Consider the following 143488-nt stretch of genomic DNA (forward strand, 5'->3'; position numbering starts at 1 on the left):
TCCTAAAATTGGCCCTTGAACTAAGGAAACAATATATAAGCCCCTGAAGGTGTAACTTGCCAATCACAGTAGTTTAATTTTTTTTAAAAAAATGTATGACTTGAGTGATAATATTATTTAATATTTCAAGTTTTGGACTACCAGTGGTTTACACCTTATAACTTGATGTAATGGATAAAATTCATTTTAATAATTGTTAAATTTTATGATGTAAGTGCTTAAAAGTTTAAAATTGTATTTCAATCCTTCCTTGAGCCAACGTCGTCTCCTCCTCTTACCTGTGTCTAGATGAAAATCTATTTTGTTGCCAGACGAACATTATGAACGATAACTCAAAGCACATGTCATCAGAGGATCTACTTTAATTCCAAAAGATTGTCGGTAATTTTTCGTACTTCCAAGATTTGGTCGGCAGATTGTCCCACATTTTCTTACATCACGTTTTCTTACAGATCCTCTCCTGTTAATTTTAATAAGGTCATATTTAAATTGTCTTTTTTTTTTATATATAAATATTAAATAAGCTTTAATTAATGCCCATAAGAAACAAGAGACGAGATCATATAAAAAGAAATCACATTATCTTCCTCGTCTCCCATAAGTTCAGTGACAGTTTTACTTTTATAGGATTATGAAGGTTAAAATAAGGGATTTTATCAACACATCTATTCATTGGGTCATGCTCTCTTCTCACAATCCGACACAATCTAAATTAAAGGTCAAGAACTTCCAGTTTGCCACAAGTTTTCATCTCTTCTATTTCCTTAAGTTGAAATGTTTTTATAAATTAGTTCTACAAAGCAATGTTATCCATCTTTCTAGCAAAATACAATAAACAAAAATACATTGATCAAGACTACATTATCAGACAAAGATACATAGGATGATGAACTCAGATTGATTCAAGAACCATATCAAAGTTGGTTTTGAATTGATGGTATTAAAAAGCATATTTGAGAAAAAAAATTACGAGAAACTGTTGGCCATGATCCCGAGGCTATACTACCAAGGCACGCCTCTGGAAAATGGAATTACATAGTCACAAATTATTGAAGATGCTTTTCCAAATTATACAGTATAATTAAAAAAAATGGTAATTACCAAGGCATCAATTCAACCAGTAAGGCAACCACGCCTTTGCGTATCGCAAGGAAATAAAAATATTTTCAGCATAGGCATGTTGAAATTCAGCTTAGCTGACTTTTTGCAAGGAACCAAAAGATCATAAAAGGTCAAAACTCGAAAGCAAATGTATGAAGTCACCTTCCTTCCAACTATAGCTCCTTACGTGGTGGATAAATTAAACTAAATGCATTATTATCACTCTCAAAAAAGATGGATGCATGTGCAAATGCCTTTTCAAAATGGGAAGTCGATCGGTTCCTGTTGAAGGGCTTTTTCAGCAATCTCAGTCTGCTCCTTCTGGTGAACCTTGAGGAAACCAGTGGCTGTGGCCGCAGATGGAGCACGACCAACATATTTGACATCATCATAACCTCCCCTATTTACAGCTTTCATTGAAGATATAAGTCGGGGTAAAATGTAAGTGTATCCACCCATGTTCATTGGCTCTTCTTGACACCAAACAACCTCGGCATCTATACAAGAAACAAAACAGAATATAAGTTCGACAACCACAAAGGGGGAAAAACAGATATATTTCTAGAGTCTAATTTCTATACACTGTTAGTCAAATTTTACACTATCAATCAATAAAAAATTATCATTGGTATGACTTCTAAAGTAATTATTACAATTACTATACATGACAATTTGTAATTGGATGTCAATGTAAAAATCTCACAATGTGAGTTTCTAGAGTCTAATTTCTATACTGTTTGCCAAATTTTACACAGCCAATCAATCAGAAATTATCATTGGTATAACTTCTTTAAGCAATTATTACAATTATTATACATGACACTTTGTGATTGGATTTCAATGTAAGAATCTTTCACAATGTGAGTGCATACACTATTTCCTCATTCCTATTGCAAAAGTTAGTCATTGTTAACAACAAAAAGTGAAATTATCTCCCTATGGGATTCGGGCTGAGCTATTTGGTAAGAGATGCAACATAAAGGTATAAAACATAAATACTGCCTATAACAGAAGGACAAACAAGAAAATTATATCCTAGACAAAAGACAAATTATACCCCATACACACCTTCAACAAGCAAAATAAAGAAATCAGAATCTACTTCCAGGGAACATTTTCTACAACTAATTATACATACTTGGATATCGTTTAAGCTCTCGTTGGACAAGGTCATAAGGGAAAGGACAAAGCTGTTCCACCCTACATATTGCAACATCCTTTGCATCAACCTTTGTTCGATGTTCATCAAGTTCATAGTAAACCTGCAAGGGATAGTTGAATTTTATAGTCATAAGCAGCTTATTTAGAAAATAATGGATATATTAAACATAGATAAATACGTAATTGAATCACCATTTAAATTTCATGAATATGGTTATAATAAAATTCACCAGATGAAAAAGCATAAAAACTGATTGATACGAAGATAGCTGGTTTCTAATGAGTACCACATACCTTTCCAGAGCAAAGTACTAAACGTCTAATACCCTCCTCAACATCTTTGTGCTCATTTTGATCTTTTATGAGGCGCTTGAATCTGGTTCCCTGTTTGTCAAAGCCTGGGTGGCCTTGGACATCATCAAACTCAGATAAATTTGATCTGCAAGCCTTGCTACGAAGCAGGTTCTTAGGGGACATTACAATGAGAGGCTTGCGGAATTCTCTATGTACCTGCAATAACAAAAGCGGCAGAGTATGAGAAAACAAGGAATATAACTTGATATAGCATCATTAAATCAATTAATTGTTAATTAAGTGGACGACAAAGCTCTCCCATGGAAAAACAAGGGCTCTTGACAGTGGAAGCAGATCAGGTTGCCAGGAGCATGAAGAAGGTCAAAGGCGATGATCAAAGTTTCTCATGTGTCCTCACTGCTAACATCCTATAATGATGTGGTGGAGGGATCAATGGAGGACGCTCAAGGAAGACTTGTAAAGATATGATTTTTAGGTGATGCAGGAGATCACGATGACTAGATGGAAAGCTCAAAAGAGATGGATGAGGAGCAGGCTGAACAATCAAAGTTTAATGGAGAACCTCCACAAGATCTTAATTCCAATGTTGACATTGAAGAGTATTGAGTACATGCCTAATACTAGTGATGAGTTAGCTCATTAGCTGTCATTTCATCTACTCATAATAACCACGGTATGGAGTAAGAAAATGATTTTGATATTGTTGGTTTGGCAGTAGATATAGATGCTGGAAGGGAGTCTAATGTGAATATTGATCATTTTTAATGGACTCGTTAGATAAAAATATTTTTCTTTGGAACTGCTAGTAGTGCTTTCTTCCATTATTGAATGCAATATACAGTTATCCACCATCCAGATTTTCTAGTGAGTGTGGGAACTAGATTCTCAGCAGCTAGTGGTTTTGAAGTTCCCAAAATGTCACTATTACTCTCCTGTATAAGGAGTTTCAATATCTTCACTAGAAGGTGAGTTATGCTGAAAGAGGAGTTGGTTCTTTACTCCTTTAGTCCATCCTGTGCCAACCCCATTTACTTTATGGGTTTCGGCCCGTTGACCACTAAAAAAAAAAATCTATTAACTGTACTAACCTGCCTCCTTAGAACATGGAAAAAATTAGCAGGAGTTGTAACATTCACAATCTGCAAATTACACTCCTGAATCTGCTTCCGAAGAGTTGGATCCATCTCAGGGATAACATGAGGGTTGTCATCAGCCATCTGCCATGAAATTAGTGAACATTAGTTACTTAGTTACTTCAATACTATACAAATAAACTAGGGAGATGGTCAGAGCACATACAACAAGATTAAAAAGCAGTTCGAAAATCGGCAGCAAGATAGCATGGCTTAAGTTAATCTCTTGTTTACACGAGAAACATAATTCAAATTTCAAACCACTAATAAAAAATTCCAGTGTATCGGTGTGTGCACGCGCGCACTTAAGACAAAACAGAAAACATGCAATCGACAAAATACATTTTTATACGACAGTGCCACTCAGTTCAAGATGACATATCAATCTCATAGTACACCGAATATATAATAGGATGCACTAGAACCAACGATATGCTTGTCATCAATTTCGTCAACCCAAATATCCAACACATACACAAAGAGGGCAAACAATAGTCAAAGTTGGCAACAGGATTCAAACTCAAGCAGATGGAACAAAAGTTCAAAAGTATTCTCAAAATAACCTGAAGAAAGCGTTCCAATCTTGCACTTGAATGCTCTGGGCCCTGGCCATCATAACCATGAGGAAGTAACACAACAAGACCAGTCTGACGGAGCCACTTAGCCTCACCAGAAGCCAAGAAATTGTCAAATATGACATGAGCACCATTAGCAAAATCACCAAACTGAGCCTCCCAAATTATCAATGAATTGGGATTTTCCATTGAGTAACCCAATTCAAATCCAAGAACACCAAACTCAGAAAGTGAACTGCATATTGTTTAAAAAATTTCTTAGATAAGAGACCAAAAACAGAAAATAATAAATCATATGTTCAATATAAGTAAAAAGAGTTTTTTTCTTTTTGTTTATAACTCTTAATAAGCTTTTAATGTATCAAGTGGATTATGATGCTATTTTTGTAATATTTTAAGATGCAATCTTCGCATCAAGAAGAAGACACATAACAAGTGTTTGTAAGACTTGAAGAACAAAGCCATGAACATGTAAACCACATTAAAGGCTAGAAAATAAAGTAGATTAACAAAGGAAACAAAAATCCAACGAATATTGCTGATGGTTTACAAAAGTTCCATATTAAATGTAATCATTAATGAACTATTTATATACTTTATACACGATGCAAAGCTAAACTGACCCGGCACTTTCAATTAAGTGTAATTAAGAAGGTGATAAATGTCATGTGTATATTATCATTGAGTGATCCATATAACATTCCTAAATTATCGTTCACCTTTGCTCACAATCATTGTATGTGACCCAACACTTTCTACAGTATTGACATTTCATTAATAAATTCAAACAAAATTATACTCAACTCACAAAAAATTAAGCCATAAATAAAAACTAAACTAATATTCAGGGGGGGAGGGGGGGGATCGAAGCATTACATATTATACAACTATAATACAGTGACCAGATTGAATCATCAAAAAATAAGAGACTATAGCTTATAATAATTAGAAAAGAGCCATCTATTAATGATTGGAAAACAGGAAATGCATAATAACTGTTAAGTGAAACAGTGTGATTGTAACTTTGTCATGTACTTTTTAAATTGTAACTTTGTTATGTACTTTTTAAATTGTAACGCCAAGAAGTCAGAGCCAAAGGCACCCAAGGACAAGTTACAGAGGTTTCCTATTCCAAAACTAGGATACCAGTGATATAATAGTAACAAAGCTGAAACAAGCAAGATAACTATATGTATATAGAAGAAAGATTACCTATTGCTAACGGTAAACATCTCTTCATCTTGGTTCATTATAACATTGTCCAGGGGACAATATTTCTCTCCTGTTGTCTGATCGTGAACTACAGCATGGCGGTGACTAAAAGTTCCTCTTTCAACATCCTGACCACTTAATCGAACATGGTTACCTTCAATAAGCAAGGTAGCATAAGCAAGCGCCTCTGCAAATCCCCAGTCAATATCTTCCCCAGTTTCAATCATTTGGGCCCGTTGTTCATATATCCTCTTCACTGCTCTATGAGGTGTGAAATTTTCAGGGATGGTTGTGATTGCTTTTCCAACATTTTTCAAGATCTCTGGTTTCACACTGCATGGGATAGATCACAGACTTCAGCGGTGTTGTTTAAACATAAAAAGACTCAAACAGAAAGAACATAAATTTATTGTTCGTACCCAGTGTTTCGGATACGTGAAAGCTGTTCAGGTGACTTGAAACCAAGCCAATACGCTGAAAGCCAATCTCTTCTTTTTGGAATGTATTCTTTGCTAGCCAAAAATTCTTCATTTAGAATTGATGTGACCTTCTTGTGTATCCTATCAATTTCTTCTTGTGTCAACTCCCCTGATTCCAAAAGCTTCTTCTCATAGATCTCAAGAGTTGATGGATGGCTTCGGATTACCTATATCAACCCCACAAAGTTGCAAACTAATTAACTTGTCCAAAAGCAATATGCATACAAAATGAAGAAAAACATAATAAACAAAAGGGCTAACCTTGTACATTTTAGGCTGAGTGAAAGATGGTTCATCAATCTCATTATGGCCAAATCGACGGTAACACACCAAGTCGACAACCACATCAGAGTGGAAAGTCTGGCGCCACTCAGCAGCAAGTTCACAGGCATGAACAACTGCTTCAACATCATCACCATTCACGTGAAAGATGGGAGCATCCAAAGCCTTGGCAACATCAGTGCAATATTGTGAAGACCTGCCAGACGTTGGATCAGTTGTAAATGCAACCTGATTATTAAACACGATGTGAATCGTCCCACCAGTAGTGTAATTTGGAAGAGCACTTAAATGCAGGGTTTCATAGACCACACCCTGTCCAGCAAAACTTCCATCTCCATGAATCAGCACACCCATGTTCTTTGTTCTATCCACATCATTTGAGTAATACTGCTTGGCACGAGTTTTCCCAACAACAACTGGATTAACAGCTTCCAAGTGACTAGGATTTGCCACCAAAGACAAATGAATCCTCTTGCCACCCCGAGTAGGGCGATCATACGACGTCCCCAAGTGATACTTAACATCTCCAGTTCCAGTGTAGAGTCCAACTTCCCCCTCAGGCTGAAGACCACCACTAAACTCGCAGAAAATCTGCCGCAGCGGCTTCCTAACCACATTCCCCAAAACATTCAGCCTCCCTCTATGTGCCATTCCTATAACTATGCTCTCAACCCCAAGATCAGATGCCCTATCAAACATTTCCTTCATTCCAGGAATAAGAGTCTCTCCACCCTCAAGTCCAAACCTCTTTGCAGAGGTCCACTTGGTGGCCAAGAAGTTCTCAAACAAAGAACTCCAAGCAAGCCTATCAAAGATAGCCTCGCGCCTCTCCCTATTAAACTGTGTAGGGGTGGGGGTCTCAATCCTATCCCTAAGCCAATTACACTTGTGACGATCAGCAATGTGCATATACTCATATCCAATGCTTCCACAATAGGCCTGCTCAAGCCTTGTCAAAATGGATCTAAGGGTTTGCACGGGGCGGTTCTCAGATAAGAAACCAGCCATCCTCCACACCCCCAAGAAGAACTCTCTATCAAGATCAGCCTCAGTGAAGCCATAAAGTGCAGGGTCCAAATCCTCAGGGATTTCCCTTGGTTCCAGATTCAAGGGATCCAACTTCGCCTTCATGTGGCCATTAACCTGGTACGCCCTCACCAGCAACAACAACCTCATGCTCTCATGAATTGTCTGACCAGAAATCCCAGGTGAGGTTGTGGCCTGCCCCACAAAGTTCCTGAAGAAATTGTCCCATGACTCATCAACACTGTTGGGATCAGCCTCCCAAGCCCTTTGAAGCTCCTCCAGATACACACTGCTTGTGCCATCTAAGAAACTATCTGTTAGCTTTGAAAGAGGAACCGCACGAGGAACAGGTGCAGCTTGCTCCTTGAAAACCGAGCTGTGGAAGCTTCTGCTATGTGATGATGGTATCGATGGAAGGACCCTTGCCCTTGACACAAGGTGTGTGGATCCACCCTTAGAAAGAGTTCTCCTAATTGCATGTTTTGCTATGCTTGCTCCAGCTCTAAACCATGCCATGATAGATGATGATGAGGACGATGCCTTTCACTATCAACACATCTGAGACAACCATATACACATGCCCAGAAAACAGTTAGTAAAAAAAATCATATTTTTAACAGAAAATAGAAGGAAATAAAGGATACCCAGAAAGAGAAATGCGGTTTGTTGGAGGATTTACATGGGATCGAGGAGAAACGGTTCAATTATGAAGAAAATGGAGAAAAACTAGGGTAATGAGAAAAGAAGGAGGCCTGGTGGCGTTGAAGCAAAGCGAGTAAATAGAGAATTGAGGGTGTTTTTTTGTTATTTTATGGGGGAAAAATGGAAAATTCAACGCTTTTGAATTGATTTAGGTTTCTTGGCTTCCTTCCACGTTGGCTGGCTGCACATTCTCGCTCTTCTTGAACAAAAGAAGGTGTACCACTGCACACTTTCTCTTAAGTCTTACCCTTTCCCAATTTTCACGGGTCCTACTAGCACCCATCACCCATCTATTATGTATTTGTATTAAAAATCTATTTGAGAATAATATTTAAATGGTAATACGATAATATTTTAATTGGTTCTACTAATAATTGATTTGAAAACATTTTAATTGATTTCACCAAATTTTAATTTAAATCACCTTTCTATTATTTATATTTAATCATTCTTTTTAATTTTGACCAATTATATTTAATAATTAATTATTATTCAATTTTCTTTAGTTCAAATCTGCCAATTAATGAGATAACTTATGATAGTTATCCTAAGTTTAAATGTATAATCATTGTAAAAAAAAATACTTCGAAAATTACAAATTAATTCAACTTTCTTTAAATGACTTTAACTTTTCTTTTCTTATTAATTCTTTCGATTTTTTATAATTAATTTTACATTTTTACTTTCTTGCCTCCCCCTTTCCATTTTCTTATTATCTTCTTTTGATTTTTGCCTGTGTAGATTAGTTTCTTTTAGTTTGTTAGAATTAGTTCTTATATTGTTACTTCTTGTATTCATGTAGTTGTAATCCTTTTCATATGTTTCTCTTTCTCCTTTTTATGTTATTTGTGGTAACATCGGTTATTGGCTGATTGATGTATATTTGCAATATGTGAGACTCATTTGTATTAGAGATGGTTTCAAAGACAAAATATTGATAAAAAGACACTGCAGTCTCACTTTCATTACTTTCTAATAATTATTTATTATTTATATTATTAATGTTCCTCTCTTAAAACATATCATGTTTTCTTCATTTTATGAAATCCCTCAAATATATAAAGTTTGATTTACCCTAATAGATATTTTTCATATTCGCTAAAGAAAATTTCTTCTATATTATTTTTTTTCAAATAATCTTTTTCACTTACTTACGAATACACTCAGGATTTTATCAGGAAAAAAAAACGCACTCAAGAACTATACGTTGCATTTGCCATGAAAAAAAAAGTTATTATTTTATCCATGTGATGAAAAGCTATATAAGAATACATTTTTTTCTTTTCAATTTCATCTACAATTGGAAATGTTTCGGTAATGTTTTAAGAATGGTTGAAGAAAAAAAAAAGTTGGGAAAAGATCAACTACTTTAAGAGTCGGAGTACAAAATGAAAGTGGAGAGAGCTGAGCAAATGAACTCATCACAACAAATCCGACAACTATGTAAGCGGAAAATTTATAACACTGTCTTCAAAACATAATCTTTTCAGTTGGGAAGTACAAGGACAAATACATGCTCCCACTTAGTCATTAAAATAACTATAGAACCCAATGCGGGCAACTGTTGAATCTGCACCCTCTAACTACAGATTCTGCTTTTTTTTCATGAAACAGCAAGCTGATTTTTAAGCAGCTAACCCCTGTGGCTGCCTGGTCGGGTTGGTTAATCTTGATAATCTGAGACTGAACCACACAAGAAGATACTATCATCATTCAGGATTAAGAAAGAAGCAACAGTTCCATGCACTTTATTCAAAAGTTAGAATTCAAAAACCCCATATTTCCCTTAATAATAAGTTTAAAAACGGCAAGAACTCGATGATGGTTAGTCTTTTAGAAATGAAATAAATATATAATTAAAATGAAGGACAAAAAAGCCTCTTGCTATCGAAAAGAAAACCTTCTCCACATTCATGTTTGTCTTTGCACTCTGCAAGAGTTCTTCCATAGTAAATATAATGAAGTCACATTTTTATTAAATGATAATGTGATTATTAAACAAGCTCTGCTCACGGTTTCAAAAAACTTGACACCATACTCATCAGCAAGGGCTTGACCTTTGGAGGTAGGCACGGCCTAGAGGACAAAAAAGACCCTTTGTTGGAATCATATATCAGCCTTGTTACCCACAAGGATCTTTTTACATAGTCAGAAGCATGTTGTTCAATGTTGCAAATCTAATTCCTAATATCTTAACAGAGAGAAGCAAGATTATATTAAAAATAAAAGGCATGAAAAATGGACAAAAAAAACTTAACCATAATAAAACAGATTCATTTGTTCACAGTCCACACAATTCAACCTAAATAGAAAGAAAGTCATTTTTTCAATAACAAAGTTTAAGGAAGTATCAGCTCTTACACATATATCAGCAGACTACAATCAAAAGATGTGATTGATCACCAAAATGTACATGTTGTCTCTACTGATAAAAGTTAATGCAAGAGATCCAAGATCAGTATGCTATTTAACAAAACTAGCAAGCAGTCAATTTAATCTGGGGAAGTGTCAGCTAACAGCAACTGCTGGCATGAGTTTGAGTTATTCTTCTTACCAATAGTCTCCACATGAACACAAACCATCTTTAAAATGATGAAACCGATTTGCATCCCTTACAATTATTTCCCTCTCAACAAGCTTTGATATAAGCTTTATGGCAGAATGACAGTTCACACATGCTCGAAGATTCTTTGTTATTCTAAGTGTAGTTCCAGGAGCAGTACTAATAAGACCATAAGCAACAGCTATCCTCTCACTATGAAAACTAAGATTCTCCTCCTTCTCTTCATAATTCAGATCATGCAAAACAGATTCTGTATATGGGACAAACCCAACCTCCTTTAACCTTCTTTCTAATCTCTGAAGCTCATCGAATATTTCCTTAGCCATTGGGTGTGACTTGTCCCCTACATGAAATGCCTGTAGCTTCCCATTTATTTCAATTACACTGTAACCAAGGTCCTTATTCAATCCTTTCTCCCTCATTAGAACTCGAACATGTGCAACACAATCCCACAAGCAGGAGGAAGCATAGAGATTAGAGAGTTGTACATAATGCCCTGTATTGTATGGATCCAATGAGAATAGCTTGTTTGCAGCATATTCTCCCAATGTTACACAGCGATAGATCTTGCATGCACTTAAAAGTGCCCCCCATACACTTACACCAGGTTCAATGGGAATTTTCATTATAAATGCACAAGCCTCACCCAAATAACCTGCTCGTCCCAAGAGATCTACAACACAAGAATAATGCTCATTACGAGGCACAATTTCAAAGTCTTTCATGCAATGGAATAGCTCCCATCCCTCTTTTACAAGGCCAGAATGATTGCATGCTGTGAGAAGCCCAATAAAGGTGACATCATTTGGGAACACCCCTGCTTGCTTCATCACATGGTAAAGATTAATGGCTTCCCATCCTTGACCATGCAATCCATATCCCATAATCATGGCACTCCACATAACAACATCCTTATCAGAATTACGATCAAATACCCTTCGAGCAAATTCCACACTTCCACATTTTGCATACATATCAATGAGAGAAGTATTAACAAAAATGTCACTTCCATAGTTACTCTTGCTAACATAGTCATCCATCCATTGTGCTAATTCGAGGGAACCAACTTGCGCACTAGCTAAGACTGCAGACCTCACAGTGACAGAATCTGGTTTAATATTTCTCGAGATCATGTAATGGAATAGATTTACTGCTTCCTCAGCATGGCCATTCTTTGCATAGCCAGATATCATTGCATTCCACATAATCACGTTTGTTGTCTTCATTTGATCAAAGAAAGATTTTGCAACTGTCACCAGCCCACATTTAGCATAAAAAGCTGTAAGAGAGATAAGCAAAGCAGGCTCATCTTCAAGACCCATTTTGATGACAAAGCCATGAATAGATCTCCCTTGCTCTAAGTCATCTACATCAGTATACGCCCTCAGAATGCTTACCAGAGCAATCCAATCTGGTTTCACACCATTATTTCTCATTTGACTGAACATTCTCAATGCTTCCACAGCTTTCCCATTCTGTGCATATCCAGAAATGATGGAAGTCCATGAAACAATTGTTCTATGGTATAACCCATCAAACACCACTTTTGCCACACCAATATGGCCACATTTAGCATACAATGCAACAAGGCCATTCTGCACAAACACATCTGACCCAAAGCCATATTTGATTATCTGCCCATGAATTATGCAACTCAAACCAAAATCTAACAACTCAGTACAAGCTTTTAGTACATAAGGAAAAGTGAATCCATCTGGATGCACTCCTGTCCATCTCATCCATCTATACATTTCAACGGTGTCCCTGTACATATTGTTCCTCGAATAACTCCTAATGATAGCATTCCACATAAACACGTCAGGGTAACAAAATTCATCAAACAGCTTGCGAGCATAACAAATTTGTCCAAGATTTGAACTCCCATTAACCAGTTTGGTCATGAGAAACCCATTATGTTGCAGCCCGGAGATAACTAACCGGTTATGTATTTGATCAAGGTGTCTCTTGTGGGTAGAATTATCAATAAGAGATGCATAGAATGAGTCTGAATTGAAGCAATGGTCATGGTTAACAAAGTGTTCAGGGTGAAGAGCTGATGAAAAACAAAGATATTTGACAAACTTGAGGACAAAGCATCTGGGTATTTGAGGAGTTGTAACCTTTTGGTTTTTGGTTGCAAGGGGAGATATGCTGAGGAGTTTCGAAGCCATAGAATTGTGTCCATTATCTTTCAATGTTTGTTTGCAGAATCTGAACTCATATCAACAAAAGCAATTCAATTAGATTAATGGAGATTTATCCTACTCAGTTTCTGGTTTCCAGTTTCTTGAAGCTCAATTTAGTTCTGGTTTCTCTTTCCCAACCTAAATTAGAGCACATTAAAGCATTTAATCAAACACGTAAGCTACGTTAAGAGTGGTGATAACCGATAAGTCACGTGTTATAAGAAACAATGCTCCAAACCTTCAACAACAGAAGCCCACTCTACAGTTGAATTCCCAAATAAAAAGAAAAAAGACAATTAAGCAAATAATATTATTCAATCGCAGGTGCTGCTGCCATCGATGACCACACAAGACACGTGATCGGCACTTTTCTCCTTTTCTCTGTGGAGAGAAGTGTTGAAAAAACGAAAAGGGTGTATTTGGAGATCAAAGAAAGAAGAGAGATCCAAATGGGTTGTGTTGTTCGTTTGGTTTGGGGAGATTTTGAGACTTAGCCTTTCACAACAAAGTCTCAAAATACATTTGGAGGTTTTATTTTTTTTGCCATGAAATTTAAACTTATCTTTTATTCCTTGAATTTTGTAAATTAATTTTTTTTAGTTCTTTCTGTGATAAATTGACACTTTTTTTTGAAATGTAAGCTTTAACAGTTAAATAAAAATCAAATTATGAATACAAGTTATCAATTTAAAACAGAAAAGACTAAAAAGAATAATTTTTAAAATTCAAATGCTAAAAAAATTAATTAAAATTTCAGACAAAAAAATAAGGCCATCAAATTAAACAACTAAAAAATAATTAATAAAAAAATGCTGGCCAAATAAGAAACTAGCATTTTCAATTTTTATACAAAAAGTTATTGTAAACAAAAGTGTATAGTCCACACACCTAACCTAACATCTCTAAGAGCATATTTGGATCACCATTGTTAAGCCATTGGAGGATACTTAATGGGATTTTATTGAATTTTTTTTTGAGTAAATAGTCATTTTTGTCCTTGAATATGTAAAACATCGATAAATTTGTCCTCGAACGATGAAAATTCAATTTTAGTCCTACATGACACATCGATAAATAGTCATTTTTGTCCTTGAATATGTAAAACATCGATAAATTTGTCCTCAAACGATGAAAATTCAATTTTAGTCCTACATGACACATTCATGGATGAATTTGTAAGTGTTATACACATTCAGAAACGAAAATACCTATTTACCCAAAATATAATTTAATCTTACTTTTTTTTAAATGTTACAAGCATAACATTACAATAAACACTTAAAAAAACAAACATAAGTTAGAATAAACATAATATTGATTAATAAGCATAATATGTCTATTGTTATGAAGTTTTTAATGTGACAACACTTTACTTAAAATATGAGACTCAAACAAAAATAAATCAACCGTCATTAAATTAATTCTTACAAAAATGAGACTAACTTGATTTTTTCACCACCTAATGTTATTACAATAGAAATTTCATAATAGACAAATTATGCTTATTAATCAATATTATGATTATCATTATTTTAGTTCTAATTTATGTTTGTTTTCTTTTTTTTTCAAGTGTTTAAAATGTTATGCTTGTAATGATTAAATTATATTTTGAATAAAAAGTTATTTTCGTTCTCGGATGTGTAAAATGTTAACAAATTTAATGTTTAAATATATCACGCACACTCTTCATTAACGATAATAGACAAAAATTAACGAATGATGAATTTGTCACATTTATTTTTACTTTAGAAGACTAAAATTTGAATTTTATTTTTTCAGCGAATTTGATAGCGCTCCAGACATTTAAGACATTTAGGGACGAAAATATCTATTTACCGAAATTTCCTTCGTAACTTTTATTCTAAACCTACTTTTGAAAAGCTTGCACGGATAATCCAAACATGCATTAAGCCAACCATCAACGTAAGATCGTCTGGAATATTATTTGCAACAGATAAAAGCTTTTCTAATAATCAATCTGAATCCAATCGAAAGATTTTCTTTCAAGAGTCGGTGTACAAATGAAAGAGGAGAGAGTGGAGCAAACGAACTAATCACAACAAATCCGACAGCTAAGTAAACGAAAAATTTAAAACACTATCTTCAAAACATAATCTTTGCAGTTGGGAAATACAAGGACAAATACATGCTCCCACTTTTAAATGTCATCAAAATAACTATAGCACCCATATGAGGGCGAGTGTTGAATCTGCACCCTCTAACTGCAGATTCTGACTTGTTATTTATTTCATGAACCACAGCAAGCCGATTTTTGAGCCGCAAGACCCCCTGTAGCTGTCTGGTCGGGTTGGTTAATCTTGATAGTCTGAGGCTGAACCACACAAGAAGAAGATACTATCATCATTCAGGATTAAGAAAGAAGCAACAATTCCATGCACTTCAAAAGTTAGAATTTAAAGAACCCAGATATTTCCTTAACAAGTTTTAAAGCAACTAGAATGAAGGACAAAAAAGTCAACAACATACTTCAGCCTTAGAATCTGTGTCAGCAAGCCTTTGCTTGATATCTCTTGCTATTGAAAAGAAAACCTCCTCCACATTCATGTTTGTCTTTGCACTCTGCAAGAGTTCTTCCACTGTAAATATAATGAAGTCGCATTTTATAAATGAAAAAAGTGATTGCCAAACAAGCTCTACTCACGGTTTCGAAAAACTTGATACCATACTCATCAGCAAGGGCTTGACCTTTGGAGGTAGGCACAGCCTAGAGGACAAAAAGAAAACCTTTGTTGGAATAAATGGAATGCAGACAACATTACAGAGAAAATGCTCAATAATGTTATAGCACTATAACTGTGAACAAATGTTGGCTTGAGCAGAGTAGATCATGTATCATCTGCTCCAGCCAACCAAATTGTTAGATGTAGATAGAAAAGGATCCTCCGAGGTACATACCCTTTTACTTTCATCCATATCAGCCTTGTTACCCACAAGTATCTTGTTTACATTGTCAGAAGCATGTTGTTCAATGTTGCGAATCCAATTTCTAATATCTTAACAGATAGAAGCAAGATATATTAAAAATGAAAGGAAGGAAAAATGGACAAAAGAAACTTAACCATAAAAAACAGATTCATTTGTCGACATATTTCAACCTAAATACACAGAAAGACAGTCAAAGGTAACAAGAGAATGGGGTGAGGGGGGAGAAAGAAGAAAACACAATTTGAAGGGTCAGCTGAAGCTGAAAAAAGTATATGATAAATACTCTCATGCATTAGTCCATAAATAAGTACAGAAAAATATCAGAATAATTTGAATGTGATCAGGAAAGGAGATTACTGTTGAAAGATGCTTCATCAGTAACATCATAAACGAGCAAGATACCCATGGCTCCACGGTAATAAGCTGCAAAAACAAGTAACACTGTAAGAAATTTTTCTTTCATCAAAGAAATGGAGGATGCAATTAAAATAGAACATTTATCCACATTATGAACTTATATTACACTAAAATCTGATCAAATTTATTAGGCAATAAGATAGCCGGCCTATTAAACTAAAGTATTTTTTGTTTTCTATGCAAGTGTAAAGCAACTCCATGTTCACTTTAGATTTATGGGTTATGAAATGTGCTTAAACTTCTATGCACCTCTCTCTCTCTCTCTCTCTCTCTCTCTCTCTATATATATATATATATATACATATATAAACCAAAATTGAAATGTGTTTAAACTTCAAACATATTCAATTAGCTAGGTTGCAGAAGACAAAACAAATACCTGTGGTAATAGTTCGAAATCGCTCCTGACCAGCTGTATCCCAGATTTGTAACTTAATGCGTTTGCCATCAAGTTCAATGGTTCTTATCTTAAAATCAATGCTGCCAAATACAGTAATATAACATGGTTTTATTTCCATCAATGAAAACATATATATCAGCTTCTGAGAAATTGAGTAGATGGAGACTAAACATATAGACCAATCTGATACCCCCAACATGAGAGAATGTGTTTTTTTTATCGGCAAATATTAGTTGTTAGTTTTGTTAAAATGTTAGTTGGAGGGATTTGAACCCACGACCTCTCCCTCCCCCTCCCCCCCTTCTCCCTTCAACCACCAAGCCAACCTTAGAATGTTAGTGAGAGAATGTGTGTATTAAGTATAATGTTTGATAAGTATGACATGTGGCATGAAGTCTAGACATTACATTAAAAGAGAAATGTGACAAATATTCCAGGCAGTCATATTAATTACTTGGAAAGTTGGAATAGAATATAGTCAAATAGGACAAACATTCCAGGCTGCCTTACGAAGTCTAGACATTGCATTAAAGGAGAAATAGGACAAATATTGCAGGCAGCCTTATTAATTACTTGGAATACAATATAATCCCTGCCGATTGGAAACATTGATACAAGAATCTCAGATAACACAAGACAGTAATCAGTAGATCCTATAGCATTTTCACATGGGATAAAAGAAAACCAGCGGATACTAACCCAATGGTGGTGATAAAACTGGTTGTGAAGGAACCATCAGAAAATCGCAAAAGCAGACAACTCTTTCCCACACCTGCAATTGTTAGACCGATAGCTATTAAAAAAAGACAAAAGTTCAAGTGAAATATGAAAAAGACAAAACAAGACACCATACCAATACACACACATTCACATGCACAAATACATAAAAACAAACATAAATATATATATATCTGTATATTTGGGAGAGTATTGTGTGCGTGCATGTATGTGTATATTAAATTTTGGAGACACTGATACTGGACCTTTACTTGTTGCATGTTGCACCTTGCACACTAATCAATCTGCTTTCTATTTAATTTTTTTAAGATACTTAAAAAAATAGATTTTCTAAATTTCTAAAATAACTACCATCTTAACAAAATTTCAGGATTTGAGGTACAAAAATTAAAATAACTACCCATTAACTATGACTTATTTTATGGATTATTTTCAATTTCAAGATGCCAAACATACATGCATATTTATCTATTATTTATGGGTGCATATTTATGTAATAATACAATTATCTATATATACAAAAATAACCAGTGTATAGTCAATGACTCAAACGACAACAACCAAGCCATCATAGGAAACTAGACTATCTCACACATTTAACACATGTGGCACATGTTCAGTGCTCACATATTTAAGTTCGAAGCAAACATCATAATTCATAACACTGACTATTATAGCATAGACTCCAAATCCACCTTCAGTGCAAACTGCAAACCTACTATTACATGAAAATCATTTGTGAGACGTCCTAGAGTTTGCATGCTAGTCATTGCCACATCATGCATATCTTTTTCATTTATAAATCAAACATATATTATAGGATCTCCTTCTTTCTCTGAAGCCTTCCATGGAATTTATCACAGCACCCTTCAAAGGCAGTGTTTCTAGATCAATGATGTAGGTCTTCTTGTTTCCTTATATATTTTTCAATCAAGCCCTGCAACAGGCATATAGCCTTTGCGATTGAGCTTCTTGGCATAAAACCAAATTAGTACACAAGTCTTTTGTCTTTAAACAACATTGTTTTGGGTACTTTTGGGGTAAAATTGTGATTCCTCTCCCATTTTTGAATGCATTTTTTGCTAAAAAAAAGGATTCAAAAGCCTTCTTCCTTCAGCATTCCACAAAAAGCCACCTCTATTTTGACCTCCATTCCTTCACACCTTACAGGACTATTTTTTAAGTTCCATTCTTTCTTATATGCTTAGACTTCCCAGTTCACATTCTACTAATTTTAATCTAATTTGTTATGTTCTTTTTCTATTAATTTGACCATCATATTTCATTTTTTGACTTCATTACTAAGTTCTTATTACTCTTAGATTGATGGTGATTGTGTGTAAACTGTGACTTATTATTTGTTATAAAGAGCACAGCTATCAATCTTGTGGGTGTAAATTTACACACAAACTCATAAAATGACATATTTCCTATATGGCTATATTCTCCCACGTGCATTTTCTCAAACCTACCTATCTCATTGAACAACTTAGGCCATGTCTAGATGAACTTCTCAGTAAGACTTTTAGGAGAAGAAAATAAGAAAGTAAAAATGAATTAAGCTTCTATCATAAGTTAAAATCAACTTATGCACTTAAAATTTTGTAGAAGCTCTCTCGTTTAATTTTTCAAAAAACTGATTTTAACTTGTGCATAAGTTACTTTTAATTTGGGAGAAACTTGATTCATTTTGACTTGTTATCTCCTTCTCTATAAGTGTTTATTGAGAAATTTATCCACACAGAACCTTAATCTATGTCAAGCTATACTTTTCCTCCCTAAACACGAGAACAACTTCACCATGTATATCATCCTGTGTCATTGCTTCATCTTAGACATTGTCAAATATAGCAATCACGTCTTAAAAGAAACAATACTCCACAGTTAAAATCTCCCCCCAAAAAAAGGAGACAATTAACCAGATAATAGCTTTCAATCCAGGAAAAGAAAACACAAACATAATCCAAATGATGCGTCTCCAAACTAATCAATCACCAAACCCCAGAGAAGAAGAAAAAAAGCAATAAGATCTGAAATCTGAAAGAAGCTAGGCGTTTGGTTCGCTTAAGAGAGAAAGAAAAAAGGGAATAACTAACCGCTATCGCCAATAAGAAGAAGCTTGATGAGGTAATCGTAATCGGCACGTGCCCTCGCAGGTGGTGCTGCCATCGGTGACTGACCACACAACACACGCAAACGAACTTCGAAAGATTCTCTCTCTCTCTCTCTGTTGAGAAAACAAAAAGGGTAACGGAGATCAAAGAAGAGAAGAGAGGATCCAAATGGGTGCTGCTTTGTTTCTCTCTCTCTCTCGCTCTATACTGTCACCAGTTTCCGTTACTTTATAGATCACCCACTATATATAAATAAAACAAAAATAAAGTGAGACTTTGGTATAATTGCGTGTTTGTATTAATGTATTGTGAATGTGAAATAGTAAATAGATTTTGGCTTAAATAATCATCTGTTAGAATTTTTTTCTTATTTATTTGAAAAAAAAGACTCTCATTAATTTTAAGTTTGACTTAAAAGATAAAAAAAATAAGTAAAATTTAATAAAAAATATTTTTTTTATTGAGGATTGAATTCAAATTCTATTTAACAATTTAACCTTAATTTTAATAATTAATCATAATAAAAAAATAGAATGTATTAATAATGTAATTTTTTATATTATTATCCAATAACATTATGACGTCGGATACATTTGTTAATTTTTAGATTAAACATCTTAAGAATGTTTTTTTATTTAATTGACAATGTATGAGAATTAAACTAAAAAAAAATAAGAGAATCAAAACAAAAATAATTCCATATTACATAACTAAAAAGTTGTTTAAATAATTTTTAAAATTTATTTGTGTTTTTTTAAAAAGAAATTATCAAGCTATGTCGAAGCCTAAAAAGACAGTTGGAATTTGAAAATAACAAGAAATTTTCTTTATTTGAATGCATGAAAGCATTACTTATAAAAAAGTTCATGGAAGGTTTTGATTAGGAAATTCTTGAAGATGAGAGGGACGTCCCTTTTCTAAGAACAATCCTAAGATTAAAAAAAATGAAATACGGTAGAATTTTTAAAAAATATTTCAACAATTAATAGCATAATTGAATTTGTCAACCATTGTTAATAACCGATAATGTTGAAGAAACGGAATTTTGGCTAAGTCACACTTGTCACCCACCAACAATTGGCAATGGTGACCGAAGCTTGCTACTAATTAGATTATTAAAAATAATATAGCGAATAGGAGCAAAATAATTGTCATCGATAGTGACGTGGGAGTGATTGTAGACTGTTAACAGGTATGGATAACCTTTAAATCTAAACTATTCAAATCAATTTGATTAGTTTAATTTAATTTTGAGAATTCTAAGTGAAATTCGATCCAATTTATTTAACCTGTATTCCAACACAACCTTGACATTTGACATCTAATTAAATTTATTATATATATATATATATATATATATATTAAACTATTCAATAAATAATATTATAATATTATAATTTTCTAAAATAGTTTTATTGTATTATTATTAAATTAAACTACCTTTTTTTTCATTTTTTAACTATTTTTTTCTTGATTTGATTTATGTTTTCTCATATGCTAATGTATTATTTTGTTTTTTTTTCTAAAATATAAATATTATATCAATATTGAAATCATTCTTACTATTAATAAACTATTATCACAATTTAATCTTTTTGGAGGACATTATTATATATTTACAAAGCTTTAACTGAAAACATATTATTGTTTTAAAAAACTTTAATTTTACAAAATAAAAAATGTTCTAATATGATTAATTTAGCTTGTTAATGATGAGGTTGATTCAGGTATGTAAATAATAAAATTACACAAAATTCAAACCAATTTATAGGATTTTTATTAGGTTGGATAATAAGGTTAACTAAGCTCAGTCAATCCAATCCGAAAACATGTGTTAGGCAACAAATAAGTATGTAGTAAAAGTGACTAACTTATCTAAAATATAAGTGTGGAAATATAAAAGAAAATTAAACATTTTTCAAAACTCAATTTTAGATGAGAATTCTTCTTTCTAGGAAAAAAGAGTTTACCAAATAAGAAACTTAGCATGTTGAAAGTTTCATATAAAAAGTCTTGTAAACAAAAATGTATATATAGTCCACACGCCTAACCTAACATCACATTACAAAATTTTGGTCACCGTTTCTTTTCATTTTGTCTTTCCTCCCTCTCTCTCTAAAAAAAATAAAAAAGAAACAATCTTAATTTCTTCTCCTTTTTGCTAATGTCCTTGGTTGTCAACAAACGAATCGAATGTTGCTTGAAAGCTATCGATAGATCACTAGACAATGACGATTCATCAAGTTAGTTGAATAGAAGAAATTGAAGAAAGAGAGAGAGAGAGAGGGAAAAAAAAGTGAACAATACAATTATTGTCTGGTATGTATAGTCATCACGACCCAACTTGTTTAAAGTGAAAAATACATCTCGAAGTAAAAACATTAATTAGTCACTGATTAAACGAACTGAACTAGTTTCTAAGCATCGTTATCTAAATATGTTTAGAAGAGTGTTAGCAAAATTAATTTTTAATACGTTTGATTTAATGTTATGTATATTTAAGTCCACATGTCACATAGTAACTTCTGCATAAATATGTGATTCGACATGAAAAAAGTGGAGAAACACATGTATCTAATTAATGTGCAAGTAACACTCATTTGAATGAATCTCATTTTCCAGAATTATTTTTAGTTAAAATTAATTTTAAAGTAGAATAATTTATGTTTGATATAATTTTTTTTATCCAACGGAAAATTAGCTTAAAGTTATTTCAACCAACGTTAATTTTTGACTTAAACTAATTTATTAATGTAAAATTAAACATATGAAAATTTATTTAATATCGTGTTTATTAACAATATATTCTAAATGATCACGTAAATCCAAACAGTCGTTAAACCTTTCCTCTCCTCAGAGACAGTTATCTCTATTCCTACAGAAGCAAATACAAAGGTAGAAGTATTATATAAACTAAAAACTAATACACTTTTTATAGGAACATCATAATTCATATCTGTTATAAATCAGCATGATGATACAACTTTTCTTTAAGAATAAGACATGAATAACATCAAACAAAATACTATATCTGGTCAGAGAAAAACTTTTTTTTTTATGTTAATAAGGTATCAAAATTCACATAAAATAATTTGGCAAGTTTTTCGATAGTATCTTGTTTGTCCGTTCCAATTGCATGAGGATGACAAATAAATACTGAAGTGAATATTACCTCTAAAATATAAAACCCCAATAATTGCAATAAAGATAAGAAAAAACTACATAAGAAGATATCACTATTTATTCATAAAGTTTAAGAAGCAATGTGCCTATCTTTCTGTCATCCTTTCCAATTTTGTTATCATCTACTCCTCTTTCTTTTCCCTTTCCATAAAGAATCAAAAACACCTAAGATCAGAAATATGTTTGAGAAAATATGTTTATTGTCTAAAAATATTTTTTATTTTCATATTTTAAAGATTTAAAAAGATATTTTATTTTTAATATTCTGCTCACTGGTTTCAGATGAAAATATTGAACCATTGTTTGGTTTACTCATTTTCAAAAAAATTAACTTTCATAACATATTTTTACTTGGAGTTTATGTTTTACCTGTATATGAGGTATCATGTGTTTAAATATTCAGTCGATCCTTAAAGTTTTATTCTTGAAGAAAATACTTCGGTGGATTGAGAGAAAATATTTATAATTAAACGACCCGTGACTTTACCCTAAACTATGTGAGATTCTGTGACTACCACTCTATTCTACCAGAACAGTTTAATAATACATTTTGAATGATTATATATTCTCTATTTACATTTTTCCTGATAAACATGTATGAGTAAGAAAAATCTATATATTTAACCTCCCAAGATTAACCCTGCCAACATGCTTCAAATTCACATTTAACCTGCTTTTTACATGTCTAGTTACAATATAAACTTGGTCCATAGAAACATAGCACGACGTATGATTCAAATTTGTAAGTTGTCATCTTCTTCCAATTTATTGATGATTCGGGCTTTGCAATTGGAACATAAATAAACCTGCCATAAAAGAACTACACCACAAAACAAGCTTCCTAGTCTTCTGGTACACAAATTGCCATAATAAAGGCAGAGCAAGTTGAAATTGAACTTGTTTGCAATCATGGGAATATTTTACCTAAGCTTCATAATGATACTTCACGTGATATTCAATTTAATGAATGTTCCTATTATAAATTCCAACATCACTTGAAGGGTCATGATATCACATCCGTACAACTTTAAATATAGAATCATATTCGAAGACTTAAAAAAAATGAGTTGAAATGCCTTTGGAAAAAGGAAATGCATGAATAGATATGTTCTGTTTCGAGTATGCCCTTTTTGTGGATACCCATGAAATAAAATATATCTTCAAATACTTGGCATGAGTTCAAATCAGATTGGATTTGGAATATTTACGCATAGCAATATCTATAAATAGAATTTGGTCAATGTCTTATTTCATCGATTGAATTTGAATTTGATGATTCAACATCAGATTATTGTGGGTAATCGATTCCCACCCTCCCAAATTATGCTTACTTTTAAGATATTTTACAGGGAAAAAAAAAGAGAGAAGAGAAGCACAACATGCTTGTGAAAAATAGAATACACTTGAAATCACTCGAGATGAGCAACAGAGTGCCACACCAACACCAACAAGTGCTAGATTTGACTTTTTTTTTTTTTTAAAACGAGTAAGAATGAAGTAATTTCAATTGTTACTAAAAAAAATCAACAGTTTATGTTTCAACACATTCATGATTTGTTGCAAATCTGGAGCAAGAAGGTGAAGAGTGGGGGAAATGATAGTTTACAGACGAAAACAAGAAATAGAATGCCATAAGTTACTAACTAATTACATAACTTCCACCGTGTTTTCATGTTTCATGTTTTCAAAATTTTGAAATTTGTTTCCATTTTTGGTCCTAATTTAGGGAATGTTTTCAACAAGAAAATAAAGCAAAACACATTTACTTTTCTATGAAGAATGTAGAATGAAGAATGTGTGGGTCCCACATCTTGAATATTATTTTCATCCTTCAAAACAAACACAACCCTTAAGTCTAAATAACAAAATTTAAGCAAGTATCAGCTCTTAATTAATGCACATATCATCAGACAACTACATTCAAAAGCAGTGATTGATCACCAAAATGTCCATGCTGTCTCTACTGATATTGAAGAAAAGTTAGTTCCATATAAGTATGGTATTTAACAAAACTAGCAAGCACTCAATTAATCTGGCAAAGTGCCAGTAACAGCAATTGCTGCTATGAGGTTGAGCCATTAATTCTTCTTACCAATAGTCTCGGGCCGCACGAACACAAACCATCTTTAAAATTATGAAAACGATTTCCATCCCTTTCAACAAGCTTTAATATAAGTATTATGGCAGAATAACAGCTCACACATGCTCTAAGATTCTTTGTTATTATAAGTGTAGTTCCTGAAGAAGTACTAATAAGCACATAACCAACAGCTATCCTCTCACTATGAAAACTAAGATTCTGTATGCGGTACAAACCCAACCTCATCAATAAGCTAAGGAGTTTTCAAGCCATAGAACCGTGTACATTATCTCTCAAGAGGTAATTTGATGATTTTATTATGTAACTGCTAAACAATGTTGAAAATACTTCCATTAGTTGGCTCAGGCTTCGGACTTTAGTATTTTTAGTTACCTTGATGATCCAACTTCTTTACATACTTATCTGACCTCAGAGTATTTCTCCCCTGATTTCAAGCTCTCCTGCAGCCACTGATAAAGAAGAACTTTCTACAGCAAGCATCACTAAACAAGAAAAGAACAGGGCCTCTAAAAACATATCTTTTTTTTTGTAACATCTAAAAGCAGATTTTGAACATAAGTAAAAGCAATAATCCACCTTATATATTTCAAATGTAATTGTAATTTGTAACACAGACCAAAACATTATATCATGTCCGTAGTGATTTACAAAGCTCATTGCTTAACCACTTTATTTTGTGATTTATTTTATTTGAGAAATCACAGAAAAAAATGTTCTTTATTTCCCATTCTATTACTAATCTTTTTCTTCTATATATGATTCATTTTACATAAAAAATTGTGTTGATAAAACTTTTTTGATTCGGGTGACTGGTACTTATTCACAAAGAAATTGCACCAGGTGGAATGCAGAGAAATTGCACCAGACCAACTTCCTAAAGGACAGGAGGGCGTTGCAGCTCAAACTTGCAAATCATTGTGGTACTGGTTTGAGTGTTTTATATTTCATTTTAAAAAATAAAAAATAACAGTGAAAATAAGTTTGTTTAAAATTTACAAAATACTTTCTTTAAAAATATTTTAAAAAACAAGCCAAAAATTGAAAAACAACATATCAACGTTTTCGGTCTTTTTAAAAAAAATAAAAACATGATGACACATTTAAATACTTTTTTTTTCTCGACACACATTTTCTAAATCATTTTTAGAAAATGAAAAGAAAATAGATTCTCCTCTTCGTAAGTCAGATCATGCAAGACAGATTCTGTATGTGGGACAAACCCAAGCTCCTTTATCCCTATACTTTCTAATATCTGAAGCTCATTGAAAATTTCCTTAGCCATTGGGTGTGAACAAGAGAGCACAACTAAAAATCTAAAAGCACTATTGAAATTAAGCTTTTCGTTACCATAAACTTGGGCCTTGAAATGTATATATAAATATGAAGTAAGTTGAGCTAAAGACGTTTTCTTCATGTACCCGCATTTTTTCTTCTACACCCAGTATATTTTTTCTTCTACACCCAACATATTTTTGACCATTATAACATTGCCCTTACGGATTGGTAATTCAATTCGAATTATTAAAAATATGTTTTACGAAATAATTTAAAATTAATGATCAATACAGGTCTTAAACTTATGACTTTCATTCTAACCAATTGAACTAATATGTCAATTATGCTAAAAAATAATTAATGTTGTTATATATAACACTAAATTTTCTAATTCATATTTAATACACATAAATTTTACATAATAAATTTTGTAACAACTAATTTTGATCTAATAATGTATTTTTTTAATATATAAATTTTTATTAAACCTATAAATTTCATTTAAAATTTATATATGTAAAAAAATATTATTAGATCAAAATTAATTGTTACAAAATTTATTATCTAAACTTATATGTATATTAAATATAAATTAGAAAATTTTGTGTTATATATAACAACGTTAATTATTTTTTAATATAATTGACTTATTAGTTCAATTGATTAGAATGTTGTGTTAATAATGTGAAAGTCATAAGTTTGACACCTCTATGAGTCATTAATTTTAAATTATTTTGTAAATTAAAACGTATTTTTAACAATATTTATGGGTCATATTATATAGATTATCAATTCTTAAGAGTTCATACGCATCTGTAAGGTCCATATGTATGATGCTTGTGGATTGTAAATGTTGAAATGGTAAAAAATATGATAGTAGAAGAAAAAAGGATGACGCAGAAAGAAAACGCCAAGCCTAAGCAATACATGCATAGCTACAAAGTTGAATGAAGCCAAGCCCGTCAACTTTTGTACAGCTAAGCAAACACCCAAGAGACATGTGCTGGTTAGGCTGGTGCTTAATTTCCTTTGTCAATATCATGGAGGTTCGACAAATCTTTTAGGCTGGTGCTTATCAAGGAATAGTTTATAAATAAATTTAGGTTAGAATGAGTCAAACTGATTTATTTCTATCTAAGAAACAATTGTTCAAATTTGTAAAATATTTCACACCCTTGATTAAACAACTGTTGATTTTAAAATTGTGTTTCAAGTTTTAAAAATCCAATATACAACTAGCTAGTATTATAACATGAACTCAACAATCATGTGAAGAGTGAAGACATCTTCAAATAATTAAGAAACGGTCAATAGTACAAGTGTACTGCAACTATATTCTTTTGGTTTCGTTGGGATATATTGTTATAAGTGGTTTGCTTTGGGTAGGTATAACCATACGTTTTCTATCTTTGATATATATATATATATATATATATATATAAAGCCATTATTTATGTTTTCTTTAATGATGACAGCTAGCCATCCTTAAAGACTGAAAGGTTCCATAGAAAAAACAACAAGGAGTTTTGAAAAAAAGTGCAATCTCGATGAACAACTTGCATTGCAACTTGTTTTCTCAAATGGTTGAGTCGTATAAGAAAAAACAAAACTCAATTTACAGTCATTATTGAAAGTGATTCAATAAAAATTGAATGACATCATATTGTGAAGTCATGCGTTGCAGTGATTCATCATATTGAAAGTGATTCAATAAAAATTGAACTTGTAAAGTACTTTGTTCTCATATTGATTATTGCAACTTCTTGTCCAAGCTCCATTGTCTTGCTAGGAAGAGAAAAATGGCAACAAATGGCAAGACACCTGCGATAGGAATCGATTTGGGCACGACATACTCATGCGTTGCAGTGTGGCGGCATGATCGAGTGGAGATCATCGTGAACGACCAAGGAAACAGAACAACACCCTCTTATGTTGCTTTCAATAACACCCAAAGGATGATTGGTGATGCTGCCAAGAACCAGGCTGCTACCAATCCAACCAACACTGTCTTTGGAAAAATACTAAACCCTTTAGCTTAATTATGCTTGCTTTAAATGGGAACTAAAATATATAAAGGTCATTTGCAATTTTTTCATTCATGAATATACTCACACGTGCACACACATACTAGTATTGGTTTAACTTCTGAAATGATCAAAATCCTAAAGGGTTAATCTAATGAAGCAAGATATAAGGTCTCACATTTGATAGGTTACTTGTTCGAACTTTTACTTGTCTCTTTAGATCGAGTGAGATAAATGTAAGCTTTTTTTAGTATAACTTCCCACTAAAAAGCATTTTCCTTTGAATACACACTGCTTATGTTAAGAATGGCTTGGAGAGTATATATCTTGGAATATATCTTCTAAATTTTTAATATATCTTGGAAGGAGAAAGCTTCAATAAGACTAAGAATAAGTTTTTGAGAATGTGGAAGTTTTAAAGTGAAAAGTGTTTTCTACTTCTCCTTAATATAAAAAGCATTTAAGAGGGTTGAAAATACAATATAGCACAGTTAGACATCACCAAAAAAATTTGACCAATTAAATACAGCATATAATTGCTTTGTAAGTACGTACTAGTAGCAATGTAGCATCAATATATATATATATATATATATATATATATATATATATGTGGATGGTGAGGTTGTCTGACATCATATTTTTGGGAAAGACAACTCAGTATACCTTGCTACCGTTACATATGGTCATACTCTGGATTGGGTCTGAAGATCTTTGAATTTGTTCCCTCTTGTGCTTCATTAGCCTCCTTTCTTGCTGATCTTTTCCACCACTCTTTATATATGATATAATGGCTATAATGTCGGTTTTTTGGGCTTGTCTTCCCCCAAATATTGGGGAAAACTGATATATTCCTTTTTTCCCACGGATTAAACGGGGATAGAAAAAATATATATATATATATATATATATATATATATATATATATATATATATATATATATATATATATATATATATATATATATATATATATATATATATATATATATATATATATATATATATATAAGATAATTTATAAGACATTTAATGTTATTTTAGGATTACTCTATTAAAGAGAATACTACTGGTTATTCAAATTGTAACTATCATCTTGGTGGTTTGAGTACCGGTATTAGCTTATTAGGAATGAATTCTTAAGTAAATTATTGAATTTAAATTTTTTAGATAAAAAATGTGGTAAAAAATCCTACTAAAGATATAAATTTCTGACAAGCGTTAATTATCAACAAATTAGTAAATAATTTACATGAATATGGTGATGATAAAAAAAAGTTACTTAAATAGGAAAGAAATAAAAGATGTAACGTATCGTGTTATGATTCATATGAGAAAAAGTTACTTATTAAATATATAAAGTGTTTTAATTGTTCAAACTTAACAAGTTGGAGCGAAAAGTATAGTCTTCGTGAGCGAAAAGTATAGTCTTAGTAGTTTATTATTCTTTAATCTCTAATAATTTCTTCTTTGTGGGAGACTCTATTAGAGTGGAATATAATTTATTTTCGCTTCTTGTTGCTCTGTTAGAGATATTTGGAATCAAAATAAAAAACACAGCAGTGTCCCTGCACAAGTGCCAGTTTCTTCTGCTCCAAACTAAACTTTACTGATCTGAGAGTGTGCAAGAGAGAAACTAAATGGCAACAAATGAGAGCACACCGGTGATAGGGATCGATCTAGGCACGACATACTCGTGCGTTGCAGTGTGGCAACACGACCGTGTGGTGATCATCACGAACGACCAAGGGAACAGAACAACACCCTCTTGTGTTGCCTTCAAAAACACCCAAAGGATGATCGGTGATGCTGCTATAAATCAAGCTGCTGCCAATCCAACCAATACTGTCTTTGGTAAAATATACGCTAAACCTATTTAATTTCCTTATATATGGTGCATCAATTTACCCTTACTAACCTTAGCCCTGATTGATGGTTAGGGCATCATCTTGTCCATTATCATTGTTAACCAGTTGGCAAGTGTATCAATTTGTGAGTGTCGAATGCACACAGATTTTGTTTATATTTAGATTAAAACAAATCTAATTTATAAGTAAAAGATAAGAAATTTAAAATATAAGATGCAAAAAGATAAAAGATAAGATAAAGATTTAAATGAAAAGATAAGAGATAAAAGATAGAGAAATAAAATATTTAAATTTAAAGGTGATAAAGAAAACAAATAAAAAAAATAAACAATATGAATTCAAGTGAATTTTTGTTAAGACCTAACCTGTCTTGTTTGTTTAGAATGTATGATTTTATGATTTTTGTTTATCAATTCAAGTGAATTTATCCTACCACATCTATTCATTTACTTCTCCTGATTCTTCAGGATGACAAGCCTATTTTATTTCAAATAACATGCATAAAGTATGAATTCTAGATGTTTGCATGAATACATGGACATAAAATTATTACTTTATTATGAAATCCTTTCTTTTTGTTCGATTAGAAGTTATCCTCTCTCGAATGTCTAATCCCTATAAAAACTAATGCATGCATACTTTCTTTAAATCTTATTTAGAAGTTACCCCCTCCCGAACACCTGGTATTGCATTAATAAACACTGAAGAGTACATCAATACATCGCTTTAACTTTTAGGCCGGCCAAGTCCTAAATAGGAGTTTAGTCACTCATGCCATGAGGACTTTACAATAACAAGAGGTGAAATAAAGAAAGAGAGAAAATGGTGAAAGCAAGGAAAGATTTCCCCTACTAGAGGGGGTTGGAGGTGTGTCTTTTTGTTTGGCTTGACTTCCTCTTTTATAGTTGTTGAAATGGATTTGGATCTAATGCTAAAAATATTTCTTTTTGATATTTTTTCGATCTTTTTTTCTTTTAATCTATCATTTTCATATCTACAAGCCATAAATAATAAAAATATCAATTCCTATCCTTTAAGCAAAAAACAACTACTAAATAAATATTTTTAAAGATATTTTAATATATTTTTATTATAAAAATAGCTCATATTTAACGGTTATCAATGATATGTAGTTAGTTGTCTCTTTAGTGTATTTTTTATCCAGAGATGAATCGGGTTAAGATCAAGATAGGATAAGATCTATTCCTCTATCCATATATTATATGTATATAAAATATAATTATATACATATAATAATAATATTCAATCTATTATAAAAAATATATAATAATATTAGTGATTTTGTCTATGATATTTTCTTTGATGGAAATTTATTAAAAATTATTAATCATTAATTAATTGAAAAATAAAATCCATTAAAATGATTGATTTTATACACACTTCACCTATCATAGAGTGTAGTTAATATTTTTCTAATATATATATATATATATATATATATATATATATATAATATTATTATGAAAAATATGTATCTAAGATTTAAATATATAATATGTAGTAATATAACTTTTTTTGCTAGTGGTTAAATCAAATTAAATTTAAAAATAAGAAGTGTCTTTGAAAGGAGTAAACCATAAAATTAAAATTAAACACTTAAATATATGAGATTAGAATAAAATACGACAAAACACTCTAGTTTATATATGAAAAAAATTGGTGAACATCAAACTCTATTAGCATTAAAGGTGTGATAACAATCACAAAGTGTTCCACCTTAAATAGTATTATGAGTTTAAGTTTTAAATACTTGGTTACCTTAATTTGCAGGAAACTCTCGTTTATTTTGCAGGTGCTAAGCGGCTAATTGGTAGGAGATTTAGTAATCCAGAGGTTCAAAGTGATATGAAGCAATGGCCATTCAAAGTCATTGCTGATGTTAATGACAAACCAATGATCGCTGTTAATTACAATTGTGAGGAAAGGCACTTTTCTGCAGAAGAAATTTCGTCCATGGTTTTGGAAAAAATGCGAGCGATTGCAGAGTCATTCCTTGGATCAACAGTGAAGAATGCTGTTATCACTGTGCCAGCTTACTTCAATGACTCTCAGCGACAAGCTACCAAAGATGCTGGTGCCATTGCTGGCCTCAATGTTTTGAGAATCATCAATGAGCCAACTGCTGCGGCAATTGCATATCGGCTTGAAAGGAAAAATTGTAATAATGAAAGAAGGAATGTTTTTGTGTTTGATCTTGGTGGTGGTACTTTGGATGTGTCTCTTCTTGTTTTTGAGAAGGATTATATCCGAGTTAAGGCAACATCTGGAGACACTCACCTCGGAGGAGAGGACTTCGATAACAATATGGTGACTTACTGTGTGAAAGAGTTTCAGAGAAAGAATAAAAAGGACATTAGTGGAAACGAAAGAGCCCTTAGGAGGTTGAGGACTGCTTGTGAGAAAGCAAAGAGAATACTTTCATCCACTGTAATGACCACCATTGAGGTAGACTCTTTGTATGATGGTATTGATTTCCACTCATCAATAAGTCGCGCAAAGTTTGAGGAACTCAACATGGACTACCTTAACAAGTGTATGGAGTTTGTAGAGAAGTGTCTGATAGATGCTAAGATGGACAAGAGTAGTGTTCATGATGTTGTCCTCGCAGGTGGATCTACTAGGATTCCCAAATTGCAGCAACTATTAAGTGACTTCTTTGATGGGAAGGATCTCTGCAAATGCATCAATGCTGATGAGGCCGTTGCATATGGTGCTGCTGTCCATGCTTCTATGCTTAATGGTGAGTCCAGTGAGAAGGTTCAAAACACTTTACCGAGGGAAGTCACTCCTCTTTCCCTTGGGTTGGAAAAAGAAGGAGGTATCATGAAAGTAATCATTCCTAGGAATACTAGCATTCCTACAAAGATGGAAGATGTATTCACAACACATTTGGATAACCAAATCAATATCTTGATTCATGTTTATGAGGGTGAGAGGCAAAGAACTAGAGACAACAACTTGTTGGGCAAGTTTGTGCTAGAAATTCCTCCAGTTCCGCGTGGTGTTCCTCAAATAATCGTTTGCTTTGAAGTTGATGATGAGGGTATCTTGCACGTCTCTGCCAAGGAGAATTCCTTGGGAATAACCAAGAAGGTGACCATAATAAATGACAAAGGAAGGCTTTCTGAGGAAGAAATTAAGAGGATGATATCAGAAGCAGAGAGGTACAAAGCTGAAGATGAGATGTATAGGAAGAAGGTAGAAGCAAGGTATGCATTGGAGAAGTACGCATACAACATAAGGAATGCTATAAAGCATAAGGGGATTAGTTTGAAGCTTTCTCCGGAAGACAAGGAAAAGATCAATGATGCAGTTGATCGTGCCTTAGAATGGCTTGAGGTCAGTGTGGATGCTGAAAAAGAAGATGTTGACAATTTCCGGGGCAATCTTTCTAGCGTTTTTGATACAATCATGGTTAAAATGATAAAGGGTGAGGATAATGGTGCGCCTCCAGGTGCTGTTGCTAGCTCTGGTAGCAAAAGTGGGAAGAATCGCTGGTTATCAATATTGGCAAAATTTGGTCTCCAGGCAGTGTATTCAGCTGTTACAGGTGATATCATTGGATTTGTTTCCGTGATTGTTGACTGTTTGGCAAATTAGCTATTATTTATCATTTTGAAGATAGAAATTAAATCAATAATAAGAAAACATGAAAGTTCATTTGTAATGCAGAGAATTGAGTTGAGAATCTTTTACTAGCATTTGTAGAAATCCAATTGTCATCTATTCTAGTACTCTTGTTCATCGAGTTATCAACACATGCAAACTCGAGAGAAAACAGCAGAAGACTTACTAATAAGAAATAACTTAAATTAGCAGTGACCACAAGTGAAATGAATGATCCTTAACAAAAGCAATCAAGAATTAACTATTCAATGCAACTAGGTTCAGATTCAAATACTAGCACAAGGAAATTGAAATACAGCAACGTTAAAATAACCACTTTTGTTTTTTGTCAAATACATCATTCTAATTAGTGATCAATTATATCATTCGAACTCCGAAGAAAACCTATAAGAATTTTTCAAACATTTGAACTCCGAAGTCTCAACTAAACTTATCAATAACAAACGAAAGCCACCAATTAAATAGCAATAGCAACAGTTATCGATTACTAGTTTTTAGAGGGTCATTCTCATAAGTATATGAATACATTATCTTTTATTTATTTATTTCAAATATTATCTTTTAATTTAAATTTCATTTTTTATTTGAATTTTATATATGAATACATTATATTAAATTTAAAACATCTTTCCATTTTAAATAAACTAAAATTTAAAATCATTGTTATAATCTTAGTCAATCTTAATTTAAATTTTTTTTATTTTAAATCTTGACATATCATATATCAATAAAAATGATGTCAATATTAATTTGATTAACTTATTTTCATAAGTTTCTCATCAATTTTAAAAGTCTCATCTCTTTTAATTTAATTTTAGAGTTTAATTTTTACACACTACTAATTATTAACTAATGAAAAAAACCATCTTAGATATAATTTTAAAAATTATTATTATAAAAAAAACAATAATCTTATCCTACATTATTATAATTTAAAAGAAATAGCATTTCAAACTAATTATTATATTTTTTTCTGATCTAAAGTCTATTGCATTGGTAGGTGTTATACTTTTGAGATATTATCTACTTTGATTCGCATAACTTCACAATTTTATTCTTAAAAAACATCTCAATAAATTAAATATATATATATATATATATATATATATATATATATATATATATATATAAATTTAATTACCTAAAACTTTAATTCCTAAATAACGAGAGTTTTATATATTATAAGAGAACCCTTAATTATATATGTGTATTTTTTTTAAAGAATTTTTTTATTGTAATCATTACAAATTTGTAACTTCTTATCCAAACAAAAGTGACGTGAGTGTAAAATGCTGACACTTAACTTTCACTTGATTCATTCTTAACTAAATTTAGTTCTTTAACCAAGCTTTCATGTTTGTTTATTATCATTCCTTTTAGGAATACCATCTTCTTTTTTCTAGGAATACCATCAATGCAGATATCTCATTTTTAACCTTATTAACTTCATTTTACATTTGTCATTTTGAAAATTTGTTACTATCTTTAATCATACCATATACATTCTTTAATATTTTATATACGTATTTTATAAAAGATAAATAATATAGAGAATCATATTAAAAATTAAGAATAATTTGATATAGATAAAATATTAATTACAATTTTAAATTTACGTATTATCATTTAAAAATAAACAAATAAATTAACGTTAATTACTACTTTAAACTTGCTATACACGAATAATGACAAAGGTTGAAGACTTACTTCTCAAGTCAATGAATACGGGACACGGGTTCAAAACACACTTCCCTTGTCTTTTCCCACGGATATCAAATTCCTTTTTTCCCACGGACCACCGGCTCACGTAAATTCATCTCTTAATGTGGGTACATTAACTAGTCAAAGAATATTGTAAGAAAACAAGTTTTGTGTGACCCTCAATAAATTGATATGACGAGCACATAAATCAACCAAACACAAGTCTTTATGGGACCCTCAATAAACCGATACTACAAGTCTAATTTTATTAACTTATTTCATAGAAGATGATATGTGATTGTGAAATAGAGAGATGAAATTATTAGAGATTAAAGAATAATTTGTTAAAAAGGAAATATTATTGAAAATAAAATAACATAAAGTAACCATTCAAATGAATAAAGTAGAGATGAAATCACCCAAAGAAATCGCAGTTATTGAAATGACTCAATTGAGTATATTTGAGATAAAATAAAAGTCATGTTTTTATTACTGCAAAAACTATTTCATTAAAGATAATTAAAATATATTATTTTTTATACTTTATATTTATTATTTCAAAATTAAAATAGAAAAAATAATAATATTCAATTGTATAAAAACAATTGTTTATGATATATATATATATATATATATATATATATAAGATAATTTATAAGACATTTAATGTTTTTTTAGGATTACTCTATTAAAGAGAATACTACTAGTTATTCAAATTGTAACTATCATCTTCGAGGTTTAAGTGGTATTAGGAATGAATTCTTAAGTAAATTATTGATTTTAAATTTTTTAGACAAAAAATGTAGTAAAAAATCCTACTAAAGATATAAATTTCTGACAAGGGTTAATTATCAACAAATGAGTAAATAATTTACATGAATATGATGATGATAAAAATTTAAAAAGTTACTTAAATAGAAAAGAAATAAAAGATGTAATGTATCATGTTATGATTCATATGAGAAAAAGTTACTTATTAAATATATAAAGTGTTTTAATCGTTCAAACTTAACAAGTTGGAGCGAAAAGTATAGTCTTCATGAGCGAGAAGTATAGTCTTCGTGAGAAAAATTGTCAAAAATAAAATGGATGTAGAAAAGAAAAAGATGATGCAAGAAGAAAACGCCAAGCCTAATCAATACATGGATAACTACAAAGTTGAATGAAGCCAAGCCCATCAACTTTTGTACAGCGAAGCAGATAACCACCCAAGAGGCCTAATAAGAAAAGGTCTTAAACAATCACGGTAAAAACTATTTCCGTGGTCAATATTATGGAGGTTCGACAAATCTTTTAGCCTGGTGCTTAACAATTAAATTTGATGACAAGGAATAATTTATAAATAAATTTAGGTTAGAATGAGCCAAAATGATTTATTTCTAACTAAGAAACAATTGTTCAAATTTGTAAAATATTTCACACCCATGATTAAATAACTGTTGATTTTAAAATTGTGTTTCAAGTTTTAAAAACCCAATATACAACTAGCTAGTATTTTAATATGAACTCAACAACCATGTGAAGAGTGGACATCTTCAAATAATTAAGAAACGGTCCATAGTACAAGTGTACAGCAACTATATATATATATATAAAGCTACTATTAATGTTTTCTTTAATTACAGCTAGTCATTCTGAAAGGCTGAAAGGTTCCAAATAAAAAACAGCAAGGAGTTTTGAAAAAAAGTGCAATCTCGATGAACAACTTGCAACTTGTTTTCTCAAATGGTTGCGTGTTGTATATAAAATAAAATAAAAAAACTCAATTTACAGTCACTATTGAAAGTGATTCAATAAAAATTGAATGACATCATTATTGGGAAGTCATGTTGCTTAGTTATTATATGTATACTTTTATAGGAATATCTCAATCATTGTATTGTTTGAACAAGTGGATTGTTTAATATATTATCTTGTGAAAGTGATGTACCACGCGAAGATTTGATTCCAAGTACAGTATATCTTTTTACATAGGTATCTTGTAAAGTACTTTGTTCTCATATTGATTATTGCAACTTCTTGTCCAAACTCCATTGCCTTGCTTGGAAGAGAAAAATGGCAACAAATGGCAAGACACCTGCGATAGGAATCGATTTGGGCACGACATACTCATGCGTTGCAGTGTGGCAGCGTGATCGAGTGGAGATCATCGCGAACGACCAAGGAAACAGAACAACACCCTCTTATGTTGCTTTCAATAACACCCAAAGGATGATTGGTGATGCTGCCAAGAACCAGGCTGCTACCAATCCAACCAACACTGTCTTTGGTAAAATACTAAACCCTTTAGCTTAATTATGCTTGCTTTAAATGGGAACTAAAATATATAAAGGTCATTTGCAATTTTTTCATTCATGAATATACTCACACGTGCATCCACACACACATACTAGTATTGGTTTAACTTCTGAAATGATCAAAATCCTAAAGGGAAGCAAGATATAAGGTTTCACATTGTTTGATAGGTTACTTGTTCGAACTTTTACTTGTCTCTTTAGATCGAGTGAGATAAATGTAAGCTTTTTTTAGCATAAATTCCCACTAAAAAACATTTTCCTTTGAATATACACTGCTTATATTAAGAATGGCTTGGAGAGTATATATCTTGGAATATATCTTCTAAAAAAATTTAATATATCTTGGAAGGAGAAAGCTTCAATAAGACTAAGAATAAGTTTTTGAGAATGTGGAAGTTTTAAAGTGAAAAAGTGTTTTCTACTTCTCCTTAATATAAAAAGCATTTAAGAGGGTTGAAAATACAATATAGCACAGTTAGACATCACCAAAAAAATTTGACCAATTAAATACAGCATATAATTGCTTTGTAAGTACGTACTAGTAGCAATGTAGCATCAAATTGATCAATATATATATGTGTGGATGGTGAGGTTGTCTGACATCATATTTTTGGGAAAGACAACTCAGTATACCTTGCTACCGTTACATATGGTCATACTCTGGATTGGGTCTGAAGATCTTTGAATTTGTTCCCTCTTGTGCTTCATTAGCCTCCTTTCTTGTTGATCTTTTCCACCACTCTTTATATATGATATTGTTGATTTTGTGGAGGAAATTATAAAAAATAGAGGAGAGAAGAGAGACAATACGTATGCAGAGGAAATAGAATTATTCTATTCTAATTCAAATTGTTCTCATCAGCGATACAATAAATAGCAAAATATAAACTAATTAGATAACAAGATATTAGCAAAACAGAATATTAAAACTAACTTGCTCCTTAAAGATAAGAATCACTTATTTGACTAGGCTAATCCATTAAAACTGACTTACCCCTAAAATATAGGAAATCAACTTATTTACTAAATCCTATTTTAAAAATTGAAAAATAAAATATTATGCAGTTACAAAAGTATATCTTCAACACTCCTCCTTGCTTTTGGAACTGCAAACTCCAATTCTTTGAGTTTAAGATTGTTGATAGGTAGTGACTTTGTAAACATGTCAGCCAATTGATCTTTAGACTTGCAGTAAATTAAGTTCACTTCTCCACTTTGTTGCATCTTTATCAAATAATAAACTTGGATGTTGAAATGTTTAATCTTCCCATGACACACGGGATTGTTTGCAATAGCAATGACTACTTGATTGTCAACAAAAATTCCAGTTTTGTTCTTTTTAGAAAATAGAATGTTTGACCTTGTTGAAGTGAGATACATTAGACATCCAATCAAGCTCCCACAATATCCTTCATCAATGTTATCAACACCTTCTTCCTTGCTAAACTTCTCCTTTTGATTCATTGGTGTGCTAACAGACTTGCATTCTTCCATTTGAAACTTTTTCAAATTTTCTTTTGCATATTTCCTTTTTTGCATGTTTAGCATTCTTTCAAGATGGCAATGATAAAGTCTCTTGTGCCAGAGTTCCGTGGGTGTGACTTGAGTGAAATAGGCTGTATGCTCCTCCTCTGCTGGATCAAATGAGAAGCTTTTACCTTTCATTTTAACCCTTAGAACTTCCCGGCCAAAATTGTCATAGATAAAGCAATGTTGATGTTCAAAGGACACTTTAAATCCCTTTTTAATCAACTGACCTACACTTAGCAAGTTTTGGTCAATGTTAGGTACATAAAGAACATCTGATATTAATTTGATACCTGAACACGTTGAAATTGCAACAGTTCCTTTTCCTTTTACAGGAATATAGCCACCATTCCCAATTCTGACCTTTGAGACATTAGTTGGCTTCAAATCTTTGAATAAGGTCTTATCATATGTCATGTGGTTCGTACAACCACTATCAATCAACCAACTTTTCCTTGATTCACTACTCAAGAAGCATGTGGCCACAAACAGTTGGTCATCTTCTTCTTGATTAGCAATCTGAGCTCCCTCTTCATGGTGATTTTTGTTGGGGCAGATCACCGCTTCATGTCCTATCTGGTTGCACTTGTTACATTTTGCATCTGGTCTCCTCCAACATCTGAAAGGTGCATGACCTTTTTTGTCACAATGCTGACAAGGTGGATAATTTTTCTTTTTATCCTTACCTTGGTTGTTTGCACTGTTTTCGCTGCTTGCTGGTTGATTCTTCTTGAAAAAATCATTTTTGCTTTCATCAACTTCATGATGTTTGGCGGGCAAAGCACCTTCGACAACACGATCTTGCCTCATCAACCTTCGCTGCTCTTGAGCTTGCAGGGCATGTAGCACTTCTGTCAATGTGATTTTCGACAGATCCTTTGTGTTCTCCAATGAAGCTATAGATGCTTCATACCTCTCCGGCACCGTTACCAAAATTTTCTCTACAATTCTCGAATCAGCAAAATCACTTCCCAACAACTTTATCTTGTTGGCAATACCCAACAATTTGTTTGAGTATTCTTTGATTGTCTCTGACTCTTGCATCCTTTGAAGCTCAAATTCTCTACTTAAATTCAGCACTTGCATGCTTCGTATTCTATCATCTCCAGCGTATTCCTCTTTCAGATAATCCCAAATTGCTTTGGGTGATTTAAGAGTCATGATTCTGATGAATATCATTTGTGAAACACCAGTGAACAAACATGATCTCGCATTTGCCTTCTTCATCTTTCTTTCCTTGTGATTTTTAATTTGGGCCATGGTGGGATTTTCAGGCAGCGGAAATATTTCATAATCCTCTTCCACAGCATCCCATAAATCCAAAGACTCCATGTAGGATTCCATTTTCACTTCCCAAAGATCATAATTCTCTCCATCAAAGATTGGAAGAGTTATGTGGGAAAAACTTGCTTCACCTTCCATGGTAGAAGTCCCGTAAGAATAAGGCTCTCGATACCAATTGTTGGTTTTGTGGAGAAAATTATAAAAAACAGAGGAGAGAAGAGAGACAATACGTATGCAGAGGAAATAGAATTATTCTATTCTAATTCAAATTCTTCTCATCAACGATACAATAAATAGCAAAAGATAAACTAATTAGATAACAAGATATTAGCAAAACAGAATATTAAAACTAACTTGCTCCTTAAAGATAAGAATCACTTATTTGACTAGGCTAATCCATTAAAACTGACTTACCCCTAAAATATAGGAAATCAACTTATTTATTAAATCCTATTTTAAAAATTGAAAAATAAAATATTATGCAGTTACAAAAGTATATCTTCAACATGATATAATGGCTATAATGTCGGTTTTTTGGAGCTTGTCTTCCCCCAAATATTGGGGAAAACTGATCCTGGGTAATGTAATAAAATCATTTTTTTACAAATTGTAATAAAATCTTATTACATAACTAACATACTGTATTAGTTTTTATTTAATTAAAAAGTTTGAATGTGTTTTATTGAATACGCACCTAAACTTCTTTTTTTCTACAAGGTCAACACATTTTTTTTAATAAAAATGCAACTATAAAAGCTTCGCTCTTTTGCTATGACTTTTCTATAACGGTTCTTCTCCTGTTGCAATTATTATATATAGGAATAATATGGATGACGATGCCAGCTTTTCAAGTTTTGAAGTCAAATCTCCTTACTATAAGCAAACCGGCCGTATGAAAGCTTTCTCCTTCCTCTTGTAAAGGATAAAGCATATATAGTATAAAGAATAAAATACATAATTATTCTTAATTAAAAATTAATGATTAAATTTTGATAATTTTATAATTTATTTATATATTTTATTATAATTTTAATCATTAATAAAAAACAACTATTATTAATATATTTTTATCTTCTAAAATATACTCTAGTACACCCTTTAAAAACGACAAATCTATAAATCTTGTGATATTATATTAACTGTCAATATTCTATATATATATATGATTAATTATATCATATATCCTAACTGTTAATTATTATATGAGAAATTGAGAATGGATCTTCTAGTGAAAATAAATATTTTTGGAAATGAATATCATATCACTTTTTCTTTATAAAATATTACTATTTTAGATTACAACATGTTTAGATATAAGTTGGGCTCAGTAAGTTCACATTCTAGTGCTCTTTTTATTAAGAAGCTAAAAATCAAATCATTGCTGAGCTTGCATATGAATGTGGGCTTGCAACCTCTTAAAAAAACATCATGTTAGTATTTCATCAAGCTCACCCTAAAACATAAGAGTTAAAATGCTATATATGTTCAGTGTAAAAAAATTTATTTTGTGAGTCCATTCAAAATTATATTATCATTATTATAAAAAAAATTAATTATATAATAATTTGTGATGGGAGCAGAATGCAAAAATTCTTTCTTTATTTATTCCTACTATTGTTATTATTATTTGCATGCTACATAATGCTATCATCATTATATCTAAGGATTTATTAGAGTGTCTCCGATGAGGTCCCAACATTTTGATTGTTGATGACATGATGGCTACGTATAGCAATTTAAAATACTATATATATCACTGAATATAATGAGATTTGTTTTATTTTGTAGACGCAAAGCGCCTAATTGGTAGGAGATTTAGTGATCAAGAGGTTCAAAGTGATATGGAGCTATGGCCATTCAAAGTCATTGCTGATGTTAATGGCAAACCAATGATTGCTGTTGATTACAATTGTGAGAAAAAGCAATTTTCTGCAGAAGAAATTTCATCCATGGTTTTGGCAAAGATGCTTGACATTGCAGAGTCTTTCCTTGGATCAACAGTGAAGAATGCTGTTATCACTGTGCCTGCTTACTTCAATGATTCTCAGCGACAAGCTACTAAAGATGCTGGTAAAATTGCTGGCCTCAATGTTTTGAGAATCCTCCATGAGCCAACTGCTGCTGCAATTGCATATCGGCTTGAAATGAAAAATTGTAATAATGATAGAAGGAACGTTTTTGTGTTTGATCTTGGTGGTGGTACTTTGGATGTGTCTCTTCTTGTTTTTGAGAAGGATCATATCCGAGTTAAGGCAACTACTGGAGACACTCACCTCGGAGGAGAGGACTTCGATAACAATATGGTGACTTACTGTGTGAAAGAGTTTAAGAGAAAGAATAAAATGGACATTAGTGGAAACAAAAGAGCCCTTAGGAGGTTGAGGACTGCTTGTGAGAAAGCAAAGAGGATACTCTCATGCTCTACAATGACCACCATTGAGGTAGACTCTTTGTATGATGGTATTGATTTCCACTCATCAATAAGTCGCGCAAAGTTTGAGGAACTCAACAAGGACTACCTTAACAAGTGTATTGAGTTTGTAGGGAAGTGTCTGATAGATGCTAAGATGGACAAGAGTAGTGTTCATGATGTTGTCCTCGCAGGTGGATCTACTAGGATTCCCAAATTGCAGCAACTATTAAGTGACTTCTTTGATGGGAAGGATCTCTGCAAATGCATCAATGCTGATGAGGCCGTTGCATATGGTGCTGCTGTCCATGCTTATATGCTTAATGGTGAGTCCAGTGAGAAGGTTCAAAACGCTTCACTTTGGGAAGTCACTCCTCTTTCCCTTGGGTTGCAAGAAGATGGAGGTATCATGAAAGTAATCATTCCTAGGAATACTAGCATTCCTACAAAGATGGAAGATGTACTCACAACACATTTTGATAACCAAACCAATATCTTGATTCATGTATACGAGGGTGAGAGGAAAAGAACTAGAGACAACAACTTGTTGGGTAAGTTTGTGCTAGAAATTCCTCCAGTTCCACGTGGTGTTCCTCAAATTAGCGTTTGCTTTGAACTTGATTATGATGGCATCCTACATGTTTCTGCCGAGGAAAAATCTAGGGGAATATCCAAGAAGCTGGCCATAACAAATGACAAAGGAAGGCTTTCGAAGAAAGAAATTGAAAGGATGATATCAGAAGCAGAGAAGTACAAAGCTGAAGATGAGATGTATAGGAACAAGGTACAATCAAGGCATGCATTGGAGAAGTACGCTTACAACATGAGGGATGCTATAAACATTAAGGAGATTAGCTTGAAGCTTTCTCCAGAAGACAAGAAAAATATCAATGATGCAATTGATTCTGCCTTAGAGTGGCTCGAGGTCAGCATGGATGCAAACCCAAATGATTTTGACAACATGCGGAGCACTCTTTCTAGCGTTTTTAATCCAGTTATTGTGAAGATGATAAAGGATGAGGATAATGTTGCGCCTCCAGATACTGTTGCTAGCTCTGGTAGCAATAGTGTGAAGAATGGCTTGTTATCAATATTGGCAAATTTTGCTCTCGATGCAGTGTATTCAGCTGCTACAGGTGATATCATTGGATTTGCTTCCGTGATTGTTGACTGTTTGTCAATTTAGTTAGTTTATTAAAACTTGGTAAAATGTCAATAGAGCAAGCGGTAAATAAACAGCTTCTTATTCAAAGTGTGAGTTTCTGACTAGGAACTATTATGAGATTAATTAATGTGTAAGACTTGTTTTCTGGTGTATCTGATCCCATTTTATCAGATTGATTTCTTTTTCCTGCATCTTGTCATGCATTGCTGGTAGTAATAACAAAAAGACGTTCTGGTTAAAAGAATTGGGGAAATTCGCTCTCAAAGCAGTATTTTTAGCTGAGGAGAAGCAAAATGAATAGCATGCTATCAACCTTAAAGGTGGCAGTTTCTGTTGTTAATGTTGTAATACATGATTTCTGGTGTATGTGATCCCTTTTGTCAGAATGGTTTATTTTTCTCTTCCTACTGCATCTTGTTATGCACTATACTACTGCTATTGGTGTTTTACGACGTTTCATTAGAATCTACTGTGCCCTCATGATATGTGTCATATTCTTTTCAAGAACCAATGGAGAAATTCGTTTGCTCAGGAGTCTAGTTAGTAACTTGGGGTGACTGGAATTAAAATATGAATTATATTTTATTCCTCTTTTCGTTAGAACTCTCATTCGTTATAGTCTCTTTTTTTCAAACAAACAGCCGTCTAATGATTCACGAACTGTATTTCCTCTAAAAATTTAGATTGATACATTAAACAGAAAATCATGTATTACAACATTGTAATCCTCATTCTGTTCTGAAATATAATCTCCAATAAAAAATATAGCTACTAGAAGCATATCTAGGAGAAGAATATATATATATATATATATATATATATATATATATATATATATATATAAGTCATTTCTTAATAGAGGTCCTCTTATCTTTTAAAAAAGTTATATGAGAATTTTTATAAATTAATTAATGAAAGATTCGTTATTTTTTTCTGTTAAAAGTGTTTCAAAACAAATTTAACCTCCGTTACATATTGATGATGAGTATATTGCGACTCTGTCAATCTTAACATTTTTATTTGATGATCTATTCCTGTTTTGCATTACTTGTTCCAGGATTGGTCTTGTGCACGGCTTTCTCGTTCCTTTGAATATATATTTTTTCTTTGCTAAGAAAAATGTTAATTCAGTGTATTTCTTTTTTTTAAAAAAAATATATCTTATCCAATAGTGTGTTTCTTAAGAAGAAATTAACCAAGGTGCAAGACCAACCAAAGACCCTTTCATTAATTAATTAACAATCAATTCCTTGGTTCTGTATAAAGGATATGATGATCATATATTACTTGGTTTCATGCTCTAAGAGAGGCCAATCAAGTTGATTGCTTAGCTAACTTTGCTAACTCTCTGGATAGTCATTTGACCTCGAATTCCTTTCCTATTCTTACTCGGTTACTCCAAAAGCCATATCATATGTATATGTCTATGTCTATGTGTCACACTTTGTTCATTTGCAGGAAGGCATTAATTAATCAAATTCAAGTCAAGCTGAGATGAAAGAGAAATCAAACAGATGACAAATTTAGCAGTTACTTACTGCAATTCACTCTTTAAACTCCTTTCATGAAATATAAAAGCATTGTACTCTGAAAACTCAGCTTTCCTAAGTTTAGCTTGCCAGAATCGTGAACAATCGGATTCTATTTAAATATATGAAATTATCCCATGTTTGGTATCATCCACTAATAGTGATTTACAAAAGACAAATCAACATGATAATTAATATAAGGATTCTATTAAAGCATAGAATAACACCATTATTTTATATCTCTAATTTGTGGTTTTATTAAATACCAATCGACTTGATAATACAAGCAAAATAGACCAGACCAGACTTATTCATTCAAGCTGTATTTGTTTAGCCAAAATCGGTTTGAAAGAGTGCACATTTTCGTGAAGTTTCATATTATTTTTATTATATAACATGCATCGAAAGAATTCTTGACTATTTTTTAACGATGGCCGGAGGTTAAAGAAAAAGTTATTAGAATTAATTTTATCATTTTGAGATAGATCGAGTAGAAGTGGTTGAGCTTGACATGCTCTTCTATCCAGATGCGTTTCATGTTTTATTTTGGTCGTAATTCTGAAAAAAATTTGAGACTTAAATATCAAAATATGAATATAAACAAAATCTTTAAGGTTAGTAATTTATTTTTAAAATCCCTATAAGAATTTTAATTAACTTTACTATTAACAATTTGGATACAAAAAATTGCAAATCCTGGTTCACTTCTTACAGTTCTTTGTAATACACTCTTTAATAGTTGAATTGTGTTATTCATACAACAATTCTTATAACAATTTCATACGTCTATCTTTCTCATTTATAATATACTATACTTTTCTCTCTTTATCTCTCTTAATTATACAATTTGATGTGCTAGTAGTTGTACAAATAAGATTTCTCTTAATAGTGACTTCCATAGCAATGGCTTCAGCATGGAGTCTAGAATATTCAACTATGACAATTAGGTCAAGGAGTCCATACACAGCCTAGCCAGTCTCAGTCTCTGATTCATGACTACAATGGTTACCCAGGTTTGGTGCATATCCTTTTCAATACTAGATATTAGGAGCGCCTTTTTCTCTATGTACCTACTCTGGTTATTATACGATCACTTTCCCCAGTCCCAATGACAATATTAAAATATAATCTTGTATCTTAGTGAAAACCATGAACATTTCGAATAATTGAAGACTAATTAATACTTTCTCCCGTTGGAGATGCCCTGGAAGGCTGAAACTAGATTATAAGGAAACTTGAGCAACTTATTGTTCTGGGATTGTAGACTTTGTTTCGGATGCTGAGCTTCTCTTACTTTAATACGATTAAAGATCCCCATACTCAAGTTGATTATTAATTATCATGTTGTACAATTGCCTTCTTACTTATTGAATGCCATATTAAATATGGTTGTCTCTGATCATTTTGTTTCTTAACTGCTGGTGTCACGTCAGGAATGTGCGGACAAATTGGAGGTTGACCTAAGGAGCAAAGGACTTTGTTTGGTTTCCATATCAGTCAGAGATAAAGTGACAATGGAAAACCAGATTCATCATGCTTCAGCCTCAAGAATTTTCCAGTCCTGACATTTCTAATTCAACAATTATGAACTGTATGATGCTGACAATGAACATATTTAGGGGCATAGATCCTTTATAAGCAAGGTTGTAAATAAGTTGGCCCATAATAGTCTTCAGGACATCAATTTGAACATGTACTAAGATATTGATTGCATATTTATGGACATGTTTGGGGCCGTAGTTCTTTTAACATTTCTCACAAGAAAACAATTGATTGCATATATTCAGTTTACATCAATTTTAACACGTAATGAGCAATACTTAAACGCGCATGCTTGTCTTCAGGATATGGGGCATGAAATAAGAGACCAAATCCACTTACGTATGAGTTTATTTTGTAAGCTTTACTCTTCAAGCTTTTAGTCACAATTTCATCTCTAATCCTATTTCCACTCAAATTTTAGAAGCCCCAGCCACAGAAAATATATTCTTACCATGTCTCTTTCAACCAAATACCAAAGCCAAGCCAATGGTAAAAGACGCTTACGGTACACCATTCTTGAAAAAATCCAACTTCACAATATCAATATTAACTCATAATTATATTCAATTATCAAGTAAAATGTCCGCCTACCATTATAAAAGATCATTTTATCTATATACTATAAACTATAAGTTTCATGCTTCAATTGGTTCAACTTTTCACATCAACACAAGCCCAAAACCACACCAGCAATTCTTTACAGCTAATCACAGTCTTCAGAAATTACATTGGACGTCAACCTGCCATGTTGAAGTCGCCTGCTGGCTGGTATAAGTCGTAGTTCTCAGGTGCTTCCATTTTTCCAGTAAGATAGTCACTCGCTGCAAAAATTAATAGAACATTCTTGATTGTCAAATTCTTTGATAAAGAAAGGTTCATGTATGAAGATATAGTAACCCTTTGCCAAATTTCCAAATTAAAACTAGAAGGTAATTTTCACCACACAAGAAAATGATACTCATCAAAATGGTTTCTGGAGATGCCCGAATATGCAAAGTATAGGATAAAGGGATGTTTAAACAAGGACAAAACTTAGATCAAGTTCCTTATATCCTTACCATCAAGTTCTCCATTCAAATGATGACATGTGAATATTCTTTCCAATAACAAATAACTTCTATTAGATATGTATTGAAGAATTTTAAATAAATATGCATGTGTTATCATTTAAATGGAGATGTAAAGAACTTGATCTAAGCCTTGTCGTATAAATAAATAATGATATAAGATATAGAAAATCTCAAATGCAAGAAAGTAAATTATACAAGTACTAATGCTTATTGTGGAATGATAATAACACATTTCTCAACACACAATCATGGGGAGACTTGCCTATCCTTGCAGAAACTTATCAAAACTTCTAATGTGGCATTAAGAACCAATTTCGGCTGCAAAATTTTAATTGAACGCTTTTCCAAAATCATGGCTCAATTGGGGAAAGAAAACAACGGAAATGAAAATACTTGAGGAATCATTTGTCGACTGAATATATGTAAAAAAAAAAATTACTAAATTACAAGTTCAGGCTTAACCCATTGAGCCTAAAATACTCAACTATTACAAGGCTCAATATGGGCTCATTAAGCTTGAGTAAAGCAAGAGCTGTGCTTGAGCCCAAAAACTGAGCTCGATTTCTCATTGAGATAAACTTGAGCTAGGCATAACTCCAGTTAGCTTGACTCAAGAATCATGATGGGGGGACCCACAGCCCAAAGTCACTAAAGTTACAAGAGAAGATGCCCAAGGCAGGGAGCACCTGAAACACATGATCAGCATACAAGGTACAATGAACCCAATTAGAATTGAAGAGAGGGACTAACTAACTGCCTAACGGCGGTGTCAGCAAAGGAAGGAATGTTGTGTGATGTGTGGATGAGAAAGGATATATAAGCATTCCAACAGGGTATGGTGGGAGGAGGGGAACAGAGACTAAGGACCTTGGGAGAGAGCTAGGCCTCTTGAATACTTACAGTGATTGTTTCCATTCTCTTCTTCATACTTCCTTGTAAACACTGCTATAATTAGGTCTTGGATCACCTTGATCAGGCATAATACTAAATAATACATTTCATTTCATCTCCCTTTTCTTTGTCAATTTCCTAGTACCTATCAACTGACTTACAACTTATAACAATATCACATTAGAGAACATTAATTTTACCTTTACTTGACTAATATAAGGACAAGTACAGAAAGAAAGCACAAGAAGTTACATACTTGAGTTCGATAGCAGCCCATCAAAAACAGGCACATGATTGAAATTTCTTGTAGATCTTAAACTTGCATCAGATGGGAACACAGAATCTGGTTTGTTGGACTCTGGATTCAAGTACTGCAAACTGCCATGGTTCTGGAAGCCTAAATTATCATCAGCAGGCACAGCAGAAACGCTAGGAGGGGACTGAAATTCGTCCGGCTTTGTCTTCTTATCCTTAGAATCAACCTCAGTCTCCACTTCCGATTCAGCATTAGCACTAGGTGCCACATTCTGCTGCTTTCTTTTGGAGCGAGCACGCCTGTTCTGGAACCAATTATACACATTGGTCTCAGAAATCTGGCCATGCTGGCTGAGCTCATTAGTGATCTCCTTGATCTTTTCCTTGGTGGGGGTTCCAGTCCCTTGATCAAATATTCGCTCAAGAATCTGAAGCTGCATAGCGGACGGAGTCCACCGCTGCCTTGAAGCTATTTTGTGCCCACCAGACCCCAACAATGGATCACAATACATATTCCCCAGCCTAATCCCTGACAATAAAAACACAAATTAATCATTATTACTATGAGTCAATGGTATACAGCTATATGCATGAACGGCATAAAAGATTTTTAAACTATTATTCAATCACAAACTATATCATATATCATAATAAGTTCATCTGCTTTTACAAAACTAATTACCTTAAAAGTCATATCAAACAATGAACTCTTCATTAAATTAGTGCATAGAAATATCTCCTTCATTAAATTATACTTGAACAATTTGGCAGCATAGCAAGAGATATACATCAGGCAGTTTATTAATTTAAACACTCATGTCTGATTTAATAATAATTCGATGAGCAGGATGCATTCCATTCCCACCAATAAAAAAGAATATAACTAATAACTCTTTCAATTCAAAAAAAAAAAAAAAACAGTGCAAAAAATTGCTAACTATTTAAGATTAAATCCGGATTCTTTCATTAAATCAGCTCATACGTTATACTTACACACTGTAACTCATTATATCAAATCAGGTCATACGTTATAATTAGGCAGTGGCATAGTAGGAAAAATATACTGTAGGAAGTTTACTAAATTAAATTAAACACTCATGGGAAAGTAAACTAACATTAACTGATCATAACGGTGAAAGATGAATTGAATTTCACCTGCAAGATCTTGGTGCGAGGAGATGTTTTTGTGCATTTCGATGAGTTGTTCACAGATGGTTGCGTAAACTGCAATCTGTTTGCGCAGAGTCTCGAGCTGTTCGTCGGTCATCACTTTCACGTACATCATTTCCGCGTTCCCATTCGGTTGCCAACGCTGCTTCTGCCACTCCATCACGTTCACCATCTCCTTCAAAACTGCGATCACACGTGTCTACAATATTTTATTTATAAACCCTAACTAACAATGAAACGACGATAAAGAGAAGAATGGAAGAGAAAGAAAGGTAACAGTGTCTGACATGTGAGCAGAGAGAGTTGCGTTGGTGTCAGAGACTCAGAGGCGTTTGTTAGCACTTGGCAGCGATTCGAAGCTGTGTCGGCGGCGTACGATGCGGGGAGACAATAAGAATGAAGGAACAGACCAAGGATAGGGTTTGTCTTATTCCAATGTCTTGAGGGATATTCTTGTCCGAAACAAAATACATGTTCCTAGCTGGGCTTTTTATTTCCGGAACATTCCTAGGTTCTTTTGGAATCAAGAAAATATATTTTGGAAAAGATTTAGTCCCAAAATATAAGATTGATTCTGAAATTTTCATATTTAAAAAATGTCACAATGATTTGATTTTTTTTTTTACTTTAAATTGTAGGATTTTCAGGTAGAAAGCTTTAGCAAAAATTTTCGAACAACTATAGGAATAACAATTTGTTAAATTTTATTAAAGTCATTTATTTTATTTATATAACTAGTATTTTAATACATGCAATTTATATGATGAATAATTTTATATAATTAAAATTTATAATAACTAATTAATTTAATTTTATACATTATTATTTAATGTAATTTTTATACCATCCATCAACAAAATAAACCTTTTTAGGAAAAAATAAAATAAATAAAAGTGAAGAAAAAAAAAGAAGAGAGAAAAAAAAAACATCACGTGTTTGAGTTCTTCATTGATAAAAACTAACAATTTTAACAAGTTATTCTATCTCAAAAAAAAAATGAATAGCAATAGAGTTTCACATCATTATTCATCAATTTTGCAAGTTGATTTAATTATGAAACAATGATACACAAATACTCAGTTGTTTATTTTAAACATTTGACTGTTACCTCTCATTTCTAATAAGCTATGATGGAATCTCTACTTACTAAACCCAACCCTTACTCAGAATCCACTATATTGGTTTCAAAAAACTTATGGAAACGAGTCGATAAGCCAACTAAAACAATAATAGATACTACCACTCAAAAAACAGTTACTTTGGTTGTGGTCGTGTTTCGGAGGAGAATCATAAATTTGCAATGAAAAGAAAGATAGATAGAGAACCATGACAATGAGGTTGAGAATAAGAACCATAACAGCGAGACATTCACTTCACAACATTCACAATAATAGATACGACCACTCTCACTATGTTCATTCCGATGCCAGGGCAATTTCTCGAACCACCAACACAATTCCACACCATTGCAACCACAACCACCACTACTACCTTCACCTTCTTCGTTCATGCAAATACTTGAACCCTCTGCTCCAAATCCATGCTCGTCTAATTGTCCAACAATGCACCTTGGCACCCAATTCCATCACAAACCCTTCTCTGATTCTGTGGAACTCATTGATTAGAGCTTATTCTAGACTCCATCTATTCCAGGAAGCAATAAAATCGTATCAAACAATGTCATACATGGGACTTGAACCTGACAAGTACACATTCACCTTTGTTTTGAAGGCTTGTACTGGTGCTTTGGACTTCCATGAGGGTGTTGCCATTCATCAAGATATAGCTTCCAGGGAGTTAGAATGTGATGTTTTTATTGGGACTGGACTTGTTGACATGTACTGTAAGATGGGCCACTTGGACAATGCAAGAAAGGTATTTGATAAAATGCCCGGGAAGGATGTTGCTTCTTGGAATGCAATGATTTCAGGCTTATCTCAGAGCTCAAACCCTTGTGAGGCACTGGAAATATTTCAGAGGATGCAGATGGAGGAAGGTGTGGAGCCGGACTCTGTGAGTATCTTGAACTTGGCTCCAGCTGTTTCTAGATTAGAGGATGTTGATTCTTGCAAGTCTATTCATGGTTATGTGGTTAGGAGATGTGTTTTCGGTGTGGTTTCTAATTCATTGATTGATATGTACTCTAAATGTGGTGAGGTAAAGTTGGCTCATCAGATTTTTGACCAGATGTGGGTTAAGGATGATATCTCGTGGGCAACAATGATGGCTGGATATGTACATCATGGTTGTTACTTTGAGGTTCTTCAATTACTAGATGAAATGAAACGAAAGCACATAAAGATGAATAAGATATCAGTTGTAAACTCCGTTTTGGCAGCTACAGAGACGAGAGACCTGGAGAAAGGGAAGGAAGTTCATAATTATGCTTTACAGCTAGGGATGACGTCAGATATTGTAGTTGCTACTCCTATCGTGAGCATGTATGCAAAATGTGGTGAGTTGAAGAAAGCTAAAGAGTTTTTTCTGAGTCTTGAAGGAAGAGATTTGGTTGTTTGGTCTGCTTTTTTATCAGCTCTTGTCCAAGCAGGATATCCTGGAGAAGCATTGTCTATATTCCAAGAGATGCAGCATGAAGGTTTGAAACCAGATAAAACAATTCTATCAAGTCTGGTTTCCGCATGTGCTGAAATTTCAAGTTCCAGATTAGGTAAGATGATGCACTGCTATGTTATTAAAGCAGACATGGGGTCAGATATTTCAGTAGCAACAACCCTTGTCTCAATGTACACTAGATGTAAATCATTTATGTATGCTATGACGCTATTCAACAGAATGCATTATAAAGATGTTGTGGCATGGAATACTTTGATAAATGGATTTACCAAATGTGGTGACCCACGTCTTGCATTGGAAATGTTCCTTAGATTACAATTAAGTGGGGTTCAACCAGATAGTGGAACCATGGTGAGTTTGCTTTCAGCTTGTGCCCTTCTGGATGACCTTTATCTAGGAATCTGCTTTCATGGAAATATCATAAAGAATGGTATTGAATCTGAAATGCATGTAAAAGTTGCTCTAATAGACATGTATGCCAAATGTGGGAGCCTTTGCACAGCTGAAAACTTGTTTCACTTAAACAAGCATGTAAAGGATGAGGTATCTTGGAATGTAATGATTGCAGGGTACCTGCATAATGGATGTGCCAATGAAGCAATTTCCACATTTAATCAGATGAAATTGGAAAGTGTAAGGCCCAATTTAGTCACATTTGTGACCATTCTTCCGGCTGTATCATATTTATCAATATTAAGAGAGGCCATGGCTTTTCATGCCTGCATAATCCGAATGGGATTCATATCTAGTACCCTTATTGGAAACAGTCTTATAGATATGTATGCTAAAAGTGGGCAACTCAGTTATTCTGAGAAATGCTTTCATGAGATGGAAAATAAAGGCACTATCTCATGGAATGCAATGCTTTCAGGTTATGCTATGCATGGCCAAGGTGAAGTTGCCCTTGCCCTTTTTTCACTTATGCAAGAGACTCATGTCCCTGTTGATTCAGTTTCCTACATCAGTGTATTATCTGCCTGCAGACATGCTGGCTTAATTCAAGAAGGAAGGAACATTTTCCAGTCTATGACCGAAAAGCACAATCTTGAACCAAGTATGGAACACTATGCCTGCATGGTTGATCTTTTAGGCTGTGCTGGTTTATTTGATGAAGTTTTGTGTTTAATTGATAAAATGCCAACAGAACCTGATGCTCAAGTCTGGGGAGCCCTGCTGGGAGCATGTAAAATGCATTCCAATGTGAAATTAGGAGAGATTGCCCTCCATCACCTCCTCAAACTTGAACCAAGAAATGCAGTTCATTACATAGTTTTGTCAGACATATATGCTCAATGTGGTAGGTGGATTGATGCCAGGAGGACAAGATCAAATATGACCGACCATGGATTGAAGAAAAATCCCGGATATAGTTGGGTTGGAGCTCATAAACAAGGACTATCCCTTTCTGGCAAATGACAAATCCCAACCACTGCTAACCATAAACAACCTACTTGCAAATAGAGAAGAACCTGTCATGACTCATAACATGTTTGACAAAAGAAAAAGTTATTAGCATTCTTATTGTCTTACTTTTTTGGTAAGTGGGTTTACATGGTAAAAGGTAATATGTATATCAGGAAAAAAAATAGTATTCTGAGTACATTACATATTTTAGTAGATATATCATTCATTTTATATTTTATAGGTCATCATAGTATGTATGAAACCGGTAGAATAAATTATGCTTTGCTGGTGGACCAAGTCACCTAGCAGCCAGCAAGTTTCTATTGATGCAACAATCAAAGAAATTAAGCTTCAAACTGTCTAGTGAGATAGTATTTAAGTAGAGTTACGCTAAAATACTCTTAAAACTTAGTTGCTGAAATGCAAAAATCACAGACCATTGAAACTTGAAGGACAATCCAAAACTTGAGACATGTGGTACCTACATTATCTTTCAGGTACCAGTTCGGTATAATGAAAAGAAAGTAAAATGAGATAAAAGTTTTGAACTAAAATAGCGTGTAAAAGTGTAGATTTCATCTTATTTTAATGTTCATTTCTTCTCTTTTTCACTCTATTTCTCTTCAAACAAACGTACGACATTTTTAAAAAAATTTCTTATAGGTATCCTACTTTAAAAACAACATGTTCGAGACATCATTGGATACTAGAGGAATTAGAACCGTAGTTGGGAGACAAACCCATACATTTCAAAATTTGAAACACTTGAAAATAAGTAAAATCATGGAATTTGAGTCCTTTTGAAATATTCATATATACAACAAAAAAATCATTCAAGTAATCAATCGACTTAATACATTAACTTTGCACTGTGAAAATAATAAATACGTATAAACAAGGTGGGTCAAAACTGAAAAGAGTTCAAAGATTTATCTCTTCTTCTCGGTGTTGCATCATCTCCACGCCGAAAACGCCTTCCCCTTTAATAACATACTCGCAAGAAGAGTGCGGCAAATGAGGAGCAAACACAACTCTCATTTTCCTTGTCTTCACCGGCGGCTCATCCTCATCCTTCGACAAAAACAGTCTCGAGTTAACACAATGGGCCCAAGCCAGGCCCAACGCAGGACAAACCCTTCGGCCCGAAGAATAAAGCCCATTACCCAAACTCCCAAAGCTCACGTCACCATCACCGATCAAATCCACAACCTGGTTCGTCACCACCACCGCAATCCCAAACCTCTTCGCCAACTGCCGCAATCCCCCCGAGATTCCGAAAAACAGCGACGACCTCCGCCGGAGATCCGATCCGGTGTTCTCGAAATCGGAGCGGAAAAGCGCGGCGATGGAATCGATCACGATGATTCTCACCGGCCGCCACGGCGATTTCGAGTGCAAGAGGAAAGTCTCGATGGTTGGGATTAGGTTGAGTAATTCGTGCGCGGAGTGGACGGCGCGTAGGAAGACGCGGTCGCAGGGGTCGGAGCAAGGGAGGTCGGGGTGGGAGGCGCGGAAGGCGCGTGAGAGGTGGCGGAGGCGGCGGAAGGGGAAGGGGAACTCGGTGTGGATGAAGATGGAGGAGGCGGAGAGACCGCCGTGAGAGGGGGGGAGCTGGGCGGAGAGGGCGAGTTGGAGGCAGAGCTGCGTCTTGCCGCAACCGCTCTCGCCGACGAACTCGGTGACGGAGGCGCAGGGGACGCCGCCGGCGAGGCAGCGATCGAGTACGGGACAGCCCAGGGTGCACTTCTGGGTGCGGTGTTGCAATTGCAATAGGTTCTCTGCCCTCATCTCTCTATCATTTCATTTGAATTCTCGCGCTTAAATTCTAATTACCTTGTTACTCAATAAGTCACTTCTGTCCTCATCTTATTTTTAAACTTCGTACGGACAAATTTAATCGGATTCTACACTTTTTATTAAAAAAAAAAAAAAGGAAAGAATTTAACAGATTTTAATACTAACCTACATGCTTACAGTTTTTTCTCTCTAGATTTCACCATATAAGAACATATTGTTTTTTTAAAAAAAAATAGTTAATAAGAGACAGTGAATAGTCACTTCTAAGTTCATTTTATTTTAAAGAATAAATATTCATTTTTTTGAAACAATGAAATTGTGAGTAATAACACATTAGTACTTGAAAATTGATAAATTTTAATTTATTTTTTAAGTATATAAAAAGTGTGAATATAATTATTACAAAAATACTAAAAATTTACTTACAGATGGCAGCTCTTTTTTCTTAAGCGCGTGACAGGTAATATTTAATTTTTAAATTTATCTTTTGCTAATATTTATTTTATAAGTCTCATTAATTTATTAATTATTATAAATAAATAAATGCAATATGAAAATGTAAACCTCACCTTAAAAATTGGACACGGCAAATTCATTGGCTTTGATTATACATTTTCTGCTTGGTCTCTAAAAAAGAGTATAAATTAGTGTTTACAAATTACAATTGAAATTGTAGATTATGTTGTCAATTATATTAATATTATTAATGATAATAAGTTAATATCAAATACAAATATCATCAAGGGGTCCATAGCTCAGTGGTAGAGCATTTGACTGCAGATCAAGAGGTCACCGGTTCGAACCCGGTTGGGCCCTCTTTTCCAAAATTTTTTCTTTACTTTTATTTTGTTGGTAACCCTTACAAGTTACAGCGCTTTTGTGCCTCACTACGGAAAGGAACACAAGCACTTTCTACAAAACAGTGCATTCCTCTACCAAAATCAAACAGTGGAGTAATTTCATTCTAAAGAAATTAAGTACCATATTAAAATCACCAATAATGAAATAGATTTTTTCTTAAGTAATAAAATATGAAAAAGAACGTGTTCAAAATGTTTTAGTTTAAGAAAAAAAAAACCTTATAAATTAGTTTGGTAACATCGAGTATTGATTAAAATAATTAAGGCAGCTAAAAATTTCTTTTGATTGAATTCCTATTTTTTTAAAAAAATAATAAGTTGATTTAATATGCATTACAAAATAAAATACACGTAAGAAAAAAAAAAAATATATATATATATATATATATATATATATATATATATATATATATATATATATAAGAATGATTCTGCTTCCGAGAATGAAACTCGGACTTATAATATAAAAGTGAATTTACAAAAAAAAAAATATTAAAAAGATAAATAGATAATTACCTCGAGAACAGAAAAGGCAATTTTTCCTATCTCTATGTTCGAAGTCAAGTTTTGATTTTGAACATGTATTTTCTAATTTTCACATCAAATTCGCATAAAAACGTAAATGCTATAAATACATACTTTAAATTGGACGTCAGTACATGGTTGAAAACACTAAAACAGGAGTGCACTTAATTTTTGGATGATAATTTGTTAACATATTAAGAATTAATTGAAAACTGGATATGTCTGATAAAATGATACTTGTATTTTAATCCAGAGCTTCTTATTATGAGGGTAATTATGAACATACATTGCGCATTAGTAACTTATAGAGCGCACTTGTTTCATCCCATTTGATTTCTTCCAACAGTTAGTACATTTTGGAAACTGTCAACCTCAGGAACCATTGCATTATCATTTTAGTTAGGTGCTAACGGCTAACATACAAGCATATAAATTCCTTATTTTTTTCTAACCATTGGATTCTGAGGCATGGTATTTTTTAAGAGAAACAATGACTATCTTTTTAAACATCCACTAACACAAGTTCTCAACTTCATATTGGATTAAAATCGTCATTCATATTTCTTAATTTTCCACTTAGAAAGTAATACATGATTAAAAAAAACTATCAACATGCTTGGGTAAATTTCTTTAGAATCTAAAAAAGAAAATAATAAGATATATTTCTCCATAAGCTTAAATAAACTCTCCAATTAACAAACCATTAGTTAATTTGTAAAAACTTTCTCGTATAACTTATCTAAACATGAGAGCACAACATTTACAAATTAACTAAGAAAAAACTCATTTTAACTTATAGAGAAACTCATTTTATTTTTTCTTTCTATTTTTTTCTCCTAGAAGCACTTCAAGAAAAGCTTACCCAAAGAGGTTCTAACCTTTTATCTTTTTTTTTTTTTGCTCGTGTCACTTTAATAAATATATTATAGTGTATGACCATGTGCTATCCCGTGTATAACTTGTACAGGTAAAAGACACGCACTGTCACCTCACAAAAAGGGTGAGAATGAATCAGAAGAATAACACCAACCACCGCAGGTACACAATAAAATATTTTCTTTCATTCCATCTGTGCTAACAGTCTACAAAATTCAATGTCCAAAATATGATACCACCATGCCCAACATAATAACGGGGAGGAAAAATGCTAGCAATTCAAATCTGACACTCTTTTCAACACTATCGGATAAAACCTCATGTTGGTCAACTTATATAGGATTGGGTTTAAGTTATTTAGTGATGCCAACACAAGATTTCACCTAATAACAATAAAATGTTGAAAAGTGTCAACGAGTAAGTTACCAACATTCCCCTATGGTGGAATGGCCTTCAAATGTGCTAGTACTATTTTGTTTCTCATTAAGCAAGACGGCAAAAACAGAAGATTCACTATTCCTATAAAGTTTGACAGCCTATAATCTATTTGTGCCTGCACCTAACAAGTAATCAGACATTGCAATATACTCATACCTTATTTATCTTCCAGAACAAAAGTTCGATTTAGGTCCAACTCTCAAAAACCTGAAACTTCTTTGTCAATAGAACTGCTTCCAAAAGGTGGAAATATAGTACGATTTAAAAAATCATCTACATGTTGAGGCCTTGTGACAGAAGCAAAACTGGGACCAAATTTCCCGTGAACCAACCTGACTTTCAATCGGTTCCTAAATCTTTAGTTAACAGTTCAATACCCATTTGTTTTGCTGCATCAACAGCATCTTTTGCATCTCCACTGGTCATATACAGCTTATAGAAGCATTTCCACAACATGATAGAAAATGGATACACTGATAGAGCCCTTCTATAAAACCTGTCACATATTGTCTCAATGCCCATAGAATTGTGCAAAAGCTCTCCAGCCTCCACCCAGACGTATTCAGGTGGTATTGGCATGGCATCTAAAATTGCATTTAGCAGGTTTGAACAAGCCCAAAACCATAGACTGGCTGAGTTTGAGTCAGAATTGTATTCCTTGGTTAGTAGCTTGCAAACAGCAATAGCTAATTGGAAGTTGTGAGGAACAACCTCCATAATGGCTTCAACAAAATCCACCAGATGTTTGGGGTCACTAACAGTTTGGGGTAAAAGAGATGAACCAAACCATGACTGAAGTATCAAGTTTAGCAGAGAACAGTCAAATGAAACTGGACTTAATATGTTACCAATAAGATGCTGTACTCTTGGCTTCTTGATGTTGTCAACAAATTTTCTGGTCAACACCTTGGGGACTAGCAATGCCTGAGAGGAACCATCTGCATACAACTCCAAAATCCTCTTGATGGCACCATCAGAACCATCCTCCTTCAAGCTCCACGCATCATAAACCAGAAACATCACATATGTCTTCATACATTGTTCTAAACCTCCAAAACTAGCAGTACTCTTAGCCTTGTCAAAAGCTATGCATGCTTCTGTTTTATCATTCTGTAAAAAATTATAGAGAGACAGATTAAGAAATCCAAACATCATATCTATCTGTTTATGATCAGAACTGAATCTGTCTGAAACAGATTTTGAATCCAATCCCAATGAGCCACAAGAATTACCATCATCAGTGATCTCCTTCCCTCCATTTGGGAGATTTTGTACTTGCCAAATACACTTGAACCACCGGACTGTAATTGCTTTTGCCAGATCAATTCTTCGATTGTGGATAGCATTTTCAATGTACTGATTCCAGATGCACTGGATTCCAGGAACTTCTTTTGGCCATCTGTTAATGGCTTCCTCAAATCCCATGAAACCATCAACATCAATATCCTGTTTCTGTATACGAGCTGATGCCAGGACCAATTCTATGCAGGAAGGATACAGCTTAACATATTTATCCAGCAAATCTCTAAAGCATTCTTTGTTATCAAGAGCAGCCATGCATCTGATATGATTGAGTGCAAAAAGTTGAGCAGACCTAAGATTAACTTCACTTTTTACAGATTCACTATAGACAAAAGAATCAATAGATTCAACAGCTGTCTCCACAAGTTTAATAGCCATCTCCTTGTCATCTTCAGATAAACTGACAACGGGCCATTCAATATCAAGGAGACTTTTCTCAGATTCAAACTTCTGAACAACAGCATCAGGCAGTCTCCTGTAAATAACTAAGTAAACACAACAAACCCAGAATACACATTTGTCAGAAACTGTTAAGCAATTGAGTATTTCTGAGAGTGACAGATGATGAGGCTCATTGGATTTTGTTGTAGTAGGGAATATTCCATAACTTCTTTCAATGGCCTTCTCAACATTCCCTGACATGCATAAGCAATGCATCATCTGTAAAAACAGGTCTAAGATGCATGGACTTTCATGTATTATGTCCTTGGGACTGGCAGCTGCATGCTGACAGAGCACTGAAAGAGCAGTATCATAGGCAACCAATCGGTCAGCAAGCTTCCCCCGACTATTGATGTACATGAGCCACAGCACATAAGATTCTTCACAGAGCTTAACCTGGAAAACAACAGTTGAGTGTTTTCACAGCACACATTCAGTTCTCAATAGGAAGGAATAACATGCTAACAAAAAGTTAAAAAGGGATTAAAGTAGAGACCAAAAAGATAACAAAATGCTTGTTCTTCCCAAACAACATAAGGAAACAAGAATTGCATTGAATTCTCTCTTGCATGGACAAAAGGCCAAAAGAAGAAAAAACACAATGGCCCACTTTCCTGCTTAGATTATTTGTCTAGAAAGACTTTTAATTCATCCATTCACGCCCATCACTACATGAATATACTTCCCAACAACCAGTTTTTATAAAATGATAGACAGGTTCAAATAATTCATTACTCCCTTATACAACTCAAAGTTTTCCTTATGATATTTAAAGTGATGGACAACATGTATTTTGGACTTGTGTTTTTACTTCTATGAGGAAAAAATAGAAAAAAGTAGGAGAAGCACCATTGTTATTACACAAACCAAACCACAAGACCTAAAAGGTAATTCATAAAGTCTCTGTAGATTTCCTGAGTTTATCAACAATAACAAAATTCTCAAAAACTCCCCATTTTCCTTTCAGAAGAAAGAAATATTCTCCAGGGCACACTCCACATAAAAGTAGGAAGCAAAGAAAAACATACCGCACACAAGAACATGTCATCCTTTTCATTTGGCTTCAAATTTCCATAGTAAATGAGTAGATAAACAATCCAGAGAACCACAGATGTTGGATCATTGTCCAGAGCTTTGGACAGCACAGACAGAGCCTGAAAAATCCAAATTTTGAGATGGAGATAGATGGACAAATTGTGACCCTAACCATCCAGACAGTGCATATACAACTGTTACCTTCCTTACACCCTGCAATTTATTAATTTCCTGGTTGAGAATAAGAAGAGCCATCTCAACAACTTGTTCAGTGTCAGCCATAGCCTGCTTAATTTGATTCTAAGTATGCAATAAATAAAGGGGAAGTTAGCATGAATTAAGGAATACAAAGAAACCATAAACTTGAACAAAGGTATCCAAGCCAGATCAATCAAGATGCATTGACCAGGGCAATTGTTAAATACATGTTATAGCAAATAGCCAATAAGAGGAAAAGGAAGTTCTTTATAAAACTGGAGGGGAGAAAGAAATCGTTATACAAAACCAATACGTTCCCACTCCAAAGTTCTCAAATTAACTCAATTAAAGTTCCTAGCAATATAATCAGGACTAGAAACTCTTTGCTTAGTTCATAAGCTAAACAAACAGCCAACATATTATATGTACATGCACTGGCATGCATAGGTACACAAATTATAAGAATGGTTATATTTCAAATCTTAAGTTTTAAAAAGTGGACCATTGAAATATTCAAAACCATAATCTCATAACTAGCATGGAAGTGTGACACTAGACAGAAGCACAAAAGGTATAAGAAAAAAAGGACTAGATATTTTCTGGCATCTGACCTAGAATCCACTAGGTAGAAACTTTGAATTTACTAGAGCAAAAGGAAATTTCTTGGAATAATATCGACTGCTATAAAAATAAAAGTTTTATCTTGTTTTACAAATAGTAGGACCCTCTATAGGTACCATAAAACTTCTTGGCAGGCATGCACTTTTCTAGGACTTTTCAATAAACCATCAAAAGTATAACCAAATAAGATCCTAAAATGATTCTACAAAACCAAAATAAAATCATTAAAAATCAAACTAGAATTAAGTTGACCCATTTTGCTCACTTCTGCATAGTGATAACCTTGGAGTCTTGGACAGAAACATAATTAAAGAGATAATAATTGAAAACCAATAGAAGTGTACTAAACAAGGGGGGAAAAAATAGTTAAAAGCAACAAACCCCAGCTCCAGTTCTCCAATGAAAAGAAGATAATTGTGTGTTACATGCCCCATGGACCTCTATGCGTTCATCACCACCATGCAATAATGGACCATCAGCAGGTAAACCATTTCCAAGCAGATTTGATGTTGCTAAAGTAAGGGTGAAATGTTTCTGCCAGCATTGAGCATTTCTATGTACCACAACAGGTTTATATGCAAATTGATCTGCTTTCAGAGTATCTAAACCAACAAGGTAAGTTGGCAGAATCGTAGCTTTGTAACACTTGGGAACTTTTGCCACACCATTAGCGTTCTGTAGAGGCAATGGTAATCTACCTTGACAATCTACCAAAATAGGGTACAACAATGTCTTCAGAAAATAAATCTTAATAATATATCAGAAAATATTGGAAAGTAGCTGATATCAAAAGGAAATCATACTTCATAATTTGTAATTGAATTCCATTTACCAATATTAACTTCAGCTTGTAGCTAATAGTCAATGGTGGAGAAAAAAGAAGCCATTTTCCGTGTCAATTAGTAGTTTTAATAGTTTAGTCTGAAATCAGAATTATTTAAGAGTACTAGATATTAGGAGCTGCCACTAGTTAAGCAACTAAATAACCAAAGGACGGTAGAATAATTTAATACATCAGAAAGCCAAAAGGCATTATTTATTTTCTTTTTGAGAAATTAAGAGGATTTTTTCATTAAATATTGTTCATGGAAAGTATTAAATGCCAATAAAACAGAGCCATCAAGGTACTTTCTAAATGCATTATATATTGAGATGTGTTATCATACAACAGTTTATATACAACATTTTTTTCTTTGTCTCTCTATCACATCTCATATTTCTCTCCCATGTCTCCCTTTCTCTCGTATAAAACAGAGCCATCAAGGTGCTTGTTACTACTTAGTAAATGCATTAGATATTTATTTTTTTTGACAAAGTAGATGCCTTAGATATTGAGGTGTGTTATTCATACAACAGTTTATATACAACATTTTTTCTCTTTATTTCTCTCTCTTGTCTCTCTTTCTCTCATTGTTGCAAAATGTGCTGTACAAGTAACACTTCTCTTAGATATTTTAGCTACTCAACAGTCTTTCTTCTTTTTATGTCATTTTTATGACATTTCTCTTAGACATTTTGGAAAAGAAAAGGTCTCTATTTGTCTGTCATTTTAAAATTCTAAGATGACATGAATTACTATTTTCTCAATTGTACCTTGAGGAAAAACAGAAAAACAATAGCATATGAAATGTCAGAAGTAACACGAAATTACAAATAATTTTAATAAAAATGAAGAGATTAATTAATTTTCTTAATCTATGCACACATCCCATGGAAAATCAACTTAACCCAACTTCTTCCCTATTAAAAACTTTATTATTTCTGGAACAGCTCCAGATTTGAATGCTCTAATAATTGAACTATTCTAACCCAAAACCTGACATGCTTTAAACTAGATATAAGCTATTATTTACACCCAAACCTTAATTCTGGAGATAAAATATAACTATAATGATATAATCCCTCCCAGATGCACTCATTTCTACATAGTATCATCTGTTTATCCTTCACTGATGTATATCTTATGCGCAAACAATATACAGTTCAACTATGGAAAGCACCCAAAAAATGCAAATACAAATATATATATGAGGAGGGATCAAATTACACTGGTATAACTTTGGAAACTATTACACAATTTTTATAACTTGATATAGAATGTGATTTTTATTGATTCAACCGTTGAATTATATCTACATATTAACAAGATCATTTGTGTCAAATTTTGTCAAAATTGAACATTAACAAGAAGGTAATCAAATGATCTATAATTTAATATATTTTGAAATATTTATATTACGTTGATTTTAATCAATATGAATGAGGTAACAAATGATTTTAGAATAATATGAAATTTTGCATATGCGATCTATGTAAAAGAAACTTTCAATCCAACGGTGAGTTTTAAGAAAACATTATTCAGTAGAAAGTTATAGAATAGTGTAATAGTTGTCAAAGTTACACCAGTGTAATTTAATCTCTCTCTCTCTCTCTCTCTCTCTCTCTCTCTCTCTATATATATATATATATATATATCCCTCACATAACAAGGATGAAGACAAGACAAATAAGTTTCAAACAATCACTATTTTTTATACCTTCATTTTTAGAACCAGCGTGCTGAATGTTTTTATCACCATAGTCCTTAGCATGCTGCCAGGGACACTCATCATTGTTGCATTTTCCTCGCAGTTCATACATGCAAAGCGGCCAAAATGGATCAACTGAAGTACTGCAGCTGTAAGAGCTGTCATCTGAGATTAAATTTCCTACAGTGACAGGCATGGAGATTGCTAACACATCGCTAGACTTTGTTTCATCAGAACTGAGAGAAGTAGCATTTTCATTTTGACCATCATTAGCATGAATAAACATATTTTTACTCTGTAATTGATTTGAATTGAATGGAAACATTTCTCTCAGATCACTGAATGCACTCCTAAAAATCAAAAGCGGGATGTTCACTTTATTTGTAAGACAAGGCATATCTCTTGAACCAATGCTGTAGTTGACATTCAATGAATTCCCACCAATGTTTTGCTGACTTTGAATATCCCTCAAATCCACAAAGATGCTCCTTTCAGGACTCTCAATGCCTAAGGTTATTGAACAAAATATATTCAACACAAACATGAAAGTTCATCTCAAAAAACTAGATTAAGTAGAACTAATATGAACTTGTGATTCCTCACAGTTATGGACCAAGAGCAACTGGGCTGAGATCTAATTAATCAACCAATACCTATTACCTAAACATGTCAATAGCTAGCTACACTGCAATTGACTACATTGTACTTCTACATCTTGGACCAAAATATATTCAACTTCCAAATTTGAGAGTCCCCTTATCATTGTTTTTCAGTGGTCAGCCATATTATTTAAGCAAATATATGAAGTTTGGTTCTTATATTTATTTTTACATAAGAACAAGTTTCAAAAATCTTGATATGAGTACACTTTAAACTTTGAACCATTCAATCGTAGCCTAGATTTGGAGTACCATCATAAAACTGTGCAACCAGCAACTGATAATATATTTCTCTACAAAAGGCACCTTATCAACAATTTCTATGCACCACAGGAAGGATCACATGGATTCAATAAAGGAAACAAATTGTACCCAAAAAAAATTGACTGGGATAAAAACATTCCATCAAATGTATAATAGATGCTTTAAGCAAGTTGTAATTAGAAATAGCCAACAGAAGACATAAGTTATAGTAAAATACAAGCACCAAAAACAGCATTCACATTGAACTGTTTTTAAGAGTAAGTCTTGACTGACTCATCAAGACATTATATCACAGATTCACAAATACAAATATACAAACTAAGATTTTCTTCTTTTTTTCATTAACAGTTGATACAATCCTAATAATCCAATATATTTGGCACCAAAACTATTTGCACTAGAAAAAAAATTAAATAATAAAGCTGAGAAAAATAAGATTATATTTTAGCACAAATATAGAAAAGTGAACTGCAGGGGAGAGGGGCATAGATAACAGCATATGAATTATACAGTTTACCTAAGCTACATTACATATCATGTTACAGTTGTGTTCAAATTATGTAATTCTGATTTCAGGCTTGGGTTCCTATCAAGACTGCAGCAAGTCTGATCTGGAACCTAGTGCTTGATATCAATATTTGTAAGCTTAGTACCTCTGGTACTCTTTTAATACTACTTATACTTTTGCTGAGCAAAAAAAAAAAAAAACACTCAGTCAGGATTCAGAATCAGCAACACAGACTTAGCAGTTGTATCTATATAGGGAAAACAACACAACAAAGCACACTTAATGAAAATAAGTAAATAAATAAAAACCTTTAACATCAGTATCTTCCGCCCTAGAGAATGGAACAGCAACATTTTTATGCACCTGGGTTTTCTCATTTCCAACCTCATTTTCAGCCCCTCTTTCAGCAGCAGGCTCTACATCATCACATGGATTGCCACTCTTCTTAGCTCTTGCCTCGAATCGTGCAAATAATTCAGATCTTAATTTTGCTTCAAGAAGCAAAGAATCCTGGGGACTATCATTGGAAAAATTTGCATTTGAAGTCGTATCTGTGTCCACTAATTTGGACTTTGAGTTTTGTTTTCTATGATACTCAGCATCATGATGATTAGAAACATGTCCAGGTGGAGAAATTTCTTCATTTTCATTAGCTGCTGTATCTAATTCATCCGAAGGAGAGTAAAATCCATCTGCAGCATAATTATCCCTTTGAGGCAATGGCTCTGAAGTACTGGCATCTGGTTCACCACAAGGTTCAGACCCTAAATTTGCTCCAGTAACATGGTGATTCGATATATTGGAATGCCTATTATTGATGCCTCGATTATTAGAATCAAAACTTGGATTGTTAATATCGTTATAGTCAGCCTGCCTTTGACAGCTTGATGTGGGCATTTCATATCCAAGTCCAGGTAAGAAATCCAACCCTATATCAGGATGTTGGTGCTGCCCTGAAGACCAAGAGAAGCCAGAATTGTTTAAAATTAAAGATCGTAACTTGGCGGAATACAATTCCCTTTTATGATAAAGATTGGTGCATCGAGCATTAGCCTCAAGCAAAGACCTCTGAGCTTTAAGATATGCTTTAAGTGCATTTCTTTCTTCAATTTCACATTTGTGCCTGTGTTCTTGAGCTTCCTCCAGTTCCTTGTCTATCAATTCTTCCATACCAAAAAATGACTGTAAATCTATACTGTTATGCTCTGAGACATTTACATTGCCATTATGATTCAAAAGAACTGCATTGCTTAATGCTTCCTACATGACAAAGGAAAGGAGAGAAGAGAGTCAAACAAAATGAAAATTGAAAAACAAGGAGGACTATAATGTCATACATTACAGGCCTCTTTTTCAATGTTTAATACCAGAACTTTATATGGGGAGGAACTTGATGGATAAACAAACCCTACACTGTTCTGCGTTGTTAAAGACAATAGAAACAACATGATATTAAGAAATTCAAAATTATATTAGAAACACTGCTGTTGTGTCATCAAAAGTTTGACTTAGATGATATATGACCTATTGAGACATAAACTCTTTTAAGAACAACAATGAAAACAGCACACTGATTACAAGTTCCAAAGGTCCATACTTCACTTATAAATCAAAACAGAGAGTCAGTCCATTATAGGCAAGCCAAAGTAAATTACAAATATCAACTGATGGAGTTTTCAGTGAAGTCACCAAGTAAAAAGGCAAATATCATGCGTAGCAAATTATAACTTATGGGCAATCACTGAACAGAAAAACACAGGCATAGGGGAGTCACTAAATAAAAGCAATGACCTGTAAATAAATAAAAAAATTATAACTCACGAAATTTTTTGGCACACTATTGGAACTCATATTTGCTGGCAATGCGTTTTGGTTGAAAGCAACAGAAGGGTCCACCAGCCTACTACTCTTCTCGGTTTGATTGCAACCATAATTGCCGTCACCTACAATGTAATTAGACCATGAGAGATTCTACACAAAAAATATAACTAAAATATGTTTCACCGGCTAGTGTTTGGGCTAGGTTGCAATCAAATGATCAGTTTTGTTATAGTTACCCAAGTCGTTTAAATAAAAAGCCAAGTCTTGTAGGATTAGACAATAATATTTTACACATTCCTATGACATGGCAATATGATTTTATATTTTGACTAAAAATACTTGGCATCAAATTTGCAATGGCACTTGGAAGCACCTTTGCATAAACTTGTGATCAGAATACGGAGATATGATAATGAAAATACTATGTGATAAAAGTTTATGAGTTATTGAAACAATAAAACAAAATTGGGAGACATTTGTTCAATTTTAGGGATTTAGAAATCCGATGGAGAGTACAAGTAGCTTCATTAAAAAATTTATTCAATTTTTAGAAATCCAGAATAGTACAACAAAGTTTTTGAACCAATTTGCAGACCAGAATTATTTAAGATACGGATATAAAGGTAAAGTATTTACCGTCTCTTGATCTACGAGGCATATTTTCTAATGAGTTGTCAAGATGTTTGTCAGGTTGCTTTTGTGATGTGATAGTTTTTGGCTCTGCTCTACATAATGGAATCTCTTTTTTGCCATGGTCAATTTTGTTTCTCTCCTGAGGATGATAGTTTTCTAACGTAGAATCTTTTGGTGGCAACAGAGATTTAACAACAGGAACTTCTTGCTGACTATCAACAGCTTGAGAGGTACCATATGATGTGCTAACTTTCAAGCGCTTCCTATCTGGCTCTTTTGGCTCCAATTGTGCAGGTCCAGAGGAAACTGGAGTACTTTTTCTAGCCATATTCTTTGAGTTGATGGCACTGTGGTCCCTACCCAAAACTGAAGCACTCTCCTTATTTTGCTGGGCTGCCTTCAGCTTGAGTTCACTTTCCCTAAGCGCAATCTGTTGCCGCAAATCCTGAAGTTTATTGTCATTTGACACCACTCCTTGATCACGTCCACGCTCTCGGTTTGCTAAATTTTTGTTCACTGGATTGAAATTTCTAGCTCGTGATCCTTGTACTAGTGGCACAGATCCAACACCCTTAGAATTAGAACCAGGGATTTTGGTCAATGATGAAACAAATGTGCGACTTAAGGATAATCTCTTGGGCACTTCCTTGGGTAAACTTGTTTGCCGTAACTTGTTAGGTTTTTCCAAGGATGAGCTAGTCCTCTTTGTACTGCTATCCAACCTAGATGCATTGCCTTTAGTTTCAAAGTCGCTACCACTGTCATCATCAGAGAAGCTTATGACAAGATTTTTATCAGTGCCCACATGACCAGTCCACAGAGAAGATTTAGGGGGTAATTGGTTCTTTTTTATGTCCTTCTGTGCAGTTGGTTGTCTATTCGTTTGCAACTGTACATTACTGGAGCCTGTAAAATATTGCCACAAAATTTACCCTCTATTGTAACAGACAGTAAAAATTTTGTATACAATGATGTGCACAGTGAACTCAAATATGACATGTCCTCTGACTAAAAGAAGAGAAAATATCCTTGATGTCCGAAAAAGCACCAACATAGGTTTCAAACGAAAAATACATTAAAGTGGTCTTATCCAACACATAAAACTAGAGATCAAATAAACAAACATAATACATATATCATCAGAATCAGATAAGCACATTTCTAGATCTTGTCTTGCAACAGTTAAAAGATTAAATTTCCAATTGCATAAACCATACCAATAAGCCCAGGACAAGTCAGATACTGATGGAGAGTTCAAGATGATGCCAGAAGAAAAGAGTGATGCTCTCATTAGGGGAGATTATTGGTATCAACTATTCAGATAATCCATAGCACAAGGCTAACACACTCAAGTTTTCCTTTAATTGAAAGTTACCAACACTTACCACCCTGAACGTTTTGTGTACTCTTTTGCACCAGTGGAACAGAACCAGACCCTACAGCAGGGATGGATTGCACAGTAGAGCTATCAAGGTTTTCCTGGTTAACACAAATTACTCATTAACAAACCGTAGCCAATAACATTTTTTTAAAATAAAAAAAGCAAAGAAACAAAATACAAACAATTAAATTGAATTAGCAAGAAGTCAAGAGCAACACGTGCTACCAAAATTCGCTACACTTCCAATTAACAAACACAAAACCCTACTCTGCAGTGTTCACAAATAGGACAAAAACATAACAGAGTAGTGTTCTCCATAAACTCTCAGATCTAGAGCAACTTATATAAATTTACGAACTAGTGGCAGTAAAGATAAACTACTGAGTTTAATCAAAATCAAAATACCAAACAAAACAAAAAAAAATCCTATGACTAAGAAACGAACAGAACAAACAGCGGTGCAGCAATGGAACGAGGAAAAAAAAATGAGTCAACGAATGCGAAATAGGAAAAGTTAGAATCGAAAAATGAAAATTAAATGAAAAAAAAAAGGTAGGGTTTGGTGAAGAAGAATACGTCGTCGTCGTCGTCGGAAGAGAGTTCGCCTTCCTCTCTGGTTTGGGGAGGAAGGTCGGGATTAGGAATCTCCGGCGCCGGCGAGGTGGTGGTGGAGGCGCGGAGGTTAACGGTGTCCTCCATCGTGCGTGAGAGTGTTTCTCTCTCTCTCTTTTCGGTTTGTTTCTCTCTCTAAAGATGAATGAAGCGAAGGAAAGGGTGAAGAAGAGGAGAAGGTGGTAAGAAAAAACAAAAAGAACCAACGAACTCGGGGCGGGGGGCACTACTGTTGTTCCTTTTGTTTTGCAGAAGCGGAAATCGCTATTGTGTCCTCATTTTTGTTACGTTTTTGCGCTTTTGGGGACTATTTTTCATTGTGACTATTCTTTGTGGGGTTAAAAAATTTAACAGTTTAATGGGGTTAATTTAACATGTGAAATTCTCTTTAGTAATATTGTTGTTGCTTAAATAAACAAATATGATTAGGGTTCACTTAATTACAATTAAATTTAACAATAAAAGAACACAAAAATAAATTCCTTAAATAAATACAAGTTCAAAATAATACCACAACATCCCAAATACACAACATCCAACATGAAACCAAACAACATATTCCAATTAATCACTTTAAACGACATGTCCAAACCTAAACAAAGACCATTCATCGATAATAAACTACTAATTACTCAATTAAGTATGAATTAGGATTTCAAGTAAACAATGAGACCATACGACTGAACCACACACAAAGGCATATTGCCTTTATGTGGTCGCTCCATTAAATAATGCACGCCAAGGCTCACGAATAGCCCCACACATATATTTTCACGCATCCATAAAAGGAACCCAACAATGAAAATCATACACAACCTCTTCGCATGCACCGGTTGCTTCGTCAAATGAAAAAGGAAAGAACAACAAACCCTAATTGCATACAATTCCACACATGAGTCAACAACTTCTAATATATTTTTTAATCCATTACCAAAACGATGAGTTTTGATATTTAATTAAAAATATATAATTATAATGAAATAATTAAATAACACGTGGCATATGGAGTTAGCAATGGTTGCCAATCTTACAATGCCATGTCATCCTTTGTTAGTTAAAGCATTTTTTTATGAAAGTAGATGACAATCACCAAAAATGAAAAAAATACAAACTTACATGTCAACTTCATCATTTGCATTTTCAAAAAATAAAAATAAAAAATTGCATTTAACCAAGGGTTGATATGGCATGAAACAAAGATCAAACGGCCTCGAGTTGGTTCTTTGTTTCAGACGCGTCTAAATACGCACACAATATCCACCACACCACAAACGACCTTCCTCGGTACAGCGCGCCAGCGATAATATTTTGTCGCATTCATGTATTTGACGCGTATATAATCGTCGATAAAAATTTGACGGTTGAGATCTTAAACGTGTAAACCGTGCGATCTTCATCTGATGACTTAAAATCGGTGTATGAGTGAATGCGTGGAATGGCGAAAACAGGGAATTAGAGTCCCTCTTTCTTCTCCCTCCCGCACTGCGCCATTTTCAAGTACGCTCACTCACTACTCTTCCCAAAACCCTAAAAACCGTCACTTTTTTTTTTGTTTCCGATGGCCGGTGGCATCGACATGTCCCTCGACGACATTATGAAGCGCTCAGCCGCCGCCGTAGCCTCTCGCTGCCGATTCACGGTTGTTCGCAACCCGGCCAGAACGACGTCGTATCCCATTACGCAGGTGAGTTAGGGTTTCGTACGTTCCTCTTTTTCCTTTATTATTATTATTATTTGCTGAGACGAAGAAAAGAGAATGTCAGTGTTCACTCACCGTTTTGTTTGGCAGGCAAGGCAAAAGAGCATGGTTGCATTTCCAGAAATGGTTTTGGAGGAGTCAGGTGCGGCTAAGATTGAAAGGCACCAAAATTGATAGGGTCCCTGAAGGTGATAAGGAAAAGAAACAGTAATGTGCCTTGTATTCGAGAACAAGGAAAACTCCTCAAGATAAGAAATGACTGAAAAATTGCTCTGTGTGTATTATTCTTATTACTAAATGGTATTTAAAGGCTATCCTAGTGCAACTCCATAACAGAATTGGTTAGCTATCATAGCAGAAAGATACAGAGCAATAGCACAATTAACAGAATTGAAATATCTCCTAACGAATGAATTTCCCACGTGCTTGGTTCTTGAATCTTCTATGTGTAATCTGCCAAGTAAGTGGGCTTGCTACGTGTCCTTATGGGCCTGGTAGGTGATGTTGGTATTGCTATCAAAAATCTATTTATCTAACTTGGATCATGGAGTTTCCAACGATGATATCAAGGTATCATCGTCATTCTCATCATCACTAGAATTTCTGTTCCCCCCCCCCCCCTCCTACTTTTTTACTGTTTAGTTTATATGTGTCATGATACATTTTTCTTTGTACATTTCGTGATAATGCTAGTAAATGTTCCTTCATAATGGTGCTACAAATATAGTTTTAGGTCATTCAGTTTTCTGTCAAATTTGGCCATGCTCCCTGTACTCGTATTTCTTATAAATTATTTTATTATTAATTATTAATTAATTTCCTGATTTTCGTCACTCGCCCTAGTGTCTTATGTTTCATAAAGAGAGATGAAATTCACAGATTATAAAAAAAAATACAGAATCGAAGTCATTGTCTTTAAAGTATTGGAACTAAGATCAATTTGGACTGAAAATTGAAGGACCTGAAACACGTTTTACCCTATAATTTTTTTATCATTTTGATTCTTATTAGTGGTTACTATATTTGTTTATTTTGTGATTTTTGTTTTCAACTTTTGTACTTATTCGTGCCATAATTTTGCTCTTAACTTCAAGTGTGTAGCATGCTTGAATCTCTGTATTCTGAAAGTTTACATTTTTTTTTTGCTCAGCAAAAATATATATGTATTATAGATTTGAAAAAGTACCAGTGGTACTGTAGTTACACATTAGTAAATATGTGTCTAGCAGGATTCCAGTTTGTAACTGAACCTAGCTGAGATCACAATAAAATGTTACAGAATACATCTTCACCCATTCCCTCCTAACTACTAAACCCCTCCTTGAGATTAGATGTCCAATGATTAAAATGCATAACGAACTCCTTCTCCATTGTTTTGATCCAAGACCAGATGAGAAGAACCGCATCATCCAACAACTTGCTTCCATCGAAAATTGCACTATGGAAGACAATTTTGTTTCTGTGCTTCCATATTGTGAATGTCAAGCCAATCCACCAACATTTCCATCTTGTGGACTTTTTCCCTTCATCAGCATTGTGACCATGTTGAAGGTAATGATCCCTGGGATGCTGTGGCATTGCTGATGACAAATTAACCCATGACATTGACTCCCACCATAGAGGGAGAATGCTGTTGCAGGTGAAGAATAAATGAGCAGCATCTTTCTCTTTATTTCTGCAAAAAGGGCAGAGGATGTCATTTACCTGCACCTGCCTCCTGCTGAGGTTTTTCTTTGTTGGCAACCTATTTCTGATTAATCTCCATGCGAACACTGCCGCCTTGGCTGGGATTTTGAGTTTCCATAACTCCGAAAATTCTGAATTCTGATGAGCCCCCATTATTTCTCCCCATATCAGTTTATACCCACTGCTTGTTGAGTAGTAGCCACTTGAGTCAAATTTCCAAATCCATGTATCCTCCTTGTGAAATTCCAACAGCTGCTGTGGAATCTCCCCCAGAAAAGTGTCTGCCATTTCAACTTCAGAATCAAAGAGGGATCTCCTCCAGTTGAACTTCCATTCCCAACCCTGATTTGTGACACTCCCCACCTGGTTTATCAATTGATTTTGTTGGCGTGAAATCTGATATAACCTAGGGAATTTTACCATGAAAGTTTACATGTGTGGAGAGGTGCAGAAAATGTCACTACTTGCTACTGTTTGCTACGTATTCGATTAGTTTCTACATCTTTGTTAATGTTAAATTTTATGTCATTTCTGATGACAACCTTGTCATTCTTCTGGTTTATGAATTCGAAGTCGGGTCACATCTCAGTTTTTTCCCCCTCCTCGGTTGAGGTACATCAGGCTATATACCCAAATGGCTTGTATCAAATATCGAATATATATATATATATATATATATATATATATATATATATATATATATAAAGAAGACATTGTAACCCTATTTCTTTTGGTCAGTCAAATAATGCAAAAAATTGAAAAATTGTGTCTAACTTTCACAGCTGCTGTTCTCGGAGGAAGGTGAATTGAAAAGGTCAATCATTATGACCAGAGTGGGAGATCAAAGGGAACAGCAGAAGTTGTGTTCGTGAGGTACCATGATGCTTTAGCAGCCATCAAGAAATACAACAATATGAGGCTTGATGGAAAGCCATTGCAAATTGAGCTTGCTGGAACAAGTTCGGCTACTCCTGCTGTCACGCCTCTTTGTCAAAATAACTTGATGGGAAGACCAAATGATGTCCATTTTAGGTGTGAAACTCTGATTCTTGATCATTTGAGCTTCTCAGCCTTATATATTTCTTCATCTTTATAGTTTGAATTGTGAACTTATAGTATCCTTTATCCTTTGAAATACTCGATAACCTTGATTTGAACTTTACGGTTGCTCACTTGTGTTACATGAAATCATAGGTTATGTTCATTTAATAAATAGCCCTTGCTTCTGACTTCTGAGTATATGAATATGTAATTATTTTATTATGGTGATGCCCTAGAATTGTGCTTAACTGCTTATACAAGGCAGATTTTATCCTCCATGTCGCTTTTCTTAGATATCTTTTTACTATTAATTTCAAGTTCTATAATACTGTACTACTTTCTTTTGCAGCATATGAGGAAGGGTTGGAGGTATTGGGTTCCGCAATGCTTTGCTCAGGGCCACCTTCCAAGGGGCCGTGGAGAAGAGAAGGACCATATTCGAAAGGTGTCTTCTGGATATCTTGATCATAGCTTTGAGAGGTTCCACCGCACTCAGACTCAGAGGCCACGCAAAAGTAAATGGCTGGCAATTTTGGAAATGTGACTGCTAAAGATCTTGATGATGACTTGGAGAGGTATCACTTAGAGGCTCTAAGCGGATTAAAAAGCAAAATGGAAAGTGAGATAACCACTGATAGCTTTAATGACTCATTCTGAGTAAATAGGACAAAAAATCATTGTTTTATATAACATAATGGTAATATGTCTGGGATTTCTGATTTCGAATTTTTCTTGCAAAATATTAACTCTGCTGTATATACAAGTTTGCTATTTGGACATTTATCTTTCAAAACTTAAACGGACGTAGAGTTAGTTACGGGTCAGTTTCTTGGTGAAAACAGAATCCAAAGAAATGGTTATTTTTCTTTGGTTTGATTCCGATTTTTCAATTATTTATATCTTTTTTGTCATCACGCGAACCCAATCAACATCATGAATGATGAAGAACGTGTTGGTTAAGCAGCACAATATTTTGACCTGACTGAAACAAACCTAGAAAGATGAAATTGAACTTAACTGCCAACATGTTTTGCAGTCTTTAAGGGTTTGGATATCTTAATTGTGACTCTTTTTGCTTGGAAGGGTTTCTAGACTTTATAGTTAGACTGATGCTAGGTGCACCCAGTATTATAGCATCAGTCTTGTAGTTACTAAATACAGTTAACGTGACACACGGAATCGAATGAAACCAGACTTCAGTTTTCTGTGCTTAGAAATCTAATTAGCGCATTAGGGTGTAAATCTACATTGTTGCATTTAATCGACTATTCCTCGCTTATAGGAGCTACATGGGAATGTAAGCCTTTTTAAGTCATGTGATCAAGAAATATTTGAGAACTTTAACACACTCTGTCAATGGTGGCACTGTTCTCACGTGAGGCTAAATACATTGTAACCTTAATGGGAGCTTGTCAAGCCCATGAACATGGTGCTAAGAACTTTACGTAAGAAAAGGATATTAGAATGAGAGAAGAGCCTATGAACATGTTATTTTCTTTTTGCACCAGTCATTTTTCTTCTACACCCAACGGTGAGAGAGAAATTCCAAAAAGATTCTTCTATAAGGCTCATTGTCAATTTAAATGTTTATTAGCAGAGATAATCTTAGAATATTTCAAAAAGTATTAGGTGTAGAAAAAAAAAGGATGGGTGCAAGAAGAAAACGCCTAACAAAAAAGCTAGCTATAATAATCTTGGCTAAACATCTGCTACTCATAGAAAAAGCATTTTTTTTTTGGTGAATAATAAAAAAACATGTAAGCATATTTAGACTATTTCACTTGGGTGTTAATAAACAAGTGATATTTTTACAAAGGCTCTTTAATCCTTTATTTGTTTGCGGGGAAAGAAAGGGAAGAGTTGGAAGAGAACAGGTGAGGAAAGAAGAGAAGAAAAATAGGATAATAGAAATTGTTGGGTTGAAGAGAAATAAAATGAAATAAAAAAATATCTGAATTAAAATTATTTGATAGACAAGAAAGAAAAAGAGAAATTAATATTGAAAAAATTATAATATTTTTAATATCAATTTCTTCTGGTATGTTTAGACACATGCCTTTACATTGTCGCAAAAAATTCGGGTTAATTGCAAATAATACTAAAAAATATGAAATCATGAAGGATTATGAGTCTGTTAGATTACAAACTGTCCTACACAACCATTTCCATCACAAAATCCTGTATACTGTTTAGATAATCTACATTAGTATATATTAATTTCTCAATTCATGTTACAGTTTTCGCAATAAGGGTGGGATCAAAAGGGGAAACATTTACAGAAAATGAGAGCAACTTAGATGCCTCTAAAAGTAGGCATCCCAGATGCCCCTAACAGGATTTTGTTGGACCTGTGACCATATTGACAACGCACAAAATTGAGTTCTTCCTTTTCCCATGAAAGTTCCTGTATGCCAAGTTAAAAAAGCAAGCATAGAGGCAGCCTTCATGAATGAAAAAAACTGAAGAAGGCTCGGTCGGAATCTACGTCCTGTACAAGAGAAACAATCATATGTAGTTCCGCACACATTTAGGTTGGAATGTAATGCAAGCCTGCCAGCAACTGCATGCACAAAAAAAGATCATGTCAAAATGCGTAAAAAAAAGGCTATAAACTTCCCTTCATGCGAAATCAAATAAAATGAACTGAATTGTTTAATGTGGGAACAATCTGATACAAAGTACTGAAAAACAAGTTAAATACAGCAATTGCCACCAAGTTTAGCTGGTCTATCGATACCTACTTAGGCCTACACTAATCATCTTGACTCAAGTGTCAAGAGTCAAGACTATGTAGGTGTCAATCTCCCAAAGAAAGTATGAAAGTGGGAGAGGGGTTCCTACCTGGTGGCACGCCAAGATCAGCAACATGCAGCAGTAGAGTCAAAATCAGGGACGTTCAAGAGTATCCCTTAACAGAACTCTGGTTTCCCCCAGTAGTTGAAAGACATGCAAAAGATATGGAAGATACAAGTATACAAGATGGCTCTCCAAATGAGTGGAATCACCGAAGAGATCAATGGAAATTGGTGGCACGCAGTATGTTTCCTAGCTCTGTTAATTACTTCTCAAAGCAATCAATTAATATCAAGAGTTCGCCCAATTCTACTGGCTCTCTTTCTCTGGACGCATATGTACTCTGCAATGTTGACAATCAATCGCAATTCTGTTGCAGGAATGAAACATTCAAACTAGAGTATGTCCTGGATATGCATTTCAATCTGAGTCAATCGAATAATGGAAGTTTTTCCTCAGAATCAATAGCCACAAATCCTCTAACCAATGCAGATGTCCTACCCCAAATAATATAGCCTCCCAGAAAGTCATGCCTTGAAGATCACAGGTCAATCCCCAGATCATTTGCCAGTTGAAGTATGCCACACATTTGAAGATACGGGTTCTCTAACAGTTTTTCATTGTTACTCTACATGGCAAATACAATGCATAATCATATAAGTAATAGTAAATATTAAATTCACCAAAAATAGTACACTATTAAGAAAACTGCAAAAAAAAAAAAAAACAAATGTCTAAAAATTTTAAAGAAAGAAAATTACTTTTATTTTAAAAATATGATAAAATGATCTGCATAAAGTCCCTGGAGTTTTTTGTTTTTGGTAAAGAAAACTCCATAGAGAAATGAACAAGATGTCTGAGGTCGGAAGAACAAATTTGCATCAAGTAACAAGTCAACAAATGCTTGTTGCGCCATCTCTACAGGGGGCATAACTTTAACACATGGAAACTTATCAAGCACTATTCATTAGCTGCTAAATACTTTTGCTTAAACTCTGAATGGGCTTAATCAGCTCAGCATTAGTTGTACACCAAGATATGTTATACTCAAACTTCATTTGAACCAAAAGGTATTATTAGGCAATAGCTATATAGATCTGTATGTGAACATCAGCAACTTCGTATTAAAATGGCCGTTGTTTTCTCTGAACAATGAAACAACTTAGCAAACAATTGACAGCCTTTTTACTAGAGGAGATCACATTAACAATTGAATTCCACTACCAACATGTATAGTCTGCAGGTTAGATGTTGATTTCTCTTTTGAAATTCATGAGACCATAATCAATGATAAATTTAGTGTACAACTTCCCACTAGACAGCAATATGTTCCTCATTAAAATTATAGGGTTGGATGAAAAAGGAGGGAAAGTGATGAAGGATTCTAAATATATAATGCATGGGAAAAGTGAATACAAAATGTTAAACCTAATGTTCCTATTTATTTTAATAACATAAGCCAAGTACTACAATATACAATTAGTACAAACCCATTCCGATATGACTACTAACATACCAAGACTCAACACGTGAATAACCCTAAAATTCTAATACAATCCATTACTTGCAAGTATGATCCCAAAATCTTGTCTTTTAGCCTAATTTTCTACTGCAACACTGTCTCCAAAAGCCAAATTGTTACCATTTTCATGTTTCATCAATGACAATCAATTAATCATGAGAATTTGAATATGAAGCTCATCCAGATGCAAAATTAATATAGAATCTCAGCTTTACTAAATAGTATATGGACTTCAAGCATGCTATTAAAAAATGAGGTACCTGCTGAGCCTTAACAACAAGATTCTGAAGCATGTGTTGATATTTCTCTGGGTTCTCGGTCATCATTCGCTGCAGCAATGAGAAGTTATTACAAAAGGTCATATATATGGATCTAACACATTTTTAACACCAAAAGTCAATTAAAATCCATGCCTTCAGAAGAAAAGCAGAAGAATAATATGCCACTCTTGAATCTGTGTCATCCAAAAGTTCCCTGCAAGATGCAAGAACATTCATGCTTTATATGTCAATGTATAAAGGTGCATAAGTAAGAAAGCCAACTAATTCACAAAGAGCAAAGTTTGGAGTCACCTAAAAAATTGTTCCTGACCAACCTCCTGGAAAGCAACAGGATCTGCTGTGCATTTACCAATAAGTAGTAGAAGAAGTGTGGCCCGAATATCAGATGTAGCACCAGGCAGGTTTCCTCTTCCTTTACTTCCAACAGCAACACCCAATGCAATATCATCTGTTGCTGCTCCAGCCAATTGAATTAGTGGCCAATATAGTATGGCAGCAGGGACGCGTGCAATTAATTGCATTGGGACAACAGCTCGTCCTTGGAAAAGTGCTGCCATTGATGCAGTCTCATGATCCAGGTGGTAGTTATTATGGTAGCCGGACCTTCTATTTGCTTCTTCCATGTGTCCATCCCAATGAAAAGTATCTTGTTTGACATGATTATCACCATCAAACCTTTTGCTTACATTAGTGTGATTTGAATTTCTGCCATGTTGCACATCATCTCCAAAGGTAAGAGCTGCAGCAGGAGGAACTCTTAGGCACAATTGAGAGAATAGTATGTCACACATCTGCTTAGAAACAGAGAAAAGTGTTGACAATATCAGGTAATGAACGAAAAGTCAAACAATACTTAAATATAATGCCCAAGCATAAAACTAAATAAAAATTCTTCATTGTTCCAAGGGATCATATAAACAAATTTTTTAAAAAAATTATTCTTCTAAAAATATAAATCTGTACAATATCAACAAATTTTTCAGCTACAAAATAGCCAGTGACTAGAAATTTAATTTATTATAAAATGCTTCTCCAGTTGACAAATAAACCCATTTTAGATAATATCACAAAAAAATGATGCTCTATCAGCAGTTTACTAATAAACGAAGGGTGGCCAAAAGTTCCTTAACAATTCCTCAAACAAAATCCAATTGGCAAAGCATTTTGTTTTTCCTTTTCTTTGATCAAATAAACAACATGCAGATTTGCTAGCTTCATTCTTTCAAAATTAGCATGGATTGCAATTAATGAGGATGCCATACACAAGATACAAACAGGAGGGTTAAAATGGAGAAAGGCATTGGGTGTTATTTGTGATCACGAAGTACCTACCAATCTCAACGGAAAGTTTTAACATAGTACTATTCATCAAGCTATAGTCTATGGTAGTGGATGTTGCGCATTAAGGGGACAAATAAGAGAAAAAGGTTGGAGTAGCATAAATGATAATCAATGTCCTTACAGTCTACTCCCCTTGTGAAATTCAAAACAAGAGGCTGCTGTGGGACCAACTTAAACAGCTAAAACAGTCTTTTCTAGGGGACCTGTGGTGTATCCTTGGTGATTTTAATTGTATCAGGGACTTTAATGAGAGATTCGGGATTTGTCAAAGGGGCGCAGGGACGACTGAAATTAAGGAATTCAATGACTGGATTGAGGATTTGGAGATGGTAGAGCCTCCATGGATGGGAAGGCAATTTACTTGGTTTAGACCAAATGGGACGTCTAGGAGTAAGATTGATAGATTTTTACTCTCTACCGAATGGCTGGACAGATGGCCTACAACCATTCAATCCACCCTTCCCAGAAACTTTTCCGATCATTGTCCTATCTTACTTAGATCTTCATCAGTGGATTGGGGTCCTAAACCTTTTAGGATCCTAGACTGTTGGATGTTAGATAAATCTTTCAAGGACATTGTATCTAGTTGCTGGACCTCCTCTCAGATAGCAGGTTGGGGTGGTTACGTCCTAAAAGAGAAAATAAAAATTCTGAAGCAAGTCCTGAAGAAGTGGAATAAAGATCAGTTTGGTGATACCTTCAAGAGGGTCAAGAGGCTTGAAGGGGAGTTAAACAAATTAGAAGAGGAAACAAGCCATAGACAGCTCTCCACTCAAGAAGGGATGCAATTGAGACATCTGCAGGAATCTTTGTGGACAGCGGCTCAAACCCATGAATCTTTATTGAGACAAAAGGCGCGCGTTAGGTGGCTCAAGCAGGGAGATTGCAACTCCCGCTATTTTCATTTACTGATGAAGGCAACTAGAAGGAATAACTACTTGAAGGGTGTTATGGTTGATGGCAAGTGGATTCAGGAGCCAGCTTTGGTGAAGGAGGAAGTCAAAACCTTTTTCTCAAATAGATACCATGAATCTGATTATCATAGACCGACACTGGAGGGCATTTGCTTCCAGAAATTAAACCAGCACCAGAATGAGAGGTTGATTGCCCGATTCCAAGAGGAGGAAGTTAAAAAGGCTATTTGGGATTGTGGGAGTGATAAATGCCCGGGACCTGATGGATTGAATTTCAGGTTCATTAAGAAGTTCTGGTATCTTCTTAAACCTGATATTCTGCGCTTCCTTGATGAGTTTTATGTCCATGGCGTTTTTCCAAAAGGTGGCAATGCATCCTTCATAGCATTGATACCCAAGGTGGCTGATCCTCAAACTCTGAATGAATATCGCCCTATTTCTTTAATTGGATGTATGTATAAGATTGTTGCAAAGGTGCTGGCCAATAGAATGAAGAAGGTGATGACTTCTATTGTTGATGAAACTCAATCTGCATTTATTGAAGGAAGAAGCCTTCTGCACAGCGCTTTAATTGTAAACGAGGTGATTGAGGAGGCTAAAAGGAGTGATAAATCCTGTCTTATATTCAAAGTTGATTATGAGAAAGCATATGATTCGGTGTCCTGGGGATTTTTACTATACATGCTCCAACGTACAGGTTTTAACTCTAAGTGGATCAGATGGATTGAGGGATGCCTCAATTCTGCATCCATTTCAGTCTTGGTCAATGGCAGCCCTACGGGAGAGTTCCTTCCCAAAAGGGGGCTACGCCAAGGGGATCCACTTGCACCTTTTTTGTTCAATGTGGTTGCTGAAGGGCTGAACGGTTTGATGAGAAAAGCTAGGGAGGAGAATCTGTATAAACCATATCAAGTGGGACCCAATAAAGTGGAAGTCAGCCTTCTACAATTTGCAGATGACACTATCTTTCTGGGGGAAGCGGACATGGAGAATGTCAAAACTATTAAGGCTGTTCTAAGGTCCTTTGAACTTGCATCTGGACTTAAAATAAATTTTGCCAAGAGCTCCTTTGGAGCTTTTGGACGATCTGACCTTTGGAAGCAGCAGGCTGCCACCTTTTTGAATTGTCAGTTGTTGGTTCTTCCTTTCAATTACCTGGGAATTCCTATTGGGGCAAACCCTAGGAGATGCGCTATGTGGGATCCTATCATCCAAAATTGCGAGAGGAAGCTAGCTAAGTGGAAACAGAGACATATATCCTTTGGGGGGAGAGTGACACTCATTCAATCTGTGCTAACCTCGATTCCTATTTATTTGTTCTCCTTTTTCAGGGTTCCTAAATCAGTGGAAGATAAGTTGGTGCGTTTACAGCGTCGATTCCTTTGGGGGGGAGGACCCGATCAAAATAAAATTGCTTGGGTCAGCTGGAAATCAGTGTGCTTGCCAAAAGACAAGGGTGGTTTGGGCTTAAAGGACATCACAAGTTTCAACACGGCACTACTTGGCAAATGGGAGTGGAATTTAATGCACCATAAAGGAGAATTGTGGGCAAAGGTGTTGGAGTCAAAGTATGGAGGGTGGAGAGGCTTGGCTGAAGCGGGTAGGGTGGGTCATCAATCAATCTGGTGGAGGGATTTACAAAAGGTTCTTTTTAATTCTAATAGTGGACAGCTTATTCAAAAAGGTATCAAGTGGAAGGTGGGGAGTGGTAATCACATCAAATTTTGGGAGGATAGATGGATAGGGGAGGAGGACCCATTAGCAGTGAAGTACCCTAGGTTGTATTCAATTTCAATGCAGCAGCACCAGCTCATTAGATCCATGGGAATATTTCGAGATAGGGAGTGGGAGTGGAACTTTGCGTGGAGAAGAGCCTTGTTTGACAGTGAAATTACCTCAGCAGCTAATTTCCTCAAAGATGTTGCAGAATTTAAAATCCAACAACAGATCTCAGATAGTTGGGAATGGTCTGCAGATTCAGAGGGTCATTACTCAACTCGTAGTGCCTATGACTTGATTGGAGAGGGCGCAGGAGATAGAAGGCAGGAGGAATGTTTTGAGAAGCTTTGGAGGATGAAGGTTCCAGCTAGGTTCCTGGTGTTTGGGTGGAGACTTTTAAGGGATAGGTTGCCGACAAGGAAAAACCTGCAGAGAAGACAAATTCATCTAACAGATTCTCTCTGTCCTCTATGCAGAATCCATCAAGAGGATGCATCCCATCTCTTCTTCCACTGTAGCAAAGTTCAACCCATATGGTGGGAATCCATGTCATGGCTGCAACTCAAGGGCGCTTCACCTTTAAACCCAAAGCAGCACTTCCTCCATCATTTGGGTCTTCAACCAGCTGGTGTGAGAAATAGTAGATGGCAATGTTGGTGGATAGCTTTGACGTCGTCCATATGGAAATTTAGAAATAGCATTATCTTCTCTAATGGGACTTTTGACGCTAACAAATTGTTCGAAGAGGCCATATTCCTTCTTTGGTCTTGGCTTAGGGGCTTTGAGAAGGATTTTTCAGTGCATTTCAATCAATGGTCAACTAACTTACCACAGAGTTTTATGTATTAGCAGGGGATTGCATAGTGTTCCCATTGATACTTGTAAAAACTTTTGCTTTTGTATCCATAGTTTGGTTCCCCCTCAGAATTTTAAGTCTGACTGTGGAACCATTTATATGGATCTCTTTTGTACTATGAGTACCTCTGGTACTTCTTTTTATATATAATACTTATCTTTGCCGATTAAAAAAAAAAAGAAAGGATGCAATACAAAATGATTGTATATGAAGAGATATTGGGGTGACACTGATTGAGGAAAATATAACGAAAAATGGGTTAAGGTGGTAACTGGTTCGGGCACATACAAAGAAGACCACTGGAAGAATCCAAGGATGTATGGTTTTTAGTCTTGTAAAAAGGGAGAGGGATCAAGGCCATTACATGAAGTTGTTAAGAGGGATCTCATAATTATTGGAAAATCCAAGTCCCACGTTAGCTAGAGATGTGTCAAGATAAAGTATATAAGTGGGGGACAACCCTCACCCTATAAGCTAGTTTTTGGAGTTGAGTTAGGCCTAAACCCACACTCTAAGAATGGTAAATAATATCTCTTAAGACTTAGTCTTTGACTGAGACTAATGTTATCATGTGAACCATGTAATTGACTTCACCAAGTAGAATAAGGCTTTTGTTGTTTTGTAGTGTGGATTGCAACGACCTAGATATTTAATGTTATGACATGAGCATATTATCAAAAAGCATTGAGTTCAGAAACAATTACTTTTAGAATATTGATGCGATCTGTTTCATTTATCTGAAACACCAAAGACAAAGCTCCACTCATTATGTCAATCATTGCATTGGCTTTCTCAAGATGCCAATCTTTCTTCCCATGACCCAGATCTCTGGTGCTTGATTGTTGCATTTCATGCTCATCTAACAAAAATTTGCATCTCATGAGAAGCCTTTCAAGAACAAACAAAAATCCCCATCTAATGTAGCAGTATTTTGATTTTAGAAGGCCACACATAAGTAAAATAGGCAAAGGAACATCTGATGTATTTGAAGAATCTTGAGTTCCAGCTTGAGCAATTTTCTGCAGGAAGTATGTGATACTCGACCATATATTTCCATCTCTTTCTCCATTAATTTCAGCAATAAGCAGATCACCTAACCAGATATACCCATTTTGACGGTAAGAAATTCTCTCAGAGTGAAGAAGAGAATGTAAAGTAGCCCATGAGTGCTTTGCCTGCAAACCAATGCCATTTCTCATAATCACACCTTCCATATTTTCCAGAAACTTGAGAGATTTGGTTATCTGATTCATATGAGAGAACTCTTTGTCCAAATGAGTAAATGTACTTATTACAGAATCAAATTTCTCTGCTACAACTTCCAGTAGCTGCAAAGATTTAGCATATACGAGGAAATATATTAAAATTAAAAGTGACAACAATTTCCTAATATTTATTAATGGGTATAATGAATGTAAAACAAACTTATATTTGAACTAAAACAAGTGAAGTGAAGCATTATCCTGATATTATGTAGTGAGTTAGAGCAAACTGTAAGGTAAAGGCAGATGCAGCTCAGTGAAAGCAACACGTACTTTTTACCTACAATGATTTCATTATCTTGTGATTTTAGTAGCAGAGCTTTTCTGTTCGTTGAGGGTATTACACTTGCCTATATACAAAGCTATGAGAAGCACTAGACAAACTGTTTCACTTGCTTTCTCCAGAGCCCAAATGGTTAAATGTTACCTGCCTTTAGAAACTAATCCAAGTTGATTTTTTGCTATCTGTATTTTACAAAGAAACTTATCTTGCAGCTTGTTGACATTAAAAAAAAAGCATTTGGACTTATAATGTTCATCACCCCACATAAAAACATCCACCAAAGGAGAGGGGAAGAAAAGGAAGGAGAAAGAGGGAGGAACTCACTGGAATCATGAAGAATAGCCCTAAAACTATTTAGACAACTAGATAAGAAAAGAAGAACATGGAAGTACCATATTTAGTCGTTCACTGTTGGGATATCTGGACAGTGCTGATGCAATTGATCTTCTCAGAATCTCTCCAATACCTTCTACCCCAAGTTTAACAGAAATATAAAATGCCTCAGGCGCATTTGTTTGAGCAAGAAGAGCAGCAAGAGGTTGGATCTCATCATCATTATATTCATTGACACCACTAGCAATGCATGTTTCATTTATTTGATGCAGAATGTAATCAAAAAGCACCAAATACAGATTTTTCCTCTCTTCTCTTGAGTTTGCAAGGGAATACTGCAATCAACATAGCAAAAAGCAGGGGGAAATCATATAATTTGAAACTAACACTGTAATTAGGATCTTGGTTTAGGGCTTTATCAACATTTTATACTACTCTGAAAAACCAAAAAGCAGGAATCTTATCAAATAAATCTATATTGGGCACATCAAGCAATCACAATAACAAAAGTCTTATTCCATTATGGTCAAGCAATCACAACTCTAGTTTATTACCAAACAATTTAAGAATAATTTTCCAACATTCTTTTACAATCCTAAAAGCCAAATACTGCACAATTTCTAATACTAGTTTTGTTATTTCAAATTTTCAACATAATACATTCGTAGAATTCTGCAAATATAAAGAACATCGTATATCACCCATAATATACTTGTTTTGCTAGCCAAGGAGCCATTGTTAATTAAGAGGTCAACTGATGAAGAAACATGTCGGGCATTTTATATGCAACATGGATACAATAATTAGTGTTGGTATTCACTATTTAAAGGGGCAAAAGTATTAGTGATAATAAACTCTATTGGAGGTATATCAAGATTGAGGTTAAAAGATATGCACACCTCAATAAAAATAAATTGAACCCCTCCGATCAGATCAAGTTGATCCACAAGAAACTTTGGTTTGCCAGGTACAGACTCAGCAACTTCATAAAACATGTTGGTTAACATGGAAATAAGCTTACAATGAACTAACTCTGCCCAGGAGTTCTCCCTACTGCTTTTTACGAGTGCCTTCAGAACCTATAGGCAGATTGGAAGTAACTAAATTAGACAGTTATATCATAATTAATGACATAGAACATTAACAATTTATAACAAAGTAGTGAATGAATGGCTGTATTAAAATAGATCTAAAAAAACTTCCAAAATTTGTTAATTGGCAAGCATCCTCTCCCCTAACTCCCTGTCCAACCTCCCAAAAAAGAAGCAAAACATTTACCCAGCAGAATGTGAACAAAAAATCAAATTTCCATGAAATACTGGTAAAAGCAGATAGGAAAGGGGGATATTATTTCTCACCCTTATGTCAAGACCACGCAAACGGTTTCTCTTGATCTTCCCTCTATCACAGACAAAATACAGCAAACAGCTGAGAGCAGATGCCCAAACAGATTCATCCTTTTCTTCAGACTGTATAAAGCAATTGATCGCATAAAGTTTAAGTTATGACAGCAGCATGTTTAAACCATTATGTTTGAAAAACAGAAAAGTAGACATACAGATAACATAATTGTCTTAAGAACATTAATGTGAAATACATGATAAAAACTTTTTCTTTATCCACCTAAGCAGAATCAATCTCAGATTTTGAAATAAAGTACAAGATATGTGATTGAAACTAATCCAAACCCAATCAGACACATTAGTAATACCTCAAAAGAGTTTTTTTTATTATCAAAAACATTAATTGTCAAAAGATGCTTCCACTACCTACAAGTATATTAAGCATTAAGGTAACACCTATGACTACAACAATTATTCTTCAATTTCATCCTGTATTCCAAAGATTTAGCCCCCATGTTATTATACTCTACAAATTTAACAAATTACAGTGCTGCATTACACTACAAGTCATATATAGTTAAAAACAAGACATTGATAAGAACATCTTCAGGAAACAGTTACTTCTGCTTAATATAGCTAATGGGGATTTATTTAGAATGTGCACAAGATGTAAGGACGAATTAATGGCGCATATACATTTAGAGAATTTAAATCCCCTTATTTTAGCTTATACAGTGATCCTATCAATTTAGTAGTCTAGAGGGAGATATCCATGACAGTGGAACCCTGTGTACAATGTCTTCTTTCTATATCTTTAAATGACAAGGTCATATGAGGATCTAAAATTTGAGGATCCAAATCCATATTTATACTATATCACACTAGATTACATTATCTCCTTCTTATCCTGTAGTACCCCTAGTACTATTATTTGATTAATATATATATTATCTTTGCAGTTAAAAAAAAAACAATATACTTCTATGCAATATTGAACAAAAATTGATTCGTGTGTCCACACATATATGCATGTAGGTACGTATGTATGTATCATATTAAAAAAGCCAACTTTTGAATGTTTTATGATATCATAACTGAATTCAGAAGTAGAATTTAACTGTCCAGGTGGACAAATCATCTAGAAAAATTTGACAATTATCTGATAAAAAGTCTTATTTCTAGTCATATGAAATATATTTTATAAAACAGCAACTGATAGACTAATTGTTGCTTTAATTACTCCCAAGCAAATGCTAATATCACTACAAATCCATCTAACTTTGCTATCTAAGTCTTAAAACAAAAAATAAAGTAGCAAATTCCCGGTCTCAATAAAACTTCGTACCCCATTGCCCAGAGACTCTTCGCTATGCGAAGGTATGGGGGAGGGATAATGTACGCAGCCTTACCCTTGCATATGCAAAGAGGCTGTTTCCGGATTCGAACCCATGACCAACAAGTCACCAAGGCTGTTTCCCGGTCTCAATGCTGTAAAAAAAAAAACAATGCAGTCTTTTCTTGTATTCTTATATTTTCAATCCATTTAAAAATTCCCCTTCCTCATTATAGTTTTTCAATGGAAACTCATCTAAACCATATCATGTACAACAGAAATTAATATATTGTGAAAAATGTCAAATATAAAATATTGCCACTCATCAATCAGATGATCCCAGCCAAGAAAAATTATTAAGAAACACAAGCAATAATCTTGTTCAACAGTTTCGTTTTCAATGATACCTGAACAAGAAGAAGTAGTATCTCATACAGAATATTTAAAATCCAAGACTCAAACTTATCAATAGCAGAGCCTGTGTCTGATTTGTTCTGAGGACTTCCTTTACTGCTTCCTTGCACCATAACTTGAGTGTCACTGTCATAATAGGATTCTTGAGAATATTCTTCTTCAATAGTGGAAGCATCATCAGCAATTATCGGTTCTAGGAGATGTGCATGAACCGCAAGGTTTAGAATTAAATCAAAAGCACGAACCCTGCATGCTGTTTTAGAAGAACTAAGCATATCCTGAAATATGCATTTGAAATAAATTAGTACCCAAAAGAATTACAGATGGCATAACAGAGAACAAGTACTTTATTTAAGCATCACCTCAAGCATAGAAAGAATGAGAGGAGCAGCTGTCTGAGAATCTAAAACATACCTACAAAATAATATTTGTATGACCATCATACATAGCCGACTCGCAGAATAGTGCAAAACCATAGAAATGTGAAATAACATACAAGTTCAATCAATCAGTTGGTCAGAAAATCCATTTCTGGTTAAGGAATCTGGCACTCATGATATTTTTACCCCAGACATTGAAAAGCTTAATCCTCAAAGTTTTGAAATTACCACGTAGCCATATCTTGGCAATGCTTTCATGCAACAATGTATTAGCAATACATTATCCAGTGACCCATACTATAATCAAATGGACAATAGCAAAATACCAATCAATGAGTTATACATTCATACACCTCTATAAAACCCTCCCTCCTTTCTGTAACAAAACAAATAGTTCCTTCAATTGCGAAGGGCACACACCCGTCTCCCCATTGATAATTAACAAATTTTCAAGGAGATTGTGGAGAATATCCAATGCCAGGAGTATGAGTGTTAAATGGCTACTTGTAATCTTTGCAGATAAGAGAATTATATCTGTTTCATGGCTTTTGCACATGAACCTACAGTTCACTGCAGGTCAAACCATGTTAAACTGTCTATTTTTCTTCTCCCTCTGTTCGCACAGCTTCTAAGCATGGCATTCCTCAAATTGGTGCCAAATTGCAAGAATTTCTGGCTGATTTTTGGAATATAATTTTACTTCGGAAGAGGGAGGAGCAACTTCAATAAAAAATACTTTCTAATTTGAAATTTTAACTCCACTATTTTATAAGTAATAATCCCAAACATTTTTCTTCGATTTTTCAATAGCAATCCCTCCTCTTTCCTCTACTTTGAAAATTAATTCAACTCATCCCAGTTTAGAATTTGTGATTTAAAATTTTGATCATAGAAATTAGGAATATACAGTAAAACTTTATTTGGGGCTAAGAAAATGATAACCAGAAAAGGAATAAAACATAAAAGACAACAATTAATTGAAACATACATGTCAATAATTAGTTTAATAAGGACGCTCACAGCCACATCCGTTGATGGTTTTCCACTGTTATTACTTAGTCTAGTTGATGCTGTAGTAGCATTGGTATTCGGGGAATAAGCCTCTGAGCAAACTGCAGCAATAACATCCTGTACCTCAGCGGGGTTCAATCGCAGAGGTTGTTGCTCACTGGTCAGCATAAGAGAACATTTAGATGTAGAAACACAAATAAATCAATTGTTAACAGCTAGAGTATGCTAAAAAAAAATTATAATTCTTCACTGTATACATATGCAGTATGTATGTTTGGAACCCAGGAAAGAAAAATGAGAAATTAATAGAAACAAACAACTTTATTGAACAATTGAAATAAGAGAAAGAATTCTCCCTCAAGGGTTTCCCCTTACAAACTTCCCTCACGGGTTTCCCCTTACAAACTTCATAAGTTTTTGAATGCCTCCTTCCATCCTTATCCCCATCACCCCCCAGATCCCCTCCAACTAACTACCCTAAAAGACCCAAACAGTTTTCCCCTTCCCTTTTGTCCAAACAACAATTCAAATTCAAGCAAATACAAATCATTTATACTAATGTAAATCATGGAAAGGAAACTTAGAAGTTTTAGGATCAAGTAACCATTGCTTTGAAAGAAATGCCCACTATTATATGAATGCATTTTTTATGAAATTTACTAAAACAGAATAACAAAAAAATCTGAATCAAAATTGGAAAGCAATCACAGCAATTTGATTTGCGACGATGCAAGACTCAAGTTAAAACTTGTATTGTGGCATGCATTTTCAGATGTAGTAAAAACAGGTGCAAACATTTGTTATCTAATTCCTCTGAAGATTCTCTACAGTCAATATGATCTAAACCTGTAATGACGATACTGGAAAAGCTGTCGAGCTCTGGGACGGAATGTAGTAACAGGAAAATCCTCCCTGTAGAAATGGAGATGTTCAGAACAGCAAATCAAATCATGAAAAAATTCAGCATGCCAAAGTAGTGAAAAAATAAACAGTTCTTTTATGCATCTTGTGCGAAAAAGAGTATCAAGCATTTATCCCCAAAGAGAGAGTATCAAACTGTAGAGTAGCAAATAAATACTTATCACATAATTTTGACCATATAAACAAACGATAATTCATGGAACACTACAGTCTTTATGGGAATGAGTGGTTAATGAACCAAACAGAACCCCAAACTACTGCATAAAGATTACTTGCTCTATTTCTTTGAAGAATAAAAAGATATTATGAAGTGGGAAGAACAAGATCAGCACCTCCCCCCCAGTCAATTAATCAATAAGAAATTTTCTGTTCATTAAAAGCAATGGATAATTATAATTCTTACACTAAAATTTATTTTTATTTTCATAGAAGCCTACAGGACATGACAATGTAATACATTTGTCTTTTGCAGGCTAATCTAATATTCTATAAACCATTGGTTTTAGATTGTAAGTACTTTAATTTCACAATAACCTTATTAACTATAATGCAGGTGATCATTCAACTTTTTTATATAACATTTGGCTAAAAATAAATTATGCAAGATTTATTGTGGCATGAACTTAAATATAAAAGAATTAGAAAAAGAAAAATATCAAAAATGCAAGTTGATATAAGAACATGCCAAATCTGACGAGAGCCCGGTTTTGTGCGTTTAGATGCTGTTATTGCTCTCAGATGGGGGCGAGCAGAGTCAGAATTAGTTATTGGTGTTACAGGAGAAGACTGCAATAGCTGATCCAGGTAAGGCATATCATCGGTTCCAAAAAATTTCCATGGTTGCCCCTTCATCTTAGATTCTATATCTCCTACAAGTAGAGCTGCAGCACCTATTTCTAAGAAACTATGTGCTGTCATGTCTTGAGAATTCACAGCTCGATCACTGCATTAAAAATGTTAAATAACAAAGTCAATTTCTGAAACTACAGTGGGAAAAAACTAACAGGTAAAGTAGAGATATAAACTACAGTGGCCACTACCAAGACACCTAAACCAACATGAAACATAGATTATTACTTTTCAGTCCCTATAGATGATGACTGTGGTTCCTCAAGCCAGCGCCATTTTAGAACATCATGAGCAATGAACCCTAGTTCATCTGTTTCATTAGCTTTTTCGATTTTTGATAACCTTGAAACAGATAGAGCACTTGAATCCTTCTCTAGTGTTTTTGGAACACTTGCAGAACTTGGTGTTTCTGGAATACTTGCAGGAGTTAGTTGGGAATTGAAGGATTTACTCAGCAAAGATGACAATGTCGGTAGTGACTGTCCCGATGAAGGTGGTCCAGCAAATGAAGCTGGTTGAAAAAGCCGTTTAGGAATGTGTTGAGCAACTAGGGAACGCACATAACTTAATGACTTTACAAGGGACTCAGAGGCAAAGGTAGATACAGGTAAAGGAGATGTATTTGATGCACCAGATTGTCGATTCAAAGCTAGTGACCACGGCTGAGTTGGGTTAATATCACATTCAGCAATCATGGTTGAGCAAAAGAGATCTATCTGAATTAATGTCTCCTCACTTGGTTTGTATCTGTAGTAAGAAGACAAATAAGGAAATCATGTTACACATTAGTACATCTTTGGATTAGCTTATTTTTCTTTCATGAGTATGACAAAAGCTTATAATCAAATTGTTCAAGAAAGAAACTGACTGAAAAGCTAGTTGAGTGTAAAATAATCAAAACCCAGAAGCACAAATTTGACAAATAATGAGAGGCATTGCCATGTCATAGGAAATAAATATGCTAGAACATATTAATCTTTACATGTAAGTATTCTACCATATTATTCCTTAGTTTATTATTACGAGTGCTTGTATGTCCGTTAATAGAATCTTGAGAGAAGATTTTTAATAACAGAAAATGAAAGAGGAAAAAAACTTTAGTTTCATTAACCCAACTAACTCCAGAGTACAGATCTGTTTATATAGACAAAGCTGTTAGCTATGACAGCTGTAATTAGTTGTCATTAACTAACTCACTAAGACTCAACTACCCGAGACTGCAGTCGAATAGCTGCAGCTCTCTTACAATACTCCAATATCCATTATTGCATATATATGTAAATATATCAGAAACTTTAATACACATTAGAGCAGTAAATTTTGAAAAAAAATCCATTTCCACAAAAACTCAGAACATCTTACTGTAGAATGTAATGAAGCAACGGGATAACATCATGCTCTAGCACTTTTTGTGGTACCTTTCACCATCATTGTTTAAATAATGGACTTTACTGACACCAAGCATACATCATTGTTCTGTTTGTAAAATTGGTAAAACTAGATAATATTCTTCCAACAATTTAGTTCTCTAGGAGTAGAAGCTCAATTTCAGCTCAATTTTTGCAGTAAAGCAAGCAAAACAGAAGATATACCAATGACTTTTCAGCATTGATGAAAATACCTACCATACTCTCCTCTTTTTGGCATTTTATCTACTTACATAAAGATTGTGACAGAAAATTGTGTAAATAAATTCTTTTATTGATATAAGCAACATTGTAGTAACATGCAATGCAACTCTATGAAATGAGAGTCGAAGAGCTAGAGTGATAGATGATGTCTCAGATAGAAATCTGGAAACTGTTGAGTATATACTTATTTAGTAACTGGCAACATACCTTAGGAGATACCGCTTCAAAAGTGCCACACACCTTGTGACTACCGCAGGACTGACAGAAAATAGTGTCAAAGTTAGAAGCTGCTGGAATTTGAAATGGTCTGCATAATGCTAACAGGCAAAAGGTAATAAAGAAATAGAAACAATATTTGAGGTGCCTAACAGATACTAAACAGCAGCCTAAGTGGCTCAGCTGAACAAAATACTAGTACAAAGCCGATTACAATAGTTCAACTGTGGAAAACATTAACAGATCCAAATCAAATAGGAACTAGATCTTCGATGAATTGAAAGGAAAATCAGGTTCAATCCCAGAACAGAATGAAGCTACAAGTAGATAAAAGAAGGGAGATTGTTTATCAGGTTTGTGATTTTGTTTATCTGGAGATTCAACAGTACAGACTTTGATCTCTAGCAAAAAGAGCCAATGAAAAAGCTAGACCAATGTTTAATCATAAGGGCCACCCATGGAAAAACCTAGGACTAGGAGAGGTGACATACAGGCTGAAATTTCCTGACAACAGTCATGTTTTAATCCCCCCCGCTGTCTTGTTCTATTTATACCTAATTTTTCTCTTTAGAGTTCCTAGAGCTCCCTGTAAGGCTTGTTGTAAAACCCGTTGTCAAACTTGATTAATCACTCTTTGTTGTTCAAAATGAATGGCTTCGTTTTTGTAATTTTCTAATTGTTCCAAAGTCGTATAAATTGAATTAATTAAATTCATTTTTTCTCGTTCGACATCCAATCCAATCCTTGCTGAAAAATCAGTTTCTGTTTCTGCTCTTATTCATCCCTTACCTAGCTTGCTTCTAAGAATGAGAACATCAGGTTCAACCAGCTTAGGTCTTAAAACTTAGCACTACCCTAGAGGGGACTCTTAGAATGTGGGTTTGGGCCTAACCCAACCCCAAAAGCTAGTTCATAGGGTGAGAGTTGCCCCCACTTATATATTTTATCTTTGCATTATCTCTAGTTGACGTAGGACTTGGATTTTTCCCAATACACCCCATCGCGCCCAACACTTTTGGGTTGGTGCGTCGATAACTTGGTGGTGACCCATTTAATGAATCTAGGATAGACTCTGATACCATCTTAGAATGTGGGTTTTGGCCTAATTCAATCCCAAAAGCTAGCTCATAGGGTGAGGGTTGCCCCTCACTTATATACTCTATCTTGGCCTTATCTCTAGCCGACGTGGGACTTGGGTTTTTCCCAATAAAATCCTAAGAACATCTATATTTCATTTTCATTTTTCAGTTTGTCTTGTCTGTACTTTTATGTTGCTGGTACTGATAATGATAGTAGTAACAGTGGTGATAATAATACACACTACATATACCATTAACTTGTTATTTGCTACAGTTTCTGTTTAGAATCAGTATTGATATTCTGCATTCATTGTAATAAATATAGTTTATAGGCACATAATCACTGATTTAGATGAAATCAAATATCCTCCATTTATTTGTAATAAGTGCAATAAGCCTATATAAACTCAGAACCGTGTTGTATTCAAACACACGGTTTCAGTCTCAATATGCCTCTGTTCTTTCTCCTTTAACAGTTTCCATCAATGTCTTAAATCAACACCAGGACAGCAAGTCTGACAACTACAACACCATCTGCTTGAACAAAGATGCATTACCTTCTTATCCAATAAATAAATGTGACAATTACCTGCGCTCCCTCTCTGCAATAGTATGTTCCAGAATTGCATTATAAGCCAAGTCTGTGGTTGCAAGGGCTTTCAGATAATCCTGCAATCATATATTTAAGCTATAAAATAAAATCGGTAAAGTTTAGACTCTGGCTGCACCATAATTTGCAGTCAAATGGAATTTAAGTCATAGTATAACGAGAATGACAGTTATGCATAGCATTAAAATTTGGCTATATTTTAAGCTACAAAAATATGTGGCAGATAGTAAGGAACCCCAATAATAGGTAGCTAGTGCTTGCGTAATCAGTCTACATGTACACATACTTGACTTACTAGTTAGTGCCAATAACAATCATATCTGTTGGATACAGTATACGTTAGCAATCTCAGTACAGATGGTACAAATACAATAAATGCAAGAAAACATTGAACATGACATCTGCATTACAAGCTATGCAATAAATATTAAACTTTTCCTGCTGATACACAGTCTGCATCACAAGTTGAAAACAAAGACAAGAATACTCATTTATTCAGATGGTACTTTTAAAATTTATCGCACCCATGCACAGCATTACTCGATCATTTTTTTGCAAGCAACAAAATTAGGAGAGACTTTTATTATCACATATGATAATTGATAAAGAAGCAACAATTACATTAAATGAAAATCATATCAGGAATTCCTTGTAGCCTAAGCTTTAAAAATTAAGGAGAGACTTGTATTATCATGTGTGATAAAGAAGAAAGCATCGCATTAACTAAGAAAACCATATCCACAATCCCTCACAGCCTAAACTTTAAAAATGTGAGCACTGAGCAGCAGTTAACTAACTAGCAGAACTTCACACAGGGAGTTGTTATGATGCCTATCATGATCGGCATGGCAAGCCAGGAAGACTTGTCAACCATCTACTGAATGCTAATTCTATAATTGTTAAGGCCTATTTGAATAAACTTCTCGATAAGCACTTGTAGGAGAAGAAAATAAGGAGATAAAATTAATTAACAGTGATGATATGCATAGAAACTCTCTTGTTTAGTTTCCCCAAAAGCTTATTTGAACTTATGCATAAGTAAATTTAAGCTTATGGAGAAGCTTAATTCAAGTGTTTATTGAAATGTTTATCCAAAGTCCAAACAGGACCTAAGTATAACTAGATAGGCAAGGTAACATAGCCAGTAAGAGTGGGTACAGGAGTAATGCCCCTTTCCACAAGTTACACCAAAACCAGCCTCGGGACATTGACCAAACTACCCCTTCCCCAACTCAGTAACAAGATTTGTATTCAGCTAAGTGCGTAAGAGAAGCTAAGCTTACTCGATCCCACTCTCTTTCCCAACCAACCACAAGGACTAATAACTTCCTATTTCCACATAATAATAATGACGAAAGAAAAAAAAAACAAGTACCAGTTACTAACGTGCAATTGTTTTTTTTAAACATAATAATGATAAAATAATAAAAAATTAGCATCGGTGTCGGTATCAAATTCATTTTCCACATCCAGTGCGAAACACGAATCACGAAACTGAGAATGAAAAGAGAGAGACCTGAAGAGTTCTAGAAGGTTCATTGGAGGGGGAGAGAGGCGAGGAGAGGCAATCCGCGACGGCACGGCGCAAGGGTTCCGGCAGCTTCTTGACTGTGGAGGATTTGAGGCGGGAGACGGCAATTAACTGCTGCAGCGGGCGCGAGGAGCTGAAGCTGGAAGACATTGTTGGATTGGGTTCGATTGGATTCGGAATCAGCATCAGCAAATCTGGAAGAAGGAGAAGAGATTGCACATTTGAATTCAATTGGAGGATTCGAGAATCTGAAAGATTGGAAGAAGCGAGCAAGATTGCGAAGCCAAGTGCTGCATTGTGTGTTGTTTGGGTTTGAGATTTGAGAAAAGAAAAGGAAAAAAATGTTGTTAATTTTGAGCCGTAGTTTTATGAACACAACACTTGTGACTGAGCTGGCGTGCCTAAACACTATATAATTATTACTATTAAATTAAACAAATAAATATATTCTCTATGTATTATTTTCGGTAACGCCGGTTCCCGTTTCAGTTTCAAATCTCTTATCATGGGATTTTTATAGTACTTTAGGCTATCTGGAATGAAAAAGAATAAAAGAGAGTAAAAAATTATATTGTTTGATTGAGATGAAAAAATATAAAGACATCAAAGATTTAAATTAAAACAATATGTAAATAATAAAAGAAAAGTAAAAAAATATAGATAAAATAAATGTTTATTTTATCCCATTAAAATAATATATGTTTCTTTTTAAAAGTGTCATTTTTAAAACTAATTAAGCCTGGGTAGCTGATTGTGTAAATTAAATAATCAATTATGTAATTTCATTTAAAGTCACATGAAAATAAAGTTAAAGTAAGTGATCACCTAATCAATAATTGATTATAAACATAATTGATTATATCATTGATTATAAACATAATTAATTATATCGTTACTAGTAAAGAAGATATGATTTTTTTTTTAAAAAGACATGAAAATTTTCTCATCAAGATCAATTTGACAAGTACATTAATATTCTACTATTTTGTATCAAAAGCCTTTACTTTCACTCCATCTTGAGAGATGAAAGTAAAAAAAAAAAACGTGAGATCCATTAAAAAAAGAAACGTTCACTACCTTTCATTCAACTCAAATTACTTTTACCTCTAACCTATCTCATTAAATTAAACTCCACTTTAATGTATTGTGTTATATGTACATCAATTTTTTAATCTGTTAAAATCGAAGATGATATCTAATAGTTTATAATAAATATATAAATCACGTATTTTACTGTATTATACATTGAAGTTGTGATTTTCACAATGGATATCGTTAAACTCGGATTATTTTTAAGAAATAAAGTAGTCATCTTGTGAAATTAAAAGAAGAAGAACAATTGTACTATTTCATTTTATTTAGATGTTTTTTTATGAAAATAATTAAAACCTATTATTTTTTATTGGCTAATGTTAATTTGTTAGTTGTTAATTTTTTTAGTTAGTGTGTATTAAAGATGTAATTTTTTATACCATCATCTAATAAAAAATGTGCAATATCTTCTCCTCAATCCTCACACGATAGAGAAAGAGTTTATCTTATTAATTTACAATATTTAACTTATAAATTAAAAATAGTATAATTAAATTAATTATGAGTATTTGATAAGAAAAAAAAATTATCGTGAAAGATAATTTAAAAAGAATCTTACATATTGAATGGATTTAATATAAAGAAAGTTAACAAAACAAAATGAAGAAACTTTTATAAAAAAATATGTTTACTTCTTTTAAATAAAATACTTTTAAGTAATTAAAAATATTTAATACTCGTAATCTCTAACATTTGCAATGTTACCTAAGTTAGAAAAAGCTCCATTTTATAATCTCAATTCAGGTATACACTATCTCAACTTAATTAATTTAAAGTCCAATAAATGGTATTTATTGTTTACTCAAGATTTAAGATGTTAGTCCTTAACCACCACGTGGGTATGTCACTAACTCATATCTATGTAACATAAAATTGAAATTTTCAATTTATAATAAAATTTAAAAATATTTAATCATGTACCACGTAAAAATTAGTTGAGACCATGTAATCTCAAACCATCTAATAGTTTATCATTCATAATAACACAACCAGAAAAAAGTTTATCATTCAAAGCAACACATTTTTGGTTTCAACTTGCGCTTTACTCTAAGCTCAAGAAGAATGAAATTTGATTCATGCAAGCCTCTAAGTTGCTTCATGCCCCAAATATTTCTAAGAATTTACAGTTTTTGTTTAAAATGGAGAGAAAAGAAATTGAAAAAAAAAAACTGAGATAAAATAATAAAATATCAAATTTCTATTGTTTGTGTTAAAAGAAATACAAGGAGAAATATTACTTTTTTAGAGTCATTAGAATGAAATGGGAGGAAATAATATCTTTTTATATATTTTTTTTTTAATTTATTCAAAAGTTAAATAAATTTTTTATAACAATTTTTTAAAATATAAAATAATTTATATCAAGAAAAAATAAGATGGCAAAAAATATTTTTTGTACTATAATATATTTATTTATTTTCATGCTCTTTTTCACTCATCCAAATAAGCAGCGAATATTTTTTACTCTTTTCCTTCTTATTTTTATCCATCCAAACAACACATTTTTTTTTCTTTTTGATTTCACTCATAATCCAAAAAAAAAAAAAAATAGCGTCTCAAAGTTTGCAAAAGACAATGAAGGAGGCCCTTTATGAGTTTTTCTCTGACATTTCCTCAGTTCAAGTCCACTCAGTTTGTCTCTCCCACTGGCAACCTTAGTAACTAAGTTGCCCCCTTAAATTTTTAATTTCAAATGGCAAGTGTGCATATAGAAAGAAGGAAGCATGCACAAGACAAAATCCGGCATTGGAATCGAATTCTATTGCTATTGCAGCAGTGTGTAACTGATAAACGAATCCTTTTCTGAGAGAATGGGGCATATCATATGGTCTATGAGGAATATGTTGGAGGACAAAACAATGGTGAGAACCAAATGGTAGTTGCTGATGTGCCTGAAATTGCTGCACTTGGTCTCTGAGTAGAAGTAGTAGAAATGCAAAGCTTGTAAAAGTCCCATGAAAGAAAGATCAATATAACTTAGCCGTATCTATACATCTTCACTTGGTCTTTTTTCAGTATGGTGTCTTTATTTGGTTGGATTTTGGGTTGGTATTTGTTTCTTCAACTATCATGCTTTTCAAAATTGTTTCTATGCTGTAATGTACATATTGGCTAGCATAATGTGAAAACACTCAAACTTAGCAACTCAATATCAAATGGTTAGGTTCTCCTTCATGGCAAGAAAAGATCCTACTATTTTTCCTCCTACATCCGGGAACTCTTCACAGTCCTGAAGGGGTCTAACCTTGCCCTTTCGATCAACTTCTACTGGGTATTTCATTAGATGCCCTTTCATCTCTGTTGCTTCATTAGCTGAAAATTGTTTCCAGTTCATTTCACCCATTGCTCTAACCCTTCTTACACATTCAAGGCTCTCCGGTTTCAAAAAGCACTCTTCAATTGTTCCTGTATGTTCTGCCCAAAGTGACATCCTATATCCATGGATCTAAATAGCACAGTGTCACAAAGAATTTCTGTTAAATTATAATACACGATTACATGTTAATGGATTCGAAATTATACTCGCTGAAAAATCAAACAGCTATTATCTTTTTTTTTTAATTTTTTCAACTTTACATATACCTGAGTCAGGAAGAGAATACAGTCTACTTGACTGACTATAATATAATAACTAATAAGGATTAGTTACACCATTGTACCTTGTAAATATTAAGTATTGATAGAGTAGTAGACCATTGCATGATATCCATGCAAAACCTCATTTGACAACCCCAAAATAATACTGATGAGTGTTTTATTTCTGACAGCAGTGAGTTATCCCCCCTTACTTCGTTGTCTCGCATTTGGAATTTAATAGAGGAAAATTCTATCTAATATTTTTACTTGACTAGGAAACATCCTTTAATGAAATTTTGCAATTTCATCTTTTCATCTTGAATAACACAAGGGAAACATGAATTTGATAATATCTTAGCAAATATCAACATTAACAATATATTAACAATGTAAAAAAACTTACTTGTCCATGTGGATAAGATTGTTTTCTTGCCCAAGTATGATGAGGTTGATAGGCTCCCATTGCAATCTCACTGTCCCTTGTTCCTTCCATGGAGCGCTGGTTGATGTTTGCAGACCCCAATATCACATATTCATCATCAACTATCATGCCTTTAGAATGAACATAAATCATGAAGCGTTGGCTATTTCTGCTGGCTGCCTGAAAATATAGCACCAACGTATAAATTTTTTTACTATTGCCTTCACTAAATAAAGATTGCATGCCATTAAAAAAATTATAAAGAGGAAAATAACATTAAAAAAATCAAGTAAAAATTATAAGACACTTGGATAGAGCATTAGAGTACTATCTGATATACAACAACTTGTTATGTTCCGAGTGTCAAGGAGCAGTTTAGATCCTAACATATTATGCACCTATAAAAACTTCGTACCCCATTGCCCAGAGGCTCTTCGCTATGCGAAGGTATGGGGGAGGGATGTTGTACGCAGCCTTACCCTTGCATATGCAAAGAGCCTAACATATTATGCACCTATCTTGAAGCATTTTTTCTTCTTCCTGATATTGGTATTCGGTACCAGATGTCTTGAATTCTATATGGACTCCTTATTTCACATAATGAGATTCATAACATAAATGTGGTATGGTAGTAAAAATGTAATTGGGAAGAGTATAATAAGGGAAAGGGGGTGTTAGTAATTACTTGTGGACTATTTGCTGGGGGAGGAGCTCCGGTCATGCTGACATTATCATACAAATTCCCGGCCTCTCGATTACCAAGACAGAAAAAGTTCAAATAATCTTGTGGAGAAAATGCTGCTTCAAGCCCTGCCTCAACCAAAGCCTTGTAAATTGTCTCATACATCATTTGCATTGTTTTATTCTGCAAAAATTAAAAAAAAAATTCATATTAACAAATGCAATAACTAAGTACCAGCAGGTGCTATAACTTTTTACTCTGCATTCAGCAACCACGAGTTTTGAACAATTGAGTCTTACTACTCATTTGACAGGCTGTAAAGATCCCCTTAGTTTAGGAATAATTTAAGAGAGTCCAATTTCTTTTTTCTTCTTTACCTCAGTATTTGGAATGATGAAAATATTTAAATAGAAAAGAAAGAGGATATTATTCTAGCTCTTCAAAATTATGATGGTCACAATGATATTCTTTATTGCATGACTATACATTATAATCCTTTTAGGTAAAATAACAACCAGAAATAGGAGGATAGAACTAGAAAATGATCTAGAGCAGAGACACAATTTGATGTAAGAATGAATGATTTCAAATTACGATAAATTCATTAGTTAAATCAAATCCTTGCCAAAATTAGTTTGGCATTCAAATTTTATATTGAATCATACCTGCCAAAATAGAATCCTTTGTGTGGCAGCCCCTGTTGGAACACCTTCTGGCCACATTGGAATAACAACATACACTGCAAATCTCTCATTTGCTTTTATCTTTTCAGCAATCTTTAGAGCAATTTCCATTGGGATTAAGTTATTAGCACCTGCCAGTGCAAGAAATTTAACATATAAAAGAGATTTTCAAAATAAATTTGTAGCACCTCATTAATAATGTTTTCTCCTTATTCATCCAACAAATGATAGAGAACATAGAAAAGATACATTTGGTAGAGGCTTGCCATGGGCATTCCCATAGTTTATTTTTCAACGAGTTTTTTTCCACAAATCCTAATATGTAGAATTGAGTTGTTTATTTTATTTCATCAGGGCCAATTATATTGTTCTTGTATCTTAACCCTACCTTAGTAAACTAATCATGGTCCTTAGCCTATAATTTGTAAAGCCTATTGCACAGAATATTCATTTAGACATAGAGAATTTTTTCCCGTTCAACATTAAATTAGTAAAACAAACAGCAGTTGAAAATTTACAATTCAACATAATATGATCTATTAGTTATAATATACTTGTGTTACTTCTAGAGAGCCTTTGATGTAAATAATTGAACAAGAGGCATGTTGCACAGCTGAAAGATTATTTTTCTAGATATAGTGTATACAGGTTACTCAATTAAATTAGTGAAAGATTAATTCTCCAAGATGGATTCTGGTTTTGGATGATTTATCCACACTGAAGTTGATACATCATGTTATTTTATGTTCTACAAAATCTCCAGGATAGTATTGGATGTAATTATAAGGAACAATTATGCATAAAGAGGAGTTCCATACCTAGGTCTTTATGTTGACTCCAATTGTATGAAGAGCCAATGAAATATTGATTCTCTATATAAATGTAATGTTGTGCAGCACGAATGGTCTTAACATATGCTGTATGTATGCTCATGTCAATCAGCACATTCTTTCCACATACTAGGTTCTGTAAAAATACAATAACATTTAACCTTCTGACAGTACATATAGCACAAATTGGTTAAGGTTTGATGGGTTAAACACAGTCTGAAAAACAAAATTGAAACACAAGGCTTTTCATTCACCTTGCTTGTTGCATCTTTTGGATCCTTTGGAAACCTCTTAACGGAATTTGAATCAATTGAACGAAATATCTACATTCCAAAGTAGACAGAATCCATGATTTCATTTTAGAGTAAATGAGAAAAAAATTGCTTCTAGAAAATCAAAATATTTATTCATCATTAGTAAATAACTAATTACCTGAGCATGCCAAACTTCAGGATCATCTTCACCAACACTTGGAGCATCATTGATGCCAATAACATCTGGAATTCTTTCCAGCCTTAGCAAAGCATCATCATCTGAAATTTTCAACTTTTTAATCCCGTGAGGTTTTGAAGCTTTTAACCAGCGCTCCTCAAAGTTAGTCAAAACATCATAAGCTGCTGGACCATCAATTTTAGAATGCAAATCATGCCATGGCTCCCGTGGACAACCTCCAGCATTGCCCTGTCAAGAAATTTACTCATATTATAGGAACTAATTGGTCTGTGTATTTCAAATAATAATACTTAGAAATTGCACCTTATTGATTCCTAGCTACAGATTCCACCACTTTCTTAATAAATTGTGGTTTTTATAGACAAATTTCAGTTGTGCAATCAGGGTACGTGAGCACAAATAACAATATTTTTTTAATAATATGATTGACATATCATTGCTCACTTTTTAGTTCAACATAAATCCACACAATATTTAGTGATAAAAAATTGAACTTCTTTGTAAAAGAATGGAAAGTATTTCTTGTTTATTCTTTGACTTCCTTTAGAACTACTGAAACTTGGATTTATACATTTTGTAGCTATTTTTTTACAGATTCTTTCATTTATCCCTTGCTTATCATATGAAGAGATTGATAGAAAACTCTAGATAGTCTTTATTGGTCAACAATAGAGATAGAGATTACCGTGAAAGTAGGGTTGTGGTAGTCATCCTTATGTATTGTATTCAATGTTCTAAAAAGAGGATGGTGGGGAGTATCATATCGCCCATCACACAAATCAAGTCCACCAACAAATGCTATAATTTTTCTTCTATTATTTCCGGCGTCAGCATCCACAATCACAGTTTTCTGATGATGTGTATATATTGTTCCAACTTCCTAATAATAAGAAAACAGAAATTCAATGTTGAACTCTGAAACCAAAATTCTGTAAGTATGCATAATCTTTAAAGAGATCCAACACACCAAAATCTGATATAACAGTTGGAAAATTGAACCTTGTCAAAAGTCTGACTCATGAAATTGAAGTTTTACTTTCCTAATTGATTAAATTTGAAAACTGATTTTTCTTTTCCTTACTGCAGAGGTAATCCTAATGCATGCTGCTTTTAACTATGAAACATTAAATTCCTATAAGTTATATGCATTGCGAAGAGTTATGTGCAAATATGCAAATGAAATTGTATACTTCATCAACAAGTATACAGAATACTACACTTGAAGATTGTATAAGTCTTAGCCTATGGTGTTTTATTTTGTGTCATCAAATACTATACCAAATTGGATCACATTATCAGCAGAAAATCATAATACATAAGTTTAAATCCCAAAAATGCAAGGTTTCAAAGAATGACTGAACAAAATCAATGAGAAACAACACTCCAGCACAATTTGTAGACAGTTGAGCATAAACTAATAAAAATATATTTCAATTAGTAAAGAAGTTGTCAAAACCTAACCTTTTGCTTGATCCAGCTATGTCGTTTGCCACTGCGAGGACAAAGAAGCACTTGCACTGAAGAGTGCTTAAAAAATCTACGAGTCTCCTCATCATGAGTTGCCATGACACCATCCTGAACGTAAAGTCCAAGAGTATCTCAAAACTAAAGCTAAAAGGGAAAATCATAAATATTATATTTGTATTAATGAAAAAAAATAACTTAATAATCTAAGTCTTTCTTGAAATAAAGTAAAAATCAGTAGTCATACATGAGAAAGTATTAATGAAGAGGGTACAAGAATGGATTGTGCGGTAACTTGTTTTATTTATATTACCATCTAATCTAGCCAAGGGCATTGACAGATTAACTATCAAGCTAGTGTGACTTTCAAGAAGGATTTTAGGCACAGGATCCTAGTTACAGAATAAGACAACCTAAGTTATAAAATGTCTCATGTTCAAATGTATACAAGTTTTAGATATTCAACTCTGATTTATTTAAGGCCACCATCAGCCAATGGAAGGTCAGAAACAAGTTTTATCAATAGTTATAAAACTAGTAACCAAGAAAAATATGTTTAGGAATCTGCCCCCCACTTCTGCGGTTCACTTGCCCAACAAGTATCTCATTGTCTGTTGAACAACATTTCAATATTGCCAAAATCTAATTCTTTTCATTGCCACAATTCAAAAATAGTCACAACAAGTAGCAAAGTCCAAAAAGATATAAAAATTGTATTGGTGATAACAACATAAAGCAAGGGTGTGCATATGCAGACAATTGCCAATCAAATCCTATCAAGCATGGAAATGCAGAGATATGTAACAGAAAAGGTCGTGTTACTTACTGTTTTATAACCTAAAATGCTTCTTGATGTAGGATCATCCCAGATAAGGAGAAGCACTCTTACTCCTTCCTGTGACTTTGACCTTAGAAGATCACCCAATGTATAATCTGAAGCATAACCAGCAGCATCCCTAACCAACCTTACTTTGTGCCACACTGACCATCCTGTAATATAAATCAAACGCCGAGCTTGACTTATGGAATCAAAGATATCTTGCCAACACTTTCCATTCACATAATACATTCCACTGTCAAGCAACACATTAGGGAGGCTGCCATCTGGAACATGAGCATCTTGATACAGAGTAACGGTTCCACCCCTCCTCAAAGGAAAATATGTGCCGGGAACCCCAATGTATTCTGGCCCTGCTCCAACTCCTTGGTGATAAATGCTCAATTTCTCCATAGGTATGTACTGAATGGATAGGGTAAGGACAGCACCTTGCTTACAAGGCTTCCCATTATTATTCAGGATAGGGAAGGTTCCTTCAACTACTTCTCCTGAGTATATTTTCTCCACTGGAATTGCCACAATGCCAATGAGCTGTGAACCCACAATATCACTGTCTTTAACAAGAAAGTGCACTTCAGCAGCATGATATGCAACAGGAACATAGAAATGCTGCAACCAAACAGGATTTTCAGAGTTGCTAATGACGTAAGTCCTCCCAATTACAGCATTGGATACTGAAATTGATACATAAGGATCACTAGTAATCTTCTTATTCATAGTTCCTTCAATTTTGTTGCCCACACTGCCTGGTAATTTACCAAACATATCTCCTAATGTTTTGTGAAACATGTCCATATTTGGAAGATTCTTGGCTTCATGGACCCATATATCTAAATTTCCATGTAGGAGCAAAACTCTCAAGGACCCTTTATTCTGCACTGGAACAATCTGCAAACTCTGACTATGCACTGATTCATTAAATGAGCCAGAAAAATCTGAAAGTCTAGACGAATCCACCCGACTGTGGTAGGAGGATCCCCACCCCGAGAAGGAGTTATTCGAATATCCATAAAACTCCTCTCTCTTCTGTTGCAACTTTGGAACTGAAATGGAATGCATAAATGGTTGCCCTGCAGGCGCAGGTGGTGATGCAGGAGCAGTTGGCTGGTCATCAGACAATCGAACATTACTCATAAGATCATCCAAAGACGGGTAAGCAGAACCCTGAGAAGGCTTGGAATTGTCACTAGTTTGTGACACTTCATCTCCTGCAGTGCTAGTGTTCTCATGCCAGTAGGGACCAGAGAAGCTGTTGGTGCGCAAATGGACATCAGGATGGACTTGAGGAGCTGAAGCTGAATAGGCGTCGTTTGGTTGTTGATAATAATAATGAGATGGTTCATGTTGGAAACTAGCATGGTGTGAAAGGGAAGGCTTGGGAGGATCATGATTTGGTGGAGGAACATGGTAGGGATAAGGGTAAGGAGGATTAGCATAAGATGGTGGAGGGTGAGGAGGGGGATAGGAATACTCAAAATGGCCAGAATGTGAGGAAGATCTAGGAGGTGGAGGATAGGAATAGTTGAAGGAATGTGAAGAAAGGTAAGGATATGGTTGATAAGGAACATGTTGTGCATATGGATCAGGAGCTGAACCTGGAGGAGGAGGGTACGGTTGGTGAGGATTGGGAGGGTACATATATTGGTTTGGATACCGGTATGGAGAAGATGATCCATAATTATCCATTCAATTCAATACAAAATTATCACCCTTCTGATAATATTATAGCTGAAAACCAAAATTTGATTCTCAATACAAAAGGGTCATAGAAGAAGACACCAAATTAGAGTGATTCAAACAAGAATCATGCTAACTGGATTTTAATTGATACAAAATACAGATTTGAAAGTTGAGATAGAACCTATAGTATAGCTAATGAAAAATTTGGTTGATTTGGTGGGTATTCGATCAAATGAATAAACTTAGTTGAAAATTTTGGTGGGTATTTTATCAAATGAATAAACTTAGTTGAAGGTGGAGACTTTTTACCTTTGTTGTTGTTGAAGAAGAAGACCACCGTTCAGGGAACGAAAGTCCACGTGGATTACTAGGATGGCAAGTTACCTAATACCTACCTTCTCTTACATTTTTTTCTGTTTTCTTAGATCGGTAGATTCAACAGTTGTCCATGCGTTATTCCACGTGGACAAATTTGATTGGATATCTTCATGGACATAACACCTGAGGGGGAAGAAAATTTTAACCTTCTGGAAGAATTCTTAATATTTTTTTCTTGCACTAAAAGTAAAACTATGATTATAATTCGGAAACTTCTTACATTTTATAAACCAAAATATACGGACATGTATTGTTTAATGGCATTGGGTTCGACGATGGGAGATTGGTCGCTTCCAAGAAGACACATTGATTCTAATTTTAGGACCCAATTATTTGATTTTACTTTATTTTTTTAAAAAAAAAAGTAGCTTTGTGGTTGGGATATTTTTGTTAGATTCTAGAATTTGTCGCTCTCATTTTCTTCAAATTTTATTTCCATTGGACATTTTTATTTTTATTTTAACTCACACATAAACCTCGGACAAGAAAAACACTTGTGTAGATTTGTCAACACAATTTATAATCTAAAAAATATTTCAAAGAGATTTGTAAATAAAATGTAGATTACACCATTAAATTATCATTATATATTACATCGATTGTATGTATTAAATTTTATTAAAATTAAACAACTATAGGTATATAATTATAGTATAAGACTAGATAACGAAAACAACTACCAATATTGCTTCAGCTGGACCCTTTTGCTTTAAAAAAAAAAACCACCAATAAGCAATTTAAATTATCTTTTTCGCGAACTACAAAACTTATTATGCATCTGATATAATATAACTTACAACAATAGCGTAATGGATCATCAGCAAACTCTCTTTTTCTCCCAAACACTAGATTTTCACTATTTCCAGGTTAATGCTATAGGACTTCTAACTTGATATCGGCCAGATACCCAAATCAGTGACCCAAACGAGGAGGTACCCGCAACTCTTGCTTTTCCAACTGCCAAAAATGTAACCTTGTAGCTCAATTTCTGACCCACTTTTTCAAACTTCAATACCCTTGGTTCAACAGTAACTGATACTCCATCTGGCTGTTTCACCTTAACTGCATAAGCACTTTGGGGTTTTCCAACATTTGTGACAACTCTCGTGTATGTCACATTAGCATTTAAGGCACTTCTGTCGAAAAGAACAGCAAATGAAGGGTAGTTCAAGTCACCAGCTTGAAGAACTGCTTTCTTAGAACATGCAAACTTACCTCTTGATAACAAAGCAATCTGCGAAGAGGTATAATTTAGGCTGCATAAATAATTTAAGTAGTCTTCAGTGCCGATATCATAGACCAACCCTGGATCAAAAGCACTTACAGGGTTAACATGGCCTGAACCAAATGCAAAGGGTGTAGCAAATGCTTTATTATCTGAGGCCATGTCTGAAATTGGAGCTCCTTTGTTGTTCAATGTGTAAGCAGTAGTCATCAAAGCAGATTTGATAGCTGCAGGTGACCAATCTTTGTGCAAAGACTTAAGCAGTGCTGCTATGCCACTAACATGAGGACAAGACATTGAGGTACCCCAAAGTATGTTAAATAGTACTTCTCTTTTGTCATTCATGATAAAACTTGGGCTAGTTTTAGGTGGCCAAGCAGCCAAGATGTTCACACCAGGTGCAGTTACATCTGGCTTGATCACATCTGGCCCCACTATACTTGGTCCTCTAGAAGAAAATGCTCCCATTACTGGTGCAGGGTCACCAAACTTTGTTCCCATAAAGGAAATTGAAGCTGTTGGTTTTTTATCAGATTGAATATAGGTTTCAATCGTCTTACCTTCTGAGGCCCCTAAAGAAGTGGCTGGCAAAATATGAAGATCAGCATAAATTTCTTCTCCTTGATTTTCAGCATTAAGTACTATCATTCCTGCCCCACCAGCCACTTTCACTACCTCTCCCATTTCAGTTCTTCCATTTTTTCCTCTTTCACAAACAACTATTTTCCCATGCACAAGCTTTGGATCAAGGGAGCCTTCACTGCAATGCTGTGCTTCTTTTTTGGTACCTGCCGATTTGCCAAATACAAGGGGCAATTGGTTTGTCAGGTTGCCTTGATATAAAGATGTCCCTTTGAAAAATTTTCCATTTCCAAGCATTACTTCCGTTGGAAAGCTTCGGTCAGTGGAGCTAGCAGCAACTGTCATGATCCATGGAGCACCATTTGAAACTGTTGATGGAGAGGGCCCTTTATTGCCTGCGGAGCAAGCAACAAAAACCCCTTTCTTGGTTGCCCCAAATGAAGCTACGGCAATTAAATCATCATAAAAAGGTTTGGGATCACTCCCTAAAGAGAGTGACAATACATCAACCCCATCAGAAACTGCTTGGTCCACCGCGGCTAATATGTCAGAGTTAGCACAACCTTTTGGCCAGCATACTTTATAAACTGCAATTCTAGAGGTATACCTCATTCCACTTGCTGTACCTCCAGCCTGGCCATAAAGGTTGGCATTTTTCACCACATTACCAGCTGCAGTTGAGGCAGTGTGTGTTCCATGCCCTTCGGAATCTCTTGGGGAAAGATAACTCACTGTTTCATTTAATTTTCCAAAAACTTTTTCATACCCCTTGAAATAGGTTCTTGCACCAATAAGCTTCTTGTTACAATCTGAGGCAGAGAAATTGGTGCCTTGTTCACAGACACCTTTCCAATGAGAAGGTACTGGAGACAAGCCTGAGTCTTGGAAACTGATATGTTCAGGCCATATTCCTGAATCTATAACACCAATAATCATATCTGAGGCCAAGTTAGAAGCACTCCAAAGTGCACTTCCATTATCTAGGCCAAGAAAGTGAGGGGTGTATGTTGTGTGGAGGGTCGATAGTTCATCAGGTATGGCCGAGAGGAAGCCATCCACTTGGTTCAAGTATTTAAGGTGTTTCTTGGAAAGCTGGGCTGCAAAACCAAACATGGTGGTTTCATAGGTGTAAAGGAGTTGAGGGGCTAAAATCTCTTCTTTTTCTTCTTCTTCTTGCATTGAAGCTTCAGAAATGAAATAAATGATTGATTCAGACCATGGTTTTGATCTGTCATGAGAATGAATTGAGACTTTGAGCTTGGTCTTGTCCATGTGTACTATGTATGTCTGTTGGTCTGCAACAGCTATTGAATTTGTCGCCATAAAAGCCAGAAATAGGAAAAGTATCCTAAAGATCATGATGCCTGCAAATTGAAGAAAGGGATTAACACTTCACGGCTGTTAAGGTCCTAAAATGTATGCATAAGAATCTTCAATTCAACAAAAAATAAAATAGGAAACAAAGGTATACCATTTCCAAACTTCTAAAGATTATTTTTCTTTACCAGTTTTTGTTAGATTTTGCTTTCTAGGAGAAACATAGTTTTTAGTTACAAGCCGGTCTCTAATATTAAAATATTGTGTACTTTAGATATATAGATAATTAAAATAAAGTTTTTACTTGTATTGTATATGTATGCAAACTATGAAATGCAGTGAGACAGAGATCGTAGACAGATTGAAGTTGTGTCTGTTGCAGTCTGTGCCTATGCTGAGCTTAGTACAAGAGCATGAAAAAGTTAATGGAAAAATGAGTGCCAATAATCTTGTCACGTTAAATCTTAAATATGAAATGTAATTGTAAGCTTTAATTCTATGTATAACCTCATTGCAATTACAAAAAAGAGTTTACCTTCTCTTTAATTCTCTTCTACCTCGAGATGTGAATCAATTGGTTTGGCTAATGATCAAGACTGCATGCTTTGAATTAGATGACAACAGTCCAAAAATTTCCAAAGACATATATATAGAAATGGAGGGACAATAAGTCAAAGATGATTTCTTATTAGTTGGTGATAAAAGGTATATTGACTGTACATACTTAATTTAATGCATGTTATATAAATTAAATTTAGAAAATATAAAATTTAATAAGCACATACGGTCAATATAATTGTTTACCAATTAGTAATAAAAAAAAACCATCCTTTGAATGATTTTCAAGGTAGTTTTATAAAATTCAACAACATTAATACTATATTTGTTAAATATAATATATAGTAAAATTATTAAGCATATAAAATATAAAGAAATTTATCAAAACATATGTCGTAATAATTAAATTTAAGAAATAAAGAATTTAATATGTATATATTGTAAAAAAATACTAATTAGAAAGAACAAATCTTTTTTTTATGTTTTTTAAGGTGGTTTTATAAAAGTCAACAACATTAAATAATATATTTATTAAATTAATATGTAGTCAAATGATTAAATATAAAAATTAATAAATAAATTGATAAATATATATTTATCATTTTGAATTTTTAAAACATGCTTTAGAAGCTAATTTTTGAACAATAATATAAACAATACAATTTTTAATGGACATTTTAATATATATATATATATATATATATATATATATATATATATATATATATATATATATAGTGCATAATATTTTTTATATATCTTAATAAATTGATAAAGTTTGGTCTTAATTTTATATAACTTATTTCCTTATTTATACCTTGGTTTGATTTTGTGCTAAATTTATTCAGAAGAATCAGATTTGAATAAAATCTGAGTTATGATCAGATCTTAGATGATCGATAGACTATTTATTGCTTCCTAATTGTTTCTTGATTATAGCATATTTGGTTTCCTCTTTGAGACTAATTCTGTCGATGTATTATTCAACCTGTATCAGAGAAATAAAACTTTTCCTCCTCTGTTTTAATAGTATCAGAATAATTTTTTTACTCATTAATAAAAATCATTCTTTGTACGATTTTTAAGGTGGTTTTACAAAAGTCAACAATCTCTTAATGCTAGGAAGGGAATAAGTTCATACTTAAAGATCGGAGGACACTTTATGAGAAATACAAAGCCTGTTATAAAATTTAGAATTACTTGATTATAAAAAAGTGTACAAAATGGATCATACTAAAACAATATCGAAAATAACAACAAAGAAGCAATTTAAATGCAAGTAGCAATTTAAATCACCCTTTTGCCACAACTGAACTTATTATGCACATGATGTAACTTCCAGCATTAATCTAATGAGTCATCAATAAACCCTCTTATTCTCCCAAACACTACCCTTTAGAAAGATTTTCACTATTTCCAGGTCACTGCCATAGGACTTCTAACTTTATATTTGCCAGATACCCAAACCAGTGACCCAAATGATGAGGTACCTGCAACTCTTGCTCCTCCAATTGACAAAAATGTCACCTTGTAGCTCAATTTCTGACCCACTTTTTCAAATTTCAATTTCCTTGGTTCAACAGTAACTGAAACTCCATTTGGCTGTTCCAATTTAACTGCATAAGCACTTTGGGGGTTTCCAACATTTGTGACAACCCTCCTGTATGTCACACTAGCATTGGAGGCACTTCTGCCAAATAGAACAGAAAATGAAGGGTAGTTCAAGTTACCAGCTTGAAGAAGTGTTTTTTTAGAACATACAAATTTACCTCTTGATAATAAAGCAATCTGAGAAGAGGTATAGTTTATGCTGCATAAATAATTTAAGTAGTCTTTGGTGCTGATATCATAGACTAATCCTGGATCAGAAGCATTTACAGGGTTAACATGGCCTGAACCAAATGCAAAGGGGGTAGCAAATGGTGAGTTATCTGAGGCCATGTCTGAAATTGGAGCTCCTTTGTTGTTCAATGTGTAAGCAGTAGTCATCAGAGCAGATTTAATGGCTGCAGGGGACCAATCTTTGTGGAAAGACTTGAGCAGTGCTGCTATGCCACTAACATGAGGACAAGACATTGAAGTACCAGAAAGTATGTTAAATAGTACTTTTCTTTTGTCACTCATGAGAAAGCTTGGGCTAATTTTGCTTGGCCAAGCAGCCAAGATGTTCACACCAGGTGCAGTCACATCAGGCTTAATTACATCTGGTCCCACTAGGCTTGGTCCTCTTGAAGAAAATGCTGCCATCACAGGTGCAGGGTCACCAAACCTTGTCCCCATAAAGGAAATTGAAGCTGTTGGTTTTTTAACAGATTGACTATAGCTTCTAATAGTTTTACTTGCTGAAGCCCCTAAGGAAGTGGCTGGCAAAATATGAGGGTCAGCGAAAAGCTCTTCTCCTTGATATTCATTGTTGAGTAGTATCATTCCTGCCCCTCCTGCCACTTTCACTTCCTCTCCCTTCTCAGTTCTACCATTTATACCTCTTTCACAAGCAACTATTTTCCCATGGACAAGCTTTGGATCAAGGGAGCCTCCAATGCAATACTGTGCTTCCTTTTTTGCACCTGCTGATTTGCCATAGACAAGGGGCAATTGGTTTGTCTTCTTACCTTGATATAAAGATGACCCTTCGAAGGTTTTTCCATTCCCAAGTTTTACTTTTGTCGGAAAGCTTCGGTCAGTGGAGCTAGCAGCAACTGTCGTGATCCATGGAGCACCATTTCCAACTGTCGATGGAAAGGGGCCTGAATTGCCTGCGGAGCAAGCAACAAAAACCCCTTTCTTGGTTGCCCCAAATGAAGCTATGGCAATGCTATCACTATCACAAAAGTTTCTTAGGGAGTCGGGTTTGATTATGATTAATATATGAGTCATGTTGAGTGTTTGATCAATTCAATTTCATGTAGTTTTTTAAATGGATGGATTTCATATATATGCAATTTTATTATATATTTTATACCTCATTCCACTTGCTGTACCTCTAGCCTGGCCAAAAAGGTTGGCATTTTTCACCACTCTACCAGCTGCAGTTGAGGCAGTGTGTGTTCCATGCCCTTCGGAATCTCTTGGAGAAAGATAATCCACTGTTTCATTGATTTTTTTCCCAAAGAATTTTTCATACCCCTTGTAATAGGTTCTTGCACCAATAAGCTTCTTGTTGCAATTTGAGGAAGAGAACTTGGTGCCCTTTTCACAAACACCTTTCCAATGAGAAGGCACTGGGGACATGCCTGAGTCTTGGAAGCTGATGTGCTCGGGCCATATTCCCGAATCAAGAACTCCTATGATCACATCTGTGGCCAAGTTAGAAGCACTCCAAAGTGATCTTCCATTCCTTAGGCCAAGAAAGTGAGGGCTGTATGTTGTGTGGAGGGTTGACAGTTCATCAGGTATGGCTGAGAGAAAACCATCCACTTGGTTCAAGTATTTGAGGTGTTTCTTGGAAAGATGGACAGCAAAACCAAACATGCTGGTTTCATAGGTGTAAAGGAGTTGAGGAGCTAAAATGTCTTCTTCATCATCTTCTTGCATTGAAGATTCAGAAATGAAATCAATGATTGATTCATACCATGGTTTTGTGCTGTCTTGATTTGAGGCTTTGATTTTCGTCTGGTCCATGTGTACTATGTATGTCTGTTGGTCCGAGAAAGCTATTGAATTTGTCACCATCAAAGCCAGAAATAGGATAAGTATCCTAAAGATCATGATGCCTGAAAAAAATGAAGAAAGGAATTAACACTATATGGACTGGTTTTCTTTACCAGTTTTTGTTACATTTTTCTTCCTAAGAAAGGCATAATTTCTAGCTACGAGCCGATCTTTAGTCTTAAAGCATTGTGCTTTTTAGGAATATAGATAATTAAAGGTAAGTTTTGCTTGTATATGTATGCAAACTATGCAATGCAGTGAGATATAGATCACAGACAGGTTGAAGTAGTGGTGGTCTGTTGTAGTCTGTTATTGTGCTGGGCTTAGGACAAGAGCACGAAAAAAGTTAATGAATATGAAATGCTAATAAAATCGTCACATCAAATCTTAAATAAGCTCAAAATTAAAGAGTAAAAGTGTATGGTTTACATATGCTCATTGCAACTATAGAAAAGAGTCTACCTTTTCTTTACTTTTCTTCTGCTTCAAGACTGCACGCTTTGAATTAGATGACAGCAACCCAAAGATATATATAGAAATGGAGGGACAACAAGTCTAACTATATGGTAATGACTACGTTGCATGCGGTACCGGGTAAGATTTTTAAAAAAATTAGGACATGGATACGTTAATGTAAATTTTAAAAATATAGATATATAAAAAAAGCATAAATAAGGCTAAATTGTATAAATGATGAAAAAAAACACAACATAATTTGTAACATAAAAGAATAAAAGAAGATTAAATTCAATATGACCAAAAATATCTCATATTAAAAGACTATAATACATAAATGTTTAACAATCAATATTATAACACCTAAGCATGGCTATGATATCACACTTTAACTGTTTCAATCTCATTATTTCTATATTCATCGTCAGTTAAATAAATTATGAAATTTAGTTCATCTACAGAAAGAGTGACCACGTACTTCAACAAAGTCAGTCCCTTAAAATGAATCTTTATTCTGCTTTAAAAGGTTCACAGTGACATTTGAAATCAGTTATACTAAGTACTCACAGTGACAGATTCAAAAAGTGTCATACTCAGTGGCAGATTTGGAGGGTCAAGATCAGAGATTCAAAAATGTCCCTCATCCACACCATACACGAACAGAGACACACAGCAGCAACATAAATGAAACCAATTAGGAGCAAAGGAAAAATTAATTTTTTTCACTACGGCCTAATATAGTTATATACCCAAATAATACCTATATGTATTCAAATTAAGTACTCAATTTTTTTTAGAAAATATTTTTAATACGTAGCTGGTATTTACTGATACGTGTACAAAAATGACTTTAGGAGTAGCATGCTCGAGAGGTATCGGTTATCAAATATAGAAATAACTTTTTGCTGTCTGTACCAAATTATTTCAATCACTTGTTTCCGGTTTTTCTTTTGGCACACTTTTCCCTTTTGTGAACCTTTTTGTGTCTTATTTGTGACATTTGTAAGCACAAGGTTGAGACAGTATTATGAGTCATGACAAATTTCGTGTGGCTTATATTTTGAGTTTTAACTATATATTGACTTGAGGAGATTTATTTAAAACTTTCATCTCCACCTTTGCCATGAAATGTCTTTCTATAACCACTACGTAGAAATATGTTTATCTGATGTCCGTCATTCAAAATGCTTCCCGTTCAGTGTTTAATTATCTCCATAACTATATGTTACTCAATCTTACATGTAGACTTCATTTGGATAATATCTCTATTTGGAGTCACTGGCTCAGTCCCTTAATGTTTGATGTGGTTACAAGAAACTATACAACAATAATAATGAAACCTTATTTCACTGGATAAGGTCGGCTATATAGATCATGTGACGTCATTGTAAACGGTTAAAAACCAAATGTTAAGGAACTATGAGAGGATAAAGTTGCACCCTATTGTCTTTAGCTTTATTTTTTGACTTAGAGGTAAGCATTAACTTATTATAATATATACTCATAAATGTATACCTAAAGCCATAGACTTGGTATGCAAAATAAGCAGGGAATGAGTGTTCATGAACATTCATTGTAGAAGTATAGACACCTAAGAGATCAAGGGGCTTCATACAATTTATTCAAAGTTAGTTGAATCACGTGGTAGTTTGGGGCTAAAGATCTTAAGGTGAGACCAGCGGATAGGAAGATAATGAATTGAAGTTTTTGATAGTGTTCTCTTTTGTCATTAACATGTTCACATTTCTTTCAATGCTGGCTTCATAATTATCGTTGATGTCACACCTAGCGTGCCAATGTCACGGCTAGTGTTCAAACTATTGCCATTGTCACAGATAGTGTGCATAACTTCATGCATATTATTGCCAATGCCAGAGAGTGTTCATAACTTCGATCATATATATTACTCTGCCAATGTATTAACATTCTGAGTAGTATGTGTCAGCTAAGAAAGACCCATAGTTGTCAAGGGACCACAGGTTTTTAAGACCTCAAGTGCTGCATAAGGCATGGATCTCAGGAATTTTCTGCACTCATTGAGATTTTTGAAACCATTATGCACTTTCAGTTTAGTGACCATTATGTGGTTTTGTACTTGAGTCCGATTTAAGGCACTCCTTTACCTAGCATTCCTTTATTTTGAACATTTTCGAGTCCATAATTAAGCACAATTGTAACATTGTCCAAATTTACCAAACAAAAACATTCAACAATTAATTGAATTTAAATGGAGAGACACATAAATGTAATCATTTTATACTTGTAAAAAGAGGGGCATGGCAGAGACTTTTATTATCATGGTATGGGGTACGAGAAAAGTTAAATACAAACAGTTGGATCCTGTGAGGGAACTAGATATTTTCACTACTAAAATCCCTGAACATTAATTCAGCACACTTCCAACTAGATCACACCAAGAAATCAAACGTTTGAAGGAACCATTACTTACATTAACATAACAAAGGGACTGCTTTTAGTTTCAGTTTTTGTAAATACTTTGAGTGAATCATCAATCTCATTTTGTAACGTAGGTTAAATTAATCTTTAAAATTAATAAAATAGTAAAATGGTCCTGATAATTAATTATCAATCAATTTAGTGCCTAAAATTATAATCATTGTTCAAATTAGCCTTTAAAATTAAAATAATAATAATAAAATGGTCCTTAAATTATAAATCATATATTAATTTAGTCCCTTCATTGATATCTGGTGTCATCTAATATTGTTAAAAAGGCTAAATTGACACATTATATGCTTGAATGATAACTAACTAGACACACATATAATTGTCATATCGCACATATGGAGTTAACTGAAATATTTAATAATCTTTTTTTTTTCTTCTATGCATTTGTTATCTTTTTTAATATTAGAGACCAATTTGACTAGTAATTACAATTTCAAAAGCTAAATTGATTGATAATTTACAATTTTATAAGAGCGATTTTATCAATTTTTTTAATTTTAAATATCAATTTAATCAAAATCATCATGAGCTAAATTAACGATTCACTAAATACTTCTTTTTAACCATAGGTTTATACGAACATAGTCCAGGTAAGCTGTCATGCTTCATGCCAATTGGGTGATAGACTGATAGTTGGAACATAAATTCTAAGTCAAACTTTGATGAAGGATAGGTTTCTTGCTGAAAGGGGAGATGCATCAATGAATGCTCTATATGTGGCCCATGAACAACTCTGTTCTCACATGAAACATTCACATTAAAATTAAGATTGTTGTCGTATTGAATGGACTGCATTATTTACACTGACACACTTTCGGGTATCTCGCAATTTCTATGCTTTAGTTTACCTGTACACTGTGGTGTCTTTTTCGCTTTTGTCTCTCTTCTTTAAATAAGATCGGGTATAAAAACAAAAAAAAGAAATTGAGGTAAAATATTAACTTCTTAAATTTGTTTCTAATTGACACCACCAAGGAGGTACCAATTAAATTGGTTCTTAGCATTATGAAAAAAATGTGATGTTTTAAGAACCAATTTAATGTGATAAATCTATTGGGCATTAAATTAATCTGCAAGTTCATAAACTATTTGATATTTTTTTATTAAACTTTGAATTATTTTTTTAATTGGATTCCTAAACTTGTATTTATTTTTTAATTAGGTATAATAAGGAACTAATTAAAAAATACAAGATTAGGAACAACACTTAGAAGCCTAATTAAAATTTATCAAATATATAGTTCAAACATTTGAAAATTATTTAACCTTTATTGAATAAACAATTAATTTTTTGAGTATAAAAAAATAATGGAAAAAAATTTATAATATATGTATATATATATATATATATGTCCGTTATTTTTTTATAGCTTAATCTAAAAAAATTAATTTGACCCCTTAAAGTGTCCCTTAAACCAAATTTATCCTTTCATTGATTTTTTTTATTAATGATGTTAATTTCAGAGGACATGATAAATATAGCTGAAAAGTATCTTTCACGTAATAAACTAACAGAATGATTAATTTACTCTACCATAGACACTTAAGAGAAAATAAGTAAATAATCAATATAGATGTGTGATTTTAAGGGACATATAGTTATGGAGATAATTAAACACTGAACGGGAAGAGAGTTGGGAGACCGAATGCCATTCTAAGAAAGCAAGACAAAAAAATTTACCATTAGGAGCATGCAACCATATGACCTATCTATCTTTAAGTGCAATCTTGCCACTTTCAATCTCTAAGCATGTCATCAATGATTTCCTCCAATTTAAAGCTAGCTTGATAGTTACCACTTACCAAGTTTAGGAATTCTTGATCATAAGTGTTTAATTCAAACTTAGTCAATACATCCTCTTTATCAATTAACTATTCTCTTATTTGAATCTCCAAACCAATACAAGTCTCTTTTCTTGTTGGTAAAAATAATCCCAACTCTTTTTTTAATCTCAAAACAAACTTCACTTCCTATTGTCGATATTTTAAATCTTGGATACAAGTTTTAAATGTATTATCTCCTAAGGATCAATGTAAGATATATTTTTAGTGTTGAAATATGTAAAAATTTAATTTTATTCACTCTAGATATGTAAAAAGTGTGGTTTTAGTTTTAGTTTCTGGAAGGTATAATGCATTGCAACATTAAGCCGAGTGGAATAGAAATGACATGCAACAGGCAACGAGGTGTCATTCCATTAGTCATGTCAGCATTTAGTTTAATAGAGTTAACTTGAGAAATAATTACATTTTTAAACTTAGGAGGTGAAAAACAAACATAATCGTATTTTGATCTACTAAAAATATACTTTTAACCCATATAATCCGTAATGTAATGGGGGTGCCAGGAAGGTACAACAAGCAACAGTGCATATTACAAATAAAATAGGCCCAGAGTGATTAAAAACGTTAAAACAATCACTGAACTATTGGACTTCAGAGCCCAACATACTAAGAATTACAAAGCGGCCCAATAAATGTCTTCATGTCACACGAGCCCCTATCCTAAAAGGCTAAAGCCGTGAAGTAGTGTATGACTTTCTCTCAGAGGTATCTTCAACGGCTCGAATCACGCGACCCAGAAAGACCTTCCGATTCTGAGCGTACACGTGTCCAACCCATCCTCTCTTCACCAAATCCGCGGCTAAAGCGAGCGCAGCCTCAACGGTCTCAGCGGCGCTGTCGTGAGCCGAGTCGATGACGCCGAGCCGCAGCGCCTCCTTGGCAGTGAGCTTAGCCGCGTTCAGGACAACGTGGCGCCGAGCCGCGGGCGAGCCGATTTTGGCTTCGAGGAGAGCCACGAACCACGCGGGAATAACGAGGTTGATGTCAAGCTCGCTCATGTAGAGGAATCCCCTGTCGCTGCGCATGAGAACGTGGTCGTGGGCGAGGGCGAGGGTGTAGCCGGCGGCGGAGGCGTGGCCGGTGACGGCGGCGATGGTCGGCATCGGGAGGGTGAGGAGATCGGAGACGACGGAGCGGAGGAGGGAGTCCATGAGGATCATGCGCTCTTTGACCTCATCGGAGGATCGGGCCCAGGCGATGTCGTAGCCGTTGGAGAAGAATTTGCCGTGCGCGGTGGTGACGAGGGCGGAGGAGGCGGTGGCTTCTTGGCGGACGCGGCGGAGGGAGGATTGGATGGAATCGAGGAGTGTTGGGTTGAGACGGTGCTCGCCATCGCCGGTGAGTGTTAGGATGAATATGCTGCCTCTCTTCTCCAAAGTGCACATCTTTGCTTTGAATTGAAGGCGTGGACTCCGCTGGAGAAGTTTTTTCTTTCTGTATGATGATGGACAAACAAATATAATCCATTGTTGTAAAATTTTCTTCCTATTTTGAGTTTTTTAAATGGCACAATTATCATTATGTCATTAATTAATTCAAAAGACATTTTTTGTTCTGTGTAATTTAATGACTATTTTACCCATTGAGATAGAAAGAGAATTTTACTGGTCAATATATTCATGATATATGTTAAGAAAAGGTCAAGATAGTAAAACAATATATGTTCATGACTATTTATATTTAAAATAGGTAAGGGGTAAAACAATACAAAAACAACTGTGTATTAAAATATATTTAACCGGTATAAAAAGTTTCTTGAAAGAAATTTGACCGTCCATTATAATTTCATAAATCCAACGGTCAATAAATATTTTTTATTACCTCACCACCAAACACAAATTTAATTCCTTGACCAGCCTAGCCTAGCCTGAATTGAATGGTATTTTCTCTGTTTTGATTTTGTTTTCATATATAAATAAATTAAAAAAAAAGCTATTTAATGTTAGACGCCGGCGAATACCATGACCTTCTCTGCAACTTACTTTGAAACGCAAACATGGTTGAATAAATAATACTATGTGCCTCGTCATTATCTCTATCAGTGTACTAACATTTCAACCATATTGAAAACAATTATTGATTACAAACACTATTTCAACAATTTTTTTATATCGAATGCAAAACACAATTGGTGTAAAAAAAAAAAATAGATCATCACTTTAATCCAAACATGCATTCAAGGTGTAAGAGAGAAGACCTAGGTTATAAAGTGAATATTTGATATTATAATAAGAAACTATATTCTTGTAAAAAAAAGAAACTGTATTAAGTTCAAAATAACAAAGTCGTTTTAAATATAAAAATGATTACAGTATTAATTTAGTTATTTTACTATGCTTAAAAAAAGTAATTTTTAATTTTAAGAAATAAATCTTATTTACTTCTTAAAAAAACGTTTACATATAAAAAGTTTGTTTAAATTTTAAATTTTAATTTTTTTTAAAAAAATTACACAAATTCATACTTAATAATATTATAAGAGATATAAGTAAAAAATAATGCTAAAATGAAAGTTGTTTTTCTCTTGCACCACATTTATAAAGATAACGGAGGAGGTAGTAAAAAGAAAATAGGATAAGCAAATGGGCACTGTTTTTAGATCACGCCCACCACTCCACATCGTCTAGGTGCTGAACACAAAACCAATATACAGAAATTTTTTTCTCACTAAAGCCAAATAAAAGAAACATAAGATGATGTACAATGCTAAAAGTATATGTTTGTCGTTAATTAGATACCCTGCTAACTTAACCATATTCAAACGGCAAACCAAATTGATATTTAACATAAAAACTGAACGGAAAGTGCTTTTTCATTTGATACTGAACCAGATTACCAGCCCATCAGTGTTCTTCTAACTTTGTCAACAATCTGAGTTCTTGCTTGGCTTCTGGTCAATGGAAAGTCACGGCTTTCCTCCAACAAAAATCTATACACTTCCCATTGACGTTCTTGTGTTGAATGTCTAACAACTTCAGCCTACAATACAACAATGAAAGAGCTTTTATTCAGAAACTGTTACTAGATTCCTTTAAAGAACATCAAACATTGTCACAATAAGCTTTAAAACATAAAAACTTACCGAGAAAATGCCTACTCCCAACGCTTTTAAAGTCAACGTAACATCATAGAATACACGGGGTCTCCCCTTTCCACTCAGCTCCACAGGATTAGCAACCAGAAGTTCTGTGTCTGGACCCCGGTTCACTATCGTCACCCGCAACGGATGAAGCATCTCTTCTTTTAAGCATGAACACAAGGTTTTCTGGCTTTCAGGATCTATGATCTTTTTCCCATCGTTGTGCTGGACAAACAAGTCTATATTCCGAAAGCCTTTCACACTTGAAGAAAATCGACCAAAAGCAACCTGATCGAAAAATATGTAATGATATATAATAACTCATTGCAACTAAGAATTTATGTAACTAATTGTCTGTGAAAAAGGAATCCAAGAATGATTGAGCAGAATAAGATCAACACATAACAAGGGAAGATTAAAAAAGATGCACAGAGAATGCCATAACAAAATTTCAACAAGTTACTTGCTTCTCCTTAATAATTAAGACTTTACCACCATGTTTCAAATTGTTTACTCTCTGATCAGGTTGCTTCCTTTGATTTAGTTTGATGCAAACATGGTTCACTAGGGGAGAAGCTGAACTGCAAAAGGCCATGGGCATGCATAAATAACAATTCAGGACAGAATACCTTAATATCAGAGTCTTTAGAAATCCTCATAATGTCATAACACAAGCCCTTCTGATCAACGCATTGTATCTGAAGCAGGGTATGAACTGGGCTCAGTGAGTTATCCACAGTAACAGTAGGTGTCTTCAGTGTTGTCATATCTTGGCTGAGAGGATGCAAAGACAACTTGTCTAACAGCTCAGAACTAAATAACTCTTCAGCAAAAGCTGGTGGAAGAGAAGAAAACCCCTGCAAATGTCCGTATTCAGGCCCAGCCAACTGAAGTTCACTGGAGATACACCTCTCTCCTAAAGCATCCATCAGATATTCACATACATAATCTTGCCTCTTTTTGGTGTGAAGCAATTCCCTGTTTTTATTACAAAATATCACATAATTAGCATAAGCTACTAGCTACCTACAAAAATACATGAGCAGACAGATTCAACATGTATACACTCCATCCAAATCAAGAATTTTATCATTTATATTGATTTTTACAAGAATTGAGGTGAAACATGAAAAATTAGAGCATATGCAGCAATTAAGAGAGCTAAACATTGAGCCAATGACAAATGACATGACATGAATATATTGTGACAATATAATTGGCCTTTCTGGTTTTGAAAAATCCAACTTCAATCAACAGTTTCTGTTTAAGTGAAATAATCATGAACTGTACAAGAAATGGTAGAAACTATATAACAAATTTAGGCTTCCTCCCTTTGGAGGACTTGAAAACAGGTAATAACTAAAATGAAGACTTAAAGCTAATCTTGCACTGGGCTGTCTGAACTCTGAACATATTTGTGTGCACATTTTTTTTATATAGAGAGGATGAACACCATTCATACAAGAGTTGGGATAGCCACACCCAAGCCAGTGGAATTATTCAGTGGCTTTGTCTTTTTTTTCCCTTTCATTTTCTGTGAGCAAAGTTTCACCTCTCTGCCTAAAGCTACATCTTGGCTCCTCTATAAGTTATGCAGAATTTTCAAATTAGTGCCCCTAGTTCCAACTGCAGTAATGTTCAATTGTCAAGATTGAACAGGATAGTTTGAAATTTTAACCAAAATTCTTGAGCTTAATAATTTATATAACTTCTGCCCTTAGCGAGCTCCTGGCAAGCGAAGTCCAAACCATACCCATAAAATATATAATTTTTATTGTTAATTTTGAAGTCTAGCACGGATTATTTAAATTTGGAGCACAAACATCATATTTCTTGGGTTTTCGACCCATTTTGTCCTTAATCCTTTTACTAGTAACAGAAAAATCAACTGCAGCAACAATATTTTGATCATAATTATTCTATTCCATCAGCACCGTATTCTTGGAAACACATGATTCGATCCTAGGTTAATCCACTCCGTTTCTACATCCCTTGATTATCAGATAACAGATGGTAATGCAAATAGAGATAAAATAAGAACAAATTTGGCTAATTTGTCATCAAACAAGAAAATCATGTTGATCTTTAGAAGCCACAAGTATTTTTGCGTACTCAGTAGATAAAGAGAAACTGGTGCTCAATAGGAATATCATCACAAATTCTGCTACCAATTTGACTTTCTTTTACATATGAATCACAAAGACCAACTTCCAGATAAATTTGACTTCCCACTTTCGGAGACATATGTTGTAGAAAATTCTAAATAGATTGAATGGTGTAAAGAAGAGAATCCAACTGATGCAGAATACCAACAAGAATCTCATACTTACATCCCATCAGTGATAAAGAACATGTCTAACACCCTTCCATCTGGGGTTGGCATCGCTTTGACTCTCTGAATAATAAGTTCAAGGTTGCACAGGATTTCATTAATATCTACAAGAACAGGAAAAAAACAGTGTCAAAAACTGTACTCCATGTGTGATAACCAACCAAAAGAGAGAACAAAACAGAAACTAGTTACCATGTAGCAATCCTTTTTGATCAACACACCAAACCTTCAACAGGTAAATCGGAGGCGGTGAAGGACTAGTGGAGTGCTGATTGAAGTGATAGGAAAGCAAACATGAAGGGCAAGCTGAAAGGAGCCGAGTCTTCAAACTCTCCCAATCAACGTTGAGCGATGCTGGATGTGCAAGAACCCAATAGACGATGTAGCACCATCTTCCATCCGTGGAAATATCTGCACCACAATCCAATTGACACATGAAAACAGCCACAAAAACAAAACATAGCTCCAAACAATGAATAAACACAACATCAAACTACGCAAACGGTTGCTATTTTTTATTTGGTCAGAGACTACAGTAAGACTCTTATCACTGTGGGCGAAAAATTCTCTATTGCAACGCTTAACGCAGGACTCGAATTCGAGACTGCTGGATATACTGAAACAATCTCAAGTTGTATGTTTAACACATGACTCGAATTCAAGACTGCTCATTAAACTGGAACAACTTCAGACTACTGATTAAATTGGAACAACCTCGTGTCAATTGATTTACGCATGTTATATGTTTGCTAACTATTTGCTAAAAATAAGGGCCATGAAAAAGAAAAAAAAAGAGTCTCTATAACAGAGAGAGAAGGCATGTAATTTTTTTTTTTTTTTGGCAAATGTTAGTCGTTAGAATTGTTAGTTTCAGTTCAGTTAGCAGGACGATTCAAACCAGGGACCGAAGACCGAAGCATGTATGATGTATGTAAGAGTAAAATGGATGGATAAAGATTTGAGATTTGTTGGAGAAAGAAGAAACCCAGATGGGAAAAGAGAGATACCAGCACGGGTAATGCGGAGACCGAACTCGAGGATGATTCTGCAAAGATCACAGCCGAGACCAGCCTTGTCGGGGCAATTGACGGTGACGATGCAGGGCTCATTGTGATCCTTCCCTTGCTGGATCACAACGACGTCGTCCCATGGAATACCCATGACTTTGAAGTGTGGTGGGTTTAAGGGACGATGGCCACCGGGAAGAACATTGCCGGAGCGCAAAATGGTGGCTCCGGACAACGGGGTTGGTGACTGGGTGAGGAACAAAATGAAATTTGAGGAAGGCTGAATTGCATTAAAGATAGCGTAATATATATGTGTTTCTAAGTAATAATTGCTATTTTTCGTAATTGTTTTTTTAGACCTAAATAATTATTCCTTAATGGGTCATTAATGGGCTTTTATACTATAAATTAATAATATAAAAGAAATTACTAATTTATACATTTAAAAAAACAAGACTATATTACTCAGAAATATGACCAAAAGAATGGACCAATTTTTCTTTGTATAAAAGATTAGAAGTAGTATATTTTTAACTTTTTATTACAAAAATTTTAAGTGAATTAATTCTCAAGAGTCTACTAAAATTATATTGAATTTCAAATCACGTAGAAAATACTTATAAATTATTTATTTACGCGGTTATAACCTAGAATAAAATTTAAACTCAAGTCACTATAATATTTGAATTGTATTATTACTAAAATATTTTTAACAAGTATTCTTAGCATATTAGTTAAGAAACTAAAAAAAATATTTATTATATAAATCATTAAAAAAAACCTAAAAAATTATGAGGTCCCAATAAAAATATTTTTATATCTAATTTTTTAACTAATACCTTAAGGTGGTAATTAACATTTGTTTATTATCTATTAGACTAATATTTATTGCCATTTTTGTTAATGGATGTCATTGATGCACACATTTTGTATTAGTATTTTTTTTAGAGGATGTATTAGTATTTTTTATTAACTTCATTATGTTATATTTGTCGCCTTACATGAATTTATGTACTCAACGATTTAATTGTGATAGTAGTACATGTAACTTCAAATGAATTTTGTATTTTGCGTCACTTAATTAGTAACAGGAATTCTTATTTTAAATTATCTCAATTTTATTAATAAACAGAGAAGCAATAATATAATGTAGGATGCAATAATGTAATGTAAAATATATTGTTGAGAGTGAATTTTATGTTATTAAATTAATTCTTAAAATGTTATGAAAGTAGAGTTTAATCAGTATATAATACCAGTGTAAAAGTTTAAATTATTAACTAATAAGAAATTATTCCACGACAAAAGTTCACTTTCAAACTTGTCTCAACTCTTAACACAAATAGAAAAGTCATGTAAATGTTATATCAGTTTTAAATGAAAAAGAAATATTTATATTTAGTATTTACTATATAGCAAACATTTTAAATTTGTATAATAACATTAATTATTATATTCTTATTTATATAATTACAAAAAAAGAGGAAAAATAATAACAATATCTTGTTATTTAATTAAAATATATATTTTTAATTTATATATTATAGCAGTATATTATAATATATAAATTAAAGTACAAATAAATAAAGGAATAACTATTTTAAGGTCTGAAAAAGGAACTTAAAAATGGAGTAGTACTGTTTTTAGGGAGAACTTTTCTCTTGTGCATTGGTTTGTTTTTTTTTTATTATTGGTGGAGGGTGGAGGTTCGTTCGGCAGCACATTTGTAAATGTAATATTCAGTGGGCCTACAGAAAGAGGTTCCTCTTGTCTTATCCAACAATAGACTTTGTCTGGAGACATATTTTCTTTTGTACACAGATGATGTCGACGAAATCGAATGAAATTACATGCATAACAACAACCAAATCAACATTCCAAATCTTATTACAGGGCAATGGAAGCGGAAGCCACAAAGGATTTCTCATACTTGCTTTGAATTTCACGATGATGAAGATGAACACAACAACAATTTTTTTAATTGACTTAACAAGCACAATTGGATCAACAATTCCAACAATTGGCACACAAATTTCAACTCAAAATACTAACATAATTGGGTTGCTACCTATAACGAACCTGGAATGAACAATAATGCAAGCAATTGATGCGCACTCGCAACACCAAATATTGACACACAATCAACAAGGAACACACAAATTGACGCAAAGCAAAAATAGATATTGAATTAAATGACGCAAGACACAGGATGAAACAGTAAGGAACGCACAAAAAATGATAAAAAGAAATAATGGATATGTTGTTGCTGCTCCTCAACGGTGGTTGCTGGTGATGGGGACCTCGGAGACAGGAAAGGGTGGAAGACAACGAGATTAGTGAGAGGGGACTGCCAGATTGAGTGGACAGATCTATAATAACATAAATCATCACCTATTAAAACGCTTCCTTTACTCACAAGCGAAGAGAATTTGAAAACGTTTTAAATTTAATATATGATGTATAGTATGATTCTTTTTTTCTTTTTCATGTATTGAATATTATTATTATTATTATTATTATTATTATTATTATTATTATTATTATTATTATTATTATTATTATTATTATTATTATTATTATTATTATTATTATTATTATTATTATTATTATTATTATTATTATTATTATTATTATTATTATTATTATTATTATTATTATTATTATTATTATTATTATTATTATTATTATTATTATTATTATTATTATGATTGTTATTTTTCTTATTATTTATTTTAAAAATAACAAGTGAAAAATATTTAAAAAGTAAAAATTGGTAGACTCTTAACTGCATCCCTTCAACTGAAGTGCATGGGTGCAGAGATTTCATTTCCCTTTCCTTGGATAGTTCACACTCCACAATAGTTACAAACTACTCTCTGATTCTTATTATATAAGGTTGAAATTGAAATTAAAATGTAGTTTAATCCTTTTTATAAGTTTTAATATATAATGTTTCATATATTTCTTTATTAACATCAGTTCTAAAATGACGTGAAATATAACTTAATAATGTTTCATACAGTTTTATTTAATACTTTCAAATTGATTAATTTTTTTAATATATATAAATTAGTTACTTGCATCTTATAATAAACACTACAGTAAATACAAACAAATGGGTAGTGCTTATAACAACTATATTCAACAAGCAGCCACCGCTACTTTTCCGAAAAGAGCCAAAAAAAAAAAAAAACAAAACATCGGTACAAGTCAAGAAACAAATGAGAGGTGCATGTATGGTTATCAACAATGTGAATGTGATTAAGGAAAAAAACAAATAAAAAATGCAAAAGACAAAGAAATATTTTAAATAACTATATATAATTAAATCGTATAATACTGTATCAATAATATTAAACAAAATAAAAGCGCATTAATCATGTGGGTTGAGACCATTGTCACGCTAACATAAAAGTAATTTTAAAAGATTTTTTTTATTAACAATAAATAAATAAGAGTAAAATTTTAAAGCTAAGGAGAAAAAGAAATAAAAAAGAAAAGAGTTCAAATAGGCAAATTTGGAGCGTCACTAACCTAACCTTAATCATATAAAATTATTAGCATTGCATAATTTGGAGTGTCATTAAACTATATGTTGTTGTTGGAAAAATAATATAGCATTGCATAATTTATAGCGATATATATGACCCAGAACAAACTTAAAAACGGCTGTAATGATGCGCAATTTATACATTATTGAGCAGCTAATATTACAACTTGTGTTCCCTTTAAAATAAAATGAAAAGCAGCACACAGTAAATTAAATCTTGTTGCATTGTTTTATTCATAAAAGTAGTCTACAAACGCAAATGATTGAAAAGATAACATTGTATATATATTTAGTCTATAGTTTTATGGTAAACTTTGCATCATGCCATTTGGATCTGCCATCGCTTCGCAAAATGAAGCTGGTACAATCATTAGAGTCCTTGATAATAATACTGATCAACTTGCTGTATTAAGAGAACAATTTGATTGCAAAACGACAAATAGTTGAAAATGATAGCTTGTCAATGTGAAAAGGAAATCTACCCTTAACCTATTTCATTTTAGATGTCCATGCAAATGAGCCACTGGCCAAGTTTGTTTTCACGGGAAATTGCCATGCATTTTCAATGAAAAATAATCATTTCTATATAAATATATAGTTAAAAAATTCCATTTAAACACACTAAGTAATAATTTAAAAAACTATTATTCAATTATAAATTGTTAGTTTTCGTAGTAACCACCCCACTTTTAATTATATTTGACAATTTAAGGTAGATTTTATGAAAATTAATTATACTTGATTTAAAAATAAAAATGGGTTTTTAATTAATCAAGTTGGATGTTGATTAGCAATAACCACAACCTAACCAAATTCAACTTAATCACAAATCCGGTTGACTAAATACATTACATTAGGAAAAAGTCGGCAAACAAAACTAAATTTGATGACCACAAATCCTTCCAACCATTTTCAATTTGGTCAGAGTTTTCATAAAGAGGGTACCAAAAGAATTGAAAGTGTTTGCAGCCTTTACTCAGCAAGGTTTCTTGTCCACTAAAAAATAGGTCAGTCCGTCCATGTAAGGCTCACCTGCATAAGTTTGCATTGATAATGGATTGGGCCAGTCCGCCCCACATTTTTACACTGACCAAATAAATTGATCCACCCCCACCCTACGGGTCAAACAGGCTGATCCACAGGCCTAATTTTAAAAGAATTTTAATTTCAATAAAAATACAACACAATCAAATTAAGTTCAATACAAATGTAAATAAAATCTTAACAATTAATCAATTACATCAATAAAATAAATAATGTCTTAACAAAAGAAAATTCAAGCAATAAATCTAAAATATGAAACTTAAACATCTCCAACAACAAATAATTACATATTTGAAGCAATAAAATCCTAATGCGGACAACCCACGGATCTCACGGACCAAACCCGCATAGTCCACAGGTTAAGCAAAACGGGCCCAAAAATATGACATAATCATAGACCATTAAAAAAAATTGATCTGCTACCCGTGTGGACCGTGAGCCCCACGGACCAGTTCATGAACCTGAATCTATTTATCCATTTCTACTAAAAATTAGACTGTATTATTTCATAAACTCTAGAAAATCAACGTCTCAACAACAAACGGAGTTGATACTATCTATGATGGAATTGTTTAAGTCAATTCATATAGATTTTTAACCATAAAATTTGTGGGATAAATTAAAGGTAAGTTAAAAGTTGTAACATTCGACTCTTTTAAAATGAGTTATTTATTTTAGAGAGTAAAATATGCAATTTCAGTTATTTATAAAAAAAAATCAATAGTTAATATATTACTTGCAACATGCACAACAAATCATTGAGTTTTCATCAAACATTGAATTTATTTATTTTACTCTTACTCGCTTTAAAAAATCTAAATTGGTGTATATATAATAATTGCGGATATTTATTTTAATAATATATATATATATATATAATAACCGAAATGATTTTTTGCTTTTACCAAGCAAGTTTTATTTACTTTAAAAAACAAAACAATTTTCTAAAATAAAAATAAAAATAAAAATAAAAATAAAAACACTTCCTTATTTTCCAACACATGCATGAAATGGACTATCATTTTCATTTGTTGGGTGAGACACCTTACCTAAAATGTTCCTTCGATACCTAAAGAGTATATAACTATTAATATTTACTATATATATGTGTATTCTATCATTAGCATAAATATTTCAAACTTTTTTTAAAAGGTTTTATTATGTTACTTTCTAAGTATAGACTTCTTTACACATTTTTTTTTTTTTTATGTTTTGGATTGAAGAATTTGGAATAAGAAAAAAATATTCACTTGTGAACTGCCCTTTCTGGAACAATGCATACACAAATCTAGAAAAGTAATCCAGAACATAAGTTTTTTGGATTACTTATATCAAAATTATAAATTTGGAATTACACAAGTTTTTGTTTTGTAATCCAGATTTGATATTCCAAAAATGATTTTTACATTGTTCTTGAAATGAAAAAATTATATTGGATCCAATATTTCAAAACCAACCTAATAACAATGCTAATTACTGCTTATATGCAGTGAGAATTCACGAAGTGAAGTTTTGAATATTATACCATTATGCAGTTCTGGCTTTCAATTAAGCCCTTCCTCAGTAAAGAGGCCAAAGGATTTAAGCAAACAATGAGAATATTTAACATAAAGCCCCAACTAAATATTCTTGTTGTATCCATGAGCTTTTAACAACAATAAGAGTATTGTACTTGTCATGAACCAACCCTCCAAAAGATTTAACTGTTGGGCAAAAGCACATGAACCAATTATCCAAAAAGTGCAATGATGGTGGTATATATTGTTGCATACAAGCACAAATGGTTAAATCACATAAAGATGAAAGGAAGGAGGAAAAAAGGAAAGGAGGTGTGCTAAAGGGTATTTTTGTCTATTTTGGTTGTTTTAAGTTTTTACGGGGTGAAAGAAGCAGAAGCTGGGATGCAGGAAGCAATGGCCTAAGAAGTTTTAGGCCTGGGCTTATTTATACTCTTCAAAGCAGTTTCTATTTATACTCTGTCGTTACTTGTACACTCCCCTTTTCCCTTTCATTTCCTAAATTACTCTCGTGAACCCTCTCAAAATTTCATAATATATATATATATATATATATATATATATATATATATATATATATATATATATATATATATATATATATATATATAGATCATAAATGATGTTTAGATTTAAATTAAACAATTTAAATTATGATGTATAGTTTTATTTTTTTTAATTACTGACAATAAATTTTTGAAAAATATTAAAAGATATAAAAAGGATAAACGACTAAGAAGATCAAATATCAAATATATAAGTAAAGATAAAAGAGAATACTTTAAAATGATATGATTGAATAAGATAATCAAAGATAATATGTATCAAATATTGAATTGATTTTAAAAGAATAAATAATTATTAAAAATATAAAATCAAATATACATAGATAGAGATAAAAAAAAAGATTATAATTTTGGAATATGATTAAAAAAAAATCTTTTAACCAACTACACAGGTAGGTAATGTGTTTGTTGTAGAAATATATTAAAAAACAAGATAATATATTCACACGTCGATGGAGAAAGTAGCGTTGCGTGTCCAAGGTGGGCAGATATAAAGAAGAATCTGGAACCAACCAGAAGCGGAGTAGACAAAAAGAACATTCTAGAATTCTGATTTTCAAAACAGAAAGTTATATAAACCCTCCCTTTCTCTCTACTCTAACACAATTCATTCGTAGCCAATTCTTATTCTTTTTCTCTCTTTCTCTCTGCTTGCGGTGCTTCACAAGCCAAATCTAACTTGTCTCTGTTTTCTCCGATCTAGTACTACTATCAATGGCCGGAAAAGGAGATGGTCCTGCTATCGGAATCGATCTCGGCACCACCTACTCCTGCGTCGGAGTGTGGCAGCACGACCGTGTCGAAATCATCGCCAATGACCAGGGTAACAGAACCACGCCGTCTTACGTCGCTTTCACTGATTCCGAGCGTTTGATCGGTGACGCCGCCAAGAACCAGGTCGCCATGAACCCCGTCAACACCGTCTTCGGTAAAATCCCTAACCGACTTTTTGCTTTATCGAGATCTGCATTGTTCCTAGATTTTTGAAACTCCACTTTTCTATTTTAGTAATTTGTAGTATTTTCCAATCCTAATGTATTATCTGGCCTATTATTTTTTTGATATAATAATAATAATAATAATAATCGTTGAATGGTTTATTATGTACACTCTTATTGTTCGTTGAAATCTGATGTTGAATTGAATAGCAATAGGCGTAGGCACTGTTAATACTTGTCGAAATGTGATTTTGAACTGAATAAATCATATTGTGTGCAATTTTATTATTTAGAGAGTTATTTGATCCTACAATTTTGAGGGAATATGGTATGCTAAAAGTTAAGATTTATCTTTTATTCTTTTTAATTTGGATTGTGCGGATTGTTTGGTGATTGGTTATTTGTTGCCTGATGTCAGATGCTAAGCGTTTGATTGGAAGGAGATTTTCTGATGCCTCCGTTCAGAGTGACATGAAGCTATGGCCATTTAAGGTCATCCCTGGTCCTGCTGACAAACCTATGATTGTGGTCAACTACAAGGGTGAGGACAAGCAGTTCTCCGCTGAGGAAATTTCTTCCATGGTTCTCATGAAGATGCGTGAGATTGCCGAGGCTTATCTCGGTTCCACAGTGAAGAATGCCGTGGTCACTGTTCCCGCTTACTTCAATGACTCCCAGCGTCAGGCCACGAAGGATGCTGGAGTCATTGCGGGTCTCAATGTCATGCGTATCATCAATGAACCCACCGCTGCTGCCATTGCTTACGGTCTTGACAAGAAGGCCACCAGTGTGGGTGAGAAGAACGTGTTGATTTTTGACTTGGGTGGCGGTACCTTTGATGTCTCTCTTCTCACCATTGAGGAGGGTATTTTTGAGGTCAAGGCCACTGCCGGAGATACTCATCTTGGAGGTGAAGATTTTGATAACAGGATGGTTAACCATTTTGTTCAGGAATTCAAGAGGAAGCACAAGAAGGACATCAATGGAAACCCTAGGGCTCTTAGGAGGTTGAGGACTGCCTGTGAAAGGGCGAAGAGGACCCTATCATCTACTGCACAAACCACAATTGAGATAGATTCTCTTTATGAGGGTGTTGACTTCTACACCACAATCACCCGTGCCAGGTTTGAGGAGCTCAACATGGATCTCTTCAGGAAGTGTATGGAGCCCGTTGAGAAGTGTTTGAGGGATGCTAAGATGGACAAGAGCACTGTCCATGACGTTGTCCTTGTTGGTGGATCCACTAGAATTCCTAAAGTGCAGCAATTGTTGCAGGATTTCTTCAATGGCAAGGAGCTTTGCAAGAGCATTAACCCCGATGAGGCCGTTGCTTATGGAGCAGCTGTACAGGCTGCTATTTTGAGTGGTGAGGGCAACGAGAAGGTGCAGGATTTGCTGTTGTTGGATGTTACACCCCTTTCTCTTGGTTTGGAAACTGCCGGCGGCGTCATGACTGTTCTCATTCCCAGGAACACGACTATTCCCACCAAGAAGGAGCAAGTGTTCTCTACTTACTCAGACAACCAACCTGGTGTCTTGATTCAGGTGTATGAGGGAGAGAGAGCTAGAACCAGGGACAACAACTTGTTGGGTAAATTTGAGCTTTCTGGCATTCCCCCAGCACCCAGGGGTGTTCCTCAGATTACTGTCTGCTTTGATATCGATGCCAATGGTATCTTGAATGTCTCTGCCGAGGACAAGACCACAGGGCAGAAGAACAAGATCACCATCACCAACGACAAGGGTAGACTATCGAAGGATGAGATTGAGAAGATGGTCCAAGAGGCGGAGAAGTACAAGGCCGAGGATGAGGAGCACAAGAAGAAGGTCGACGCAAAGAATGCTTTGGAGAACTATGCCTACAACATGAGGAACACCATTAAGGATGAGAAGATTGCATCAAAGCTTTCTGATGACGACAAGAAGAAAATCGAAGATGCCATCGAGAGTGCTATTCAGTGGTTGGATGGAAACCAGCTAGCGGAGGCTGACGAGTTCGAAGACAAGATGAAGGAGCTTGAGAGCATTTGCAACCCAATCATTGCCAAAATGTACCAGGGTGCAGGTGCTCCCGACATGGCTGGAGGCATGGATGAAGATGTTCCTCCATCTGGATCCGGTGGTGCTGGCCCCAAGATCGAGGAAGTTGATTAAATTGTTTCATTATTTAGATGGGATGGGCTTGTGTTGGATCTATTCCGTTTTTTTTTCCTTTATTTTATTTGGTCTAGAATATTGGCCCATTATTTTGGTTACTAACACCAGGTATGGTGATTGGTAATTCTTTTTTTTTGGTTTTGAATAGTTTATCCAGATTTCACCTCGATGGAGACTTGTTTAAAAATTTTTGCCAAAGAAAACAATTTTATGGGCCGTTCCTATTTAATGTTTTCTTAAATTTTGATGTTTGATATCTACGTTACTCGTGCAAATTGCGCTGTTCCTCTGGTATAGAAGCGAAAAATGTTTTTATAACAGTATTGTCTAGTTAAATGTATGATATTTTGAAGCTAGTAATAATTTGGTAAAAGAGAATATTAAAGGGTTTCAACTTTCAAGTACTTTTCCTTGTCTTATTTTGTTCAAACGAATCAAGGTTGAAGAAAAGAATACTATCTCACGTAACTTTCCTAATGTGAATTGAGTTTCTTATAGACATTGACTTTAAGAGTGTCTAAAAACGAGGTTTTCAAGTTGATATTGAGATTAAACCCATGTATTAGTCCTATCTCTATTAGTCCTATCTCTACTAATCTAACCGATCGAGATTAGTCCTGTCTCTTTTCCTTTTAGTAGTCGTTCAAATAAGAAACTGCTAAACGAAAAATGAAGACAAGAGAAAACATACAATAAAATTATCGTTGGCCATTGTAATTCGTACACGGTTGTGGTACCCGTATAGAGACACTGCCCGTAGTTACTGGAACAACAAAATAAGCTTTGCTGCAAATACGTTTTGTTTCCAGTTTGTGATCCGTTCTCTATGCCCTATCTCTGTTTATGAGCCAAGTTTAAGGCCTAAGTGAACAAAGGGATACATATTACAATATTAAAGGAAGGAAATGACTATTAGAATCACTTATATTTTGTTGCTGCAACTTAAGAAAAAAATCCCGATATTGTAGGCTCTCATGCCTATCTTTTAGTTAGCTGAAGAATAGTATCTGCTATACATGCTATTATTTCTGTTTCTGTTGAAGGTTAATGCTGCAAACTGATTTTTTTTTTTTTTAAACTTTCCTTAACTTGGCCTTTTCTTTATTTAATTTGGACCTCCCATCATATGTACTAGTTCCATTACAAAAAATCTTTGAATTTAATTCTAACTTGTGCTATTAATATATTGGCTTTAAATATGATTATAAGTCAGTCGACCAAGGTCAGTTGCAGTTCAGTTTAATTAATTTCATTTCACAAACTAATCAAGCTTATGAGAAAGCATATATTGAATCAATTAAACATTTTAAACTTCAAGAGACAAGTCCTGTATTTTTCTTTTGTTGGTAGAAATAATATATTTTGGTTTGCAATAGCTAGCGTCGTCACTTATAATTATTAATATTTATTTGAACACCCCTTCCCTTCTTAAAAATGAGCAGTAGAAACTCAAGTTTGTGACTTGTACCATATTTTATTTCACTTAATTAATTTCTTTGATTGAGGCTTGAATTTATAACTAATTTTTTTATATTTTAGTTAAAAATAATTTAATCAAACAAAATAAATGAATACGAATTTCGAGTTGAAAAGTTGAGCATGCAAAAGTTTAAACTGATTTTATTTTTGAACGATCAAAATATTTTAATTTATTACCAACACACTCCCGAGTTAACTCAACTCACTTTGTGTCTATTTATAATGAGTAAAGTCTACTTGATTTAATAAAATGTTTGTAGTCAATTTTATTTTTATTTTTATGAATAATAACTCAAGTGATGTTTGAAAAAATCACAAAGTTTCTATTTTTTTTCCTTTTCTTTATGTTTTTAAGTATTTTTAATAAAATAGTAAAAACAACATTATTTTCATTATTTCTTACTCAAATATTTTAAAAAATATTTTTCTGATCATTAGTAAAATTAAAACATTTTTTCAAATCAATCAGGTCTTAGAAATAATATTTGGCACAAACATTAGTTTGACATTATGTTGAATATGAATTTTATTTGTTCAATGTTAATCATAAGTTACTTTTTGATTCTTGCATGGGTCCTTACTACCAGCTAGCTAGCTCAACTAACATAAACCTATGACACTCAACGAAAGTAAGAATTCTGCAAGATTGCATGCAACCCATGCCCAATTTATAATTCCCTGCCCTTATCTTTGACAGAACATAATATTAATGTATTCCAATATTATTAATTTAACCTAATCTTATATGTTTTATTTGCAAGAAGAAGGATGGCATGGAATGCCTAAAATATATAACACTATGCTTACAACAAGAGAAGAAGAGAACACGACAAGAGATAAGATTGGCTCCATCCTTTATTGTGATGAATGAAGATGGCATTGAGCATGATATGATATTCCAAGGTTGGTAAATGTGTTGGAAAACAAGGGGAAGGAGCTTGCAATTGCATTGCCAGAGTGGAGCTGCTCCTAACGTGGTTGCCAGTATGGGTCTGGATCCACACATGATGGCTCTATCACCGATTACATTGATATCGTTTCATGAGTTACATTCTTTTTTTTTATTTTTTATTTTTAAATACTAGTTACACCTATAAATGTTAAATTGTTGTTGTTTGGCAAAAGGAGGCAATTTTCATTGTTATTTCCTTTCCATTATTCTCATTATTCGGATAAATCGTAATATTTTGAATTGTATAGCAAAACTTTGTTTTATGCATACTAAGAACTTGAATTTGAGACTATTTATTGGAACAATTTTACATCAGTCCGACTACTTGCATTTAAATTCATGTTATTAACACATTCTCTTGGATGTATTTTAAATTAGAAATGTATTTTATGAACGAAATATTGCGCATACAAATTTTGACAAATTGAGAACAAATAAATGACCATTTTTTGTGGATTCATGTTACAATTGAGCTTTGAGCAATGTTCTCACATCAAGGTATGGCAGGCTCTTTACTCTTTAAACAAAAGATTTTGGCCCAAATAGTTTAACATTTAGATTCTTTTTTATGCAATGTTTGAAATTCAATTTTTAATTTGAGGATGAATCATAACTAAAATATTACGTTACCTTAAAAATGAGTTGACCTAATGAAAGAAAATAATTATGTGTATTAAATTCTTATTTGCTATATAAGGATCAGAATTAAGGTAGATTTCCAAGCATAGGGCCAAGGCCTCTCATAGTCATAATTGAGATATGATTCACTGATAAGTGAGTATAGGTTAATTTTCCCAGTATCGACACTTTGGTCAATATTTATTATTCTGGGCTACTGGCTTTCTCTAGTGTATAGGTCTGGGAGTTATTGTACGGACCGGGCTCAAACCCAATTTGCAACAATTTTTATTTTTTGAAGTATTCCCCAATGACAAACTTATACATAACAATGTGGGGTCACATGTTCCCACTCAATTTTATTTTCCTCTCATTATATTATATTATTTTTTCTCATCTAAAGTAGAAATGTTATCTTGCCTTCGTTACCCAAAATTTATCGATCCGTCATTAATATTCTTTTGTCTAGTGAGAGACTAATTGCTATTTTCTTTGTAGTCAAGTGCTAAAGGAACATTCCCTTATAACACATTTCTATTTTCATACATTAATTTCAAAATCAAATCCAAAAATAAGTACTTTAGACATCTCAATTTTTTGGGCTTGGACAACCACGTTTGTTAATTTATTTTTTCGAGTTAACTAGTGTCGTTATGTTTGATAATTTTGAGACCGAAACAATTTTACATTTCAATTATGATCTTGATGCCTTACTTTATAGTTGAAGGAAAAAAAACTTAGTGGACTTTTAGTTACAAAATTTCCCAATAATTTAATATTATTATTATTATTATGTTAAAATGAATTTCTAAATAAAAAAATTAAAATACGAATCTCACTTTATGTATTCAATTCTCAATCAAATTGTTAGAAATTTAATTTAATTAACAGAAAATCGAATTTGAATACACATTTATTTCATTTTCATTTTTCAAGAGGAGCAATTATAGGGGTGCTCGTGAACTCCTTGATTCACTAGTCACTGCGTATTACAGTGTTTATTTTTTGATCTTGACTTCATGTGCCCAGACAATCAGAAATTGATATCCAACCAGTCCATTGTCCCCCATTAACATTAGTTTAAGCCAGTCTCAAGAGTTCTGAGCCATTGGCTTCTGTCTCCTTGGAACTAAATAAACAACATGCATGTCGGTGGCACATGAATACAACTAAGAAATACTATTTAGTATTCTACATTTATGCTATATATGTTAACATACATGTATTAATATAAACTTTACAGTAATGTACCTTTGTATTGTACATTATTTTGTGTGTATGTATGTAGGATAAAATTTTACCACCTACTTTAATGGGAAAGAAATATTTATACTTTTAAGTTATCCACTGAGTTGTTTTTTTATCCAATACTTAAACTACTTAATTAAAAAATAAAGTACATTACAAGTTTTTTGTGTTTTGTTTATTTTTAACTTTTACAATTTAATGATCATGAAAATGTAAAACACTTCTATTCATGATAAATTATTATTGAATTTTTACACGAACAGTGTATATTTTTTTTAACCAATCAAACAATTCAAAATATTGCACTTTATGTGTTGGACAAGGAAATGCCTAAAATAAGAACAATATTTACATATCATATATCTAATTAATTGTCTGACAATGAGGTAGAAAAATTGCAAAATTGTGTAAAACAATAGAAATGTCGAATGACAGTGTTAAGATCACTATTATTTCTGATAGAGTTACGAAACCTTGCTTGCCAAGCCCGAGAGTTCCCTCTTCTGGTTTATAATAGATGTCACTGTATTTTAAATAAATTATAAAAAATACCTAGATAAAATTTATACTTATTGATTTATTAAAATATTATGATTTTATCATTTAACTCATTTTTTAAAATTTTACAAACTTCTTATTTATAATTTTTTTATTAATTAATTTTGTTTCTTACGTTTGCCTTTTCTTTCCCTCCAAAACTTTACCTTATGTGCTTGATATTTATTTATTAAGTTAGAATAAATTGTAGGTTTAAAATGAATGAAGCTTGAGTTAAGAAATTTTGTTCAAGTTTTTACTGAACCGAGCTTTGGTTAGACTCCAATTTAACTAGGGTCCTCTTTATGAAGTAAGTTTGTTTTTTTTTTCAATTGAATCCATATCCATATGTAGTATTTTAACTTAATATGTAATACGATGTGTGAAAAATTAACGTTTTTACTGAACTGAGCTTGTAGGTGTAAAATTAACGATGATAACATCGTATCCATGAGAAGTAGGTTCTTTTTCTTTTTTCTTTTTCAATTGAATCTATATCCATATGTAGTATTTTAACTCGATCAGTATGTATAAAATATATATCAATTACTACAAGAAGTAGTTGCTTCAGTTCGTATCTGTTTGATACTCCATGCAGTGCAGCTAATTTATTAAGTATACGGCAAATAGTTTGATTGATTAATTAATTAATTCATTAGTACTAACAAAAATAAAATAATTCAAACAATATAAAATCCGCAACCTGGTTTGACTGACATCCTAGGGTTTTGTGGCCCATCTTCTAATATTAATTGAGGTGTTACCCATGAAATAAGGTAATGAATGAAGATGTAGGACTGTCCCAAATGCAAAAGGATTTCATTAATTGTTCAATTAATTAATTAACGGCCAAATGATAATATATCCGGAAAGGAAGGATTGTGCAGTAGTGTAAGGTAGTTGTATTCACGTGAGTACAAATAAATTATTTGAAGGAAACTTTTTGATTAATGATTAGATGTAAATTTGATAATGAAGTCATTTTTATATCTAAAAACTAATATTTTTTTAATATTGATTTGTTTTTGGTGAATTAATATTGTTAATTTTTATTGATTTAGAGCTTTCAATTTTTTTACGTCATAAATTAATTCATATATAAATAGATTTAGATTGATGCTTTATTACACTACTTTTATGAGATGATCCATAGATCTTTACTTATTAAAATTCTATATCATTAATATATTTTTCTCTCTTTCTTTCCCTTTTTCATTTATTTGTATATTTTTATTGTTTTACGTGTTTTTTTATGCTTAACAATAGTCATTCAATTTCTATTGTATATAAATTTTTTTTGGATAAGTGATAATGATATACCACAAGCCAAATTAGAGTCAATGAGTTAGAGGATACTCATAGTTTTTCACCTAGGAAAACAAATGACAATATCTCCCGCCATTTAATTTGTTCCTTTGAAGCATCATGATCTAGTGAATCAAAGGAAG

The 143488-nt window shown here is 33.7% G+C and overlaps 15 protein-coding genes, 1 long non-coding RNA gene, 1 other non-coding gene and 1 pseudogene across 24 annotated transcripts; 6 read left to right on the forward strand and 12 right to left on the reverse strand.

The window, feature by feature from the left end:
• Positions 1 to 897: 897 nt before the first annotated feature.
• On the reverse strand, positions 898 to 8251 carry LOC100781680 (2-oxoglutarate dehydrogenase, mitochondrial). Of its 2 annotated transcripts, none has more exons than XM_003552633.5 (9): positions 7964 to 8251; positions 6238 to 7842; positions 5917 to 6143; positions 5498 to 5830; positions 4274 to 4520; positions 3666 to 3794; positions 2557 to 2772; positions 2240 to 2363; positions 898 to 1598 (listed from the first exon to the last, which is right to left on the reverse strand). In XM_003552633.5, exons 2-9 carry the CDS (start codon positions 7798 to 7800, stop codon positions 1360 to 1362), a joined length of 3078 nt encoding a protein of 1025 aa, XP_003552681.1. In that variant the 5' UTR covers positions 7801 to 7842; positions 7964 to 8251; the 3' UTR covers positions 898 to 1359. The 2 variants fall into 2 exon arrangements, with proteins under 2 accessions (XP_003552681.1, XP_006603028.1); XM_006602965.4 differs by having other exon boundaries at positions 7929 to 8250.
• A 1079-nt stretch (positions 8252 to 9330) lies between these two features.
• LOC100798106 (pentatricopeptide repeat-containing protein At3g12770) lies at positions 9331 to 13244 on the reverse strand. Its single transcript, XM_014770805.2, has 2 exons — positions 10348 to 13244; positions 9331 to 9669 (listed from the first exon to the last, which is right to left on the reverse strand). Exon 1 carries the CDS (start codon positions 12718 to 12720, stop codon positions 10537 to 10539), a length of 2184 nt encoding a protein of 727 aa, XP_014626291.1. The 5' UTR covers positions 12721 to 13244; the 3' UTR covers positions 9331 to 9669; positions 10348 to 10536.
• Positions 13245 to 14812: 1568 nt separating this feature from the next.
• On the reverse strand, positions 14813 to 19664 carry LOC100782753 (ras-related protein RABE1c). The gene is made up of 8 exons (XM_003552635.5): positions 19333 to 19664; positions 17198 to 17270; positions 16478 to 16578; positions 16039 to 16104; positions 15652 to 15749; positions 15398 to 15460; positions 15223 to 15315; positions 14813 to 15067 (listed from the first exon to the last, which is right to left on the reverse strand). Exons 1-8 carry the CDS (start codon positions 19403 to 19405, stop codon positions 14984 to 14986), a joined length of 651 nt encoding a protein of 216 aa, XP_003552683.1. The 5' UTR covers positions 19406 to 19664; the 3' UTR covers positions 14813 to 14983.
• Positions 19665 to 27674: 8010 nt separating this feature from the next.
• Positions 27675 to 33553, forward strand: LOC100798636 (heat shock cognate 70 kDa protein 2). Of its 2 annotated transcripts, none has more exons than XM_006602966.4 (2): positions 27675 to 27921; positions 31614 to 33553. In XM_006602966.4, exons 1-2 carry the CDS (start codon positions 27709 to 27711, stop codon positions 33420 to 33422), a joined length of 2022 nt encoding a protein of 673 aa, XP_006603029.1. In that variant the 5' UTR covers positions 27675 to 27708; the 3' UTR covers positions 33423 to 33553. The 2 variants fall into 2 exon arrangements, with proteins under 2 accessions (XP_006603029.1, XP_003551819.1); XM_003551771.4 differs by lacking the exon at positions 27675 to 27921 and adding an exon at positions 29371 to 29787 and having other exon boundaries at positions 31615 to 33553.
• A 3475-nt stretch (positions 33554 to 37028) lies between these two features.
• LOC100783822 (heat shock cognate 70 kDa protein 2) lies at positions 37029 to 44074 on the forward strand. Its single transcript, XM_003552637.5, has 2 exons — positions 37029 to 37419; positions 42047 to 44074. Exons 1-2 carry the CDS (start codon positions 37206 to 37208, stop codon positions 43852 to 43854), a joined length of 2022 nt encoding a protein of 673 aa, XP_003552685.1. The 5' UTR covers positions 37029 to 37205; the 3' UTR covers positions 43855 to 44074.
• A 3370-nt stretch (positions 44075 to 47444) lies between these two features.
• Positions 47445 to 50754, reverse strand: LOC100784355 (WUSCHEL-related homeobox 8). 4 transcript variants are annotated; one of them, XR_005889763.1, is made up of 4 exons: positions 50578 to 50751; positions 50276 to 50489; positions 48875 to 49649; positions 47445 to 48660 (listed from the first exon to the last, which is right to left on the reverse strand). XR_005889763.1 is itself a non-coding variant. In XM_003552638.4 (4 exons), exons 2-4 carry the CDS (start codon positions 50460 to 50462, stop codon positions 47640 to 47642), a joined length of 801 nt encoding a protein of 266 aa, XP_003552686.1. In that variant the 5' UTR covers positions 50463 to 50473; positions 50578 to 50754; the 3' UTR covers positions 47445 to 47639. The 4 variants fall into 4 exon arrangements, 2 of the variants coding, with proteins under 2 accessions (XP_003552686.1, XP_014626346.1); XR_005889762.1 differs by having other exon boundaries at positions 50276 to 50473; positions 50578 to 50749; XM_003552638.4 differs by having other exon boundaries at positions 47445 to 47725; positions 49122 to 49649; positions 50276 to 50473; positions 50578 to 50754.
• Positions 50755 to 51147: 393 nt separating this feature from the next.
• LOC100799157 (pentatricopeptide repeat-containing protein At2g39620) lies at positions 51148 to 55096 on the forward strand. The gene has a single exon (XM_003551772.5). The coding sequence runs from the start codon at positions 51617 to 51619 to the stop codon at positions 54278 to 54280; it is 2664 nt and encodes an 887-aa protein (XP_003551820.1). The 5' UTR covers positions 51148 to 51616; the 3' UTR covers positions 54281 to 55096.
• A 4-nt stretch (positions 55097 to 55100) lies between these two features.
• Positions 55101 to 56146, reverse strand: LOC100799681 (DNA repair protein XRCC3 homolog). Its single transcript, XM_003551773.5, has one exon. It carries the CDS (start codon positions 56054 to 56056, stop codon positions 55190 to 55192), a length of 867 nt encoding a protein of 288 aa, XP_003551821.1. The 5' UTR covers positions 56057 to 56146; the 3' UTR covers positions 55101 to 55189.
• Positions 56147 to 56809: 663 nt separating this feature from the next.
• Positions 56810 to 56881, forward strand: TRNAC-GCA (transfer RNA cysteine (anticodon GCA)). Its single transcript has one exon. It is a non-coding gene; the product is annotated as a tRNA-Cys (tRNA).
• Positions 56882 to 58489: 1608 nt separating this feature from the next.
• LOC102660840 (uncharacterized) lies at positions 58490 to 71044 on the reverse strand. The gene is made up of 10 exons (XM_006602967.3): positions 70732 to 71044; positions 70160 to 70253; positions 68778 to 69680; positions 68142 to 68263; positions 66629 to 67580; positions 64899 to 65396; positions 62743 to 63068; positions 61744 to 61842; positions 61536 to 61661; positions 58490 to 60903 (listed from the first exon to the last, which is right to left on the reverse strand). The coding sequence occupies exons 1-10, from the start codon at positions 70852 to 70854 to the stop codon at positions 59104 to 59106; spliced, it is 5043 nt and encodes a 1680-aa protein (XP_006603030.1). The 5' UTR covers positions 70855 to 71044; the 3' UTR covers positions 58490 to 59103.
• Positions 71045 to 72117: 1073 nt separating this feature from the next.
• LOC100800214 (uncharacterized) lies at positions 72118 to 75972 on the forward strand. 2 transcript variants are annotated; one of them, XR_005889767.1, is made up of 4 exons: positions 72122 to 72451; positions 72557 to 74017; positions 74935 to 75184; positions 75543 to 75972. It is a non-coding gene; the product is annotated as an uncharacterized lncRNA (long non-coding RNA). The 2 variants fall into 2 exon arrangements; XR_003265456.2 differs by having other exon boundaries at positions 72118 to 72451; positions 72557 to 75184.
• A 1329-nt stretch (positions 75973 to 77301) lies between these two features.
• LOC100800748 (uncharacterized) lies at positions 77302 to 98208 on the reverse strand. 2 transcript variants are annotated; one of them, XM_006602969.4, is made up of 19 exons: positions 97801 to 98208; positions 96264 to 96343; positions 94587 to 94637; positions 92977 to 93495; positions 92585 to 92842; positions 91825 to 91890; positions 90956 to 91135; positions 89950 to 90001; positions 89581 to 89865; positions 87856 to 87966; positions 87397 to 87576; positions 86557 to 86832; positions 85324 to 85947; positions 80081 to 80580; positions 79922 to 79982; positions 79769 to 79837; positions 78488 to 78614; positions 78035 to 78393; positions 77302 to 77753 (listed from the first exon to the last, which is right to left on the reverse strand). In XM_006602969.4, exons 1-17 carry the CDS (start codon positions 97999 to 98001, stop codon positions 78528 to 78530), a joined length of 3600 nt encoding a protein of 1199 aa, XP_006603032.1. In that variant the 5' UTR covers positions 98002 to 98208; the 3' UTR covers positions 77302 to 77753; positions 78035 to 78393; positions 78488 to 78527. The 2 variants fall into 2 exon arrangements, with proteins under 2 accessions (XP_006603032.1, XP_014626404.1); XM_014770918.3 differs by having other exon boundaries at positions 78035 to 78614.
• A 2216-nt stretch (positions 98209 to 100424) lies between these two features.
• Positions 100425 to 108999, reverse strand: LOC100801286 (phospholipase D gamma 1). The gene is made up of 11 exons (XM_006602971.4): positions 108845 to 108999; positions 106844 to 108583; positions 106015 to 106128; positions 105239 to 105433; positions 104533 to 104781; positions 104355 to 104423; positions 104089 to 104236; positions 103253 to 103401; positions 102591 to 102770; positions 101888 to 102085; positions 100425 to 101353 (listed from the first exon to the last, which is right to left on the reverse strand). The coding sequence occupies exons 2-11, from the start codon at positions 108539 to 108541 to the stop codon at positions 101060 to 101062; spliced, it is 3294 nt and encodes a 1097-aa protein (XP_006603034.1). The 5' UTR covers positions 108542 to 108583; positions 108845 to 108999; the 3' UTR covers positions 100425 to 101059.
• A 770-nt stretch (positions 109000 to 109769) lies between these two features.
• Positions 109770 to 112194, reverse strand: LOC100801830 (subtilisin-like protease SBT1.1). Its single transcript, XM_041011862.1, has 2 exons — positions 112182 to 112194; positions 109770 to 112084 (listed from the first exon to the last, which is right to left on the reverse strand). The coding sequence occupies exons 1-2, from the start codon at positions 112192 to 112194 to the stop codon at positions 109770 to 109772; spliced, it is 2328 nt and encodes a 775-aa protein (XP_040867796.1).
• A 1580-nt stretch (positions 112195 to 113774) lies between these two features.
• Positions 113775 to 116321, reverse strand: LOC121174054 (subtilisin-like protease SBT1.1; annotated as a pseudogene).
• Positions 116322 to 121437: 5116 nt separating this feature from the next.
• On the reverse strand, positions 121438 to 123436 carry LOC100786464 (enoyl-CoA delta isomerase 1, peroxisomal). The gene has a single exon (XM_003552641.5). The coding sequence runs from the start codon at positions 122399 to 122401 to the stop codon at positions 121685 to 121687; it is 717 nt and encodes a 238-aa protein (XP_003552689.1). The 5' UTR covers positions 122402 to 123436; the 3' UTR covers positions 121438 to 121684.
• Positions 123437 to 123518: 82 nt separating this feature from the next.
• LOC100787003 (ACT domain-containing protein) lies at positions 123519 to 127716 on the reverse strand. The gene is made up of 6 exons (NM_001255182.3): positions 127435 to 127716; positions 126620 to 126838; positions 126426 to 126531; positions 124725 to 125073; positions 124099 to 124383; positions 123519 to 123995 (listed from the first exon to the last, which is right to left on the reverse strand). The coding sequence occupies exons 1-6, from the start codon at positions 127586 to 127588 to the stop codon at positions 123849 to 123851; spliced, it is 1260 nt and encodes a 419-aa protein (NP_001242111.2). The 5' UTR covers positions 127589 to 127716; the 3' UTR covers positions 123519 to 123848.
• Positions 127717 to 134557: 6841 nt separating this feature from the next.
• On the forward strand, positions 134558 to 137435 carry LOC100787543 (heat shock cognate 70 kDa protein 2). The gene is made up of 2 exons (XM_003552643.5): positions 134558 to 135039; positions 135468 to 137435. The coding sequence occupies exons 1-2, from the start codon at positions 134826 to 134828 to the stop codon at positions 137201 to 137203; spliced, it is 1950 nt and encodes a 649-aa protein (XP_003552691.1). The 5' UTR covers positions 134558 to 134825; the 3' UTR covers positions 137204 to 137435.
• Positions 137436 to 143488: the final 6053 nt, after the last annotated feature.

This window comes from Glycine max, chromosome 18 (genome assembly GCF_000004515.6).
Source record: "Glycine max cultivar Williams 82 chromosome 18, Glycine_max_v4.0, whole genome shotgun sequence".
In the NCBI taxonomy this organism is placed as follows: domain Eukaryota; kingdom Viridiplantae; phylum Streptophyta; class Magnoliopsida; order Fabales; family Fabaceae; genus Glycine; species Glycine max.

Coding starts and splice junctions, on each gene's coding strand:
- LOC100781680 (XM_003552633.5), bottom strand. CDS start 7,800: ATGGCATGGTTTAGAGCTGGAGCAAGCATAGCAAAACATGCAATTAGG. Junction 2,364..2,556: donor TAGTACTTTGCTCTGGAAAG/GTATGTGGTACT, acceptor TATCCCTTGCAG/GTTTACTATGAACTTGATGA. Junction 1,599..2,239: donor AGAGCTTAAACGATATCCAA/GTATGTATAATT, acceptor TTTCTTGTATAG/ATGCCGAGGTTGTTTGGTGT.
- LOC100798106 (XM_014770805.2), bottom strand. CDS start 12,720: ATGGCTTCGAAACTCCTCAGCATATCTCCCCTTGCAACCAAAAACCAA.
- LOC100782753 (XM_003552635.5), bottom strand. CDS start 19,405: ATGGCAGCACCACCTGCGAGGGCACGTGCCGATTACGATTACCTCATC. Junction 16,105..16,477: donor ATTTCGAACTATTACCACAG/GTATTTGTTTTG, acceptor TTGTTTTTGCAG/CTTATTACCGTGGAGCCATG. Junction 15,316..15,397: donor GTATCAAGTTTTTCGAAACC/GTGAGTAGAGCT, acceptor GAACTCTTGCAG/AGTGCAAAGACAAACATGAA.
- LOC100798636 (XM_006602966.4), top strand. CDS start 27,709: ATGGCAACAAATGGCAAGACACCTGCGATAGGAATCGATTTGGGCACG. Junction 27,922..31,613: donor ATCCAACCAACACTGTCTTT/GGAAAAATACTA, acceptor GTTTATTTTGCA/GGTGCTAAGCGGCTAATTGG.
- LOC100783822 (XM_003552637.5), top strand. CDS start 37,206: ATGGCAACAAATGGCAAGACACCTGCGATAGGAATCGATTTGGGCACG. Junction 37,420..42,046: donor TCCAACCAACACTGTCTTTG/GTAAAATACTAA, acceptor TTTATTTTGTAG/ACGCAAAGCGCCTAATTGGT.
- LOC100784355 (XM_003552638.4), bottom strand. CDS start 50,462: ATGGTGAACGTGATGGAGTGGCAGAAGCAGCGTTGGCAACCGAATGGG. Junction 49,650..50,275: donor CTCGCACCAAGATCTTGCAG/GTGAAATTCAAT, acceptor TTTTATTGTCAG/GGATTAGGCTGGGGAATATG. Junction 47,726..49,121: donor TGGGCTGCTATCGAACTCAA/GTATGTAACTTC, acceptor TAATTTTTGCAG/CGAGTGACTATCTTACTGGA.
- LOC100799157 (XM_003551772.5), top strand. CDS start 51,617: ATGACAATGAGGTTGAGAATAAGAACCATAACAGCGAGACATTCACTT.
- LOC100799681 (XM_003551773.5), bottom strand. CDS start 56,056: ATGAGGGCAGAGAACCTATTGCAATTGCAACACCGCACCCAGAAGTGC.
- LOC102660840 (XM_006602967.3), bottom strand. CDS start 70,854: ATGGAGGACACCGTTAACCTCCGCGCCTCCACCACCACCTCGCCGGCG. Junction 69,681..70,159: donor TACACAAAACGTTCAGGGTG/GTAAGTGTTGGT, acceptor AATATTTTACAG/GCTCCAGTAATGTACAGTTG. Junction 60,904..61,535: donor ATGACATGTTCTTGTGTGCG/GTATGTTTTTCT, acceptor GTTGTTTTCCAG/GTTAAGCTCTGTGAAGAATC.
- LOC100800748 (XM_006602969.4), bottom strand. CDS start 98,001: ATGCTGATTCCGAATCCAATCGAACCCAATCCAACAATGTCTTCCAGC. Junction 85,948..86,556: donor ACAGTGAACGACTAAATATG/GTACTTCCATGT, acceptor AAATCTTTGCAG/CTACTGGAAGTTGTAGCAGA. Junction 78,615..79,768: donor TTGTTGTTAAGGCTCAGCAG/GTACCTCATTTT, acceptor TTTGCCATGTAG/AGTAACAATGAAAAACTGTT.
- LOC100801286 (XM_006602971.4), bottom strand. CDS start 108,541: ATGGATAATTATGGATCATCTTCTCCATACCGGTATCCAAACCAATAT. Junction 105,434..106,014: donor ATAGCTGGATCAAGCAAAAG/GTTAGGTTTTGA, acceptor TCTTATTATTAG/GAAGTTGGAACAATATATAC. Junction 103,402..104,088: donor GAGTCAACATAAAGACCTAG/GTATGGAACTCC, acceptor TTGCACTGGCAG/GTGCTAATAACTTAATCCCA.
- LOC100786464 (XM_003552641.5), bottom strand. CDS start 122,401: ATGTGCACTTTGGAGAAGAGAGGCAGCATATTCATCCTAACACTCACC.
- LOC100787003 (NM_001255182.3), bottom strand. CDS start 127,588: ATGGGTATTCCATGGGACGACGTCGTTGTGATCCAGCAAGGGAAGGAT. Junction 126,839..127,434: donor TCTCCGCATTACCCGTGCTG/GTATCTCTCTTT, acceptor ATTGTGGTGCAG/ATATTTCCACGGATGGAAGA. Junction 124,384..124,724: donor CTAAAGACTCTGATATTAAG/GTATTCTGTCCT, acceptor TTTTTCGATCAG/GTTGCTTTTGGTCGATTTTC.
- LOC100787543 (XM_003552643.5), top strand. CDS start 134,826: ATGGCCGGAAAAGGAGATGGTCCTGCTATCGGAATCGATCTCGGCACC. Junction 135,040..135,467: donor CCCCGTCAACACCGTCTTCG/GTAAAATCCCTA, acceptor GCCTGATGTCAG/ATGCTAAGCGTTTGATTGGA.